Consider the following 137,349-nt stretch of genomic DNA (forward strand, 5'->3'; position numbering starts at 1 on the left):
CACAGGAAAGAAATCATGCTTTCCATCTTTGAGAGAAACAGAAAAAGCAACAAGTCTCGACGCAGGACACGACTGTCCGGCTATTTCGCTGTCTTATCGGTAAAGAAGAAAACCAATTTAATTTTTCGGCTCTTTTCCAGTCCCCCCCCCCCCCCCCCCCCCGGAAATTTACTATATGAAAATTTATTTGAAATGATTTTCCATGTTATAAAAAGCATTAAACGTGTCAGCGTGAACAGGTGAACAAATTTTCACAATCTTTCTTACATGCAAAATGCCGTGTGAACAATTTTTGAACAGCTTTATTTTGAAGTTTTACGAAGGGGGTGGGAAACTGGAAAAGAGCCAATTTTTCTTAATTAAACATGGGCTATCTCAAAAAATTTTCTTAGACTTTGTTTTACGACATTAACCAAAGTACTTTTTGTTTTTGAAGCACTTCGAAGCACTTAAAAATAAGCACTTTGAAACATTTAGAAGAGTATATGGGAAGCTCAGATGTAAAAAGATATTTTTACTTGTGATCATTTTTCATAAACTTATGAGGATTTAACGATTGACAATATGGCTACCTTGCGACAATTAATGCGCGATATATTTCGCGCTATTAACGCGTAAGGGGCGATTTAATCCCTTTTAGAAATCGTTCGAAATTGGTTGAAGCAAGCTATTTGTCATAATTAAGGCTAGCTAATCTGTCGTAATAATTCTTATGACTCAATTTTTTACTTTTGAAATTTTGGGGCGCGTTCAACAGTGCTGAAGTACAACAATGCCTAAACAAAAAATGTATTCAACATAGCCGACGAGTAAGAACGTTGACAGTTAAGAGTTCTGCGTGGAAAATGTTGGCAATTTGCTTGATTATTGTTCTGTTTTGGATCAAAATCGAGAAGAAAATTTGACAATTTGCTGAGTTAAATATTTGTTCAGAAAAAAATTATGACACCGAGCTTGGGGAAACTTTAGATTGTTTAAAAAGTGGCATCAACTAAAACACCCATTTTTGGCTTTTCAACTTCCGTCAAAATGAATTAATTTACTTGTCAGTGATTTATGCTGAGTAAAAACAGTATTCAAAGCTTTTTCGACACCCCTGAACTTCGGCACTGTTGCACTGTCCCGATTTTTGATATTGTCTTAAAATAATAACTTTTAAACATTTTCGTTTCCAAAAACTTTTCAATATGGACCAAAAGGGCAGTCAGAACATTCAGGGCTTTGTCCTGATAAGAGCACCCTTGGTGTTCCGACTTTCGTAACGAAAGTTATGGAAAATTTGTGCTCGGGTGGTTTTTTTCTTCAGACAAAACTCGACTTTTCAACTAGCAATTTTTAAACTTTTTTGTAATCATTCAGAAAATATTGTTGTCTTGAGCTTAATTTTGAAAAAATATTTCACCTCCGATTGTTTTTTGTAAACTTATGGGGGTTTAAAGGTTGCCATTTTGGTCAATTTACGACAATTAACGACCGATATATTTCGCGCTATTAACGCGTAAGCGAAGATTTAATTCGAATTTTCTAGACAAGGAAAAGATAATGATAAGTGTTGATGTGTTTAAAATTAAACTCGAAACGGGTTACGTTTCTTCATAACTTTATATTGTGTTACATATATGGTGTTACAAATAAAAAACTCATAATAACAATAACAGGCACTTTTCCAGTTCTCTCCTTTCAAAATACCGAGTTTTATGTTTGTTTTACGTGTTATTACGGCTAAATGCGTGATTTTACGCTGTAAAGTATGAAGAAAAAATCTGTTCAGAATTGTCGATTTGTTCACCACGCCAAATTTCATTGCATTATGACAATGTTAAACAGACTTTTCAAAATTGAATTTGAAGGGGGGACTGGAAAAGAGCCCAATAACAACCACCCCGAGCACAGGTAAGGTATAGTAAGGAAGAACCATAGTGTTCACATTAGTGATATGTTGACCATGCAAAACTTCCTTACATTATGACAACGTTAGAATACTTTTTCAAAACTGAAATTCAAATGTGGGGGAAAGTGGAAAATAGTCAATTATGTTACTGATTTAGGCACTGGTATGTGTGCAGTTACAGTGGGTGTGGGTGGGGGCTATCAAAGACCTGACAATCAAGCCAGATGCACAAGGGTGCCAAGTGGCAGCCGCTGTCATCCAGAGAATAGAGGCCAGCAAACTGTTCGAACTGTAAGAAATCTTATACTCGACATTTCAAATAATTTGAAAATGTATTATAAGGATTTTCCCAGTAGCTCCCCAGGCTCTTTTTCCTCCCCAACCCCCACCTGCAATAGTTTTAGAGTAATTCTTTTTCTGTTGACATTGTCGGATTGTTATGAAATTTGAGCTCTTTTCCAGTTTCCCAACCCCTATCCGCATCCAAGTTTAGGCGTAAATAATCGATTATAACGGATTATTATCATAATTTTTTGACAATTATAATTGATTAAATGTACCAAAACTAGGTGTTTAAAGGATTTATAATTGATTAAAGTTCTTACAAAAAACCCTTAGAATCAAATAAAATTGATTCTAATCGATTAAAATTTCTTATTTTGCCAATAATTTGTCAATTCAAAGCTAGGCTCTTTTTCTTTTTCCCGCCCACATGCAAGTTATTATAATTAAAATGACTGTTCAAGTTGTCCGATTGTTATGAAAATTGACATGCAGACTAATTGGGCCATGATGCTCATGTGAGGTGGGGAGGAAAAGGAAAAAGAGCCCAAAACTATATTCGAATTACATCTTATGGGTTTTTTTGTGTCAATAAGAAACTTTCTAAAAGAGGGATCTCTTGAACACTTTGGTTCATCTGAACACAAAGTTTTACCTCGAAACAAAAGTTTCATAGAGATTCTTTCATATTAGTGGAAAGATTCTAGCGGTAGATGAAAAATAAATTTTCGGAATCAGTCATAAAAGTTAAACAATTTACTGGTGTTTTGTCGGTTAAAAAGCTTAAAATATGCATCACAAAACAACTCTAATGGGGAAGAAAAGAGAAAAAAACTTATAAATTTGAATTGTTTGGAAAACTTTAAAAACATTTTTCTCATTTTTCATAGGAACCAACGTCTAGAAGAAGCATAAATTATAAGTAACTTAGATGCAACTTCGAAGACAAAATGGACAAACAAAAGGGATTATAATCAATTATAATCGATTATAATGGATTTTTGTGCAAACTAAGGAATTAGAAATTTGAATAAAAATTATGAATTATAATCAATTATAAGTGATTAAAATTGTATCGAAAAATAGACGAATAAATAATCGATTATAATCGATTAGAATGGGTTATAATTAATTATAATTTGATTTTAAAAAGAGAGATTATAATCGATTATTAATTGAACAAAATCGATTGTTTCTCAATTTTAATAAGACTGGTATTAAAATCATAATATAAGCGATTATTAACGCTCGAAATTGGGTGTGGGTAGTAAAACTGCAAAAAAGCTGTTAAAAAATTAACGCTCGAAAAATTACAAATTAAAAGTACTCAAAACGTGTTCACACGACTTTTCCGTCCGTGTGATAAATGTTGAAAAAATTTGTTCACCTGTTCACGCTGACATGTTTTGATGCAGTTTTTATCCTGATAAGTCATTTTAAATCGAGTTTTTTATAGTGACTTTTAGAAAAAATCAAGGGGTGGAACTGGAAAAGAGCCAAAAATTGTTCACACGGCTTCTTACATGTAAGAAATGATGTAAACACTTGTTCACGTTTTGATGCAGTTAATAATATGAAAAGTAATTTTAAATAGACTTTTATATATCGAGTTTCAGAACAATCAAAGTGGGGACTGGAAAGAAAAGAAGCCAAATTTGACATACGGACTAATTAGCCATTGACAAACATATTTGGTCTTCTTACTCAACCTTGTAAAACCACTCATTACATAATGAAATTGATGCTTATGAGAGGTGGGGAAAAGAGAGCCGCTCTCCAGCTTAGAAACAAAAAGTTATACACTGTGATTTTGTAACAATGGGGGGGGGTTTGCTGAGGTATATAATACGAAAAACTCTTTGTAAAAGAAGAGGGCAAAATGGTTGTTCAAACTGGTAAACTTAATCAACTGCTTCTCAAATTCAAACATAAATGATCTTGATTGATCATCTCTTGGATCTATTCCATAAGTTCTTCCATATTTTGAGTCTTAAGAAGTTTGCTAAATTCTTGCTTTAATTTGATATTACATTGTTAGATGCGATGTGAAGAATCGACTCTTTCCCTAGCTATTTCGCAATGTTCTTGCAATATCCAAACCTTGCAATATTATTGGGAAGGAATGCCTATCTTGCCAGAATTCAGCAAGAGTCGGCTCTTTGGCTCTTTTCCAGTCCCCCCCCCCCCCCCTATGAGTTTTTCTGAATTCCAATAAATGAAAATCTATTTAACATGACTTTTGATGTTATAAACTGCATTAAAACGTGTCAGCGTGAACAGGTGAACAAATTTCTACAACATTTCTAACAGTCAAATTGCCGTGTGAACTATTTATGAACAGCTTTGTTTTGTAATGTTACGAGGGGGGTAGGAAACTGGAAAAGAGCCCCCTTTCAAATTCATTTTCGAAAAATCTATTTAACCTTGTCAAAATGCAATGAATCTTGGCGTGGTGAACAAATCGACAATTCTGAACAGATTTGTTCTTCATACTTTACAGCGTAGCATCACGCACTTAGCCTTAATAACACGTAAAACAAACATAAAACTCGGTATTTTCAAAGGTGGGAACTGGAAAAGAGCCGGCTCTTTTCTACTCCCCCCACATTTGATTTTCAGTTTTGAAAAAAAATTTATGTTGTCATAATGTAATGAAAATTGTATGGTGAACAAACAAGCTAAGGTGAATACATTTGTTCGTCATACCTCACTTCTTAACTTCGTAACATTGCGCATTTAGCGGTAAAAACATGTAAAATTGAACATAAAAATCAATATTTTAAGATGTGAGGGGAGGGGGAGGTGCAAAATACTTGTAAAATTGTTAGGCTCTTTTTCTTTTTTTCCCCACCTGCAAACTTTTACTGGTGAAATTTTGTTCAAGTGATCCGAATGATATGAAAATTGGCATGCGAACTATTTAGGCCATGACAAACGTAATTGGTCTGCATGTTCAACCTTGTTAAATTCCTTGTTACACCAAAAAATTGAGGCTTTTGCGAGCTGGAAGGGGAAGGAAAAACAGCCAAATTTTGCAAGATTTTGATTCTCAACTTAGATTGAAATTGCTTGTAAGAATCTTGGAAGATATAATTTAGTCTGAACTTTTCTGTAAATTTTTTCAAAAATATATCCCTGAAAGGCTGGATCAACGAGATTCTCTACTATCTTACAGCTTAAGTTTTCCGTTTTGGTCAATTTGAGAGTGCAAATCATGCAAGATGTGAATCGCAAACAAAAATGATGGCTCTTTTCCAGTCCCCCCTTTCAAAATACCGTGTTTTATGTTTGATTTAGGTGTTATCACGGCTAAATGCGTGATAGTACGCTGTAAAGTATGAAGAACAAATCTGTTCAGAATTGTCAATATGTTCACCACGCCAAATATCATTGCCTTATGAAAACGGTAAATAGGCTTTTCAAATTGAATTCATAAGGGGGGAACTGGAAAACAGCCAAAATGATAAACGAAAAAATTGCATTCCACGAAAGATCATATAGACTAGCTTTGAATGTTTTTAAGCTTTAATTACTCACTTCATGGGCGATTGTTTTTGAAATTTTGCTGATTAGAATTTTCGTTATACGCTTGTATAGCTAAATCGTAGTTCTTATAATCGTTGTGATTTTATAATTTTTTTCCCGATCTCCAGAGGAAAAGGCATGTTTAGTTACATACAATTAAATAGTCTTCCAATTTGTTTCAAGTGCAAGAAGAATTGTGACTTGTTCGTTTAATTTCTAATTACCTAATTGTTACCTAATGGTTATTGTCTGTTCTTGAACTTGCATACTTTTTTGAAGTCAATCTGTCACGGTTTCTTTTTATAGAACATTTTTAAACAGTCTTAATTCGGACTCTTTTTACTTCCCCTACCCACCTGCCAATTTCATAAATAAAATTACTGTCCACATTGTAGGTTTGTTATTAAAATTGAAATTCAGACTAATAAGGCAATGACAAACACATTTCGTCTTCAAAATCAACCTTATAAAGCCACTCGTTAGACAATAAACTTGACGCTCGTGTGAGGTGGGTGGGGGGAGGAGGAAAAGGAGCCTTAATTCGTATTCTTTGGTTTAGTTTTAGCTTATATATTTTAATACCCACCTCTCACTTTCAATTTGAAAAACTCTGTTACTTTTGTCATAATGCTATGAAACTTGGCATGGTGAACAAAGAAACAAGAGTGAACAGATTGTTATTTACAATTAATTTGTAAGATCAAGCATGTAGCCACAACAACTCGTAAAACCGTTACAAAATTAGGTAAACTGAAAAATTTGGAAGGCGGAGATAGAAGAAAAAAGTGAACGAATATATAGATTCAGGAGAGTCAATGGTTCTTTTTCTTTTCATCCACCTGCTGTTTTTTGTTTTAAACTCTTCAAGAATGAGAAGGAAGCATTTCTAAAAGGCTTGTGTGAATTTGAATGTGGTATTATATTGAAACCCTATTTTTGGTTATTTGAATACCAAAAAACTAAATATCTGTTTCAGTACCTGAAAAATTGATCTGAATTTTTGGGGGCGTTCAACAGTGCCGAAGTACAACAGTGCCGAAAAAGGCGGGAAAATTTCAGAATAATTTACACGCATTTTCTAAAGAGTGGGAAATTACTGACGCTAATTATCAAAGAAAATCACTCCAATTTTGGCGCCCATATGTCTGCAACTGCAAATTAAACAATTATTTTGGCGTCAAAACGTCTAAATTGCAAATTTTCTTGCTCAAAATCTTAAAGTTTTACTTAAGATTGTAATCGATCGCTGTTCAATTTTTGATTGCCGCACTTAGTATGTTGAAATTTATTCAAACTTTCGGCACTGTTGAACAAAGTTTTCCTTTTCGGCACTGTTGAACAAAGTTTTCATTTTCGGCACTGTTGTACTTCGGCACTGTTGTACTGCCCCAAATTTTTGAATAGCTTTGAACATTAATTTAGAGCCACATTAAAAATGTCGCTCTAAATTGACGCTCACTTTAGTCAAAAATTCTGACCAGTTTTTCTCGTACTGAAACAGATATTTATTTTTTTGGCATTCAAATAAAATTTTTTTGGAATTAGAATCACAGCACAGTGTTTGAATATGATAACATAGTTGTTTTCTTACCTGCTTTCTACAAACTACTTGAAATCGGCAGGAAACCCAGACCTCTCGGCATGTTTCTTTTTCATTCATGAAAGAATCAAAACAAAAAAATCAAGTGGATGGAAACTGGAAACAAAAACTTTAAGTATCCTGGATCTAATTATTATTATGATCATCAAATTAGAGCCACATAATTTGGCAAATTTTTTCAGTACAAAAATAACCTTGGTTCATTGGTTTTTAGAGCTTTGCTCGTTTTCACTCCCCGCATTTGAGTTTAACTTTCGAAAATTTATCTCAACATTGTCATAATTAAACGGTGAACAAACTATTTATTGTGAAGAGTTCTACCAACTTTTCCTTGTAACATCACCCCATTTAGCTATTATAAAACGTAAATAAACTGTAAAAATAAAAACTTTGTAAAGTGGGGATAGTGAGATATATTTTAATATTTTCCAGTGTGCCAAATTGTTGCCCCACACAACTCCATTCCCCCTCTCCCACCCATTCGCTAAGAAACTAGAAAAAAGGGTTGTTCAAAAAAACTGTGGTCGGATTGAAACATTCTGTGCTAATTTTTGTTATCCTTGCTTAAAAAATCATGTCATAATGTTTGATTGCTAACCCTGATTTTTTTGTCTCTTTTTTTTTCGCTTTACAAATTTTTCGGCTGACATGGTTTCGGCTTATGTTTTCTGGACTTGATATTTTTTTCATGGCTCAGTATCCTTTAGCCAAAAAAAAAATCTGCCGAAGGACCCTTACTAAACTCATCTTATCTATTGCTTCATAGACACTACTTCATCCTGAACCGCCTCGCATTCCTGTTCGAATTTGGCAAGTCCACCGAGTTCAGCAATGGACAAGGTGGAGGTATGTTCATGATCACACCGGAGATGTTCTACAAGGCACAGAATGGGTTCATGATGATAGGTGTGGACCAGCTGGATCTTAAATTGCTGCAGGAATATTGTGTGGACTATGCTAGTATGCCCTACGAGAAGATAAATATCCCGATCAACTCCGCTCTCACCCTTATGATTCTCATACAGGTACGCAACGGCAGAGGGGATTTAAGAGTTCTCGAGAGGGAGAGATTTTATTTAAAAGTATAAGTTTCTTAGGTACACAACATTGATTTTTCCAAATAAATATATAAACTATGAGATCGATGCACTTTTTGAGTTCAATTGAAATTAGTCTGCTGAAAGTTATCTGAATAGCATTTATCAAACGCGAACGTGGAAATGGGCGTAAAAACGTGAACAATTTATAGTTTCGAAGGTGTAATTTAATTCTTAGATTTCCACCGGAATGGAAACTTCAGTTTTGATCCAGTTTTCTCAAGTTGCGTAAAATTATCAAAAAATTGCAAATTCCAATTTTCTCAAGTCGGGTTAATTTTATCAAAAAAGTGCCAATTATAAATTGCTTTTGAAATTCTAAGAGCTTTATTGGTTTTGTTTGAAATTCGAAAGCTGAATTTTTTCAAAATTCAAAACTTTATTATGTCTGTGTCTTTAATTATGTGTGAAATAATTAATGTTTTCTTGCCAAAAATGTTCAAAATAGGTCCTTTGCTCCAACTTTCCAACTTTTTGCGAGAATCATGCCTATTCCCTATCGAACAGTTATACTCACTATGGATCAGACAATATACTGCAAAAGTGGTTTTTTAACCAGATTGTGTTGATGAATTATCATCTGGCTCGCTTAACTGGAACAAATTTGTTTTGTTTAGATGAAGGGGAATGCGCCAATGCGTTACGAGATTGAGGTCAGTTAAATACCACAAATGTGTGAATTTATTTTTCTTTCACTACCAACAAAAACTTTTCCAGCATCCCCTCCTGTAACAGTTCAATATAAAATTGTTTAACAACTCTCATTTGCAAAAACAGTAGTTCGTAAAAACAGCAATTCGCATGTCAGAAAAGTTAGTAACTTTTTGATAAAATTTGGTAAGGAATGGTTTACCAAAATGCAGAAGCTTGAGTCAGTTTATCAATTATTGAATTGACTAACGAAAAAGTTATGCTCTATCATCTAACAAGGCTGCTCATGTCGGGGTAAAGCTCTGAATGTTCCTTCCGACTGACCTTTAACTTTCATGAAATGAATTTTGATCAAAAAAATGTCTAAATAATTTTCAACATGCCAAAAAAGTTTTTATATATATTTATATAATGTTAAGAGTCAGCTTAGATTTCTTCATTTATTAAGAGTAATGAACGTAATGAACACTCTTATATAAGTCTTGCTGATTTTTTGTTTTTTTTTCAGAAAAAGTCTTAAAAGTCTCTAATAACTGCACATCTGCATTCATGCATATTGATGCATTAGGAATGTACTTAGGTATATATGCACTTTTCCAGTTCAATTGAAATTCATCTGCTGAAAAAGACGTAAAAAGCATTCTCCAAATACGAACGTGGAAATGGCGCGAAAAAACGTGAACGATTTCTAGTCTCGAAAGTGGAAAATAATTTTCAGATTTCCAGCTTAATAAAAACTTTACCTATTGATCCAGTTTCCTTAATTTGGGTTCATGTTATCAAAAAGCGTCAATCATAAATTGTTCTAGAAATTCAAAGAGCTAAAAGGGCAGCTACTTTTTTCTTTGAAGTTCGAAAGTTGAGAATTTTTCAAGAAAGTCAGTGTTTTTTTAAGTATATTGCGTTCATTACTCTTTTACAATCTTCGATTGGCTATGTTATTAAATGTTCCATGTATTCCGAATGTAATATTTTTTTTCCGAGTGCATCGTTCAAGAAAGTTCTTCAAATTTAACTTTCTAGCATTATTTGTAGAAAAACAAGAAATCTTGATCCAGCTTCAAAGCTATGCAGTACTTGTCAATTTATCCCAAAGTTTTGCGCGAAAAGATTTATTTTCTGAAACAAGCCAACCTACCAAGACATTTTCTTATTTTTGTACTAACTTTTTCAAAATTGAATTTTTTGCTGACTGCAAGTATAGAAATAATTCGAAAAAGAGATACACGAAATTTATTGAAGCAAAAATATTTAGCCGCAATAGCTGAATTAAGCATGCTAATGAAGGAATGAAACTAATTCGAGTTTTCGTTGTTTCTTTAGCTGGCTTGAACAACTTAAAGTTTTTTTTGCGAGGATATCCTTGCTATAAATGAAACCTATATATGAGAAGTATTTAGGAAGCACTCCAAGCTACGAAAAAAATTCCAATATGCCAAATTCTCCTGGATTCAACAGTTTGCTTGAATAAAATTTAATTTTTTTTGCAAAGAACAATATAAGCTATAAAAAAATTTCAAAGTCTTATAACTTTGATAGCTAGCGTAGAAAACTTCACTTTTGCGACCTGATTTGCTCAAAAAAACTAGTTGAAAAGTTTCAAAAAATCCATAGCTTTTAATCGTTGCCTAAAAACGCATAATTTTCGTGAACCGTTTCGCCTAACCGGAAAAACTTCAATTTATTTGAAGCTTCATCTCGTTTGAAAGTTTTGAAAAAACATGACTTACAAAATGGGTTTAACTTTTCACAAGCAGATTCGCTGAAACAGGTAATGTGGTACTTTTCAGTTTCTTCGCTTGAAAGTTTTGCTTAGCGAGACTGCAAACCGAATATTGTAACAGTATATTTTTATAAAAAAAGACTTTCATCGCTCGAACAGCCTGTTTAGAGAAACATGAATTTTTTGCCAATAACTTTGCTCTATGAATTAGCTTGCTTTTAAAAGCTTGCTCTGTGAATTTTCTTGACATAATTCGATATTCCATTGGCTTGCTTAGAAAAAAAAAACATTTTGCGAACCGACTTACTATGCTGCCTCAAAACTAACCTTGTCCAAATCCATTCACGCAGAGAATTAAATTGAAAGTTTTCAAAATTTCATTGCTTGAATAGCTTGCTCAGACCAATCAATTTCATGCCATTTGGTTGATTAGTCGAGACGGACTTGCTAGCTCATTTTAAATTAGATTCCTTTCCGGTCTCAAATCTAGTTCAGTCTGAATTTTGATAATACTGATGTTGTTCGGTTTGAACATAAAACTACAAGTGTCAATCATAGGGGAAACTGTCATAGGACAAGTTTCCAAGTGGGGCAAGTTGACATAGGACAAGTTGTCACGTATGACAAACTAGTATAGGGCAATATTTTGTAGGATTAGTTGTCCTATATAAACGTAATTTATAATTTGAGTGCAGGGCATAAGCAGTTTTCAGATGATAAAAGTAATTCCCGTCAGAGAAAAAAATTTAAAAACTTGTCTGATGAAAGATAACCCGGAGCCGAAATATTCAGTCACTTTTTTGAAAATTAAAACGCTCAATAATAGGATAACAACATCAAGCAATCAGTTTGACTACGGATCTTGAAAGAAGAAAAAAATATGTGAAAAACTGCATCCATGAATCAGATGTTTACCTTTGAGTTTTGTGTCGTTTCATGTGCTCTATGAAAAAAAAGTAATTATAGCAAAACTTTTCTTCAGTACATTTTTTGTTCAGAAGCTCTTGATACTCAATTTTTTTTTATTTACAATTTTACTTCTGTTCTTTTGAATTATTTACAGGGATAGATTATATGTCTAAACTATTCGCAGGTATTCAATATAAACCTCGAATGTTACCGAGTTGTTTGTTGAGATGAATCCGTTTGATCGATCTCGGAGGAAGTCCCAGTGCACAAATTTATGTAATCCAGGACCCCATTCTTTTGTTTTCTGCAGCTTTCCGGAAAATTTTGTGTTCTTTACAGGGTCAGAACTCAAAATTACGGCCTGAAAACTGCCGTCTATTTCCAAATGAGTTGGTCTAGTTGTAGCTAAATCGATGTTCAAGTAAGCTCCCACCCAGTTTTCTCCATCCCTTTCAAGATAAGCAAGAGATATGTCGAAAAGGAAGCCACCATAGTGATATTTCTCAGACTCTTGAAATCCACTGAAGACAGAGCTGAGATCATTTATTGTCCTTTGGAACGTTAAATTTTTGACCTCATTTCGGTAACTTGGACGAACAAGTTCCAGGCAGCCTGAATCCAAGAGTATCTTCAGCTCAGGGGTCAAAGTAGCTTTTCGTTCAGCAAACTGTGTGATCAAACTTTTTTGTCTTTCAATTTGCGCAAGTTTCGTTTTCTTTTCGTTAATTGATCGAATTTCCTTGTCAGCTTCTGAAATCTGTGTCGCAATATTACCCAGATACGGCAATAAGGCAGTTGCTTTCTCCATGTAATGAGTTTCGTCGGAGATTTCGTTCAACACCTCTCGAACTCCGTAAAGAGGTTTCAAGTCAGAAACTTTTACTTGAATCACAGTACTACATACAGCGCATTTAGTTGCTCTTCCGTTGTTGTGTTTGAGAGTATTCAAACATGTCCTGGGAGGTCCACAATAGGAATGTCCACAACTTAGGGCATGGAGGTTATAAAGTACTTCAAGACATATTGGACAATTCATCTTTCTTAATAACGAAATAAAGAATTAAGACAGCGAAACCTTTGAAAACAGAAATTTTCTGCGAAAACAGTAGCGGATTTAGGGGAAGAATCGGACGCCCCCTCCCCTCAAGGGTTCGACCCACTCACCCACCAAAAAGTGAATGCAAACAAATTTCTAGCTGAGCTGAAAAAAAATTGCTTCAATGAGTTTGTGGTCAAAAGTTTTGGATTTAAATGTTGCTCAAAAAACAAACCCGCACAAATTCAGTCTAAATCTCACCTGGCGGTAAAATCAATTATGTATCTGTTGCAATTTCCAGAGAAGTAAGCAAAAGTAGTAACAAATAAAGCAAAAAGAGCTTCGGATGTTTTTGTTCAAATATTTGACGTGTGAAAGCGTGCTTTTTAAAAAACGCACGCGATAAACTAGTATAGCTCAAACAGAAACAAAAGTTATAATCAAAAACGAGCACGAGCAGAAAGATTTGTCTGTGTGTTTTAACCAGCTTATCGAAAATATACATGCACTTATGAAACTTTTTTATTTTTTGTACTTGAAAAATATGATATACACAGAAAGTTAGCAAGCTTTTCTGTATAAACTTTGATTGTTCATCAAATATTTTCAATAACTTTTCTGGATAATTTGGCAATTTTAATAAAGCCAGGTTTTACATATTAAACGGCAGCGTGGGTTTCCATACTTTTGCTCCGATTCGAACAGTTTTGTTCTTTTTTTCTTAGTACTGGAGGTAGAGGATAAAAAATAGAAAACTGAAAATTTCAAAAGTGAAGCAGTATTTCAAAAAACAGTACCCGCACTCAGTAAAAACACAAAATAATCGATTAGATTATAGTTATAATTGTATTTTTTAGCAAAATCATAATTAATTATAAACGCCAATTTTGGATGTTTTAATGATTTATAATCCATTATAATGATAACTTTTTTGGCGAAGTTTTAATAAATTATTATAAATTTTTCCGAATATCATAATCTCTTATAATCTATTATAATCTTTTATAATAGAATACAATCCCTTTTTCTATTAAAATATCATTTCATAAGAATATGAGGTGGTAAATAAGGGATGATTAATAAGTGTTATTAATAAGGAGTGAATTAATGAGATTTGAGTGATAAATCCAGTAGCAATTCAGATCAAGTATAAATGGTAAATCACCCGCACAAAGTTGCTCGAACTAATGACTAAAGGTCATGTTTCACCAGCTATTTGTAACAAAAATCGGGAAGTGATCTTTCAGTTTGAACTGAATAAGAAAGATCAATTCCAGTTCAGTTAGGAAAAATCACCAATACCCCGCATTTCAAATTAGGTGGTTCCTAGTAGAATGTCTCGGAAAAATGCAGTTTTGCACTTTCCCAAGTTTTTCGTCAATGCGTCTGCAGGCATGTTTGCTGTTGGTAAAAAGGTTAATGTCACCTTCTCCTTTTCAACTAACTCTCGAAGAAAGGTAGTTTTATGGCAAAATGCTTCGTCTTTCCGTGGTTCATTGAGTGTTTACTAAGGGCAATACAAGCTTGGTTATCAACGAAAATTTCTAGAGGCCTATTACAAATTATGCCTAAGTCGCTAAGTATGCCCTGTAAATGAATTCCTTCCTTCACTGTTTCGACCACAGCATTGTGTTATGCTTCGGCTGTTGAAGTTGATACACAACGCTGAAGTCTGCTAGACCAACTTATTACACCTGAGTTGTCACTGAGTTTAAAACAATATCCTGAGGTACTTCTCCTATTGTCTATATTTCCTGCCCAGTCCGCATCCGAATAGCTAATAAGATTCAAGGTCTTAACCCTCCTGTATACTAAAGTTAAACTTTTTGTTCCTAGCAGATACCTAAGACAATTTTTTCCGGCTTTCCAATGCTTTTCACCTAGGTTTTCCACAAAAGAACTTAGAAGATTTGCTGCAAAGCAAATGACGGGTCTACTTGATAAAGCTAGGTAATTTAGACAACCAACAAGTCCCCGATAGTCACATTTTTTCATATTTTCTTGTTCTATGCTACCTTCTAAAGGACAATCTTCTTTTGTCAGTTTTTCGTTTTCACCAAGAGTGGTCGTTATCGGCTTTGCCTCGGTCATCTTAATTCTTGAGATCAATTTTTCAACATATTTCTCCTGGTTTATCCTAATTTCGTTTCCTGAGTAATCAACTTTCATTCCTAAGAACCATTTAAGTACACTTATCTCGCTGATCTCAAATTTTTCAGAGATATTGTTTTCAAACCAGCTACAGAAATTTTTGTCTGCTTCACAAACCACTGTATCATCGACCCACTAGCAAATTAAACCTTCTATCTCTCCCTCAATCCTCCTAACAAACAAGCACTCATCAAAAACTGAATTTTCAAAACCTAATTCGGCAAGATAGCTTTTTAGAGTCCTATGCCAGTTTCTACCGGACTGCTTCAGTCCATAAAGACTTTTCTTCAGAAGACAAGCTAAGAGTTTTCCTTCTTCATCAAACTTCTCGAACCCTTCAGGTTGCTTCGTAAGAATTTCTTCATCTAGTTTGGCATTCAAGTATGCAGTTTTGATGTCTAACTGTCTCAACTGATACCTATTTTGAACTATTCTGAACTCAGGACTATTCTTATGGTCGACAGCTTGGCTGTAGGCGAATACGTTTCCTGAAAATCCCTTACCTCAACTTGGCTAAAACCTTTAGCAATAAACCTAGCCTTAAACCTAGAAATTTCACCATTAGGTCCGTACTTCAAAGCAATATGCCATCTGCTGCCTATAGGCTTCTCTCCTCTAATTCTAACTAGTTCCCAAACTTTGTTTTTCTCTAATGAATCAAACTCTTTCTTCATTGCTTCTTGCCAGTCATGGTCTGCTAAAGCTTCCTTAGCACTTTTTGGTATATTTTTTCGATAAAATTTCCAAAGAATTTTACATCACCTACTCTTTCTCCTTCGTCTTTTTCTATCTTTTTCTCAAAGTAGAACTTAGATTCATCAAAATTAACGTTTCTAGACTTTTGCACTTTGAGTTTTCCTTCACTCTCATTTCCTATCAGATAAGCTTTACTATTTTCCGATGTCCCCAGAAATATTCCCCTTTTAGAGTTTTTGTCTAGTTTTTTGTGAAACTGTTTTTCCACAAAACTATACGCTACACACCCAAAGGTTTTAACAAAATTAAGGTTGGGTTTTTCTCCAAACATAGACTCGTAGGATGTTTTGCCTATCGCAGAATGAAAGCACATATTTTTGAGATTAGTAGCCATATTAAGAGCATAAGGCCAAAAAATTTTCGATAAATTCGCTTCAAAAATCATGCAGCGAGCCATTGGAGTAATTGTTCCCCACACCCTTTCTATCTTTCCGTTCTCTTGAGGGGTATAAGGAGCCGATGTTTCCAGTCTTATTCTTTGTTTCCTACAAACTCGCTTAAAATCCTGACCAGTGTATTCTCCTGCGCCATCTGAAACTAGAGTCTGAGGGACTCCTATGTCTGCTTCGAACTTTTCCAATTTTTCTGTTGCCTCATCTCTCATCTTCATGAAAAAAATTTTCAGATATCTAGAAAAACTGTCCACGAAACATATAGCATGTCTATGCCCATCCTCTGCTATCGGGTCCATAGGACCTAAAATATCTGTGTGAACAAAATCTAGTGTCCTGGTTACCCTTATATAAAAATCTTTCGGGACTGGCTTCTTTTTTGCTTTATTTAACTCACATTTCACTAAAGTTTCACAATTCTCAATCTAAAATCACTTATCTTCATGCCTTCAACATGTTGCTCCAAATGACTTAAATCTTTGTAGTTATTATGACCCATCCTGCGATGCCACTGTTTCAAGGTGCTAACTACATAACACTCGTCTTTTCCTACAGAAGTTTCCCATAAAAAGAGACCACTTTCCTCTCTTAATGAGTAAACTAAACCATTTCCCTGGCGAACGAACGAGCTCGCACCAAAAACAACTTCTGCTCCTGCTTTCCTCATTTTTGATACACTCAGCAAATTTCGTGAGTTTTCAGGAACGTACAAAGTATCCTTCAGCTCAATCATCTTAAATTTGCCTTTCTCATCTTTCACTCTGAATCTAACTTCACCTTTCCGTAAAATTTTTGATTCAGAGAAATTTGCATTGCTAACCGATCCTTTGAAGTTCTCATCTAAACTAACAAACATGTCTCGATCCTTAATCATATTACTGGTAGCTCCAGAGTCTACAACTAAGTCCTCGCCCGGCGACACTCCACTCAGGAAACTAAAATGAGCCTCTGTTTCAGCTACTAGGTTCTTCTTTTCTCGTTTAGTCTTACTAATGAACTTTTTCTTTGCTTGGCAATATTTTGCAATATGTCCAAACTCCTTGCACTCATAGCACTGAGTTTTTCGAGGTCTGTCTTCCTTATCTCGTCTGCTGCCTAAGTTTTCTCTGCACTGTTTCGACTAATGTCTTGTTTTATGACACTTGAAACAAACTCTATTCTCGCTATTAAAAGCAAGCTCTATTTCAATTTACTTGTCTCTCGCTATCAAAATTCATTAAATCTTTTTTCAACTCAACTAAACTTTTCTCATCTCTACTAAACTTAGCTATAGTAGAAAAAATTTCCAATTGTTTTGGAAGTCCTTTCAAAATAATTGATATTAACATCTTTTCACTCACTCCTTCGTTCACTTGTTTTAAGTTATATTGAATCTCCTCTGCTCTAGTCAAATAATCTATCACTGTTTCATAGCTAATCTTTTTCAAAGTTGTAAGTTAGGAGATTAATTTTTGCAGCCTGGGTCTTTCAAAACTCTTAAATCTTTTCCGTAAAACATCCCAAGCTTTGCTAAAAACAAAACTGATTTCTTATCTAGAGCCTGTACAAGTTCGTACCAGATATGCAACAGTTTTTCTTCAAAAATCTCTTTTCCTTTATCTATCGCAGCTTGTTTTTGATCACTGCTTGCATTCGGTCTTAAACTTGGCATAAAATTTCTATAATTAACTGTCTCATCCAAAATCTTGTTTAACTTCAAGTGGAAATTCTTGCCTCGAATTGCTCTTCAAAATAAGAAAAATCTTCTTCTTTTCCCGAAAAAACTATCCTATCAGTTTTCGACATTTCTTTTCTAATCCAAATTCTTATATTTGACTTAATTCTCACACAAAGGTTAAACTCCAATCCAAAATTCAAAAAATTAAATATTGCCCTAGGTAAAGTTCAATGACCCCGTTTTCTCTTACATCAAACTCCTAATCTATAAACATCAATATTGCCCGCTTATATAACTATGCAAGTATATTTGATTACCTAAATCTGATTCTGAACCTAAAGGTCTGCGTACCGAATAACACATCAGCAAATTAGCAAAGCTAAGGTCCCTCCTCAGATTTCATACTAGGTAATATATATATATATTAGCAAAATAGAAGTTTTACTAATATATATATATATATATATATATATTAATATAAATAATATTTTTTATTCTGGGGTATCAGTTTTTTTTTAATTGCAATGTATTTTTTGGATTTATTTTGTGTCGGATTCGAGCAACCGCGTACAAACAAATTTATCCTTCTGCAAAAATTGAGTATAAATCAGCAACTTTTACAAATAAAACTTGTAATTTATCAGTTTGGTTCAGTTTTCTTTCTCTATCAACAGTGTAGTGCTTCTTCCACTGCTGTGCTCACTCAATGCCCCTTCGTGTAGCTTTTGACTGTCTTCGCTTCTTCTCTGTTGTGTTTACCTGCTTCTATCAACAGAGTTGTCTATCTCTAGAAGTTGTGTTGCCCTGCTTCTGTCATCAAAGTTGTCTGTCTTTACTAGTTGTGTTACCCTTGTTTCCACCTGTGTTCGGTCTGTGGTGGGTCGGTCGAGTATATTGTCGGTCTGTAGATTGGCTGTATGTATCTCGAATGAGAACACGATTGTTCAATATACATATATATATATTTTTTTTCCTTTAATAATTATCGAAAATCATTAAGAGGAAACAACGGAATAATATCTGTTTCGGAACAAAAATTATCAAGTTTTAAACGAAATCGAAATCGAAGGCGACTTTTTTGTCACTATTTTTGCCAACAAGTTGGGATTTTCACGCTTGCCAGAAGTTAGAAGTCAATTCTGGCCAAAGTCTGATTATGTTTATGTCCAGAACATCATTTAAAAACAAGTTTGACTTAGGAACATTTTTTATCCGGTTCAAATCAAGTATATTCCAAGTCTTTTAAAAGAAAAAAACTTGGAATGACCGGGATTCGAACCGGCGACCTTTCCTTTTCAGGTCAAGTACGTTACCGCTAGACTATCTGGTCTTGATATGCTTTCTTTTTAGTTTCAATCTTGAACATCCTCGGGCCCCAACGGAGCAAGAACTGGGGCGAGTTTAACAAGAGGTCGGGTTAAATCTCCTGTTGCGGTTTTAAGGAGTGCGGAAAGGGCGGTAGCGTCTTTGCCATAGTTAAGCGTTTTGACGCGAGCGAGAGGGTAGTAACCACGCGGGCTCCTATCCTCGACGATCCAAACAAGATCTCCGGCTTTGAGTTCTTGTTCGGTAGGTGTGTGCCATTTACGGCGTTTGTTGAGAGTCGGAACAAACGAGAGAGTCTAGCGATGATTCGTTCTACTCCCATGACACAGGTGCTTGAATCCATTGATGGTACGACTTCAAACAAGTGAACAAAAACGCCCAACGTTTCTCCGCACTCCTACGGATTGTTACGTGAAAGGGTCTGAAGTAATCGACTCCGCAATTGTTGAAAAGCGCTTGGCGGTATCCAAGACGCTCAATTGGCAGATCAGACATAAAAGGGGTGATGGTTTTCAACTTTCGCTTTCGGCAGTTTTTACAATCAAGTTCAATGTTACGGAGCAATGATCTTAACTTTAAGATTGCATATTTTATCTGGATGACAGATCTTAGGTAGTCAATTGACTGATGCTCATGTTTGTTGTGTTGATGAGCCACAAACAATTTGACTAATGGATGACAGCCATCAAGTATGATGGGATATTTATTTTTAAATTCGAGTTCAGAGCGACGACTAATGAGTCCTATGGATCTAAGAAGTCCATCGGGATCAATGAATGGGGAGAGAGTTGCAATAGGGCTTACATTCTTAACATATTTCTCAGAACTCAAAAATTTGAACTCTGAGGGGAACGCTTCTTTTTGAGAAAGAAGAAACAACATTCGTTGAGAATTATCTATCTCAGACGGTTTAACGATATCAGTGATTGTTCCACGGAAATGATTAAATTTAGGACTTAAATTGGAGGATGATTGCTACTACGCGCAATACTTTGAGAAACGAGTTGTAACGTTTCCACTTAATGACGGGTTGAGAAACTGTCGGATTGATTACAAAATTAGTGGCAGTATCGATGACATCATCGATAGGACCTTTTAATTTTATTTTTGTAATCACTTCGACATTTGGTCGAAAGGGCCAATCACTGATTCTAAGGAAGCTAGGACCTTGAGTCCAGCTGCTGTCCTTCAAGGCTTCAGCGGCAATACCTCGAGTACCAGTATCAGCTGGGTTGCTTTCAGTGTCTACGTGATACCATTGGTCGACAGTGGTAACTTCCAAATTTCGCCCACTCGATTAGCGACCAATACTGGCTGCTTTGCAGTCGAATGGAGCCATTGTAGCACAGTGGTGCTGTCAGTCCACATAAAGACATCAGTTATAGGGATCGAAAGTGCTTTCATGATATCTATTTCGAGGCGTGTAGCAAGCAAAGAAGCTTGCAGCTCTAATTTTGGGATGGAAACAGCCTTCATTGGTTCTACGCGGGCTTTACCCAAAATGAAGGCGCGTTTTGTCTCATGTGTATCAATATGCGCGCACGGAGAAATCCAACTGCACAGAAGACTTCCTGTGAACTGTCACCAAACATACGGAGTTCAATTTTGTCAACTGCGGATGGAAAGTAGCATCTCGGTATGATCAGTTGAGCCAGGATGGGTAGACCAGACCGCCATTCGAGGAATTTGGCATTCAATTCCAAAGGAAGTGGTTTATCCCATTGTTGACCACTGATTCTCCAAATCTCTTTAAGAAGTAGTCGGGCTCTGACAGTGTACGGAGCGACTAACCCAATAGGGTCGAAAACTGAAGAGAAAAAACTTAGAACTGTACGTTGGGTAACATCATCCTTTAGTTCTCTGTTTACACCTCGACTAACTACCAGTGTATCGAGAACGTGATACCATTTCAAACCTAGAACATGCAATTCTTGTCCTTCACTACTTAGAATCTCCTTAACTTGACTTAAATTGTCGCTTGACGTACATAACTCTTTCTGAATATCTTTGACATTGCTCACGAATTTTGTCAACTTAAATCTTCCTAACTTAAGTAGTTCTACAAGGTCCTTACTTAATTTTAATGCCTGTTCAGGTTCGGAAAACAAATCAAGATAATCGTCCATATAGAATTTTTGCATCACGGCTGACGCTGCGTCGGGGAACCAGACTTGATTGTCGCGAGCTGTCTTTTGAAGAGCAAAATTAGCACATGCGGGCGAGTCACGAGCTCCGAAATTATGTCGCGTGTATTGATACGTTACCACATCGGTTGTGGGATCCTCCCGCCACAGAAAACGAAGTGACAGTTGGTCGATTAGGAGAACACCAACCTGAAGGAACATGCCTTCAATATCAGTTGATACTGCATGTTGATGTTGACGGAATCTCATTAGGACGGCCAGCAGATTCTGAAGCAAATCTGGGCCAACCGAAAGAGCTTTATTAAGTGACGATCCATGAAATTTGGCTGCACCATTTAGGACGCGACGGACTTTTCCGGGTTTATTTGGATTAATCACGGGGTGATGAGGAAGATACCATTCCCTAGCGGAACGATTTGTGCAGTCATGTGTATTCACTTTGATGACGTAACCTTTGTCAAAATCTTCTTGAATGTTTTTTGCGTATAGAGCCCTGAGGTTTGTGTCTCTGTCTAAATGTTTTTCCAGAGATTTAAGTTGTGCTTAGGCGGAGTAGTAGTTGTTGGGCAACTGTGAGTGGTCTTCGGCCCAAAGCATCCCAACGGCGTATCTATAACAATCATGTATAGTTGATGCTTCTAAAGTTTTATTCGCCCTTTTATCGTCTGACGATCGGGCATCTACTTGTTTATACGTACCGTATGATTCAAGTTCGTACCAAGATTTGACCTGCTCTACCAAACTTACATCTTCGATGTTAAAATGCAAGCATGTTGAGATCAGGCCGGTGGAGGCAGGGAGTGGACCACTTAAGACCCATCCAATTGGGAGGCGAACGGCGAAAGGTGATTTTTGGCTTTTATCCTGGCAGTATTCCAGAGGACAAATGTACTCATCAGCATCTTGACCTAAAATCATTTCGACATCAGCGTACCGAAATTCGACTGAATCAATTGGTTCCAAGTGAGAGTATCTCTCTTGCAACCTACGAACGTTATTTATATCTGAACCTATGTAAATGTTGTTTTTTACATATGCACAAACGGTGAACGAAATATCTGGATCGAATTCAGAAGAAACGTTCAAATTAATTTGTTCTGAAGTAATATCTTCGGAACAATTGGCGCCATTGACAGTCAAATCAATTTTCCTACATGTCAGATTGAGTCTGCGAGCGAGTTCAGGTGAAATACAAGAGTAACTGCAAGCTGTGTCACATAACACAAGTGCGGTGGTTTCAGAGACATTTGATGATAATGTGAGATTTATAAGTGGCATCAGTCCTTTTAGATTCATAAGGGATGTTTTGCGTCGTGGGTCTAAATGGAGTTTGAACTGCGAGATTGGCTGCAGTTGTGGGCGGTGCATAACCAGATTGGCCATTTGTAGGGAAAACGCGTTCTGCGCCGTGCAGTAACACATTATGAGTGCTCTTGCACTAAGGTTTAGGACAAGTTTTGGGCTGGGACATTTCCTAAACATATGATTTCCTTGAAAACAAGAAAAGCAAAGCTTATTTTCAGCGCAAACTTTAGCACGCTGTGTTGGATTTTTTTCTTTAAAAAAGCTGCATTTAAAAATTGAATGCTTGCCTTTACAAACTGAACATGGACTATATTGAATATTTGCGTCAAACTTAGCTTGCGAAAATGCGGCAAACGTTTTAACATTGGTTTTTGTCCGAACCGAATTATCCTGATTTCTATTGTAATTTGATGAAGGACGCATACGTTCATGCGCTTCAGCTTTATCCTCCAGCCAATGATTGAAATCAATTAAAGACGGACCATTTAAGCTCCGTTTTACGGTGTGGAACGACCAAGACTGTTTCATATTAGGTGGGAGCTTCTCTATTGCTTTATCGAGAGGTGTTGCACTTTCAAGGTCTGCGTTGTAATGTAAAGATCTGAACACTCCAACTATGCTTGCTATCATGGATGCAGAACTTATGATGCTGTCGGAACTATGCATCTTAACGGGCGGTGACTTATAAAGTTTGTCCAGATATGCACGTATTATTATTTGAGGCTGGCCGAATTTTCTCTCAAGTTTCATGAGAGCATCTTTGTACATCGTACCACTATAGGCAAACTCAGCTATAGCAGTCTCAGCTTTATCTTTGACTAATGATTTAAGGTAGTGCAGCTTTACATCATCTGACAAGTTTTGAGAGTCCACGGCACTTCGGAATTGTCCAATCCATTCAAACCATTGAAATGGACAGCCACCGTATTTCCTAAGGTTCCACGGTTCTAATAGATCCTTACGGTTGAAAGTTAGTATTTCCTTTAAATCTTCAAGGGTTACTGCATTAGGTGGTGGTTGAACTGAGGTTGAAGCAAAATTGTGTGGCTGAGGAACAAATGATGTCGGATAAGCTAAGGCACTATGCGGATAGCTGGGGACTTGAGACAACTGCTGTGTTGACACTTGCGCTTGGTTATTGTAAAACACTGTCCCTCCAACAGTGCACGGGTTTTATGAAAGTGGTGGTTGCACTATTGGTGTGACAGTTTGAACGGTATTTAACGCCTGGGGTACTGTAGAATCTGATGCGGTAAATGGCGCGGTGGTTGGAGGTGCCATTCTCCAGTTATTCATATTGGGTATATAACGAACTGGATGTGAATGGTTGAAGGATGGTTGATTTGTTGAAACACGAGTTGAGTTATTAATACTCGCTGGTGGAGCAGTAATAGGAATCAGGTTCACCGGCTGGGTTGCCGTATTGACTGTTGTATTAATTGGGACCGAAGCATGTAATGTGGGGACCATTGCTGCTGGCATACGTGGAATGAAAGGAAGCGGGGGCGAGGACGGGGGCGGGGTTGGTGGCGGCGGCGGTGGGAGAGGTTGAGAAGGAATCTTCAAATTATGAACGGTAGATGATACCACCGATTGTAATGGTAGGTAAACGCTTGGCTTGCTACTGGATGGAAAAAGGTGGACGTTTACTAGATCAACCGTGCTTGGTGGTAGAGACGAAGAAACCAAATTGGCGATGCCCGGAGGTTGAGGTTCTTGTCGGGGAACAGTGGTTATAGTTGATGCAAGTTCCGACAAATGTGTATCGAGTGCTTCATCTACCCAATCTTTTGTTTGGGTTTCAGCGACAATTTGTTGTGTTCTACTCGAAGGCAGAGCGGTTTTATTGATGTCAGTATCAATGTCCGAATCATCATCCATTATTTGTGGTTGAGACTTAAACCACCAAGGGCATAACAGTATTGCGATATACGGTTTTGCTCGGCTATACGTAGCGTTTTATGAGCACGAGAGAGCGAGCTATCGGCTAATATATACATTTACGACGGCATTCGGCACGATAAAAAAAATCTGGGGGGCATCAAGTCAACCGGATTTTGAGAATCTCAAACCTGCTCAGAAACAACCGGAGTTGCAAAAACTGAAAGGGATTGACTTGATATAGTGCTAAGGGGTCTGTACACTGCGTAATTTTGCAACGCTTACGTTTGCCGGTCGGTTTTTTTTTTCGCAAGAAAAATGACAAAATTTTTTTTTCTTTCGAAGTTTTTGTTTCTTATCGTCTACGTCAGTTTGGTACCGAAATTAGACGATTTGGGGTCGATTTCGGATTTTTTTTCAATTTTTTGCAAAAATTTTCTCAAACATTTTCACGAAATTGTTTTTTTTTCTAACGGGTCGGAACGGTGGGTTCGGGTTTGACTTATCGACTACTAACTATAAACTAGCAAATGAAACCATTTTAATTTTAGTCAAATTTTTTCGATTTTCGATTTTTTTTTGAATTTCGGATTTTCTGGGTGGGGTATTCGGGTTAGACTATTGGAAAAAGCACGGTAAACATAATGAAATCAACATTCTAGCACAGTTAATGGATTTGATGGGTCACAACAAAAAACTTTAAAGGATCGTAAAACAATTATAGCTCTGGTTTATGAAGAAACTAAACTGATAAGTTACGTCTTACAAGATTTTTTTTTTGTCAACTTCGGCCATGAAAAACGGTTGGGGAGATTCCTGTCTGACTTGCAGGTAGCTGTCTGTATACACCTTCGTGAAATTGCACAATCACCTTTCACTGAGGTACTTCTCACACACAAAAAACTGAGTCGTCAAGGATTTCGTCTGATTTGTCGTCGATTGTCGGCGGACCATGTTTCCACCTGTGTTCGGTCTGTGGTGGGTCGGTCGAGTATATCGTCGGTCTGTAGATTGGCTGTATGTATCTCGATTGAGAACACGATTGTTCAATATATATATATATATATATATATATATATATATATATATATATATATATATATATATTTCCTTCAATAATTATCGAAAATCATTAAGAGGAAACAACGGAATAATATCTGTTTCGGAACAAAAACTATCAAGTTTTAAACGAAATCGAAATCGAAGGCGACTTTTTTGTCACTACTTTTGCCAATAAGTGGGGATTTTCACGCTTGCCAGAAGTTAGAAGTCAATTCTGGCCAAAGTCTAATTATGTTTATGTCCAGAACATCATTTAAAAACAAGTTTGACTTAGGAACATTTTTTATCCGGTTCAAATCAAGTATATTCCAAGTCTTTTAGTAGTAAAAAACTTGGAATGACCGGGATTTGAACTGGCGACCTTTTGGTTTCAGGTCAAGTACGTTACCGCTAGACTAGCTGGTCTTGATATGCTTTCATTTTAGTTTCAATCTTGAACAACCCTTCTTCTATCTTTGCAATTCTCTGTCTGATCAATCGTCTTTCTCCAAGTTGTTTTGGCCTGCTTCTATTCTCGCAGTTCTCTAACTGATTAGTTGTATACTTCGAGTTGTGATTTTTCACTGTCACAACTGCACTGCAAATCTCAGCTTTTTTCCTTTTTCGTTTGAACAAACAGTCAATCTTGACTCCTGACTTCTCACTCGTGATTGGGCATCTGGGCCCATAACCTATCAAGGTTATTGCAGCGACAAACTGTTGATTAATAAGGAGTGAAATAATGAGATTTGAGTGATAAATCCAGTAGCAATTCAGATCAAATATATATGGTAAATCACCCGCACAAAGTTGCTCGAACCAATGACTAAAGGTCATGTTTCACCAGCTAATTTTAACAAAAATCGGGAAGTGATCTTTCAGTTTGAACTGAATGAGAGAGATCAATTCCATTTCAGTTAGGAAAAATCACCAATAGTAAATAAGAGATGATAAATTAAGTATTTTGCATGAAAACACAGTTAAAATCAGTAAGAAGTAAGAAATCAGTAAACAGTGAACAGTAAAAAAAGTAAACAGTTAACAGTAAACAGTAAGAAAAAATACCAACTGAAAAGTTACAAAACAAAGTGAAAATAAAACGAAATAAAGCGATGACGTTTATTGAAAAATAATGGGTTCTAATCGATTAAATTGGATTATAATTCAATAAAATTTTAGAAAAAAATTCAAAAAAAAATTGATTATCATCGATTATAATGGGTTTTTTGTTTCAAAAAAAAGTACATAAAATCCAATTTTAACTGACTATAATCCATTCTTTTTGAAAATTGAGGAAACTGACAATTAAAATACATTATAATCTATTATTTTCTCTTTGTACTGAATGCGGGTGTTGAAAAAAGAAGTTGAAACTCAGTCTGAACATAAAAGTTTGCCCTAATATGAGTTGTAATATCTAAAGTAAATTGAAAAAAAAAGATACAACATTAGATGAAAATCAATTCAGAAAAAATTTCAAAACTAAGAAAAGCCGACTATTTTTTTTAAAGCTACCTTTTTGGCTGAGAAACACTGTAGCCCTAATTTTGAAATAAGAAAACCTTTTACTTGGCAAAAATTGTATTTTCCTGGTAAAAATAATTTCAAAAAACGATACATTTTGCTTTCATCTTCAAATACTAATGGGTTATTTTTTTTGTTTTGAGTCTTGAAAAAACTTGACCAATTTTACTATAAAAAGACTAAATTACTCAAATGATTTAAATTAAAAACAGTTTTTTTGAGGGATGAATAGTCGTTTTACGCTTGCAGCATCATAGATAAAATCCTCAAAGTAGTAAATAATGATGAAACCTGCGCAGGGCAAAAAATTCAAGGTTGTCAGTACTTTTTTAAATTTCTGAAAGTATAATCGGAAAGAAGACAGAAAACTTAATTTATTTTTTTTATGGAAAAGTTAAAACATCCCCAGTGAAAACATTGTGAATTATGCGTTTGAGTAACGCATTTTTTGTCACATATGCTCGCTTCGTTTCATTTTACGGTAATTTATTTGCCGGATTAATCGGCTACGTAAGAAACTCGCGCTTACAGAAAATTGGCAGTTTTACTCCCTTTGAGCAACCCATTTCGGTAATTTTGCAACAATTCACGAGAAATTGCTGTTAGTTAAACACAAAAAGAAATTGCTGTTAGTTTTCAAAGATGGACCCATTTCATTATAGCTTTTAAGAAACTATTGGACTGGGTCCAAGTTTTAAAAGATATTTATTTTGCAGTTGCGGTTTACTGTAAACAACTCTAAACCTAAATTTTGGGCTAGATTTTTTGAAAAAACGTACTGAACATACCAAAACATCAAAAATATTTAAAAAATAGAATTGCATTAGAATGCAAAATTTTGCTACTTCTTGCAAATATGAGACAAAACTTGCAAAAATCTTGCAATTTGAATGCAAAGCTTGCGCAATTCTTGCAAGAAAAATGCAGGAATAATGCGTTTTCTTGCATGATATCTTGCAAGATATGCCTTTCGAGAATATTGGCGGAAGTACCCTTACAACTCTGGCATAAGAACAAAATCCGCCGATTCTAAACTTTGAGTTGCAACTACACTTGAACCAAATAAGTCTCAAAAGTTGCTTTAAACTCAAAACTCCTGCAAAAAAAATACTCATTTTTTTTTCAATGTTTATAGGAACAAGCCAAGTTCGTCTGTCAAATATACGGTTACTCTACAAGGTGAGCGATTTTCTCCAAACTGTATCTACATTTTTTCATTCAAGCTGCAAATATTTGTTGCTTGTCTATCTTTGTTCATTTGTTCATTTGAGATGTAACTCTGAATAAGTTCAGTTCGAAAGTGGCTTGCGAACGAGTATATTTTAAAGTGTTTAATGTTGCAGTAAAAAAAACCTGAAAAACGTCTGAAAAAAAACATTGCTTCATTACGAGGCCAAACTGCATTTTGTGCATTGTAAGCGGATTCCGCAACAAGGACGCTCCCTTTGTTCTTTTTTTTTGTTCTTTACTTTCCTTTGATCGTTCCGACAAAATTTTAACATGTTTAAAGACTTGTCTCTGGAATCCAGGAACATACAGACACAAAATTGTGCGCCTATCCAGTGCACAGTTTGACCTCGTAATGTTGAAAAAATTGATTCTCGGGGTTGAAAAAAAAAAGAAAATTTTACTTAAACTATGATTGTTTTATTTTGACCGACCACGAAGTGGAAATGATCCTGGCAATTCTTTCCTTGAAAATTTGGTACTACAGATGACCCGAGATGACCGAAACTTCTTATCATACAATTCCCAGATATGAAAAACTTCTTGTCATACAATTCCATACAATGCTATACGTACAGAAAAATGTATGAAATCTCTATGATAAACATTTTCCCATAAATGAAAATTGTATGATAGGTGTTTTTCCATGAACCAAAAATTTTTTCTTTCTAAATTTATTTCTGAAAAATTTTCGGTTGTGTTTGCAGTCAAACGTAAATGACAAAGACCTTGGTTACTCAAACCACCAAAAGTTGGACGGTTTTTGCATTTACAATGCATAGAAAATGACCTGAATTCGGCTGTCTTTCGCAATTGATATAAAAAAAGCAACAAACTTTTAGTTTTTGGCAAAATTTTTTAATGGTGATTATTTTAAATTTTTGAATTTTCAAACTATCAGACATTGATCAAGGCATATATAAACACCCCATGGAAAGGAAATAGGAATTTTCAGCATTTTTGAAGAAAAAAAATTAAATCAAAAGAAAATAAAAGCCAGTATTATCGTAACCAGGATTACGTTATGCACACAAAAAATTATATTTTGCATGCAAAAAATTTTTTTTCAAAAAATATTTGTTTGCGTACGAAATTCGATTTGCGATTGAAAAAAAAACAAACAATTTTTGGGCCAAATTTTCAAAATTACTTTCAAAATTTTTGTGTCGCCATCAAAAAAATGCCAGTCATACAATTTCCATATATGGGAATTGTATAATAAGCTTTTTTTTTTCAAAAAACGAAAACCTCGGTTTTTTTTTACCAGACTGTTTTATTAGAATCAAACAGCCACAGAAATAAGTTTATATCTTTTTCAACCATTTTTAAAAATTGTACGAAAATTGTATGACAAGCATTTTTCCACACACTTGATGTATGGAATTGTATGATAAGCATTTTTGGTGTATGGAGGTCAACCCGGGGAACATCTAAAACTAAGTCGTAAATTGAGCTATAGTAAACATTCTCGGGAAACTGCTTAGGAACTCTGACTGCTCACGAATCATTCCAGATTTGAGGTTAGCGAGTTATGTTTCAACCGGTGTCGGTCAAACACTAAGCCGAGTTTGGTCGAAAATCTTTGATCGAAAAAACCTGTAGTCGAAATCATAAACGAAAAATTAAATCGCGTCGGTCGAAACATAAAGTCGAACACATGTACAAAACCTAAAGTCGAGTCGATCGAAACTGAAGTAAAAAAACAGTCCAAACATGAAGTCGAACACAATGTTGAAACAGTAAAACGATTCGGTCGAAACATAATGTCGAACACAAAATCACAACACATAGAGGAAACATAAAATCGAACACAAGTTTAGAAATTTAAAATCGCGTTATTCGAACCATAGCGGTCAAACAAAAAGTCGACTGCAAAGCTGAACGTAATTTCGAACACAATGTCGAAACATAAAGTCGAATCGGCCAAAGCATGAGTTTGAAGACAAAATCGATACCTAAAGACGAAGATTCCAAGCATAACTGCATAACTGCGAAACTTAAAGTCGGACGTAAAGTCAAAAAAATAGTTGAACAAGAAATCGAAATTTAAAGTCGAAAACTAATTAGCAGTATAGATGAACACAAAATTGTTTCAAAGTCGATTCGATTGAAACAAAAAGTCGAAGACAGAATCAAAACATATAGTCGGTTACAAAGACGAAAAATAAATTCGAACTCATAATAGCAGCATAGACGAACTCAAAATTGAGGCTTAAAATTGCGTCGGTTGAAACATAAAGTAGAACAAAAAGTCAAACAAAAATCGAATACAAAGTCGAAACCTAAACTTCGAAAAACTAAAGTCGAGTGTTTCAAAACAAAGTCGAGCCCAGACTATTTATTTTACATCGATATTTTGATATTTTCGTCTGATTTTTTTCCGTCTGCTTGCCAAATTTTTCAATCAGTTGCAAATACGAAAATAAGCTAATATATGTGTTTTGAATGTGAATCTAGCAAGACCAGCATTTCTGCTGACTTCATACAGGACTGCCATCGAAGGCTTACACATGATCCCAACACGGCCTCAACACAATAAAAAATGGCAAAAACTAAACAATAAAACAAAAATAATCAAATAAACACAGAAAAATTGAATGGAAAAACAGAACTTGAAGTTAGTTTAAAAATTTAGAATTTTTTCGGATTTTTTTGGCAAAACTGTTTAAAAAAAACTAAATAATTTAAATACCTTGGCCTTAACTATTTCTGCAACACGCACAGTAATTGGGTGCATGTAGAAGAGAATGTTACGACCGCGTTATTTTATGTTTTTTTTTTGCTTTTTTTTCACATAAAAACTTCTACAGATGTTTAAACCATGATATGATACTCATTTAACTGTTAAACTGTTATTAACTATTTTTTTTAAAGTTAGGACAAGTCAAAAGTCATTGAAATATTAAATTGATATTAATCAATTCTCGATCAGGCTCAGAAAAGCAAAATAATTACGGCTTGTTTTTTGCCGACAACAAGAGAGCTTTTTTGGAATGTCTTTTTGAAATCCGTTTGCGACTGAAATGGCTTTGCTTTGTGATACTTCCCTTGATCGCGTACGATCACTTCCATCGTGCTTAAAATGTTGCGAAAAAAACCATCGGCATTGTCACTTCTTGTTCTTCGAGAGTGATGGTTGCAACTACTGAGTTTCATCATAACATTGTGTGATTAAGAAAGAAAAGCTGAATTTGTGTTTTAGTTCTCACTTCTACAAAATGTACGTGCAATATGCCAGAGAGTTCGATTCGAAAACCAACATGGTCGGCAATAAATGCATGCAGTGCAAGCCGAAGGGCACCGACCTCGTGTTCGTGATTGACGACTCGGGTTCCATCTCCAGTAGCGAGTGGCGTATGATGATAAACTTCATGAAAGACTTCATCGACTCGCAGAAGATCGGACCGGATGCAGACCAGATGCGCGTCTCACTCACATTCTTCAGCTCTCATTCCAAGACCGTCAATTATGACTACGCAGTTCTTCTTAGAAACGGTTAGAACGCTATTCTTGGCTTTTTTGCACCGGGTTGGTCATCCTACAAAAAATTCTCTTATCTTAGAACTTCTTATAAGATTTGTAAAAAAAATTCCCTATCTGACAAACTTACAAAAATTTGAAAAAACTGATTTTTCAAAATGAATAAATATTTTGAGAACACCAGACTTTAAAAAGTTGCTTCCGACTAAATTTTAGTGATTCGATTTTTTCCCACAGTTCTCACAACTTTTCCCAGAAAAAAATGCCTATATAAACAATTAGTTTTAAGATTTCGCAAATGCTGCAGAAAACTGTACAGTTTATTCCAGCCCCATCCCCCTTATGAAATTACCATATGAATGTGTCTAAAAACAGAATAGTTCACGCCATAAATTGCAAAAAAAGTAAATCAAACTCGTTCGCATTTTCAAATTGGCACAGCAACCGGCTTTTTATTTCCACTGTAAACTGTTTAAAGTGTCCCTAGAAAATGTTGTTTCGGTAAAAGTCAAATGGGACAAAAAAAATAAGCCCAAATCTCTTTTTCTATCGAAATCTACAATTATATTTTGACTACCTGCACTGAGGCTTCATGGATAATAATCGATTATAATGGATTTTCAAGGTCTGTTTCCATAAAACTTTAAATAAATAGATAATTGATTACAAAACAAACAAAAAATAAATCATTCAAATCAAAATAATCGATCATAATGGATTATAATAGATTAAAATATGTTTTAATGGATTCTAATGAATTATAATGAATCATAATTTATTTTCAGCATGAGCCTGGATAGTCTCAAAACTTGAACATTGCAATCGTTCAAGAGAGATTTACGTTTGGCTTGGGGTGACTGGAGGTCGATGAGAGTTCAGGGGTGGTGGGGTGGTGTGTTTTTTTGGGGGAGATCGGCAAGTTTGGGGAGGGATGTTAAAAGTGAAAATGCGTAAAACCGTTTTTTGGCCTGTTTTTTAACGTTTGAGTAATTAAAAAATTGTTGAAAACTTCCATGATGGGGATGGTGATTAATTGCAAGTACGGAGCACCAGGGAGGCTTGGGGACGGTTAGATGTGGGGGGCAGGTGGTGGGGAGGGGTAGGGGGTTAAACATTGAGGTATTTGGCTCATTTCCATCCCCCCCTCACATTTCAATGTTTCCATTTCTTCAATTATCTTATTTGTTATTATGGCTGATTGCGTGTTGTTACGAAGTAAAGTATAAAAAGTAATAGTTAGATTGTTCACTATGCAAAACTTCTTTACAATATTGCAACGTAAAACTAATTTTTAAAAATAATGGATGTATTGAAGACTCTTATGTAGGTCTTGATCAATTTTTTTGTTTTTTTTCCAGGAAAAGTTTTAAAAGTCTCTAATAACTACAGGTATGCATTCGTCCATATGAATGCAATTAGGTATAAATGAACTTTTTGGGTTCAGTTGAAATTCATTTGAAAAACGTGAACAATTTTTACTTTCGAAATTGAAATTAAAATTTTTAGATTTCCAGTGGAATAAAAACTTTACCTATCGATCCAGATTTCTCTAGTTGCTTTCACGTTATGAAAAAAACGCCAATTAGGAACTCGAGAAAATCAAAAAGCTTAAATTGCATCGGTTTTCGTTTTTGAAATTCGAAAAATGAGACTTTTTCAAAAAAGTCGCTGTTTTTATGTTTATTTGCGTTCAATACTTTTTTTCCAATCTTCGATTGGCAATGTTATATGTTTACTTGCGTGCATTATTCTTTTCCAATCTTCGATTGGCTATGTTTTAATATTCAAATTCAAATTTGTAGGGAGGGTAGAAAAGAGCCGGGTATTTCAGCTGGATATCGTTTTACATAAATAAAATAGATGTAAGTAGGTTTAAAAATCCAGCAGCTTGTAACAAATTAACAAAAAATTTTAAGTCTTGCTGAAAATATGGAAACGCTTTAGACAGATTACAATCCAATGTAATCAGTTATAACGGATTTTAAAAGGGTTATAATTGATTTGAATTTTTTACAGTTACTGGATTATAATGGATTATTATCGCTTGTTTGATCGCAAAGTGTAATTATAATCGATTATAATGGCAACATTCTCGTCCAAGAAAATCTCTTATTTTCGATTATTATCAATGGAACCTCATTGTGGGTAGTTTCATTTTTTTAGTTGTAAACCTATCAAAAATATCTTTCCTGTTTTAAGTGTAAAGGAACGAAGTTTTTTTTCCTTCGAATAGGTCTGACTATTTTATGTTTTTTTTTCATTAAATCTTAAAACTTGTTCAAGAGCATATTCGGTTTTTCGCGGCGGAGTTTTGATTTTTCTAACTGCAGTTAATTTCCTTTGTTCAAAGCAGGAAAACTCAGCTATCAAAAAGCAAAAGCGTAAAAATTACGAAAACTCGTTGACTTCTAGTCTCGATGACGGCTTCTAATTTTCTGAATGAAAGTTTTTGATTCAGTTGTCTTCTAATGGGATAGTTTTTTTGGAAATAATCTTACAGAATTCTTGCTGAATTTCGAAGAGCTTTGTTTTGATATATTTTTGCCTTTGAATTTCGAAAGCTGCAAAACTCCAAAAATTTACAAGCTGAGAAGTTCAAAATTATTTTATAAGACTTGTTGAACGTAGTTATGACTATTGTATAATTCGTGATGAGTTTTGTATTGGTCGCCATTGTTTTTGGTTGTTTTTTTTTTCCAGAAAAATGTCTTAAAGTTTGTTCAGACTGAAAGTTATTGTTTTCTTGTTTGGCTTTTGCTTTTTTTTAGTTCAGTTCATTTCTTTTGAGGAAATAAAGGCAAACTCCAGTATCGAACAGGAAAAACGTAAAAATCTCAGAAAACTTGGATGAATTCTAGCTTCAAAAATGGATTTTTTTTCCTGAATTCCCAGAGGAACAAAAATTTTATTTTTGGTCCACTTTCATGTAAATGGGATGTTTTTAGGAAAAATGTAACATCGTAACAATTCCTTAAACATTAGAGAGCTTTACCGTGATATATTTTTCGAAATGTTAAATCTATTTTTTTTTTAGTTTCCTTGTTTTGTATGCATTTTTCACACTAATATCACACTATCTATTTGCTTTTTTATCAGTTCAAGTTCAAATAATTGTCTCAGTATTCTTTTGGGCTATCCGTTTTGGTTCCAGGAGAACGTCAAGGCAGCTATAAGGGGGCAATAAAAGCTATATTGAGTGACCACATTCACGGTACCGGAAGAACTCACACGGATTTTGCGCTGGAGAAAACTCTGCAAATGATGGAGTCAGGCCAGAGCGGGTCTCGACTACATGATGCTACTGTCAGCAAAGTGGTCATAGTGTTAACTGATGGAATGTCAAGCAAGAAACATGCCACTAAAATTGAACGCGACCAGTTTAACAAGGTGTGTCACTCGATGCTGAGATCTCCTAAACCAGCGGCGGTTTAAATCTAGGGTTTTTTCGAGGAGGAATCCTTTTCCTATTCGCCCCACCTCACACGAGCATCAATTTTATGGTGTAACAAGTGTTATTAAAGGTTGTTTATAAAGACTAAACTTATTTGTCATGGCCTAACTAGTCTGCATGCCACTTTTCATACCAATCGGACAATGTGAACAAAAAATTTACTTTAAAAATTAGCACACGGGGAAGCGGATAGAAAAGAGCCCAAAATTAGTATATATTGGCGCCGAAAGCGGCCTTAGAAAAACTTTAGTCGACCGAAAATGGATGTAATAAAGTAATACGAAAGGGGGCACCCTTCGATTGGTGAGTGGGTCAAATCCCTGAGGGGGATATCCCTAAAACCCCTTAAGGACACGGGTCATATCCAAAGTAGCGCATTTCAAGGGGAAGTTTTGAAAAAAAACATATATTTGATTTTTCTTTGGATTTGTTTGAGCTCTACGGAAACCTAGAAGCGTGTTTGACCATAATGACCGTGTTGTGAAATATTGTTATGCAGCTCTTCAATGACAGTCACAACATTGCTTTTCAAGAGTTTCTTTGTTTGCTTTTTTTTTCTAATTAGTTTTTTTACCAATTCCCCTTTTTTGCCTTATGAGGGAAACTGTTGGCAGCGTAATTAAATATTTTTCCTTAAAAAGTCGAAATGACTCTTTTGAGTGGTTTTTTTTGGTATAGGGGATGCACCCAGGGGCGGATTTAGGAGGGGGGAGAGGTGGATGCTTTTTTCTCAGGGATGCGACCCCCTACCAACCCAAAGGTTCCCTTTTTTATACTATTCTGAGATATCCAAGTTTGGTGATGGACCCTAAAATATTTCTAAAGTCGCCTTCATCGCCAATATATACTAATTTTCAGCGCGATTTTTTGGTCAAAATTTTCCAAAAACTGCCTAAAATGCCTTTTTTTGGCATTTTTTTCAAAATTTTGAATGCGGCGCTGAAAAATTGACCAAAATAAGGTCTTTTCAATGCTTTGGGAGAGCTCGGAAAACCAATTTAGTTGACTTAAAAAATAAAGGTCGACAAAACTTTCAAAAATTTTTCGAAAATCCGCCCACCTCTTCGAGAAAATCCTAGATCCGCCCCCTGGATACACCATAGATTTTTTCAGAGATCAGTGTTGGGTCCAATTCTTTTTTTACTTCATATTACTGATCTGACTCTTTGTTTTTTGGTATCAAATACATCAGCTGGAATATTTTCTCGACTTCAAAAATGGAAAATTGAAAAAAAAAGTTATGTTATTTCTGAGTTGAACGACATTTTTAACTGCCTTTTGACTATGTTTTGTTTGTTGCAGTATCCACAGATCACGTTCTATGCCATTGGGACCAAAAAAAATGCGGATGACACCGAATTGAGGTACATAGCAGGGAGTGCAGACAGGGCTAGAAAGTACAAAACAGTGAGTGAGTTCTCACGTGACCTTCAGGACATTGTGCAGATGACGTGCAAGAGTGTGGCCTTTGTTCCTACGAACTTCTCAGACGGCACCAGCACCAGTGTGTATTACGACTACAAGTTCAAATTATCCCAGCCAAAGGTAATTTTTTTGTTCCGACTTTCGATACGAAAGTAACGGAATATTTTAGCTCGGGGTGGGTTTTTTTTTTCTTCAGACAAATTTCGACTTTTTAACTAGCCATTTTTGGTGAAATTTTTTTATATCATTCGAAAGCTATTGTTGTCCTGAGCTTAAATTTGAAAAGATATTTCACCTGTGATTATTTTTCGTAAAGTTATGAGTGTTTAAAGATTGCCATTTTGGCCATTTTGACCAATTTGGGACAATTAACGCGCGGAGATTTAATCCGTCTTAGAAATCGTTCCAAATTGGTTAAAAGAAGCCTATTTGCCATAATTGATTTGTTACAAGGAGCGAAATCTATCGTTTTGTACTTTATATGGCGTGTGGGGGGATGATTTTCATCGAAACATTTTCAAATTTTAGAAAAAAAAACTTTTTAATTTATTTCATTTCATTAAATTTTTTATGTTGTTTATGTTATTACTGCTCCATAAACGGTAAAAGGCAGTCGGAACTTTCAGGGCTTCGCCCTGATGCGAGCAGTCTTGTTGCTATTTTACTCTCAAAAGTAAAATGTTTTCAGGCTAACATAAAAAAATAAAATTTTGAAACCGCATTTACAACCAATAAGCACTAGCCTGAGACATAGTCATGGGACCTCCAGCTCCGTTTTCAGACTTCTCTAAGCGTAATTTTTTTTAAATTTCCAATCTCCGATTTTCAATAAATCGGCCAGGACCAAAACTGAAAAGTTCGAAAAAAGTGGCGAGCTTTCTATAGAAAAGTAGAAAGAAATTATAGGAAATTGTAGGAAATTGATATTTTGAGGTATTATAAAAAGTTTTCTAGTTTGTGTTATGTTCCTAGCTGTATAAAATTTTTCCTAACTATATATTATTTTCCTAGTTATTTAAGTGGAATTGGCATAGATGATTTTTTTTTTGGTTGGGCTGCAAATTAGTCTGCAAATTAGGCTGCATTTCTGCTGGAGCAGTATTAGTTTTCATTGCGCTCAAAAGAAAACAAGATTTCTCGTATCAGGGTGAAGCCTTGAAAGTTCCCACTATCTTCTAAAGTCTATGGAGTAGTGCTCGGTTATTAAAATTTGGTGACTTTATATTAAAAAAACCGAAACTTTTTTTTTTTTAAATTCGAGTTTTTGTTTTGAAAATCCTCACTCACACGCCGTATAAAAAGGGAGGCAGATTTCGCTCCTATTACGTAGTATTTAGGACAACTAGCTTGCGTTAACTTATTTGAAAAACTGCTAAGACGGATTAATTCTCCGCTTACGAGTTAATAGCTTTGGGATGATTAAAAACTTCTATCGGAAATGGCTAGTTGAAAAGTCGAAAATTGCCTCAAGGTAAAAATCTACCAGGAGTCTAATTATTTCGTGGTCGGACGACAATTTGTAACAAGGTGCCTTGGTTAGCAGAATGTGCTTGCTCCGATGCGGTTACATCCGGCACGATATGAATCATTTTGTACTTGACTGCGTGTTTGAAACTATTCGAGACTAATTAAGGGCTAGTTGGAATATCCAAAGGCTTTGCCCTGCTATACGAGCGGTGTTGTTGTTCCAAATTCGAAGCAAGTGAGGAATATTTATTTTTATTCAGATTTTTTTTCAGATAGATTTTCAAAGTTGTATATATTGTTCACTTGGGGCTCGATCTCTGGATGTAAATGGGATCGGCCGAGCGGAACTCTCAACTTTAATAACTTGACTGTCTGGACAGTTTGAACTCAGGCTAAATTGCTGGTTTTTCACCTTTGCTGCCGAAAGTGAAAGGCAAACTATTTACACGTGACGATTTATTGTGCACTACAAAATGTTTCCAAATTGAATCGAGGCAAGCTAATAAGTTTTATTAATTGTTCCGACTTTCGAAGAAAACGAAAAATTTATGCTCGGTGTGTTTTTTTTCATTCAGTCATATTTCGCCGATCAAAGTAATGGTTTTTGACAAAAGTGTTTTATACTCCATTGGAGAAGTTGACTTCCTGAGTTCAAACTTAAAAAGAAATTTTACGTCCAATTATTATTTGGTAAGGTTCTGGGGGTTTGAAAATTGTTAAATTGGTCATGTTCTGGACTAAATTATGCGCGCTTTGAAGAGTTTGTTTATATCGCCAAACGCGCCACCGTAACGCGAATTACTTATGCGTGGCGAATTATCCCGCACAAAAACTCGTTCCAGAATGAATTAGGATAGCTAATCAGATCGGTCGTATATTTTTTGTACGACTCAACATCTCACACTTTGATATTGTACAAAATTTTCAACAATTTAGTTTCCCAAAAGCTATTGGATATGAATTAAGGAACAGTTGGAACATTCAGGGCTTTGCCCTGATATACGAGAAGTCTTGTTTCATTTTTGTTTCAAATTTTAACACTTAAACTTTGATTTTAACGAATTAAAAATCATAGTTTGTCAATATTTCATGAACTAAAAACAATTCAAGGCCATGTAAAGGGCAATCGGAATATTCAAAGAATTTGCCCTGATACGAGCAGTCTTGCTGTTGTTTTTTTGTTTTTCATTGTCTTTAAGTCTTTATTGTATCGAATACACTTTACTACCACAAATAAAGCCATCTTGGATCAAATGTGCTGTCATAAAAAGCTGTCAAATGTGCTGTCATAATCGTAATTTGGTTATTGGAAATACCAAAAAAAAACGTCATAGTTGCAAGAAACAAGGGTCTGAATATTTCAAGTTTTCAGACTAATTCAAGACTCTCAATTTTGTTCTATTTTTTTTGTTTTTACGTTAATTTGGCTATTTTAAAAACAAATTCAGGCACCCTTTCTAGAAAAAAATTACATTTGTTTTTGATTTTAAAAGTTCCTTTTTTTTCTTATCAAGCAGTGTAGTTGGAACTTTCTGTACTACCATCACACCGAACAGCTACTCTTGTTTTTTTCAATTATGATAACATTTTTGTTAAAATCAAATTCAAAATCATTTTGTTAAAAATCAAAAGCATTATTAAACAAGAAGTTTGCTAAATAAGTTTCCTTTTCGTAAACACCCCAATTGTTGGTGTGTTTTAAACATTGGTTTGGCCAGGTCGTACCATCAATGGTAGTACGCGAAAAACCACTTGCAAAACGTCCAACGTAGAGCTGGTTTTTTGAGGCCACCTGCGTACATGCATTGCAACAGGTTTATCGGCTTTCAAGTATAAACAAAACTACTCTGATGATGTGCGGCTTAAGCAAAAACTTCCATCCAAAAGTTTCCTTTTTCTAATTGAGAAACTAAATTGTTAAGTCACAGTTTTTCAGATATATCGCATCTAAAAACGAAGAAAGTAAACTTTTTCATTATGTTTCAGAAATGAAAAGACTTCCTTATTTTTTCATGGAGAGAAAAGCAATCAGTGATTGCGGTTCGGTGAACAAACTTTCAATCACGCATTTTTTGAATGAAAAGCGGTCGAGTTAGAAATAAACTGAAAAAAGAAGAGCGGCCAATCTTTTATTTGATTGATTGCTTTGCATATTATAATAAGAATTGAGTTTCTCACTTTAAATTTCTCGTGAATTGATGCTCAAAATTTTTTATGCTTTGAGAAATGCGATCCTTCTATGACGGAATTTAATATTAATTTTTTATGTTTTTTTCCAGGATTTACTTTTTCCATTCTTTTTCTAGGATTATTGCAGTCTTATTTTTCCCAGAATTACATTTTTTCTCTCTAACCGCTCCTCTTTTCTATGGTACCCTATGGTTATAAAACGAGTAACAACCCCTCCCCATAAAGAACTAATTAGATCGTTCTAGTCACAAACTACCCCTTTTGCAATAGGGAATGGACTGGTTTAACAGATTCTAATATCTTTTAGTGTTAGTGTTGGTAAATAATTCCTGTTAATTTGAGTATACTAGCCCCCTCCCCCTCCCCCGGTAAAAGATATCCTTAAAATCAAAGCAGTGTGGAGGGGCTATTTTTTGTTGCAAGGCTGGGGAAGGGCTATAATAAGGAAAATCACGTAATTTAGAGGGTTTTTAATTTTTTATCTGGTAGCGCACCAACCCGCATCCAAATATAGGCGTAAGTAATCGATTATAACGGATTATTATGATGATTTTTTGACAATTATAATCGATTATACTTACAAAAATTAGGTCTTTAAGGGATTCATAATTGATTATAATCGTTATATTTTCCAAGAGATTATAATCTCTATAATCGATTATAAGTGATTATAGTTCTTTCTAAAAACCCTTAAAATCAATTATAATCAATTATAACCGATTATAATCGATTACAATCTCTTATTTTGCCGAAATTTTCCTATTTTTGAATTAGATCTTATGGGTTATTATTTTTGTGTCAATAAGAAACTCTCTAAAAGAGAGATCTCTCAAACACTTTGGTTCATCTGATCACAAAGTCTTACCACGAAACAAAAGTTTCATAGAGATCCTTTCATATGAGTGGAAAGGTTCTCGCGGTAGTTGAAAAATAAATTTTGCGAATCAATCATAAAACTAAATCAATTTGCTGATTTTTTGGTGTTTAAAAAACCTTAAAATATGCATCACAAAACAACTCTAATGGGGAATAAATTTATAAAAAAAACTTATAAATTTGAATTAATTGGAAAACTTTAAAAATATTATTTTTATAGGAACCAACGTCCACAAAAAGCATAAAATATAAGCAATTTAGATGCAACTTCGAAGACAAAAATGGACAAACAAAAAGGATTATAATCAATTATAATCAATTATAATGGATTTTTGTGCATAACTAACGAAATAGAAATTTGAATAAAATAATGAATTATAATCATTTATAATCGATTACAATTGTATCGAAACGTAGACGAATAAATAATCGATTATAATCAATTATAATGGATTATAATTAATTATAATCTTGTATATTAAATGAAAGTCTTAATGCGCTATGGACGCAACGTTTTAACTTTTCTATCGAGCACAACGTTTAAGAATCATTCAAAGCAACCATCAGAGAAAGATGAACTCGATCCAACTTCAAGGCTAGACAGTACTTGCCTATTTCTGTCCCAAATTTTGCATTTACAGAATCATTTCAGTCTGAAACGAATAAACTGATAACAGCAACCTGCATGCTGAGAATTTTTTTCGAAAACCGATTCGGTCCAGGAAGTAAATATAAATGTTTCAAAGTTTCATAGCTTTATTATTCAAATAAAAACTTGAACCTTTTGTGAACCATTTCGCAGAACTTTTTTGCTGATAGAGTTGAGTTGCGTCATCCGATTTGCTTTTTTGAAACATCTCGAAGTTTCATAGCTTGCTTAGAAAAACGGTTTTTTTTCAGGAAACGATTCGTTCTGTGAAACCTAAATTTTTTTACACCGATTTACTATATGGCCTAACTTGAAGTTGTTCAAAGTTTTTTTTTGCTTGATAGCTTGATCAGAACAGCAACTAATTGATTATTCGAGACGGGCTTGCTAGTCTTGTTGTGAAATAAAAGATCGAGGGTGTGAAAAAATAAATTATAACATAAGTATATTTTTTAACAAGAGTTCCAAGACCTCTTGTATGAGAGGAGGAGACGTTTGCTTTGTCTCTTTCCTTCTTCACTTCGGCAATATTAATACTGTGTTATCTTTAGTTGAGCTCAGCTGCAGGTTTTGTGTTTATTATCGTTTTACTCCTAGTACCTACCAATCCAATTCTACTCTTACTACTGCTACGTATACATGTTTACTATTCCGTCCGCAACTTCTCGTTGTTGTCGTCTTAGTCTACATATGATCCAACTGCAATCTGGTATCTACGCTCAGTTTATTTCTCTAGTCTCTCAACCCCCCCCCCCCCCCCCACCGCATCCCCGCGTATATTAGCTACACCCACCACACCGTCCAATGTTAACCATCTTTCTGTGCAGAGCTAAAAGTAGATCATTTTGGTGTGTCTGAAGATTACCCTATCCATCATTCTCCAATGCCCTTCTTTTCTTTCCAAGCGAATTTGAATGATCTGAAGTGAGAAAAGAGGTTGACTGTTTGCGTAGTGAAACAGAACAACTCATTAGCTGAAGTTGTCGATGATGATGATGATGATGATATCAGATAGATTGATAGATTGAGATGACATGTTAATGCCTGATACAGTTGTTTACAGTACTAGTACCACCCGCATCCAAGTTTAGGCGTAAATAATCGATTATAACGGATTATTAAGATGATTTTTTGACAATTATAATCGATTATAATTACCAAAATTAGGTCCTTAAGGGATTTATAATTGATTATAATCGTGATATTTTCCAAGAGATTATAATCTCTTATAATCGATTATAATTGATTACAGTTCTTAGTAAAAACCCTTAAAATCAATTATAATCGATTATAATCAATTATAATCTCTCATTTTGCCGAAATTTTGCGATATTCGAATTATATTTTATGGGTTATTAATTTTGTGTCAGTAAGAAAATCTCTAAAAGAGAGATCTCTTGAACACTTTGGTTCATCTGAACACAAAGTTTTACCACGAAACAAAAGTTTCATAGAGATCCTTTCATATGAAGGGAAAGGTTCTCGCGGTATATGAAAAATAAATTTTCCGAATCAATCATGAGACTGAATCAATTTGCTGATGTTTTGGTGTTTAAAAAAGCTTAACATATGCATGACAAAACAACCCTAATGGGGAAGAAATGAAAAAAAAACTTCTCATTTTTTATAGAAACCAATGTCCACAAAAAGCATAAAATATAAGCAATTGAGATGCAACTTCGAAGACAAAAATGGACAAACAAAAGGGATTATAATCAATTAAAATCGATTATACTAGGTTTTTGTGCAAAACTAATGAAATAGAAATTTGAATAAAAATAATGGATTATAATCAATTATAATCGATTATAATTTTATCGAAAAAAAAACGAATAAAAAATCGATTATAATCGATTATAATTGATTATAATTGATTATATTTTGATTTTAAAAAGAGTGATTATAATCGATTATTAATTGAATTAAATCGATTGTTTCTCAATTTTAGTGAGACTGGTACTAAAATCGTAATATAATCGATTATTAACGCTTGAAACTGGATGCGGGCACACATAACAATACAATACAATAGACTAATATAAAGAAGCTGTCTGCTGAACAACATTCTATCTAGCGGGCATCAACCATACGTAACAATAAGCAGCCGGCATTTTCGTTTTAGTACATGTTTAGTTCAATGGCTGGAATTTATTTTTTAAAATTCAGTTTCATCTTTCGAGCCGAAATCAATCAGAGACGACAACGATGAAGAGCTATTGTGGTAGCGCTAAAAGTTCGGGCAAATTTTTTTGAGACTTGATAACTTTGCTAATTCGGAGGATAACAAGTTAGTGGATATCTTCGATGCCACTTGAGAGTTTTTACGCGCCAGCGGCGATCAGAGAGTTGGTTTTTCGGAGCGAGGGTGAAACAATCTAGTAAGTAGTGAATTAGGTCAAAAATTTTGAGGGGGCTTAGAACTATTTTTCTTTTCGGTTTAAAGGGCGTCTTGCCAAGATGTTTGCTTTCGTTATCGTATATATTTTTGAGGTTTTAGTCTGATGATATCGGAAGCATGTAGTGTTTTGTCCCAAACAAAATAAATTCTTTCGATGCATTGTTTCAATTAATTTTTCGGCGTAAAAGCATTCACCGCAATTGTTTGGTCACCTAGCGAGCTTTGTTATTTGCCCGTGCGATAAGCAAAGGTGTTGCAACTGGGTGCTAGATTTTTTCCCTGAAACAAGTTTGTTCACAAGATTTCTTGTTTCATATTAAATTCAAAATTAATCAAACATTCTGAGAATCTGGAGTAGAGGTAACTCAAGAAAATTTCTGCTTTTTTGGACTATCTTCCGTCTGTTTATTTTTGTTGGCTGACTTCCCGTAGCTCGGACTCTTTTTGAAGATATAGCTTTCTTCTGAATTCTTGAATGCCCTTTCTCTAAAAACCCATCGGTGGAGGTAATTAAATTCCAAGTTTTTTTTGCGGATTTTTAGTTCTATTTTAAAAAAAATTATAATTAAGTTTTTGCTCAGTACATTAATGCGCACTGAGTTATTACGTATTCCATAATTGTGCTTGCGCTTAGAAAGCGTTATCAGTTCGGAACATAAACTTATTCTTGTAAACAATTTATCCAACTAAGTCACTGTATAATTTTTTTTTCAAATCTGCTTTTTTGTCATGCAACAGACTTATTTGGAGCAGATGTTTGCATTTCAAAAACCCGTTCTATTCATAATCTATTTTAAAGAGTTTTTGAGATAAGACGTTTTTTTATTACTTTTTAAAAAAAATTCGCTTAAAAAGCTTAAATTTGAGTTTTTTTTTCAAAAATGAAATTCCTGTCAAAAAACTCTCAGGGGTTGCGAATATTAACTCCAAATACGACTGCTCAAGTCTTGAAAATTTTTTGAGATATGATGTTTTTTATGGTTTTCGAAGTTTAATTTTTAGAAAACTGAAATTTGAAAAGTTTCTCAATTTGAAATTCCTAGCCCTGTAGTTGGGTTTTGTGACAGTACTCTCGGGAATCGCAATTCTCGCGTTCAAATACGACTGCTCAAGTCCTTGTAGTTTCCCAAATGTGACGTTTCTTAGTTAATTTCAAATTTTTTCAAGCAACTTACGTATATAAAATTTCACAAAATTTTATGGTTTTTCAAAGTTTGAATAAAAAAGTTTGAATGAAAGAAACTTTGCTTAATTTGAAACTACCAACCCTGTAATTGGGTGCTGTCAGGGTACACTTAAAGGATGCAGATCTTCTTTTCAACAATACGTTTTTAATGAGTTGTTAAAAATTCGAACCGGAGGTGCGTTACGGTCTATTTTTGTTTTTGTTAGTTTTATTTTCACTACTCCGATTCGGTATGATTTTTTTTTCGTTTTTACTCGGTTAATTTTTTCCTGGTGATACTCAATCTGCTCAGTGGCATCATTTTGCATCGCTTGATAAGCGAAACAAATTTCGTATGCGTGTGGGTTTTTTGAGGGTTAATTTATTTTTGAAATTTTTTCTAGGAAGTTTTTTTGCCAACAGGTGTCTGCTCAAAAATTGATGGCTTCATACCGATTTATTCCCATGCAAATTTTCCATTTTCTGATTATCATGTTCAGTTTGTAAAAAAGTGAATTCAGTTCAAGACCAGGATATGAAAAAGTTGTTGAATCTTACTTTTATTGTCGTTTGCAAAACTTTTTTAGAGTCGATGAACGTATTCAGACACTTTTTTAGTTCTTGGTTATTTTTTAAAAAAGTTTCGGGTAAAACGAAATTCAATTTTATACTCGCTCAAAATTGCGGTTTGACTTTTGTTTTATTTTTTTTAAGTTCAGTTTATTTGTTTTGTTAAAAGGAAAGCAAAACGGACAGCAAAAGAGTGAAGGTCATGAAATTTTGATCTAACTCTAGTTTCGAAAAAGCACCCTAATTTACAGATTGTCCAGCGAAATAAAAATTTTACTTTTTGATCTAGTTTTCTCAAACTGGTCAATTTTATGAAAAAGTGCCATTTTTTTCTTAGAAATTCGAAAGTTGAAGTTTTTCAAAAATTAAGTCAGTTAATTTTATCGAAAATTATCAATTCTAATTTATTCTTCAAAATCAAAGAGTTTTAAGGCCTCATATTTGTTTCTGTAAAGTTCGAAATTTTTTTCCAATAACGTCATTTTTTGTTTTTTTCTTGGATTCGCTTCTCTTTTCATTTGTCAATTAGCTATGTTTTTCAGTTTGTGTGAAATAGAAAATGTTTTCCGGGAAGAAAATTGAATTGTCGGGCTTTGTTTGTCTACTTATGTTTTGTTGACTTAGTTGCAATATCGGAGAACTTTCTTGTGCATTCAGAAAATTTCATCGTAGATGCAAGTGTTTTTGATTTAGTAAAAGAGTCGATTTTTTCTTGCGTTCAATGACTCTTTTCCTATCGTCTGTTAGCTCTGTCTGTTAGCAAGCTTTTTCAAGCCCAGCTTTTCTTTTGTTTTTGGGTTCATTCATTAGTTCCGATGCTGTACTTTCAACATATTTTTCATTGGTTTTTTGAGGGTGATTTTGAGGGTTAATTTGTTTTTGAAGTTTTTTCTAGGGAGTTTTTTTGCCAACAGGTGTCTGCTCAAAAATTGATGGCTTCATACCGATTTATTTCCATGCAAATTTTCCATTTTCTGATTATCATGTTCAGTTTGTAATAAAGTGAATTCAATTCAAGACCAGGATATGAAAAATTTGTTGAATCTTACTTTTTTTGTCGTTTGCAAAACTTTTTTTAGAGTCGATGAACGTATTCAGACTCTTATATAGTTCTTGATTATTTTTTAAAAAAAATTCGGGTAAAATGAAATTTAATTTTAATCTCGCTCAAAATTGCGGTTTGACTTTTGTTTTATTTTTTTTTAAATTCAGTTTATTTGTTTTGTTAAAAGGAAAGCAAAACGGACAGCAAAAGAGTGAAGGTCATGAAATTTTGATCGAACTCTAGTTTCGAAAAAGCACCTTAATTTACAGATTGGCCAGCGAAATAAAAATTTTACCTTTTTGATCTAGTTTTCTCAAACTGGTCAATTTTATGAAAAAGTGCCATTTTTTTCTTAGAAATTCGAAAGTTGAAGTTTTTCAAAAATTAAGTCAGTTAATTTTATCGAAAATTATCAATTCTAATTTATTCTTCAAAATCAAAGAGTTTTAAGGCCTCATATTTATTTTTGTAATGTTCGAAATTTTTTTCCAATAACGTCATTTTTTGTTTTTTCTTGCGTTCGCTTCTCTTTTCATTTGTCAGTTAGCTATGTTTTTCAGTTTGTGTGAAATAGAAAATGTTTTCCGGGAAGAAAATTGAATTGTCGGGCTTTGTTTGTCTACTTATGTTTTGTTGACTTAGTTGCAATATCGGAGAATTTTCTTGTGCATTCAGAAGTTTTCATCGTAGATGCAAGTGTTTTTGATTTTGTTAAAGAGTCGATTTTTTCCTACGTTCATTGACTCTTTTCCTATCGTCTGTTAGCTCTGTCTGTTAGCAAGCTCTTTCAAGCCCAGCTTTTCTTTTGTTTTTGGGTTCATTCATTAGTTCCGATGCTGTACTTTCAACATATTTTCATTGGTTTTTGTGAACACTATCGAAAAATCCTTCTTCTTTCATTAGATTTTTTTCTGATTGGAAGTGAAGGTTAGCTATTGCTTTCGTCTTCATATAAGGATTTCAATATTGTTAAACGCTTCTTCTATAGTTTTTTTTGGATAATTTAATGCATTGTAGATATATTTATTTTAGATTGTAGTTGATGCTAGGTTAATTTACTTCAAAAAAATTCAAAATATTTGTCGACCTTTTTTAGGTTGACCAAAATGATTTTCTGAGCTCTCCCAAATCGCTTCCGCTTCGCTAAATTTTTGAAAAAAAACAGTAATTAGGATTTTAGGTTTTTAGGATTTTTTTGGAAAATTTTGACCAAAAATCGCGTTTTTTCGGCGCGTGCTCCCCCCCCCCCTCAAAATTGCTATATTTTGGCGCCTTTTGAAAACTTTTATGGTCAGTCATCCAAAAATTGAATTCTCAAAATATTACAAAGGGAGACTCTTTGGGTCGGCAGGGGGTCGAATCCCTGAGGGGGGGGGGCGGATTCCCTTAAATCCGCTGGTGGCTTGTAGCGGAGTAAGCGGCAAAAAAAACATTCAAATTCGAGTTGAGGCTAGCTATTTGGTCTTGTTAATGGGTCACGAGAAACCAGTCACTTTGGAATTAACATAGCGTGATTCGAGAGCGATCTTGGCGAAAGTTGTGTTTTCCAGACATGAGTCGATTAATTAATGAGTACGGCAACTGACTCGTGGCCATTTATTGAAGTGCGAACTGCAGCTCCCCTCTGTACGAAGTGGAAGAGAGAAAAATATCTAAAAATTCCCAGTGCTTGCAACAGTTTTTTATCGGAAAGTTGCGTTACAGGGGTTTCCGGAAAAGCCCACAAAAGCAAATTAGCCTAAAAAATGTCCGATCTCACAAAATGCGTGTGAACAAGAGCCGTTATTTTTGAACAGGTTCTAAAGAGAGAAAGAGTTAACGAAATAAATTCATTAATTATTTTCGTTAGACGTATTAAATCATGAATTTGTTTCGTTAACTCTTTCTCTCTTTAGAACCTGTTCAAAAATAACGGCTCTTGTTCACACGCATTTTGTGAGATCGGACATTTTTTAGGCTAATTTGCTTTTGTGGGCTTTTCCGGAAACCATCAAAAGAAAGTCTGTTATTGTTTTTTTTTCAAGCCAACGACTAGTTTTAACGAACGGTTTTTTCTTGTTATTTAAGGCTAATTTTGATCGCAAACTTTCCTCAGAGCGTCTTCGACCGCGGAAAACTTTTCATCCAGCTCTTTTTTGGCCTTTCTGTGGAAGCTAGCAACCACGATTCGTTGCTTCTCTAGTGCTTCGTCCAGCACTTCCCGCTTTCTTTTCAGGTCTCTATTATAAATTGAACTTTGCTGGTAAACATAGCAGATATCTTCAGCGCACCGCAAATCATTGGAGACAAATCTTAGGATGTGTGCGTTCATCATGCTCAAAGTTTCTGATGTATCTTTTACAGATCGTGAGTAGGCTTCCAACAATATTCCCACTTGCTCGCGGCGTTCTTTAGCTGCCTCGATGCTGAGCACTTTATGAGGACTGCCTGTATGGTCTGAATTAAAGCATTCAGAACACAGAGCGACCTCACATTTTTGGCAGAACAGGTCCTTGGTCTTTCTCGGATGTTCTTCGCAAATACTGGAACTAGCAGCTGTACCCTGGAAAAGAGCAGGTGTTAGAAGATATAATATGAAAAATCCTCTATGACAAAAGAAGCGTATGTAGTATTAGCCAATCTGGGTTCCTCATTCAAACATTTGAAAAATGGCATGATAATTACAATGCAGCTCGAGGTTTGTGCCATTCCAAGGATTTTGTTAGTTGCGAATTTTTGGCCACCGAACCTTCAACCGTGAGAATAGCCCGTCAACCCCAATGTGATAGAATAAACAGTCGAAAGGGTAATTTCTTCAAAGCCTTCAATTTCTTCAAAGCCTATGAAATTTTGATTTTTTTTTTCAAAATTCTACTTAGAAACCTGAAAACGTGATCAGAAACTTTCAGAAAAACCTCTGCGATTTTTGTGCTGCGTAGCATTAACAAACTTACGTGCAGATCGCCCATGTTTCTTGCAGGCTGTGAAAATGCGTGTCAAAAATATATATTTTTCTTCAACTAACAAGGCGTTTGGTGGTTGAGTTTTTACATTTTGACTATGTGAACATAATTTAATGATCTATCTTGCTCGTCGAATGGTTTAATAAAATAGCTATCACATAAAATTTGATAAGACTTATAGAATGCTTGATTGAGTTTGGATAATTAGATCGAAGAAAAATTCGAACTATTTTGCGTCTGCGTACAAAATTGCTTCGAATTATTAGCTGAAAAATAACCAAAAAAATTGCATGTAGTTCTTAAACAGGGGCACGGCACAACAGCGGTTCGCCGTGATGAGCTGTACAGCTCTTGTGTTGGTCCTTTCCCCCGTGGATAAATGGTCTTAATAATCAGGCTGAACTCTACCAACCCGTGGACTGCGTTGCACGCTTAAGTTTTTGTTCTTAAGTCCTATTTTTAGCAAGTTTGCTAATAAAAGTGAAGTGTTCTTTCAATTCAGTAAGTACACCTCCTATGCACCCAAATTTTTAATGTTTTAGAATCAGATATTTAGGTCCATTGATTTCGTCTTGTTTTTTTTCGGTCTAGGCGCCGATGTTTTTTAATTGCCATAATGATTAGAATTTGATTCTATCTCCGTACATTATTTTTCAAACATATTCAAAACTTTTGGCGATTGAAATATTTTACAAACCGAAAGTTCTTTCTAGCTAGGGATTTTACATCACCATTTTTATTCTTGAGTTGAAGAAGGATATTGCAATCGGGTGCTAGAATTTTTCCTTTTTTGGCTGTTCGATTGGCTGTATTTACCTCATTTTAATTGGTGCAGATAAAATATCTCGTGGTTTACATTTTTTCGTTCAGATTTTTTTGACATTTGATTTTTTCACTAGCGAGCTTGCGAGAGTAATGTATTAGTAAGGACCTTGTTTTTTCGAAAATAACTCGAAAAAATGTTCTTAAAAATATTCACTGATTTAGTCTCTTTTGGCCTCTGTGGATTCTTTGAGTTTAAATTATGTTTAGCTGGAATCAAAGTGGTTGGAGCTAACAGTACTACTTGTGTAGCAGCCATTTTTAGTTGTTCACTCCCCCTAATAGCTGTTGCTATAATTATATAGATTTTTTTTTCATATACAGTTCCTTTTGTATCTGAGGAATTCTGAAAATTAATATTTTTTCATCTGCTTTTTATTTCGTAATAAGCGTCCATTATTTTTTAAACTCATAAGCGCTCAAAATACATAGACAAAAATGGACGCTTATTACGAAATAAAAAGCAGATGAAAAAATATTAATTTTCAGAATTTCTCAGATATCAAGCGCAAGTATCTTGTAATCGCGAGCTAGAGCAATTGAGAACTATTGACTTGTAATTAAGAACTAGACTTTTGCCCTTTTAAAAAATTTTCTAACAAGAATTTTGAACTCGCTTTTTTATTGAATTCTGCCAACTTCCAGGTTTCTTCCCATTGGGTCTGGAGGTAACGCAGTTGCTTTTGCACCTTAATGTCAGGGGTTTGTTCTGTCGCTTATGTGTCATATCGCGTTTTTTGTGCCTTAAGCAGGTATTTTGTTTGTTGAAAATATTGTTCATTGCAGTTCAGGGGGGACTTAAAACATTAATAAAAAAATTTCAAAATCTTTTTTCCTGCACAACTAGTGTCTGCTCAAAGAGTGTCGGCCTTGTTTTGTAAGTTCTGTTCCCCTTGCCAATTTAAAAATCAAAAGTCTTGCCTGTCATGCTTGCCTAATTTTCATGTTTGATAAAGACAAGTAGTATGAAAAATGTATTTTAAAACGACAGGTTTTATGATTCGATTTCTTATCTATTATCTATCTATTCTATATTTAAATGCAGGTTTCTTTATCTCGCCATGCTTAAGTTTTTTCAATGTATAAATTTTGCATGTTTAACGAAAGAATTTTTGCACCTTTAAGCTATATTGTATAATGCAATGGTCAAGATTTTTTTTCCATTTTCCAGTGAAAAACTCAAATTACAAAAGAATTTACAAAACCTGAAGTTCCCAGTTTTCGAGATAAGACGTTTTATAAATATTTTTCAAAAAAATTCAGAAAACATGAATTAGTTTTTTTTCTTCAAAATCTGAAATTCCCAACCCTGTAGTTGACTGCTGTCAGCGTACTCTGAGGAGTTGCGAATCTTGCCTCCATTAATGTTTGTTTAAATCCTTGTAGTTTTCGAATATGACATTTTTTATGGTTTTTTCAAAAAAAAATTCAGAAAACTGAAAAATACCAAAATCTGAAAATACCATACCTGTAGTTGGGTTATGTTAGAGTACTCTCAAGAATTGAGAATCTTGCCTTCAAATATGAATGCTCAAATCCTTGGAACTTTCAAGATGTGACGTTTTTTTGTGATTTTTTTTTCAATTTTTCAGAAAACGTAAATTAATTTTTGTCAAATTTTGAAATTCCGGATACTGTAGTCGGGTGCTGTCAGGGTACTCTCAGGATTTAAAAGTCTCGTCACATGCGACTGCTCAAATGCTTTCAAGTTCCAAGATCTGACGTTTTATTTATTTTTTAAAAAATTTTCCCAGAATTTAACTACAAAGAGTTCCACAAAATTTAAAATTACTAAATTGATGAAGAAACAACCTTATTGTCAGCGTACACCTAGGCGTCCTAATTCTCGCCTCTAAATATGAATGCTCAAATTCTTTTAGTATGCGAGATGAGACGATTTTTATGATTTTTTAATTTTTTTAGGGAAACCTGGGTTTAAAAAATTCACTAAATTTGAAATTTCCAACCGTATAGTAGGGTGCTCTCAGTGGTTGCAGATCTGGCCTCCAAATTTCTCCAGAGGCCCATTGATTTTCGAAATGACGTTTTTATGGTTTTTCGAAATGGGAAATTAAAAAATTTAAAAATTTGAAATTGCCAACACAGTAATTGGGTGCAGTCAGAGTACACTAAAAGCTTGCAGATCTTGTTATCAATATATGCGGTTTTTCATGAGTCGTCGAAAAAAATTGAAGCACCGGAGTTGCGTTAAACGCTAGTTTGATTTTAAAAAGAGAGACTATAATCGATTATTAATAGATTAAAATCGATTGTTTCTCAATTTTAGTGAGACTGGTACTAAAGTCGTAATATAATCGATTATTAATGCTCGACACTGGATGCGGGAATACAGTGTTGATATGAATTATCCGGACAAGACCAACGAAAACTGAAACTGTTTCAAAGGCTGTGTAAGAGGCTTCTTTTAATATAGTATTCTTATCAAATAGTTTGGTGGTTTCAGCTAAATTTTTAATTATAATTAAAGAAGCCAAACGGTGTAATTTTTGATGTAAAATTTTGGTTCCGAATTTCCCACAATGAAATTGCACCATATTAATTCAGCTAAAATTTTGTCCTCATCTTTTTTTGTCTAAAATCAACTCATTTTGAGGAATTTTTGGCGTTTTGTGCGGATAATTTAAAGGTGGCATATAAACCAGCCGAAGAATAAATCAGTCGAAGAATCGACCAGGCGGAAAAAAACTAAGGGTTAAATAAAATTTAACAGTTACGAAAGTCATGCAAATTTCATTGATGTTACGTAAAGTTTCAGCTGGCGGATCTTGTTAACTATCCCCCCCTTATAGTACCTTGTAACGAATCTCCTCCCCCCTTAAAGAAAGAGTTGAACAGTTAAGCATTAGATTATTGAATTGTGTAGATTAACCAGTGGCAGTTCTTCTCCTTCCCCTACAAAGTGGGCAGTGTGGTCACCTTCAAACTGGACGTGAAACAGAAACTGGATGCAAAAGTGGACATACACCTCAAAGCGTATGTCTCCTTCTCCAATGTGGTGCCGACTGCTCAGTATAACGATTTCTCCTACACCATTGTGCCTGGCAAGAACTCAACTATGGTACTCAGGCCATCCAGTATGTCACAAATTTTCTCAGCAAAAATTTTTGGAATTGATTGTCAAACTATAGAATTTTCCTATGGTTTTTTCATGAGTTTTCTATTCTTGAATTTTCAATTTTGTGGTTTCTACAATTGGTTTTACAACATAATTGAACATGAAAATCGCCATATTGAAAATGTTAAGGATTTTCGTAGCGAATGTAGCGGCTATGAAATAATGTTCTTCGTAGATTGTGATTGTATTATAATATGAGCAGTGAAAATCATTTCTGCTGTTGGTCGATTTACAATTGTCGTGTCTGTTGATTTGTTGTCTCTTCTCTTTTTCTTAATCTCTTTTTTCTTTGTTGTTTTCGCCTGAATTGGAATAGCTGCTGTTATAGAATGTTGCCTGTCGCTTGTTAATATTTTATTACTATGTGGTGTCGAATGGTAGAAGCCTCCACAACTTACTTCTCTGCATTTCAATCAGCTCTGTAATCGCGTGAATTATGATTCTTTAAACAGTTCTGGAACAGGTTGAATTGTTGTATCATTTGTTGTCGCTACAAAAGTCATGCAAACGTTTTGGCTTATGTACTGGTTACATTGTCCAAGCTGGTAATTTCCTTTACAAGGCTGACAAAGAAGTGTCTCGTCATACTTTTGGCTTGAGAAATCCGCGATTGCTTCTCTGGTTTTATCGTCTTTTTGCTGAAACATCTTGGCAAGCATCCACGTAAATTTTCATCCAGTGTTTGAATTTGATGAATGTCGGTTCGTCGAAATCTTTCTTCAATGCGTGCTCGTTCCATTTTTTAATTTTCCGGGCGAGAATTTATCACTGGCTAGTCGTAGGACCACTGAAGATCCTAGATCTGAAAAGAAAATATGATGTTGGCATGTCTTTACCAGTTGTCGAAGAAAGTTGGTAAACGAAATGAACCTTTTTTCTTGGTCCATACTGTGGCCAGCCCAATCTTGCAGTCGCATGTTTTTTCGGCCGTCTGAAGGGTGAATTTAGCTCGTTGATTGTTTCCGTGGAAAGAAGCTTTTTAAGATTTGCCTACAATGCAGTCCTTTCCTTTTCGGCTGACAGATTTTTGTAAGTAAGCAATTCTTTGAGCATCTGACAATGCTGGATTTTTGTGAATTGTAGCTTCAAAGAAATTGTACCACTCATGCGATTGCGGAGGGTCGGTTTCCACCAAAGTCAGACAATCAATATTTTGTAAGTTAACTGTTTGACGTATTTTAAAATGTCGTGGTGGACAATCGTGTTGCTGCATTGATGCTGTTGTAGGTTGTCCAAATTGCCGTTGTTGTATTTATGTTGGCTGATGCTGAATCAATTTGATGTGCCGATTCTCTGAATCTCTGTAATCCGGTTAACTGTACCCCAACCAATACCTCCTGTACCTGTACCTACCATGCTTGTACCTACCATACCTGTTGCATTTCCTGCCGATTCCATATTTTTTGCCTGTTCATTGCCTTTGATTATTTTTGTTTCCAATTGTTCTACTTTATCAGGTAGCTTCTAGATGTCTTTTAATACCCGTAATAACCATACGTATCTGATAATATTTTCTAGTGTCTTCTGGGTGCCCGGGTTGACCTCCATACACCGAAAATCGTTATCATACAATTCCATACATCAAGTGTATGGAAAAATGCTTGTCATACAATTTTCATACAATTTCTAAAAATGGTTGAAAACTGGTATAAACTTATTTCTGTGGATGTTTGATTCTTATAAAACAGTCTGGTGATAAAAACTGAGGTTCTCGTTTTTTTGAAAAAAAATGCTTATCATACAATTCCCATATATGGGAATTGTATGACTGGCATTTTTTTGATGGCGACCAAGGTCTTTGTCACTTGTGTTCGGTTGCGAACACAACCAAAAACTTTTCAGAAACTAAATTTTGAAAGAAAAAATCAAAATTTTTGGTTTATGGAAAAACACCTATCATACAATATTCATTTATGGAAATATCTTTATCATAGAGATTTCATACAATGTTCTGTACGTATGGCATTGTATGGAATTGTATGACAAGAAGTTTTTCATAAATGGAAATTGTATGATTAGAAGTTTTGGTCAACCCGGGTGGTATCATGCAAATATTGGCTGTTGTTGCATACCATTTGCAAATCCAAGACCATTGTGTTCAAAATTCTCATCACAACCATTGTCCAAACGTCTGTTTCCTACCATAATTACCTGTTGTACCTTACCAGATTCCAGTTGTGATTCAGACGGGCCAAAATATTTTTCCGTGGTTTTGCTGTTGACTGTGCACATTTTCTCAGAGCGCATTTGCTCTGTAGAGAAATGTTGTTGTGGATGCTGATGTTGCTGTTAGTGAGTGCTGGAGAGCCTCTGCTGACATTTTCTGTAATATGAATACCTTAGTCGACGTGAAACCAAATTCTCACGCTTTTTACCTAGTTAACGCATTTGCTATTGCATGTCGAAATCTTCAGCTGCATTTACCTTTATTTCAATTATCTCCCCATCAGTATTTAACTAATCTTTTTTGTGGTCTAATGAAGTCCGAACTTTCTTGAAAATTTACCGAAGGATTGCCAATTCTTTTATAACACTGGGTTTTACTTGGCAAATCCTCGCCTAGAGTCATGTTTGCATGCATATCTCCGAAATCGATACCTGGGCCAGCACTTAATTGCTGTTTCGTGCTCCTGAAATTCATATGAGTCTGTGTAATGGGGCGATCTTGATATTTTTGCTTGCGTTTAAAAGCAAATATACCTCTACCAGATCTACCCAAACCTAATGTCTCCCTGAGAGAATCCCGTAAGCGAAGTCTTCCTCTATTGTTTCTTGTTGTGTTTGTTTTAAAAGCAATTGGTACCCAAGTCATCATGTCCTGTCATGATAGTCGCAGAAGCAATCCTTCGATTTAATTCTGGAGATTGACGTTTGGCCCAGAATTGATTTGCCGAACACTGCTGATGCAAAAGTGATGATAGTGAGGCTGAATTCCTTTTACTCCTGAGGTGACTGAGCTTTGAATTCCTTAATTTTGTTTCTCATGCAGACTTGTTGATTTTTACCGTTGAATTTATCATCGTATTTATCCTCATGTATTTGATTTTCGTCTCGAGAAGCGTTTGTGATGACCGCTGCAGTTTCTAATATTTTGAGTCCTTCATCTATAGTTGATGGACAATGTTGGTGTCGTGAGTCGTGGTGTTGACGTGTTTGAATTGTAATTTTTTACCAGATCGGTGACGTTTTGTTAGTTAATACCACTTAGAGTCGGAGTTACGAATGGTCCTCGTGATATAATGCGTGAGCCAATGCTTAGACGTATCTTCCGTTTCTATTCCATCAGTAGTTTGTACCTTTCTGTACAGCCATCCGCTCTTACAACTGCGTGTTGAGGTTTGTTGCTTTTGTGAAAATGTCGTCGCATAAGTTTTCCATCTGTTCATTTTGTAATTCTAATTGGTGATTATCGTCTTGTAATGCTTCGATACCTTCCACGTCGTTGCCGTGTCCTTCTTACAACAAATGCTGCTTGATATCCCATTCTCCTTCCAATCTGTCGAGCTGCTGTTTTTTGTTTAGTTTTTCTTGTTCGACGGCATAGTTAATTAATCAGCACAATTACAGCAACTGATGAGCGTTAGTACTTTCAGTATGACAAGATGAAACAAAAAAACGCAATGTGTTTTGAGTTCAACTTGTATCTATCTTTTGTTTTTACACCAATAAGTTCAAAACAAAATAGGATTGATTTTTTGTATATGTAAGTTTTTTGATTTATGTTTTTACTAACATGAAATTGTTTTTTTGTTAAGGGTTATTTTTTCATACATGACTAGTTTTGAACACATTGGAAATCGGTTTTAAACAAGTCCATTTCAATTTTAACAAAATCGATTTTTCTTCAACTAAGTCTAATTCATTTAGAACACAGTGAAGCTCATTTTCAAAAAAAGTTAATTTATTTTTACCGTTACGTGATACTCGTTGATCTTCTTCGATTGTTTTTTCTCAAAAGTAAAGGTACCTTTATTTTCAGAGGAGCGGCAATTTGTTGAGGCTATTTTTCTTTTATTCTTTCAAAAAATTAAGATTCAGTGTTTAATTATTAGTATTAAACTGTGGCCCAGCTGCAAAACAGCTTACTTACATTTTTTTGTGGAAAACTCTTGCAAAGTCAAGGGCGCATACAAAAAAAAGTTGATGAGAATCTAATCAAAATCAAAAATTATAAGAAGCCATGATTATAAATACTAAGGTACCTTTATTTTCAGAGGAGCGGCAATTTGTTGAGGCTATTTTTCTTTTATTCTTTCAAAAAATTAAGATTCAGTGTTTAATTATTAGTATTAAACTGTGGCCCAGCTGCAAAACAGCTTACTTACATTTTTTTGTGGAAAACTCTTGCAAAGTCAAGGGCGCATACAAAAAAAAGTTGATGAGAATCTAATCAAAATCAAAAATTATAAGAAGCCATGATTATAAATACTAATTTTATTCATTCCGAATGTAACAGCTATGCTATAATGAAGCAGACAAATTAGTTCCACCAGATCGTTTTTTTAGTGCATCAATGACCGACTGATCAAAAAGTCTTTAGTTCATGCTTCTATGGTGATTTAGAAAAACCGCGAAGCGCACAGTTACAAGGTCAAAAGAAATTTTTCGTTGGAGCAATGAAAATTATTTAACCCTAATGAGCAAAAGAAGGTTTCTTTTTCAAGTGATACTTTGGTTCTGCAAAAAGTCGGATATATCGTTATCGAGTGTCATATGCTCTGAAAATAACAATCTATTGGTCTATTTTTTTTGATTGATTAAACTGGTATTTTGAAACAGTATCACAATTTTTTTGGTGTCTGAAGGCTACTGGATTCTAGAGACAAAAATTTAAACATGATCCAGTATAAAAGTTGAATCTATTGGCAAAATTTCCGTGGTTTTTACGTACAAATCACTGTAATAAAAAAACTTTTCGCAAATTTGTTATGTCGCGAAGTCAGTAACAAGTGAAGTGGGTTCCACAAAAAGTGATCGGATATAGCATATATAAGAGGAATCCACAAATTTTGTGAGCAAATTTTTCAAATTTAAGTGGGTTTGGCAAGGTTTAGGTGGATCCCACTTTTTTGTTTATTTTTGAACTACATCAATTATTGCATATGAGCATTTAGAGGTGAAATTATTATGCAATGCGGAATTTAACAGCAAGGAGTTCCGAGAGCAATAACCATTATTAGCGAAATCTGCAAACAAATCTTAAGTCATTGGTTAACTAAGTGGGTGGATATCATACTTTAGTATTTGAGAAGTTTCTCAAAAGCAAAATTTGCGAAATTAATTTGAGATTAATCAGCGGAGAATTTTTTTTGGATTATAGGGGGCTCAGAGTGATCCTCCTTTTTTGAGATGAGAGATTTGCAGTTAAAGGCGGAATAAGGTGAGAATTCAGATCGGAGTAGTTGCCAGGAAATGAGATCGAAATAACAGGAGATGAAATCAAAGTTGGGCGTAAGTTGGCAGGAATCGAGATCGAATTGGTGATGAATTGACAGGAATTGATGTCGAACACTTAGTAGTTCAACTGGTATCTCAACTGCTAGCAGTATTTGAAATTAAACTCGCTGGTGACCACCTGGTATAGAAATGATTTAATTCAAAACCTACTTCATGATTAACTTGAATTCGCAAACGAAATGCGGATTCCGCGTACAATTTGCAGTTTCCGCAACAGCTCTAATTTATTATGCATATGGTTTGATACTAAATTTGGATTCCACACACTGTTCAGGATTCCGCAAACACTGTTGCGGATTCCGCGAATTTGCTGACTTTTAGGAGCGAATTTAAGCTTCAGAGTGACTCAGCTATTTGTTTGTGGAAACCTTGATGTTAAAAAATGTTTAAAAATTGAAAAAATAGAGTATGAGAGCATTATTTAATTTTTAAAAAACTTTCCTCTAATTTAAATTTAAAAATCCCCACATCAAAAAAAAATTGTACCTGTTGATGAAATTGAACGAAAAGCATAAGCGTTGATTGCCCATTTGCAGTTTGCAATCAAATTCGATTTCCAGCGCTGATTCTATAGTAATTCAGAGTTTTCTGCATAACCTAGCCTGCGATTTTTTTGAGGCTATTTCAGTAATGATTTCATAGAAAATCATCGCTGAAACTGAAGAAATTTTAAATCATTCTAGTAGCTTTCAAGTAAGAGTTTAAGTTGATGAGCTCTTTAATTTGCGTTAATCTAAGGCTTCATGGCGTAGAGGTAGCATACATGTCTTCAAAATTGAAGGTTGCGAGATGGAACCCCTGTTAACTCACTATTTTTGCTCAATTTGATAAGTTACTTAACGCTTTTTCATCGCTGAAAATTATTCAAATTAGCGATGTTTTATCAATCATTTTTTCTATCCGTACCGAAAAAATTCTTTTTTTTCCAACCTGAAATTTTCAAAATCTAATCTATTTCCTAGGTCAGAAAATAGTTATGAAGTTTTCAAGTAGAATAGGCTTTATCTGCAAAATCTTTCTTTCTTATGTTTTTTTTGAAAACGAAATTAGCTAAATCTTCTTTGAAAAATTCTCCTGAAGCTCCCTGACGAAAAATGGTAGTTCTAGCATCTTAATAATACAAAGTAACAGTTTTATATCAAGTGTGAACACGCATTGTTTTGCTACAACTATTGTGGATACTTGAACCATATCTATTTCGTTGCGGTTACGCAGTGAACTGGTTTCTACATATTTCTTTCCAGAAGTTGTTAATTTTTAAATTAGAAATTAAATAGATCATTTCTGCTCTGAAAACACAAAAAATATTGGCTAGATCGACTATAAAAGATTTCTAACTAAAAAACAGCCTCCGTTGGGTACGGGTACGGGTATGAACATCGATAACATGATATTCAAGTTGGTCAAGGTGTTTGGCGCATAATCTTGAATTTTCTTTAATTCTTTCTTCCTTAATTTATTAGATTGGACTTCTAGTTAATTTAGAAGTCCAATCTATTAAAGGTTAGGTTCTAACAGTATGAAACGATTTAACCGCGTTTTGCGAGAAATAACGTGAGATAAATTCATGTCATGAATATCCTCGGGATAGGGAGATCTTGGTTAGAACCAAAGAAGAAGCAGTTGAGCCCAGTTTTTTGTAGTACAATTGAAGTGGTCTTAAATCTCGTTTTTTGGGGATACGATGGCAAATTTTACCGTTTTTCTTGTTTAGGTACCGAGGGCTGTTTTCAGTTTACACGAGTGCGCAATGACTTTTGAGCCGGTAAAAACTTACAGCACTCGACCCAGTGACCAGATGGCTCGTGGTGTAAAGGTCCTCAAATATCCACACGAGTTCATTTTTTTCGAGCGGTTCCCTGGGTTACGACCATTTAGTCCTTTTGCTGAGAGTCGGATCAAACTATTCAAGTAGAGGCCTCCAGAAGCTGTCAATCTTTTGCTCGCTTCCAAGATTTATTGGACAGTTTATGGTAGATGCTTCGTAGAAGGCTGCTGTCGGAGCGTAGACGAATGGACGACCCATTAGGAAGTGGCTGGGTATCAGTGGAAGGTAGTCGTCAAGGTCACTACTGGCATGCGTTAGCGAACGATAATTGCAAATAGGTCTCTTGATAGTCGATCAGAACCGAGATTTAGTAAGAAAGTTCGTTTTATCATTGAGACGAGTCGCTCCCACGCCGCCAAATTAGGGGACTGAAAGAGGATTTAGGCAATCGAGATTGTGGACCATTCGATAATTAGTTCTGAGCGTAGTTGTTTAGGGCCGCCATTGAAGTAAGTATAGGAGATTAAAAGCTTAGGTATGCCTCTCGCAGCATTGAAGCGTCTAGTTTCCGTCATGTAGATGTTCGTAATGATATTCTCTGTCAATTCCAGAGTGTCGTAGTCGTCCTCGCGCGCGAATAAAACCGTTTTCTAGAAAATGTGACAACTGTTGCAGTTTGTCTTTGTTGTCTTTTCTCTGCTGGGTTCGTATTGATTGTAGTTGTCAACAAAGGTTTCTCGCTGGTATTGTTAATAAAGGAGGAGCTTAGTTTTCTCTAGGTCTTCCATAGTGGCTAAACGTTCACCGCTTGCCTTCAATGTAACGAAAAAAACTATCCCGAGCGTTGACGCGAACTAATCGAAGCCAATTTAAAAACCGGGAAGAATCGATTGATCATGTAGTTGGGGGACAAACTGTTGTAGCATTACCTCGTTTCATTGTTTCGTTGATCACCCAAGTACACTCATTGTTGAGTAGAGACTGTGCTGCATCCAACCAGAGCTACCGTACGCATTTAAGATCGATTCCCCGTGTAGCGCTGTCTGCTGGGTTGAGTTTACCAGGGATGTGTTTCTATTGTTCGACTTGGCATATAATACGTATTTCAACAGCTTTGTTTGAGCAGTACGTTTTCATTTTACCGGGTGATGCGATCCAGGACAAAACAGTAGTGCTATCTGTCCAAAAGTGAGTGGAGTGGGGCTATATTCGAATTTCATCAGTAGCGACCCTGTAAAGCCGTGCGCCCATAAGGATGGCTCGTAATTCCAATTTTTTAATGCCCTCTTGGCTCAGTGTTGCTACCTTTGTTCTGTCAATCAAAAAAGTAGAGTATTGCATCTTGCGACCTGTCGCTGAAAATATGAAGCTGTATATCACTAGGTGACAGCTGTGGTCCAAGTAAGCGCGGCAGCCTCACTGGGGGACTTGTTTGCATTGGTCGACCCATTTATCAATTATCGGAACGAAGTCATAGAGACAAGTTTCGACCCAGGAAATACCAGACTTCCACAGGTTTTGAAGAAGATTTTTATTTTTTTATGACAAACGTTGCTAGGATACCTGGCGGTTCGAAAGCCCTTGCTACTGTAGAGAGGACTGTTTGGAGTGTAGACCTTGTAGAACTAGTTACCTTGATTGTTGGTTGCACGAACATCGTAGCGTCAGTTGTGTCCCCTTTAACGACCAAGACCCGATGCACTGTGCCATAATAGATTTTCCGACATCATCAATGAAGTAGATGACGTCATGAGTGTTAGATACGAACTTAGTTATGTTGAATCCCCCTGTATTAGGGAGAATTTTAGTTGTGTAGTAGAGTCTCTAGCCTCGTTTGTCGTGTTGAACGAGTGAATAAAACCGACCATGTAAAAACTTTTATGAAGCAATTGAGCAATATTGGGCTTGGTAACTATATCGGTAGCAGTAATCGGTAACTATTTGATGAAGCGCAAAATTGACAATGGATGGTGAGCATTTTGCACCAAAGATAAAACACGTGTTTTGGTATTGCTTGATACCATTTTTAGTAGGCCAAAGGAAGCAAAATGCAACTTGATTTTCATCTTCAATAACAATTTGCATAAACATGCCTTCAATCTCCGCCGATACAGCCACAGGTTTTCTTGGAATCGTAGTAGAAGACCAAAGATGTTGTTCAGGAGATCGGGTCCAGTTTCAAGGCAAGAGCTCAACAAGACTATTTTGTATGTTGAGGCTGCTTTGGCCACTCTGCGTACCTTTCCGGGCTTGTTTGGATTACTCGCAGGGTGATGTGGGAGGTATCAAAAACTTCCAGCTGTGGGAACTGAAAAGTAACAGATTTGACGTAGTTATTTTCCAGGGAGTAGTACGCGTTTTCTCAAAAACTTGCATGAGTTCAGGGTCCTTTTTGAGCTGTTCTTGTAGTGATTGCAGTTGAGCTTTAGCTATTGGATAGTTGTTGTGCATTTTCATTTCACTTTTCCAGAATAGATTTTTTTTGTAGCTATCTTCGTCGTGCTCAGTGCTTTGCTCCCTAAACCTCAGTTATCGAATGCTTTTATCAGAGTAAGTTATCTTCGTTTATTTCAGTGAGAGCAGCGTCTTCTTGATCATTTAAATCAATGAAATTAATTGAACGTGGTTTGATCCGGAACTATTAGATTTCTGGGTGAGTGGGTCTGTGATCGTCCGACCTAGCTGATTTTTGGCAGCGTGGGGGGTGCCTGTAGGACCTTTCCTGATATCATGCTCCGCAGTATTTCAGAAAACGTCTACGCCAAATAATGTTTGCACTGTGTTGTCGCCTATATCAGGGAAGTCGAAGGTGATTGTAGAGTGAGCAGGTTCTGTCAAGGTTGTTTGCGTCGATGGCGTCAAAACTTAGAGTTTCAACTGAGTAGAATGACTGTAGAGTTAAAGTAGGCTTAGTAGCGTTATGTGGTTTGATAGTTAGCCCCACCAGAGAGGAAGACACTTTGTCTTTATTGATTTTAACTCGTATGCTAAGCTGTAGTTGTTGACATGGTTTACATTGAAGTGTTTCAGCTGTTTTACTGAAGATGTATGAGCAGCTGCTGCAGTTGCCGAGTATGGTGTAGCAATTTAGTTTGCTGCCATTGTTAAAAAGTGTTACCGGCATAAATTCTAACTGGTTTCTGATGTTACTCATATTTTCGATTGGGTTCTTAGCTTGTTGCGATCGGTTTCTTAATGTAGTGCCAATCTGCATGTTATTTGATTTTTGGTTGTGCATTTCAAACGGCTTTTGTCGATGCGTAGACTTGAATGGTGTTTCCCTTCGCAGTTGTTGATGATACATTGTTTAACGGACGTGCATTCACTAAATCTGTTTTCGCCTAAGCTGTTGAAGCACAGTTTATGTTGTTTCACCAGCTCTGCCTGTTGATCTACGAGAATTTTCAAAAAGTCCGGACATTTTCCAATATAGTGGACTTGATTACCTACTGGAATTGTTGAAGTTGTTTGTTTTGTCGATACACCTGAATGTCTTTCGTAGTTTTCCTTGGACATAGAAGTAAAAATTGGTTGGGTCGGCTGTCGGATTGTTGTTGCTTCGTTGGTTGGCGAATTGGTCCCTTTTGCTTTGAATTTGATCGCTCTATGTCCAGGTTCTCGCATGCTCCCGAGTAGTCATTCAAGATTGCGTGGAGTCTGAATTTGTAGCGTAATCGAAGTCGTGCAGCACGCAGTGGTTTTCCCGTTTCATTAGTAGACGTACTAAGAGGCTTGAGCGAGAAAGTCGCGTCAGGTTGATAGAAATTAGATTGGTGGTGTAGCCGTTGAGTTCGAAGTTGTGGGTTAGATTGCGTAGGAAAGCAGCGTATCTGTTAAAGCCTTGTGGCTCGCATAGAATCAATTTGTCAAATTCTTAGAGTTCGCTGATGAACGCTGACACCATATATTTTGGGTTGCAGTATCTACGCACTAATTAAAGTATTGTCTCTTCTTACTGAGAAGAGTTGGTTCCGTAGCTCTTCATTACGGTTTTAGCATTATCAGCGCATAATGACTGCAAGTAAGTAATTTTCCCAACCGGGCTTAGACGTGGGTTGTTGCCTACCGCAGTCTGAAAGAGTTCGAACCAGTTATTCCACTCAAGTGGGTTGCCCTCAAACTTCTGTAGTTTTATGTCTGGTAACTTCGATCTTTTCAAATTTTGATGTCAGTGGTCGAATGTTTAGTAACGTGGTTGCTGACTTGTCTTTTTTCATTGCCGAAAAGACTGTTTTGTTGTTGGTCGTGTGGTTGCGAGTTAGTCCTATGGTGGTTGTTGAAGTGGTTGGCAACGAATTGTTCAGATGTAGTAACAGGACTTTTCTCTATTGAAGTTATTAGCAGGCTATATCGGTTATTGCCAGTTGGCATCTGGGCTTCGTGTGTTGAGTTTTTGCTCCAGATGTAGATTTCATTGGCGACTGGTGGAAGCGATAAATTGTATCGTAGACGAGCGTGAAAGTTCAAAATACCCAGTTTTGCAGTAAGTGAGACTGATCTGTAATCAGTTGTAGAGGTAGCGGTGACACCGTTGATTGTCTGATCTATAGCTCTGTTGGTTCCCGGTAAAGGTGGAAAACTGTAGCGTTGATGAAGGTCTAAGTCAAAAGTTCTCGACCTGGGTGGGCGTGTAATTTGAAAAGTCGGCAGCCGTAGAGCTGATGACGCTGTTGGCCAAGTTTTCAGTAGTAATTGAGCTTTTTATAGGTACATTGGCTGTTGCAGATCTGCCTTGCACTCTGAGTGGCTGTCTGACCCTGTGGAAATGGAACAATAGTTTTTAAAGACCTTTTCGCCTTTCCGAACTTTCATTAGTAGGTCGCATTTTCTTTTTAGTAGCGTTGAAGCATTGTCGAGGCAGTCTTGTGCTTATTGAGTGGAAAACGCGGCGAAGTCGTCTGCAAGTGTGTCTAGCAGATTGAAGCAAGTGGTTACCTCCTCGAACGTAGCTTACAGTACTCGATTTTGCTTGAGTTGGCTATTTTCCTCGTTACCTCTTGCTCAAGCTTATCGAAAAAATTGTAGCGGCGTCTCCGTTGATTAAGCAACTCCATAGATTAGCTGTTGTAAGGTTGGCTTCGTCGGAGCTTTTAAGGAATGTAATTAATAGAAGAGTTGTTCACTAGACAACACGGGTTAACATTTTACCAGCTCGGATGGCAGCGATAGCTTAGTATTTCCATTAAAGAAGCTTTGTGAGCTTTCTTAAGAGTCTTACTATAATTAACCTTAACTTTTTGTTGAGGTCAACCAACCCTAAGGCTAACCCAGTGGTTTAGTAAAAAACAAGAACTACAGCTCACGCAGTCATGACCGCTTTGACTTATGGTTGAAGACTACGTGGTGAAACTTTTGTTAAGTTTTTTTTTGCGTTGAAATGAGTTAGAAAATTTTGATACTTTCAAAATTTTCCGTAAATACTTTCGTAAACTTTGTTAGTAAAACGTTTTATAGTTATGGGTTAAAGAAAAAGTTTCAAAAAGTTTGAAAGTTTGGGCCTTTGAAAATTTGAAGGAGAAAGTTTAGGGCTAGAAAACTTTGGCTATCAGTATTTTTTTGTATAAGTGAAAACTTTTTTTTGGTTAGGAACTACCTTAGTACCCCGAGGATTAACAATAAAATGACCAATTGAACATTAACTTTTCCCATCTGCGGTTGTAGATTTCTTAAATTTGGGCTAAGAAGAACTGCACAGAAAGTTCAGCACAATTACTTAAAATTTTAGCACAATGTGGGTTTGTTGACGAGAGAAGAGCAGCGTGGTGTTTTTTTTGAGAGGGGGGGGGGGGGGGGGATCTATTAAGAGTTTTTTTTATCAGGCCTGTTTTTTAAAGTTGCCGTTGATGTTGATGCTTTCGTGACCCGTGAGATTGACCGTTGAAGATTGGGACCCTTGAGTAGCTCAGAAGATTGATGTCCTGAAATGGCCCTGATGATGGCTTGAAATGGCGTTGACAATGCCTGGAAGCTGCCTAACTGTTATGTTTGAGGGGGACTGGTTTGCCTTTTTTCGGCGTTCACTTCGATTTCTTAATGGTGGTCGCCAGATATTCAAGTTGGTCAAGATGGTTGACGCATAATCTTGAATTGTCCTTAGTTCATTTAGAAGTCAAATCTATTAATAATTAGTTCGCAACAAATCATGACAGTATTAAATGATTTAACCGCGTTTTACGAGAATTACCTTGAGACAAATTCATGTCATGAGTAGGTACGGGTATTGTGGCAATGAACATTGATAATTCATCGAGGACGATCTCTGTTTTTTTTTCACTTTTTTCAATTGCTCGCGTTTTCAATCGTCAATTTTCAATGTGAGCTCAACCCGGAGACCATTCTACCATAAAGGTCTTCATTCATTACAACGATAACTCGGTGCATTCTCATACTTGGTAAAATTACCAATTACAGCTTCTGTCGACTAAAAAAAAAGATTTTTTTTTAAAAAGCGCTTGTTACTTATTGACCAGCAGGTGTGTCAGACTATTACGCGGAGTTGTATAAATCATGGATTTTGACTTCATTTGTTTAGGCGAGTTTCTGGACGACATCTGTGAGCCACGTAAGTATTACATGTGCTTTTCTAACTCAACTAGTTCTGAAATGATACGGCTCGAAGTTTTCGTCTATTTGATAAAATATCGAATTTTTCTGTCGAGGAGTTAATTTTTTTTCCTGCAGATTTAACTAAGGTTGGATAATTATTAAGTACTTGCGTATCAAAAGGCTGTTTTTTTTAATCAAATTGATTATTTCTTTCAACAAAAAAAATATAATATTTTTTTATTTTAAACAAAAAATAATAATAAAAGTATAATATAATGAAAAAATATAATATGATACGGCTGTTTTTTTTATCAAATTGATATTTTCCTAACAAAAAAATTTAATAAACTATCTTTCTTTAGAAGCTCCAAAAAGGAACTCATAGCTTCAAGTAATTTTGTCACAATTCATTTAGCTGTTACTTGACATTGAGATTTTTCTAAATTATTTCGTTTATTTTGCTACAGTGGATAAAAAGCCGGACAAAGGAGGGGATTCGAACTCCCCTCCCAATCCAGATGACTCACACACTCTCAACTTTGCCATCATCCCCATCATCATCCCTCTATACCACTCGGGTAAGAATTATACACGTCGAGTATACTAATAAAACAGCTCTTTAAATAGTTTATAGAAAAATACGATCCGAGTGTACTAAAAAAGTTGAACTCTGTTCAAAAACTGTTTTAAATAATTTTAAGGCATCTTTATATTTACGAATCCAATTGGAGGAAATTTGACTGAGTAAAAACGGTTTGCTTTGGGAATTTGTTAACAATCCCTTCCCATTGTCTTCAGCGTAGAATTTTCCACGCTTCAGCATGGACCAGTTTTTTACTAGTTATCATTTCCCACTTATCGTTTCCCAGAGCTTTGCAGAGTTTCTCCTAGCTCCTCTTCACCGGGGGAGAAAGAATTAACAAAATCCATCGTTGTTTTAGGTGGCACGGCGAAACCAGGCGCAGGCTCTATAGACTACTTGTGGCCTTCGGATTACTACCCCTCTTTTGGCATTGGAGTAGACATTAACGATCCGACGACAACGTCCCTGACAACAAGTAGCACCACTAGTTCTACGAGTAGCGGCACGAGCAGCTCAACCACGAGCAGTACGACTAGCTCTACGACTAGCTCAACCACTAGTAGTTCTACTAGTTCGACTACAAGTAGCACTACAAGCAGCACTACTAGTTCGACTAGTAGTTTCACGAGTAGCCCAACGACTAGCAGTAAGCCGACCACATTCATCCTACCTGCTTAAAATATATTTTTTTTTTCAAAAGAACCACCAAAAATATATGCCGGCAAAAATTGCAAACCCGCTTTAAGAAAAAAGAAAAAATCAATTATAAAGGATTTTTGTGGTCTAAAATGTTATCAAAATAATCAATTCCCATGTTGCCTTCAGACAACAATGGAAAACAAATCGGTTAAAATTCACTATTTTTAAATTTAATTATAATCGATTTAAAATCAATTGAATTTGATTTTTTCCGTTTTAATTTTGTTTCGCGTCGTGCAAATATTTTCCATAATATCTGCATTTATCAAATGAGTAATTCATACAGCCAGAGGCAGATCTAGGGTTTTCTCGAGAAGGGGCGGATTTTCAAAAAGTTTCCAAAATTTTGTCGACCTTTTTTTTATAGGTCGACCAATTTGCTTTTCTAATCCTTGTCACCAAATCACTATCCTCAGAGTTTTTAGGCGTATTAGGCTTTTTTAGAACAAAGGCGTTTTTATGCTTTTTTGGAAAATTTTGACCAAAAAATTGCGTTTTTTTTTCACTTTCAAAGTTAGTATAATTTGGCGCCAAAGGCGGCATTCGAAAAATTTTAGTGTTAGTCAGTCAAAAATGGATATCTCAAAATAGTACAAAGAGGGTCCCTTTGGGTCGGTAGGGTGTCGAATCCCTGATGGGGGGGGGGGGGCGTCCGCCCAAAACTCCCCAAAACCCCTGGTGCATACAATGTTTAGCTCTATGCCATCTTATCGCCTCCCCCCTCAAACGCTTGCCCATCTGTCTCTCACACCTCCTTTTCAACAGATAGTTTTATTTAACAATTGATTTGTTGGACAGGTCAAAACGCACAAACGATTTTGTGTGCGTTGAAAATAGATCTAAACAAAATAGAAAAAAATCGATTTAATTGAAATTTCATTGTTTTCATCAATAAAAAAGAAAAATAATTGATTATAATTGCTAGGCAATGTATTTGATACTCCAATAAATAATGGGAATTTTATGCAACTTTAATGGGTTATAATCGATTATGTTTCCTTTTTTTATAGACACTGGCAATACAACTCAATTTTAACTAATTTTTATCCATGGAACTTCAGTGTGGGAATCAGCAAACGCAAACTGGTTTCTTGTAATTTTAAAATAGTATAGAGATTAATTAAGAGTAATGAACGTATTGAAGACTCTTATCTAGGTGTTGCTGATTTTTTGTTTGTTTTTTTTTCAGTAAAAAGACTTTAAATATTGGTGTGTTTTATGCACTTTTTGAGTTCAATTGAAATTCATCTGCTGAAAGTGACGTAAATAGCACTCTCCAAACACAAACGTGCAAATGGCGCAAAAATTCGTGAACGATCTCTAGTTTCGGAAGTGCAATTTGATTTTTTAGATTTCCAGCGTAATAAAAACTTTACCTGTTGATTCAGTTTTCTCAAATTGGGTTAATTTTATCAAAAAAGCGCCAATCATAAATCGTTCTAGAAATTCAAAAAGTTTAAAGGGCATCTATTTTTTCTCTGAAAATCGAAATCTGAGATTTTTTCAGCGAAGTCAGAGTTTTTTTTAATGTTTACTTATATTCATTACTTTGTTCCAGTCTTCGATTGGCTATGTTTTTAAGATTGCAGTTGATAATCAAGGAAAAGTTTCGCTAAGAGCGTTTGCAAGGGGAATTGTTAATGAGAGCCAAGCAGCACAGTATGTTCAGACCATAGGCTTAAAAAATACATATAAAAGTTTTGTAGAACTTCGATACAGGCACATTCTAGGCATATTTCTAGGCATATTTGATCGTCATATTAACATAGGAAAAATAGAAAACAGTTTTGTAGAAAATAGTTAGAAAAACGAAAAAAAATTCTACTAAAATATTTAATAAAATTAAACGTTTTTCAAATTTTGGAATTTTCAAAAAAAAATGTTTGAAATTGTTGCTCCCCAAAATGACGCGCAAAAAACTCCGAAAGCTAATTTTACTCGAGTAAATTAAAGTTTCACGGCCTAAATTAAGCATAATTAGGCTATTTTAAGCCAGCTCTCACACCTTATTCACTCGAAATTAGACGAAACATCAAAAAATGCAGACTTTTTTGACACTGAAGTCAAAATTTTTCAAATGAAAATGCTTTGAGCCACCTCATCTACAACCTAAACTTGCCTCAACTTTATCTTAAAGCTTGTAGCGGAAGTAAAAAAGGTTATTGGTGAAAACTTTATCTTTTTTGCCAAAAACTACATTGAATATAGTAAGGGGCATTAGGAGCATTTAGACTTTAAAGACGCTTTTCAAACAATCTTTGAGCGATATTTTTAAGAAGTTCTCAATATTCACCAAGAGTGCTCGTATCAGGCATTGAAGCCTTGAAGCCTTGAATGTTTCGACTGACCTCTAATTTAGTTTTAGTAAAATAAATATTGGCAAAACTATTGATTTTAGGCTTATAATACCAAGTTCTTAGTGTTAAAACTTGGGTCTTGTATGGAATCAATAAAAAAAACTAACTTATTGCCCCAAGGGGTCAATCCCCCGAGAGAAGAAAGAGTTTTGTGAAATTGGTCTGACAAGAAAACCACCCCGAGCGTATAATACTCCTCACTTTCTTCGAAAGTCGCAACAAAAATCTAAAGAATTGCATATTTCTCGTGAAGTTTTGGAAGCATTTGTAACTCTTATTCTCTGCACCCGCCATGATCAAATATTCACATCCCATTGTGCGCAGAACCTAGCCTAATTAATTTACTTTTAGTCAAATAATTGTAGTCAAGTAATTGAAAAGAAAAGAGGCAGAACATTTGGGTCTTTTAGTTTGACCATTATACCATCCAGTAATTTCAACCACAGTGTTTGCAGTGTTCCCTCTAGATGATTAGAATTGATCACAAGACAAATGATACTGAAACTTTCTAAAGGACTGAAGTAAAGAAAACTGCTATACACTCCCAACATTTTCGCCAGCTCTTTTTTTTTTTAAACACGGAATCATTTTTGATAGCGCTTATTATTATTGAGTCATCAAATTTAAATATTTTTAGGCGTATCAAGTATCTGTCAATCAATTACCAAGAACCAAGGCGGAACTTCAACTGATCAAATGTGAAAGTTGAATGAAAAAAATTCAAAATATCCAATAGTTCAGATCAATGATACCTGCTAAAAATTTCGTTAAACTTCTAACTTTAAGTGGCCTAAAAACGGCAGAAACGGAGCAGTCCTTAAATTAACACGGAAAAGTAAAATATGAAAAAAGATTGCTTCGCATATCATGACAAAAAATCTATTCATCCAAAATGCCAGGCAAAAAAACTATATTTGACAATTTAGGTGTGAGGAAAGCGGTATATCTTCTGTGCTAGTCAACAACTATTCAAACTTTTCCAACGTTCAGCTGATTATTTTATTTCTGATCTGGAATGGAAGTTCATGAAGTTTTTAAACACAATTTTGTTGTTACACAATTTATTTGTTTGAAATTAATTTTGAAGATTTTTTGCAGTAATTTATTTAAACTAATTAAATTCAAGTATAATGATTCAGCTTTTAAATGTCGAAAAAAAAATTTGAGCCGTATATCAAAAATTGCTAAAAAAAAAGCCCGTATACCAAAAAGTGCTAATTGTTTAAGCTATTTTTTTTCGTTTTATGTTAATTAGGTACAAGCAGTCCTACTACCAGCAGTACTACAAGTAGCACTACCAGCTACACAACTAGTGCAACCACCCCTCTGACTACAACTGCACCCAAAACTCAGGATGAGGACTCTGGTCCCGATATTCCGGGCATAAATGACATGGGGGTGGGGGAAGTTGAGGCGAGTGGGGAGACTAAACCTATTGTGGAGTGCAATGCAACTTGTCAAGCGGAGAATAAAGATGTGGTGGAGGTTGAAGCACAGGGAAAAGACCAGGATGTAAGTTGGCTAGGAGCAGCTTAGAAAAATACGAAAAAATATATATCAAAGTCATGATTTCTCGATTGAAACTAGCCGAAACAGAGCTTTTTGAATGAGATGAAATTATATGTACTTGAAGTTCTTCTTAACAATAATACCCCTTTTGATTATGTGAATTTTTCTGAATCATGGTACGGTTTTTAGGTAAATCTTTTTTCACAACTTGTAAGGTGGTTTGTATGCCAAATGTTTTGTAAAGGGAAAGTTTGCATCAAAATTAAATATTTTTTTAGCGTTACCACATTATTGTTTCTTTGCATGTCTGAAGAAATTCAAGAAAGCGCGCCTTAAAGCATTATAATCTTTTCCCACGCAATTCGCAAACCTATTAGTAACCTTATTTTGCTGATATCAACGCATTTTTTGATGTTATGAAACACTCAACTTGGTGTTTTCCAGACTAATACAATATCAGTAACTTTAATCAAGAAGATATAAGCTCGATCGATACTTTATAAGCTCGATAGAAATCGATCGATATGAGTTCGATCGACATAAGCATAGAAATTGATCGATATAAGCTCGATCGATATAAGCATATGGAACCTGATCTAAACTACATTTTATGATTGGATAATTTAGATATTTTACCAATGTAAAGTATTTAATATTAACCAATCATGATCCATCTAACTAACAACCCACTTATTTGTAAGTGCTGAAGTTACTTGTAATTTCAGCACCAGAGAGATTTGAATTTAACTTAGAAATTAGTTGGACTCTCCCGAGCACTTCAGCAGCCGCAATAAACCAGTATACCCTAGATCTATTGAGCCTAGCAGAGACTAGTTAAACAACCTGAGACTAGATAGTATAAGAGTAAGATTAGGATCGGTATTAGACTAAGAAGTTGCACGAATCTATCCGGCCGAAAATAAGATAGCGTGACGAGCAGACGGTGTACCCTATCCGAAATTACTCTATGAGTTAACCAACTCGGTCCTAACTCATCTGGTGCGACCATAAGTCTCGAACAAGACCTTAATAGCTTAGAATTAACCAAAATAGATTAGAAATTAGACAAAAACATTTACAAAATGTTATACGACAATAATTTAATCGAAATGTCTCTACGACTCAATAGATCAGAGCCAATATTCCGAACCATAACAGAACTACCCGGAATTGGAAGAAGACCTCGAACCAGAGACGACATACGACAAAGTAGAAACTTGCCATATAGCTATATGATAGTTAGGCAAAAACCAGAACAAACTTTTATATTTAGAATACTACTGGCAATGAATTTAGATTTTCATTTGCAAACATAAAACCTTGAAGTTAATCTTCAAAATCATTTCAGGCGCTAAACAAAATTATTAATATACAATAACGATTGATAAAAAGATCTAAGATCGTTTTCCTAAAACTCTGCAGTAATATACAAAACATGTTTGAAAAATATTTATTGAAAAATAAAAATAAAAATTAGTAGCATGACAATAAATGGTTAGTAATCATAAATCATCCTGTTGTTCCAGCTCCATCATCTAAAACATAACAGCAATCATAAACCCACTAATATCATCAAAACACTAAATCTTTCCTTTACACACATTTAAAATTTTATTAAAACTTAAATTCACTTAATTTTAAAACCAGATCATCAAGGCTTATCCTTGGATCTTAAATCATTTTCTACTTAATTAAATTTCAAATTTGATCATCAAGGCTTATCCTTGGATCAAACAGAACAACTTTGTTCTCCCCCACCCACTTAATTAGTGTCTAACGACCTCAAACGTCGATTCACTACCCAACCCTTTCTAAAGACCTAAGACTAATAGAAATTTTTAAACAAAACTAATCATTCAAATTAGGATAAACAGTGAAGAACTTCGGTTATTCATCCTTCACTTGACCCCCCCTCTTACCAGACCCAGGATAAATCTTAGACTTAGTAAGTTTAAAATAGTATCTAACGAACTACTCGCGTTCTAATTATACCTGAACCTTGTGGATCGATTTACTATTCTCCAACCCTTGAACACAATCACTACCCCTAAGTAAGATTAAGTAAGTTAACACCTTAACTTATACTAGCCACGAGAAAGTAAAAAATCATTCTTCGGAATCGATATACTTTTCTCTCCAACCCTGAACAAATAGACCCAGGTTAAGCTAACCAAAAAATCGTAAGAACTAACAGTTTAAGAAAATAGAAATCATTTAACAACCTTTTGCATCCGTCATCCTAAACCTTATGTCATTTAAAAACCTAGGAAATAAACAAACAATCGTTTTACACAATTGTGAAATAGATAACAAAAAATACGACCTTGTAATCACACCTCATACACAAACAGTTGGATACATTCGAACAAAACGACAAACACTAAAAAGAAAAATAATAACGAAACAAAGACAAATAACACGAAAAAGATTTTCAAAAAATCGAAACGCATTTTCAGAATCAGAAACCAACAGTTTAGACGAACTTTACAAACTAAAAGAATCAATAGATAAAAATTGCCCACTTCACGATCAATTATATTTCTCTGACTCAGAAACAACTTCAAATTCATCAAAAAGAGGAAAAAGAAGAATAAAAAAGCAGTATAAACACAAACCAGTACATTTATACAATTGGAATCAACCAATTAGACACATTGATAATTACATATTAACAGTCATCGAACGAAAAAATGAGCTCAACGCACACCCCAGGTGAAGAAAGTCCAGATGATGATGAAATCTTTCCTTTTATCGTAGATGCAACCACCGATAGAGGACAGCATATATTTTGCAAAAATTTACTATTAAATTTATTTGAACCCGGAATTAGTCCATGTAAAACAGAGTTCCCAGATGTAAAAATCAAAAGACAAATCATAGACCACTACTTAAAAGATATATGCAACATAACACAACAGTATGGAATCTACTCCATAGAATTCACCTCACCAAACCATAATAATAGAAAATATACAATTCAAACAGACGACCTTGATTTAGAATTTTCAAAAGTTTTTTCAGAATATATAAAAAGCATCCAATATCATAACTCACAAAGAGCAAACTCCATATTCACCAATGAAGTTTTCGCAATAATATATAGTTATATTTCGATATTAGAAAACGAAATCCCACTAACAAATGTCTCACCGACAGAAACATCCAAACATTTAAAAGTACGACATGAAATCACACTACTCTCTAGTTATTTAAACATCATTAAAGAAAATTTCACGAAAGACGACGTTTCACAACATACAAAACACGATCTACAAAAAATTTTGGCATGGTTTATAATAGATTATTTCACACACAATATTGATTTAATTGCACAAGCAAGAAAAAATTTTAGACCCCAAAACTCGAACGATGATACCGCTATCACAGAACAATCAGATTATGTTTGGGACCCCGAATGGTCTCATCCCGCATTTATAAGCTTCCCACAATCAATCTCAAGTCAAGCAATAAGTACGATATCTTACATAAGAGATTATGTAAAAGTAATACCATTAACCATTGATGCAACACCATTAAACTATAATACATTTTTGCCCGATACACAAAATAATAGTTTAAACTCTACAGTTATACACAATGAAAACCTCAATGGAACTAGGAATCTTACTCAACAAGATATCCAGACACCATCACACTTCATAAATGAAGAAATTGTGCACACAACAACTACACAACAAAGTATTTCACCAATACGCCCAAATTTAACAACACCAAGAAATACAAATCCTTCACAAACACAGGTAACCTTACAATCAACCGTTAAACCTTCGGTTGCCCCTAAATATTCACATATGGATTACCAAACATACAGACCCATGACAATACCATCAAAAACACGCAAAACATTCACTAAAAACAACTTTACAGACCATAATTATAATTATACACATCCATCAAAAACATATAATCAACCACAAAGAAATTTTAACCAATATACAAGATCTCGAAATTGGGATAACCCAATGACCCAACCTAATTCAATAAATTTCCAAACAAATCCTCCACAGGATCACAGTGAAAATTACCCATTTTTTCAACAAAATAAAAATAAAAAACAGACATCTTATCAAATGGATTATTTATCCTCAGATGATGATTTCTTACAACCAGATATATTTGCACCAAATACTCAAGAATATCGTAGACAAGGAATACAGAGAACACGTACAAATCATAGAAACTTTTCTCCACAATCAATAGATGCACAACATCAACAACCAATTCAACAACAAAAACCAATTAATACACAATCTTTTCAACCAATTCAACAACAAAATCCAATGACTGCACACTCGTATCAACCATTACAAATGCAAACTGAAATACCACTCCCATATTATCTCCAACAACATGAAATAACAAGAAACCAACTTTCAAATTTTTCTCAAATGCCAAATGCAGCAGAATCATTACAAATGACAATGAATCCATACCTTATGGGTGGATCATCAATAACATCAAACAAACCTTTAATGGTTTTCACAGGAACAGACCCTGAATACTCTGTAGAAGATTATTTAAATGCAGTAACAGCAAACCTGATTTTAAATATTGGACCTGAACCAATTAATACGCCACTACATCAAAACTGGATACATCGACGCACAGCGTTAATACAAACAACCTTAGATGGCGCAGCCCAAAAATGGTTTTCAGTACTACCTCTAGAAATAAAATCAAACTGGAAAAGGTTTACACAGGAATTTTCAAAAATGTTTGACTCCGAAAGAAACAAACAACAACAAAGAGTTTTATGTAATGAAATTCGCAGATTACCAAACGAAACCATCAAGCAAATAGCAGTACGAATCGAAACACTAGTTCGAAAAGCATATTCATTAAATACACATGACTATAAAAACACAAAGATGACAGAAATCTTAATGATGACCTTAACACCACAATTAAGGAAAATAGCAATAAAAAAGAGAGCATCCCATCCTTCTTCAATTCGAGAACCCGATTTAGATTTTCGAAAACTAGTAGACAAATTAGAACAAGCAGAAATCACGATGAAATTAGAAGAAACGGAAAATCTGAAATTACAATACGTTAATACAATTGAAACGACTCCCACTAATATTAATAATATACAGGAATCAGAGACAGACCTCGTTGAAAAAATCACTGAAATACTCAATATTTACGAAAAGAACCCGAACTTTAAAGGCAAACCATCTTTCAAAAAATGGTGTAATTATTGCCGACGATACGGACATAGCATTTCCGAATGTAGACAAAAACAGCAAGACAATCAAAATAAACCTCAAAAATATAAAGAACCAAATAAATCATTCTATCAATACATGAAAAAAGATCAAAATCTACCGAACAAAACAGTCTACAGCAACAACAGTTCAGGAAAACCACTCCCGAACAATACAAATTATACAAGAAATCAATCACCATATAACTCAAGTTATAGAGGAAGATCGCCAGAACGAAGAAATACACAAAATTCATCACGAAATCACTACAATAGACCAAATAGTAGAAGTAACTACTCCAGATCAAATTCAAATACACAACGATTTGTTTCTAGATCTAATTCCCAATCAAGAAATAACTACTATCCAAACAACCAATCACGAAATTCATCATACAATAGGAATAGAAACTACTCCTATAATCGAAATAGAAGTTATTCAAACAACCGAAACCAGAATTACCCGAACAATCAATCAAGGAATAACTCATATAATAGATCGAACTATAACAGACCAAACAATAATTACCAAAACAGATCGCGAAATAATTCACAAAATCGACACTCAAGTTATAATAATCGTTATAGAAATTATTCCCAATCACCACACCGGAATAGTAATAACTATAATAATTCTAATAATCGCCACAGAAGTAGTACACCTAAACATCAAAGACAAATCAATCAAGTACAATCTAACCCAGAAACAACATCAGACCCTCCAGGTATTGATGACACAGTAACTGATACGTTACAACTCAATCAAATAAACTGTACATCATCAGATTCAGAAAGTGATACTGAAAACACTCTTTCTATCAATATGATAAAAGTCGAAAATGACTATGAATCTGTCATATATGAACAACCTTTTTCATCACACATATATGAAAATCAATCAGAATTTCTTCAAAATTATTACACTACACCCATAAATTCCACACCAACGACGCAAGAAACAAATGAGATTAACACTACAAATCAAACCAATAAAAATACCAAAACAAAATGCTTGAATACAAACCACATTTATCAAAATATACAAAAAGAACAACCCAAAGAAAAAATTTGGACAATACCATTTCTCTTAGAAAGCCCAAGAAATAAAGAATTTCAACCACCAGACCTTGAAATAGATTTTTTAATTGATTCAGGAGCAGAATCAAACATAATAAACATCCCCACATGGAATGAAATAAAAACTTTACACCCAAAGCTAACACCTCTTGAAACCTCCAGCAAACTAGCAACAGCACAAGGATCAACATTGATAAACTACGGAAAAATCCAATTATTTCTCCTCCCCACCAGAACAATGGAACAAAGCAAAATTTTAAATAAGCCATTTAAACAAATATTCCATATCACTGACATTAAATATAATATCATTGGAATACCATTTATTTCGAAGTACATACCAACAATTAACATACTAAATAGTAAAATATTAATCAAAGATAAATATACAAAAACAAAAGAAACATCCTTAACATTTTTTCAAAGATTAAATAAACAACCACCATTCTTTTCAAAATTCTACCCGATATTTAACCAACAAAGAAAACACCTAAAACCACTATCAGGAAATATCTATAATTTTTCAATCAAACAAGTTCACCAATATGATAAAGAACAAAACAAACAAAAATTTTATATGTCAGAATTTGAATTCAAACCTATTCACAAATTTTTCAAAATCACAATCTCATCCATAAAATATTTGAAAAATTCGAATTCCGATATCATTTCCTTACATGTCTATAACAACACACCTTACCAAGTAACATTACCTTTAGGACTTTTAGGATATTGTGAAACCAACGCTACAATATCACCAATACACGAAAAAGCCTATCGCGTAAATAATATACTCCAATTACTAGATATTTGCCAATCTACAATTCTTAATGAAGAATTATCTATAAATAATATAATAAGTAACGAAAACAGAAATACGGATTATTTCACAAAAACTCCATATTTCAAACCTACATTCAACATAAGTAACTACACAGAGGACCAACAAAAATTTTTAACAATGTTTAATTTCCAACATTCACAAATAACACAAGACGAATTTGATAAATTAGCCAAACAGCTAATAAAATACTCATCAGTCTATGCAACATCAAAATTCGATGTTGGCAAAATCAGTTCATCACTACATCTCCCGTTAAAACCAGACGCAGTTTTCAAAAAACAGAGAGCAAGTAAAGTACCAATTCACTTACATGATAAAGTAAACAGATTACTCGATATTTTAGAACAGTACAACATTATATCACCAGTTAATAAAGAAGAACAACCAAAAGGCAACACATTTATCAACCCCGTTATCATTCTAGCTAAAGGAGAATCATTAAAAATCGTTCTCGATGCTAGATACCTCAATTCACTTATAGATGAATCAAAATGTAATTGGCCCATTGAACCAATACAAGTTATTTTAACAAAAATAAACGGCAAATACTTTACAACCGCCGATATGAATAGTGCATACAATCAAATGCCACTAAATGAACAATCACGACGTTTAACACAATTTGTTATCGGAAACCAACAATATGAATTCAACCGCTTATTCTATGGAATATCCATAGGACCAGCAGCATTTTCAGCTTTTATGAGCAAAATTTTTAGACCACTAATACTCAAGAAAAACGCAATCACCTATTTAGACGATGTTTTTATGCAATCACAAACAAAAGACGAAATGTTCAATGTTTTAGAAAAATATCACCAAATACTTCAGAACGAAAATCTGAAGGCCGCCCCCGATAAATCACTTCTTTTTGACAAGAGTTAAATTCTTAGGACATAATATAGAAAGAAAAACAATCACTCCATTGAAATCACGCATTGACGCTATTCAAAAACTTCAACCACCAACAAATAAAAAGAAAATCCAAGAATTTCTTGGAATGTTAAACTTTTTAAGTAAATATGTTTATAAAATGCAATTATATCTACGACCATTTTATAACATCCTTAGACAACAAAATAATTTTGAATGGAACACAGAACATCAAACACGATTTGAAGAAATAAAGAAACTTTTAACTGAACAAATTTCAAACACAATTCCAGATTCAAATCAACCATTTTATGCAATGTGCGATGCTTCGAACTTTGGCATCGGTGCAGCACTATTACAATCACATAATGGTACAAATAAAATGAACCTCATATCAGCAAATTCTCGATTATTCACTCAAGCAGAGCTACGACTCTCAACTCTAATGAGAGAATGTACAGCCATAATATATACACTGACAGAATATGAATTTCTGATACTTGGATCAAAACATCCAACAGTTCTATTCACAGACCATAAACCAATCATCTTTCTCTTTACACAAAAATCTAACCCAAACCACCGAGTTTACAGATTTCAACTAATTCTAATGAAATTTCCAAACTTACATATAGTTTGGACTGCAGGAAAAAATCTTGCATTACCAGACACCTTAAGTCGAAATACACCACCTGAATTACTTACACGAAAAACAACAGTTGAAATACCCAAAAACATAAAATTCTACCTTGCAGAAAACGAAACATCACCCCGATTGGAATGCAAATATGCAGTAAAAACTGATATTGAACAATCACAAATAAATAATTTACAACATTTCCCACTTTATTTAGATTGTCAAAATAATCATTATGAAGTTGATCTACTTGGAACATCAACTTTCAAACCAATCCCATATTCTCAATGGATAAAAAATAACACCCAACAAAAACGAACAAAACAACACCCGCCTAAGAAAGACCATTTTCCACTAATTGAAAAAGAAGATTTAACTGATAAAATAAATTTATCAGGACCACAAACAAATGATTCAAAATACACAATAAATCAAGTTTTTGACCTTCACGACCCACTTGATACAATACCCTTATCTAAATTAGAAATCGAAAACATTTTTCTCCCCCCAACAGAAATAATTACAATTTCAACACTGAACCAATATCAAAACCTTGACCCAGTAATTCGACAACTGAAATCATGGCACAAATATAAAACTAAACCTATCAAAGCAGATTCAACCATTCTAGGAAACAAAACACTCCTCCGATACTTTCGCAAATTTAACAACACAACAATTAACGAAAATACAGACCTTTTAGAGTATAACCTGAATGAATCTACAGTTCCATGTCTCCCTTTAAGTATGATTCTTATAGCTTTTAATATTTCACATACACAAAATATTAAAGGACACTCTGGATCAGAAAAAACATATTCAAATTTTATACAAAATTTTTACTTCCCAAATGCACCAATTTGGATAAAAGTACTATGCAATGACTGTATAGTATGTCAACTAAATAAACCCTACCCAAATCAAAAACAAATAGCACAAAAACAAGATTTTAAAGGACAAAGTTTGTACTTTAATCATCGTATCTCATTTGATACCAAGGGACCAATTTCACCCTCATCAGAAGGAAACTCCTACATTATGGTAATTGTTGACGCATTTACACATTATGTAGCACTTAACCCAGTACCACATTGTAACGCTTATTACGCTTACACAACACTCTATGAACACTGGATAGCAAAATTCGGACTACCAGAAATTTTAGTTACAGACAACGGTACAGAATTCATAAATAATGAAATTATCACACTATGTCATTTATATAACATTAAACACAAACCACGTACATCTCATGCACCTTGGACAAACGGCTTAGTCGAAGGTATGAACCGTTCATTACAAGAATATCTTAGATGTATCATCAACGGAAATGATACAAAATATACCGAATGGTCAGCAGATGTAAAATTATTTCCCTTAGCATATAATTCACAAATAACGACAACTTTAGGAATGTCACCATACGAAATGGTTTTTAACCAAAAGCCACGCAAACCAATAATGTTTACAGCAAATTCTCATAAAAACGCACAAGGTTATTGTCAACCAAATAAAGACTCAATTTGTTATAACCTACCTTTACATACACACGATGAAGATCATTTTCATCACCCACAAATTCTTAAACTAGCCTCCGGTACACACCGAATGGATTCTAAATAGAGATAAAAAACACAATGAAATTTATCAAAAAATAACAAAAAAGTTATTACAACGACAAAACATTAATGAACAAATCAATTCACGTTTTACACCAGCCTCCGAATTAAAAATTGGAACATTTGTTTTAATACCTAATTTTAATACTCAAAAAGGAATTTCTAAAAAATTACAACCCCTTCGAAAAGGACCATACCAAATAATTGCAAAACCCACTGATGTCACATATAAAATTACCGACTCAAACAAAAAAGAAATCGTTCAACATCGAAACAACCTATTACCTTATTACCCAAAAGAATACGCACTCCGCGAATTAACTCAATTATATTCTTTCACAGGATTAAAAATCATTCAAAATGAACCACATCTGAAAAACACAGAACAAAATGATAACCCCACCGAAAATCAAAACACAAAACCAACCACCACCAAAAACAATACACCGAACCATAAAGAATCTCCAAAACAAAGAAAAAATAGAAAAATGACCGAACAAATAATACCCCAAGAACAAATCGACAAATCAGAAAATCGAAAAACAACAAGACTCCGAAATCAACCACGTAAAAACTATAAAATATTCATCCCCCAATCTAAAATTTTAAAGAAAGTGGAATTTCAAAAGTAATTTTAACATTATACTTCACTATCTTGAAACCTTCGAAACATTTTTCATTTACATTTTTCAAAATAACATGCTGACAAGTACGTAATAATTCTAGTTCAAAATAGACCAATAGGATTCATCCAATCCGTCACTTTCTCTAACTCAAACTAAGACCAATTAGACGAATCATATAGAACTCCAGGCACATCTATAACTATAACTTTACGACCTCCAGGTCAAAAATAAGCAAACCACTCCAACTTGACAACTAAAATAAATATCACCATAATACCGTACCCCTCCCTTATCTAATAACCCAAAGATCAACAATATTTCCCCAACTCAGACCACGAATACCCCCAAAGCAAATTTGTTAACTTAGCCTAAAGTAACAAAATGAACATTTTAATTAGCCTAAAGTATAAAAATCTCACCATACCCCGGATCATTTGACAAACAAAAATAAAGAAAAAGACGACCTCCCGATCACCATGAAAATTGCCCCCAACAATTTTTTACAAAACTCAACCCACTTGTCAAAAAACTAATAAATAATCCGACCACACTTGAAAATCGCCTCAAACAGCAAAAAATATTCGACCAAGAGATCATTTCTTAAATGCTCTTCTCTCAATCAGTTACTCAAATACTCATAAATCTTAAACATTTTTTTACAATACTTGAAACCTTTATAATATTTCTTTTTGATATACTTGAATCTTTTCTAATAATCCTAATCATTTTTTGTAACATTTTTTAAATTTTCTACACTATACTCGAACTATTCCTCCAACTTTCCAAAACCCTTGATTATATCCACAGGTACGATTTATACAACTTGTCTAAATGATACGAACAATTTTCAGTAGAACTGATATTTTTTTATTGTTTGTAACTTTCATAACATTTTTATCATCCCTCATTTTGACAATATGTAAATGTATAAAGAAAGCAATCTTCACATTTGCCCTAGCAACAATCCTTCTAATTCTTTTTTTGGAAGAATATTATAATAAACATAAACCTTCCCACTAAAGTAACAATTCAAAAATCCATCAAAAATTGCTACCCAACAGTCACAAAGTCAGTCTTCACCGACATCATCCCAAGATAACCAAACACCACCTTCAATTACTCAAAATCCTCAAACATCTACACGAATTTCTTTTCAAGACAATCCATACACTTTTGAAGAACGACATGCTCGTTTATCAGAACCACTAGAACCAGTTCAACGACAAGCACCTCTAAGCGAACCAACATATAACCTATACCCAACACTACCACAAGAACTAAGTAGAATAAGAAATCCTAGTCAAAACCAAAATACAGTCGAAATAAATAGACAAATTATACATCCTCGACGAAGCAGAAATTTTCAAACTCCCCGAGTTCATTTTGATATACCTCAATCCCCATCACAAAACACTCCAGAAAACCCCATTGGTATATTACCAGAAACCCCTACGCTTCTTTCACAACGTAGCACCTCAAGCCTACCATCAGATTACTTAGGTTCAACACCAACATCTGAGCAAATACGTGAAAATCCTTTCAACCCCACAAACCAAACATCACGATTTCCATATTGGACTACACATTCATTTACACAAGGTGAACCAAATTTAGTCAATGACCCCATAGATATTTCTACGGATACAACAACATCCTCATCACTACCAGAAACATTATCACTACCATCAACACCATCAATAAGCCAGATTTCACCACCACCTTTTAACTTAAATTTTCCAAATAATCTCGACGCCAGATATCGAGAACAATCATCAATAAATATTCCTTTAAGATTAGATTGGAATACATTTACAGCACCTCCACCACTATTTGGACAACATCAAGAAAGTAACCGCCTTCATAACTGGGCACTTAATAGATTACAATATCGCCAAGATATTCACAACGATATCCGTGATCACAATATTCAAATACTCCAACAAAACAGTTTACAATTAAAGTTTGAAATCACAGTTAAGTTAAATAATATTACCCAACATCCCTACCCATTAAATCCACCTAACATAACAGCTCAATCACTACCACCACCGTTTATAACTACTGAAGTAATATACAAATACGACAGATATACCAAAAACACAATTGGCTACATTACATTTTATAATCCATACTCAGGATTATCATACACATGTATATTCTAAAATTATTAATTTTTCTCCAACTCCTTTTTCTAGTAATCTCAAATCAAAACATAAACCCTTCTCCTCGTACAGGACCACAAGATTTATTAGTAACACATTGTGAAGAAAATGAACAAAAAACACTACATAAATATGCAATAAATCAAGTATCACAATGTGAAACAGAACCACAAGCTATAGAAACCACAGATGTAATAGCAACACTCTATTCAAAAGCCCGAGCAACAACAGTTACAGGTTATAAATTCACAGCAACATTTTCCGAAAAGAAAGTACATTGTTCACAAGTCTCGAACGGAAACAAAAACCGACTTGACCATGAATCATTCTATCAAAGTAATATAGAACGTCTTTTACATCTCAATCCCGACGATTGTAAAAATGAATTACTTAGACTAAACATCACACAAAATAAAAACTCCCAAAGAAAGTTAGTTAATTTTCAAGTTTTTCCAGACTCTGTACATCAATCACAACTTGAAAGACACCAAGGACATATAAAACTAGACGAAAAATACCCGTATAACGGCGCACACGGACGATTAACCTATGACCTACACGATAAACATTGGATACCACACATTGGTATAAATGACCCATCAAACTGCAAAGCAGACACAAAAAATAAAGGATACCAAGAAATAATGTTTTTTGATTGGAAAATACAACTCGAAAAAATACAACTAACACGAGATTTATCAGATAATACAATGATCTATCAAGGAATCCGATTACCTTGTAAAAATGATCAAGGTTATTGCGACCCTACAACGAGAACGCAAGCAACAATTGTTTGGTTCCCCGAAGATACATGTACAACATTTCAAGTAGCAAAAATACACGCTCGTATGATAAAATTTCACGAAAAATACTTTATACAATCAATTCCATATGAACAAGTCCATCCATCACGAAAACTAAGTTCTAATTTTAGAAACATAGACAATATAGAAAATAAATTGACACGTTTTCAAATATATCAAGAAACAGAACTTGCATGTAAATACAGGAATCCACTTCACAGAACACAATACTCTGAAATATTAGTTGAATATGAAAAAGGATTCGACATGACCACTGGAAAAGTAAAAATCGACCCATATGCCACAGGTCATCCTCTAAACGAAGGAACATCCTATATACCAGTTAATTTTGAAAAAAGCAACGGACAACCTGGTGGACATCTAAAACCCCATGACACCAGAAGCACACGCTTACAAGAATTATCACTAATGAATACTACATATTTCGGTAATATCCACTATGATATTCATTTAGATATGAAACTAGATTATACAATTAGCCGAATTTTTCAAGAAATGTCACTCTCCGAATTAGAAACACTACACCAACTATGCGAATTAGAACGAACACAAATATTACAATCACTTGCACTAGCAGTATTAAAAATACCCTATGCAGGATACTTATTATCTGGAAATAGATCAAATTTTTTAGACTATGAAGGAAACATCTTATGGTTTTATACTTGTACTAAAAAAGTATCACCACTATACGTTTTTGAAGATAAACGATGTTATAAAAGAATCCCTATCTTTTATAAGAATAAGGTACATTTCGTGGATACACTTTCACGAAGAACCTATTTCTGGGATACCGCAGTCCCATGTGGATCAGAAAATAGCCACAATGTAGTACAACTAAACCCTGATGAAAACAAATATTATCTTCTCACTCCATATCCCACATTAATGCAATCACTCAAAAAATTTTCACCAGAAAGCATTCGCGCTATTGCTCGAAACCCAAATATAGACTTACAATCAATAGGAATCTATTCAAAATCAGATATTCAACATCACATTAGAACACAACAATTCCAAGAATTATTAACACAAATGGACACTATACAAAGACAATCAATAGACCAAAATTTACGCAAACTTGCAGAAACCGCAGGATTTGCCGATATCTACACGCAAGACTATAGCGGATATTTTAAAGACATTAAAGATTATATATATCTAAACGGTGAAAAATACCGTCCCCAAGATATATCACCGATTAACATTTTTAGCTTTGTTACACTCAAAAATGAGATCCTCGATTTTCTAGGATGGCCCTACTACATCTTAGAAAAATTGACTATTTTATACGCAATGTTTAACTTTATTGGATTTCTTTTCTCACTTTTAAAAGGAATCTACAACACATGTGCTATACACACACAAGTAAACAGACAAGCAAGCGTAGCACGCATACTCTTTGCAGGATTTTTTGGAATCTTTTCTACATCCATAAACAAAATTCTTTTAGACGCACAAATAAAAGAATATAACACAAAAATAGCAACACGACAAAATACATACGACGAAGAACATAACAATGTAGACATAACGCCAACGGCACCACAATTACCACCCCTACCAAATAACCATCCACTATCCCTAGTCCCACGAAATTTTCGAAATTTAGCCATCACACATAATCCAAATTTTCGACTCACCACATCACAAAGTCCCATTCAACATATAATGACACACCAGTCACAAGATGATAATACTTATGAACAAATTATTGAACAACCCCATACCACCGCTTTTCAGTCTCAAAATAATCATTTTTTTAGCCCACGATGAGCCGCCAACTTGGATCACTACACCGATCAAATTCCCACCCAACCAATCTTACCTCTCCAATCCCAATAATACCACTTTTTGCTTTTCCGCCACCCAATTTTCCATCTAGTAATGTAACATCAGGCATGAATTCCGACACTAATTCACACATCTCAGTTTTATATTCCATCTCACAACTCAATAACCCGAATATTGAAACCCCCGATGAATTTGCCGACTCAGAACCATCCCCATCCAATAATTTTCATAACTCTTCTAATTTTTCTCAACCCCCTTTTCAACCCATATTATCCAATAACCCTGACCCCATCACTCCCACACCCTCTTATGCTTCCCAAGTTACCCCAACCTACTCCTCATACCATTCTGACCAATCATCTCAATCACCAGACACCCCCCGAATCTCCCCAGAGCTAGATAATTTTATTACCCTTCAACAACAACCCTACCACCTTAATACCCCAACCATAAACCAAATCTCCTCCACAATAAATTCATCCAACCCCCCTACCCCTACACCCTCTTCAAATTATACTGAATCATTAGCACCATCATCCACATCAACTGAATCTTCACTCAACACTAATAGAGCTTACCGCACTTTTAAAAGAAAGTTCCCCAACCATCCTTTCCCAACAAAACCAGGAACAGCCCGTGAATACATCAACCACCCCAAGCATACTAACACAAAAGAATTTTTAGCCATCACCTTACCCTCATTCCCACAATACACCTTAAACACCCCCCACGACACTAACGAAACACGCAACTTTGTAGATGAATACGTTTTAATGCCCACTCTCTCTTGGACCTCATATTATCATTTTACTAACCCTCTTTGCTTACCTTTATCTAACACTCACATCGATATAGAGCGAAATACGGACATGCTATATCGACTCACTACACCACTAACCGCTAGACAATTTACTTACGTTGGATATAAAAAATCACTAAAAAAACACACACTGCACCTAGAGCTAACGAATATACACTCGAATACTATGATCACAACATCATCAGAGCTAACCAAGATCAATTCTTAGACGACGATCGCTTCGCTAATCCACAAATTACTGAGAAATTTTTCATCAAAACACCATATATATTTACACTAAACATCTTCGACCGAAAGTTTGATCACATTATTTCAGAAGCACTAACAGACACACAAGCATACGAAAGTTTTAAAGAACGCTTCCAAATATTTTCACTAACCTTTCATTTCCTTGCACCACACGAAAGAGATTTACACTGCTCACACGATATTATGTTGCGCACTAAACAAACCCACACATATAGTTATTATCGCTTCATCCAAAATCACTTTGACCTACACACACCCTCTAGACAACCACACCATCGTTTTCAATTCATTAATTCCAAATACACTTCACCATTTTTCCTAAATTTCACATATTGCATTAAAGATACTAACCTTCATGGTATTCTTCGTAATTATGACCCCATAACCCAAATGTACATCTTCTGTCCCATCACCAAGACCTTCAACGCCGAAGAATCCCGACCCTTCCTTATCCCGCACGAGTTTGTACAACCTATAGAAATCCCAATTTTAGAATTCATCCACAACACTAAATTCAATCACAAATTATATAATCTAATCCAAAACACACCTTATGAGTTTGCAGTTGGCACTGAAGAACTAACCACTATTAAGGCACTTCAATTGCTTTGGCCACTGCTTCAAACTAAAAATATCATCCGCATCTTAGCTAAACTACTAACAACTTCAGAACTAATTCACGATATCTTCCCCCACGGTTTTTTCCCCGACGACTAACAGGTAAGTATGAATTAAATGAATATTACTAACTAATTAAAATATTAAAAAACTCACCATACTTTATCCATGTTTTCTTTAGATTTTTAGCCTTCATCCGACGATCACCTACAAAAACCACAAAAAACAAATAAAGATCGCAAATTTCATCAAACAGACTTCAAAAATTCTATTAATCTCTTACACTTATAAATTTATAAATTTAATACCAATGCAGTAAATTCATTTCTAAAATTTTCCCCACAAGCAGTAAATATAATTATAATGAAAATTTGTAACTTAAAATTCCCCCATAACTAGCAGTAAATTTCCAAATTCTATGCAGTAAATTAATAAAATGCAATTGCAGTACTAACCTTTTGATATTTTCATTCATTCGCACAGAAATTCTATCCACACTCGCACAGCTCGCCCACGAAGAATTGTTTAAAATAATGAATTTCAGTTTCAAGTTTTCACACTCAACAACTCTAACATATAATAACATGTTTCAAACCTTCCTTTAACCCGGTTGGAAAGGAATCATATACTAAACAAAACTAACCAACGCAGCTTACTAAATACCACAAATCATAGAATAACAGCATGACTAAGAAAAGGAAACCAACGGTACCCAAACCGGATTAACCCAGTTTAAAACTGGATAATTTATTCTTTTGAAGACTATTATAAAGTCTAAAAAAGAAATAATAAAACACAAAAAAGTCGAAAGACAAACCCATACCACGAACAATTTGCTTTTTGGAAAAAGGACATAACCAACAAGACATAAGAAAAACCACAACAAACCCAACATAAAACGTTGTCACATAACAGGACCCCTCACAAAAACCGCATGAAATCATACTCCCACTCCTGGCCTAACCCACCAGGAAGGACGTCCTGAGCATGCTCTATAGCCGGCCTAACCCACCGCGCTACATCCACGCTTTGTGACCACACCTCTATTTTTAATAAGAGCTACTCAAGTGTGAGTAACTCTTCAAAATAACCGAACTAAAACAAAAAGCTTTTGTGAAAACAACTAACTAAAATCATAATTAAAAAATATTAAACTAATAAATGTTTTATAAAATGTAAATTACATTATGCAATACATAGATCAGAATACAACACCAAGGACGAACATCTAAAGACAAAACGACCCCACTACACTCGAGAGAGAATGACCAACCACAATCGATATGCCACTCACAATCACAACTCAAAGGATTTAGAGTACGACTTGACTTCGCAGAAAAGGACTTCATTGAACTAGACCAATGACCACCTCGATGTTCAAGTATACGTACAGATCCGAGTAACCAGGCATCCCCTCCACGCACAATCTCCACGCAGAACAGAAAAACCTGACATAGCAAACCATTCTGAAATCAGATTTGAGTTTGTTGCGAAGACTTAGTCGTTGTCACTAGAAGACACAACGTCTTATGTCTCTAACTCCAGCTTCCTGGAACTTCTCTAACAAAAAGGAAACAGAAGAAATAAGATGTTCGCCAAACACCAACGTCCATCATCCATCCTTCGAATTGCAGAAGAACTATTCTAAAAAATTCTGTAAAACCCGGATGGGTGGAACCTGATCTAAACTACATTTTATGATTGGATAATTTAGATATTTTACCAATGTAAAGTATTTAATATTAACCAATCATGATCCATCTAACTAACAACCCACTTATTTGTAAGTGCTGAAGTTACTTGTAATTTCAGCACCAGAGAGATTTGAATTTAACTTAGAAATTAGTTGGACTCTCCCGAGCACTTCAGCAGCCGCAATAAACCAGTATACCCTAGATCTATTGAGCCTAGCAGAGACTAGTTAAACAACCTGAGACTAGATAGTATAAGAGTAAGATTAGGATCGGTATTAGACTAAGAAGTTGCACGAATCTATCCGGCCGAAAATAAGATAGCGTGACGAGCAGACGGTGTACCCTATCCGAAATTACTCTATGAGTTAACCAACTCGGTCCTAACTCACATAGAAATCGATCGATATAAGCTCGATCGATTTCTATGCTATTTGTAGTTTCGGTCGCTATTCGTTTCAGGCGTCTGCTTTGAACAATCTGGAGTATGCACTGGACGTGATACACCCGGAAGCACCACTGGCTGTACAGAAATACGCTCAGTGAGTCCATTTTGGAAGACCTGAATTTTTAAAATAAGGGTGCAGTTATTTTTTAGAGTTTTTATTTAATTTTAATGTTTTAGGCCAAGTGCAAGAATGGCTGGCATCATCCGAATTGAGGCATCACGGATGAACACATTACTTTTCACACTTATACTTATTGCAACACTTGAAGCAGTGCATGCTCTAGGATAGACGAACAGAGAAAAAGTATATTTAAGAAGTAAAAAATATTTGAAAAAATAAATAAAAAGAAAGAAAAATGGAATAAAATGGGCGAGGACTAATAAGGATTATAGATCAGACAAAATTGGACAATGTTATTTACTTAAATCATATATTTATTTACAGATAAGTTAATAATTATAAAACTGTAAACATGCTGTAAATATGTAAAGTTAAGAAGTAAATTTTATTAATAGGATATCAGTCGAACTTGTAAATGGTGCTTGTGAGAATCTTTAATTTCAAGTTAAAAAATTAGAGCAACCGAAACCCTGAAATAAAAGTTTTCTCGAGTTGTTTTTCAATGAATAGTGTTGCTTGAGGCTCAGAGTAAAAAAAAAGAAACTACAGTTTTTTTTATCATCCATATCGTCCCCCCCCCCTCCCCGGCCAGATATAAGCAATAGTTTTACAGCGTAAATTTTGATTTTAGGAAGTTGTATATCAGAAAAATTGAGCTTGTAACTATTTAATTAGCTCAAATAATTACACTTGCGATCAACTTAGTGTAATATTAAGAACCTTTTTTTTTCAAATCTAACTCGCAAATCAAAGTGTTTATTAAAAGTGTTCACTTATTTGGAAATTTCACTGTAGAGTTGGAAATTGCATAGCATCTGTTCTCTGCGTTATTTTTGGCTAGTGTTTGCTGGTGTTATTCAGCGTCTGAGGCTGAGTGGTTAGCGTGTCAGACTATCTTGTAGGTTGCATGTTCGAATTTCAGAAATAGCTGATTTTTTACTAATTCGAGGCTTATTTCTAATTTTTCTTAGTGCACATTATATAGCTGCTTTTTGTCGTGTTCTCGCAAATGTTTGCGAAACAAAGCTTCAATTCTGTGTTAAACTCATGACAATTGGATCATATGAATAAAGCTAATATGGGAAACGGCGGAAAAGGTAGAAGAGCCGAAATTTCTTCACTAATTACGGAACCCCTTTCACACATTTTGATGCCTTGACGAATGCCTTTATTAAGATCTAATTGGGTTTGTTGAGATCAATTCAGGTTCATTTGCTAAAAAGTAGAGAAAATTGGCCAATCAGAAGTTGCTCTTGAAATTCAAAGAGCTTTAAGGTCATACATTTTTCTTCGAAATTCGAAAATTGAACATTCTTCAAAAAACAAGTAACTTTTTCCCTTTTCTCCTCATTCTTTGAACTGCTTGCTGTTGGCTGTTTTAGTCGTCCCATGCAATGGATGCCCTGCAATATCAAACAATCACTGTTTTTTGACAATGTCCAATTTAATAAGGTTTTTAGTTTATGAGTTTATGACACTCATTTTTTTTGACTAATCATCAAGTGATCTCAACTGACGCTCATGGAATAAGAGTAAAAAATTCTTTCTTTCTCTAACACAGAAAAAATGGATCAACTGATTTTTTCCAATTGGGTTTGATTTGAAAACGTTTTCACTTTCAGTTTCGAAAAAGTTTCATTATGATATTAAAATTTTGGGCATAGTTTTTCATAATACTTCTATCTGTTGGCTAGTTTTGAGATTCTGAAGGAAAAGCATGCTCTAATTAGGTCTGGTTTTTCTCAAAAAAAATGATTTTTGAGAATTTATTTTCAATTCAAAATCTTTGGGCCAGGCTAGTTCCGTTAAAAAAACGTAAAATGTTGTCACATACTTACTTCTACAAGTATTTTTTTTGAAAAAAAAATTAATCATCTTTTATATGCGGTTATTTTGCACAAAAATTTATATAGGCTCCGAGTTTGTTCTGAGACTTGCCTCTCTCTACTGAATACCTAATGTTCGCAATCTTGCCTTCTTTAGCGAGGGCCGTAATAAAGTTTTGCGGGAGAGTTTTTTCTAGAATGCAGGGGAATCTGGCATATTGAGACTCGCTTCCTAATTTTCATAAATTTCCTTAATGTCTGTTGTACTTATATCCTTATTGTCTGTTGTAATAAAAGGAACTTTATTTTAGTATGTTCATCCTGGTTATTTACCAAAATGCCTGAGTTCGAATCAGGCAGGGATCTAGCATTTTCTCGAGGAGTGGGGGCGAATTTTCAACAAAAAAGAATAGCAAATTTCGTCGAACTTTTTTTGGTCGACCAAATTGATTTTCTAAGATCTCCCAAATCATTATAAAGACCCCATTTCGACCAAATTTTCTGCACCGCAGGCAAATTTTTCAAAAAACAGGCCAAGAAAGGTTTTTTAGACAGTTTTTGGAAAATATTGTCAAAAAATCGCGTTTTTTTGGCGCGCGCTCCCCCTCAAAATTAGTATTTATTGGCGCCCAAGGCGCCTTTTGAAATCTTTTAGGGTCAGTCAGCCAAAAATGGATATCTCAAAATAGTACAAAGGGGGACCCTTTGGGTCGGCAGGGGGTCGAATCCCTGAAGGGAATGTCCGCTCCCCCCCTAAATCCGCCACTGGTTCGTATAGAGCTATTTATACTGGATGAAATCCACTGGAGTCATTATAGAATTCTTTCTCAAAATGGTCAACTTTTAACAAAAACAAGAAAATTTTATTTTGAAAAAAGATCTATATGAAACCGATTATTCAGTTGCCAATAAGAAGCGCATTGTTTGAAACTAATTCCTAATTTGTATGAAATTTATATACTTTCTTATTTATTATTTTTGTTAACATCCAGTCTACTCAAATTACTGAATCTCTAAAACCTTTTGTACTGAAGTTTTCATGTGGATTTTATAAGACATCATCGGTTCTGAATTTCTGACTTTCCGTTCTTTCTTAAAAGTGCAGAATCTTCTCTCGGCGGTAGCTCAAAAGTCGGCATTGAAGTCTACAGGAGCAATGTTTTGCTAGATAATTCAAAATGCAGGTTCTTGTTTACAATAACTGCCCAACGAAACTTCACTCTAATGGGTTCAGCCATGGTAGGCTTTAATGATTGCTTAGGCCAGAAAGACGGATTATCCTGCGGGTTTTCATCGTTGTGTGACTGCGTCATAAAACAATTGAGTATAACAACAGGTATAACTGTTTTTTTTTGCGATGAAAAATGGAACGCACACTTTTTTTCACTCAAATTGACTGCTATAAAATCATTCCAGTATCAAAACCAAGAAATTTTCTCAAGTTAAGTTCAAGTGAAGTTTATATCTTTGAAGGAAGACAAAACACGCTTACTTGGTACGAATTCAAATTGACGCGAAAAAACTGTTTGTTTTTGAATTTCGAGATAGAATTTTCAAATTTAGATTACCATTGAAATAAAAATTTGTCTCCTTTCCATTTTCTCCCCATTCTTCAAAGTTTCTACTTGAATGATTGATTTACGTGCTATTTTGGCGAATTTTTACGATGTTAAAGATGAAAACAAATCTGTTCACATTTGTTAATTTGTTCACCATGCCAAGTTTCATTGCATTATGACAAGGCTAAAGTAATTTTTGAAAATTGAAATTGAAAAGTGGGGAGAGAGAAGGAGAGAAACGCATCAAAAATTTCTGGTCCCAGTTTTGTATGTATAAATTATATGTCAAAAATCTTTTTAGTTTCAATTTGCGTTTACATGAGATGCTTTGCTTTATATACACTGAAAACTTAAAAAATGATTTTCAAAAGGTCAGTTTGCTTATCGTTTATCTAATAATACCATTAAACTTTAATACAGTGTAATTTTTGAGTTCACTAGGCTCTATCTGAAGACTAAATGTGTTGTGATTGCGCAATGAACTAACATGCCAGTTTTCGTGAAAATTTAAGCTGGCGAAAAAAAAATTAAATTGATATTCAAAGTGGTCAACTTTTATAAGTATTACAAAACATTGTCTGGAAGATAGTTTTTTAAATTCGAAATTCTAGTTAATTTGTCTGAAATGCATGCCTCTTTTAATTTTTTTTCATTTTTTCATTTTTAACGGAATGCGTTGCTCGGAATGCCTACTTGATTAGAATTTTTTTTCTTAGTTTGTCTCTATATTAAGTCTAGTCTAGTCTACTCGAGAATTGGCGTAGGATTCTTCGGAATTATTGTTTTGCCAGAGTTTTTTCTGCTTTTTTTCTTGCAGTTGTTGACAATTAAAAAATTTGCCTAAATGGGTTCAAGACATGGCGGACTCTTTTGAATGATTAGATCACGTAGATGGAATACCCCACGGGCTCAATCAGTTTTTTTACTGCACCATAACATTTTTCGTTGTAAATTTCTGATTGTCTCAATATGTCCACTTGAAATTTAAACATAGAATCTAAAAAATGAAAATTTCTCCTTGCAATTTCAAATAGAGTGAACATTTCTGTTCGCATTAACTAGCTTATTGACCAAACCAAATTTTATTCCATTATTAAAAACATATTTTTTAAAATTTCCTTTTGAAATGTGAGCGAAAATGGAAATTAGTCGGCATTATAACACTTAAAATAACTATAAAAAAAGAAAATTTGTAATGCGTTTGATAGGGGGGGGGGGGGGGGGTTAAAACATAGCAAATTTTTTTGAAACAATAAATTTTTAATTGTCTCAAATTGCCCCATGTTTATGCTTACGAACTAATCAGGCCATGCATGGCACAAGTTCGTTAATTTGTTTTCCAACAAAGCTCTAATATAGCCGAGTTAATTTCTGTTCGAGGTTTGCATCGTCATTGAGATAAATTTTACGAGAGAGAATACTGTACAGCAGAGCTGATCGCTTACAAAAGTTTTTGTCATTTTTGCTCAGCCTGTACGTTGGTACCTTACACTGAGTTTTACCTTTTCTGGTCATTTCAGTTTCATTTCACGTCACGTTATGATTAGGTTCAATGTCGCATTTTCCACAGATAATCTTCCAGAAGAGTAAAATGTCGTGAAGTTCCATATAAATTTAGATAGAGGTAATAATCTTGATTTTTTCAATTTTGAAACATACGTTCTTTGATAACCGTAGATCCAAAACATAGCCCTCGATTGATTTTTTTCGATTATTCTTATTGGTGACTTGTTGTAATACACGGCCTGAGAGCAGTTTGTAGTAATAGGCAGCATATACCCAGTAAATCAATTTATTTTCGCTTTGATGTTCGTTTTGGATGATACAATGTTTTTCATGAAATTTAATGACTTTGTTGCTTTTGTTGTTCATCTTTTCGCATTTTCTATCCATGACAGCTTGTAATTTACAATCAACCCAAGATCTTTTTGGTTTTCCTCCGTTTTTTTCGTGACCACAAATAACTGTTTCAAACTTCGTTTTAAAGTTCAATATATTACATTTATCAGGTTTTGAGACATTTGATTCTTATCACACCATTTTTGCTCCTGGATGATGTCATCCTGAAACATTTCATTGTTAGTACTGATGAATATGCAGTCGTCCGCATAACCTAGGCCAGTAGAGTTCATGTTGTTTTTTATGTCATTTATTTTAACAATGAGCTTGAGTGGGCCTAGTAGAGAACTTTGCGGTACTCCACTTGCAACATCGCAAAGTGTAGCACAGAATGTTCCGATCATACCAATAGAAAAATTATTTAAAAAAGGCTTTTTTAAAAATTTTTGTTAAATTAGGCTTCTGTTAAATTAGACTGTTGTTTTTAGGCTTCTTGTGAAAAAAAATATAAGAAAACTTAGAAAAAACATACACAATAGTCACAGTCAAATTGGTAAATCGGGAACGGTTTAAGTCAAAAAAGGCAAGAGCTTTTTTAAAAAAGTTTTGCAGGTATTTTAAGAAATGTTGAAAATTTCTAATCCTAAGATGGTAGAAAGAATTTCAAAAATTATTTTTACCTGAGCTAAACAAAAATTTCATGGTTCATCCTTCTAGAATAAACCTGCTCGTTTGCTGAATTTAACACGAAAGTAGCTTAGAACTCAAAAAATGAAACCGGTTTTCGTCGACACTGGTACAATTTTTTGAAATTTCATATGCTTCGCTTGAATCAGTGCCAAAAAAACTTTAATATGATATATTACTCCACCCATTACGATGATTATTTGCGGTAAAGACTTTGGATTGAAAAACCAGATGAGCCTGATTGCTCACTTTACTCGCTTGAAATAGACGATAAATCAAAATTTCTCGACACTGGAAAAAATTTTTGAAAATTTTTAATGTCGTTCAATTTACGACCAAGAGGGCTTCAATGTGATATATCACCCTCCGATGAATGTTTTTGTTACCTGATTTTAAGTGGAAAATGAAAACTAGAAAAACTGAAGCACATCCCGAGTACAAAATTCCTCCCCGTTTTCAATGGTCGGACCAAAAATATGATATTAGTGGAAATTGAATTGAATGACCTATAGTCTTCAATTAATAGCAGAAGCGCGATATTGTAGAAGTCAGAAGTCACATATTGATTATTGAAATGCACGTTCGCTGAATCATTAAAAAGGTAAATCTGGAAATAACTCATACGGAAGAGACATCAATATGGTAGATGTAGTAAAACAACTTATAGCTCGTCTTCAAATTGTGGCAAGTTAATTTTTAAATTCTTTTCTGATCCCCCAGCCAGCTAACTGAAAAAAATAAGCTATATTTTGCTGACGTGATATAATTTGACGAAATCTTCTTTTCAATCTAGCAACAAGCAATCAATCTTAACTTGCAATCTTCAATGAAATTAACAGCTAGTTTTTTGCGGACTTTTTTGCCTCCCAGGTTGTTTTTTTTTTCATTTAAAGTCTGACCTTGCGGGACAAGAAATTGCACCGCCAACACCCCTACACAGTAAATGATTAAACACCTGGCTCTTTTCCTGTTTCCCCCTTTCAAATTTAACTTTGAAAAGTTAAGTTAACGTTGTCATAAAGCAAAAGCAGGGAAATTTGGAGTGGTGAACAAATCAACAACTGTGAACAGATTTGTTCTTCATACCTTACAGCGTAACATTACGCATTTAGCCTTAATAACACGTAAAACAAACATAAAACTCGGTGTTTTGAAAGGTGGGGGAAAACTGAAAAAGAGCCAAACACTTTTGTATTTTTAGCATTGGTTTGCGACGATAATTTTCTGGTGGGCATGTCGAGGGGTGGGGGGGGGGGGGGGTTTGGGTGGTTGAAAACTTTTGAATATGTTAAAAAAATCAAAGGGTGATCATGAGGGTGATCCCTTCTAATTTGAACTACTCAGACTAGCTGTACACATTTGAGAATCAGTTTTGAAAAGTACCCGGGTTGACAAAAAATGCTTATCAAACAATTCCATACTATGGAAAAAATGCTTATCATACGATTCCATTCAATTCCATAGAATAAAAAAATCGTATGAAAATCAGGCTCTTTTCCAGTTTCCCACCCCCCTCGTAAAATTACAAAAAAAAGTTGTTCATAAATTGTTCTCACGGCAATTTGCATGTTACAAATGTTGCAGAAATTTGTTCACTTGTTCACGCTGACACGTTTTAATGGAGTTTATGACATCAAAAATCATTTTAAATCGACTTTCATTTAACGGATTTCAGAAAAAATCAAAGGGGGGAACTGGAAAAGAGCCGAAAATCACATGATAACCATTTTTGCCATACAATGGAATTGTATGACAGCCATTTTTTCCATTAAATGGAATTGTATGATAGGTGTTTTTGCCTTGAACCAAAGAGTTCTTTTTTGTTTCTATTTTTAATTTCTGAATAATTTGGGTTCTGTTTGCAACCGAACCCAAGTGACAAAGACCATGGTTACTCAAAGCACCAAAGGTTGGACGATCTTGCTTGTACAAGGCATAAAAAACGACCTGAATTATCTTCCAGCTGACTTTCACAAATGATATAACAAAAGTAACAACCTTTTAATTTTTGATTTTTGGCAAAAGTTTTCAATGATGATTATTTTAAATTTTTGAATTTTCAAATTATCAGACATTAATCAGGGAATACATAAACACGCCATACAAAAGATATAGGAATTTTCAGCGTTTTTGAAAAAAAAATTTGAAGTGAAAAGAAAAAAAGCCAATATTATCGTATCCAGGACTACGTTATGCACACAAAAAATTAAATTTTGCATGCAAACTTTTTTTCGGAAAATGTTTGTTTGCGAGAAAATTCAATTTGCGGTTGAAAAAAGGCTCTTTTCCAGTTCCCCCTTTCAAAATACCGAGTTTTATGTTTGTTTTACGTGTTATTACGGCTAAACGCGTCATGTTACGCTGTAAAGTATGCAGAAAAAATCTTTTAAGAATTGTCGATTTGTTCACCATGATTTCATTGCATTGTGACAACGTTAAATAGACTTTTCAAAATTGATTTGAAAAGGGGATTTGGAAAAGAGCCGTAAAAAATAATATTACCTATGATCATTTTTCATAAACTTATGAGACTTTAAAGATTGCCAATATGGCTATCGTGCGACAATTGATGCGCGATATTTTTCGCGCTATTAACGCGTAAGCGGCAATTTATTCCGTTCGAAATTGTTCAAAATTAGCTGAAGCCAGCTATTTGTCATAATTAAGGCTAGCTATTCTGTCGTAATAATTTCTTACGACCCAATTTTTCAAAGAGCGATAAATGTCGCGCTATTAAAGCGTAAGCGAAGACTTAATTCGTCGAAGAAATCGTTCCAAATTGGTTGAAGGAAGCTTAGTTGCCGTTTTGTATTTACATTTGGATAGTTGTTGTACGTGTGATTATGGCTAATTGCGTGATTTTATGTTTTAAGATATGAAGAACCTTTATGCTCACAATTGTTCAATTGTTCACCATTTCAAGTTTCTTTGCATTTGTGAACGTTAAAAATAGTTTCAAAACCTAAAATTGAAAGGTTGGGGGAGTGGAAAAGACTTACTTTTTGCGGCCACCTCACATGAGCATCAATTCTGTGGAGGTAAGGTTTGATTTTGAAAGGCTAAGACTGATATGTTTGCCATAAATGTATTAATTTGCATACTAATTTTTCTAACGATCAATTAATTTAGTTCAAGTTTGCTAATAAAATTTTGCAGGCTCAAAAAAACGAGCCGGTCTTCTATATTTTCACGGTTTCCATACCTCTCATAAAATTACAAAAAAATTGTTCAAATTTTCTACTCCTTTCCACTCCCCCCTCCCCCCACCTCGACTTTTCAAAATTTGTCTTACTATTATTATTTGGTGTATACTTATGGCTAAACGCGCAAAGTTACGTTGTAAACTGTGAAAGATAATGATGTTCACAATTGTTAGTCTGTTCACCGTGCCAAATTTCCTTGCAATCAAATTTGAAATCAATGGACAGGGGAAAGTGGAAAAAAATCGTTCCGTTTTTCTACCTTTTTTTTGCTGAATGCGTGAATTTAAGATGAAAGCTATGGGCTCTTTTTCCTTTCCCCCCACCTGACACGAGCTTCAATATAATAGTGTAACGAGTGGTTATACGAGGTTGAGTATGAATACAAAATATGTTTGTCGTAGCCTTATTAGTCTGTATGTAAATTTTCAGAACAATCGGACAATGTGGTCAACAAATTTACATGTAGAAATTTTCATGTGGGGGGGGGGGGGGGGGGGGGGGGAGGAAAAAGAGCCAAGCTATGAAGAAATTTTATATGCAGACTGATTAGGCCATGATAAACATATTTGGTTTTCAAAAATAACATTGTAAAACCGCTCGTTACACCATAAAATTCATGTTTGAGTGAGGTGGGGGGAAAAGGAAAAAGAGCCACAGTAGTTAGTTTATTCACCATGCAATTTTAATTACACTTTTGACTACGTAAATGTGGAGGGGGATGGGGAGACAAACTGAGCGAAATTTTGTTCACAAGACATTTTGGTAAGAAATGAGTAAAGATGTGTGCACCTGCTCGCGCTGACCTATTAATTCAGTTTATAACATGAAAAGTTATTCTTCCGATTTTCGAAGAAAACGGAATATTTATGCTCGGTGTGGTTTTTATATTCAGTCATATTTCGCCGATCGAAATAATAGTTGTCGACAAAAACTTTCCAAGCCCCATTAAAATATCGACCTCATGAGATCAAATTTAAAAAGATAATTTACCTCTAACAATTTTTTGTTAGGTTCTGCTGGTTTGAAAAATGCCAAATAGGCCATGTACTGTATTAAGTTATGCGCGCTTTGAAGATTTTATTCATAATGCTGAGAGCGTAAGGCGAATTATTAATGCGTAACGAATTATTCCGCACAGCAAAATCGTTCTAAATTGAATTGAGGCTAGCTAATTGATCGTATTAATTTCATACGGCTGTACATTTTGCACTCTGATTATGTCCGAAATTTAGGTTTTCAATGTTTTCTTTTTCCAAAAACTATTCGATATGAATAAAGGGACAGCGGAACATTTAGGGTTTTGCCCTGATAAACGAGCGGTCTTGTTTGAATTAAATTGAAACATACTTCGCTATTAGAAAACTAGTGCAAGTGGTCATTACAACGCCGCTTAATACAGTGTTAGCACGCGTGATTTAAACTCCCTGGCTTGAGGATTCGAGTCCCGTTATTTTTCTGAATGGTAAAAAAACATAGGCTGATGCTGATTAGGCTTACTGAACATTGAAATAAAGTGGGTTGCAAATCGGCTTGCCATAAAATATATGTTTGAAAAAAAAAGTTTTTAATTGACTTGAAGACATGAAAAAAGCACACATTTTGTCAAATTGCGTGAACACCAGTAGCTATTTCAGAAAAAAAAATTGCGTAAGAAAATGTCTTGTAAATTGAACTCTGCTAGTCCGCGTATACCATTTCTCTCTCCTTTTAAAATCCAAAATTGTTGACGAGAAAATATGCTTGTTCAAGTTAAGTAGTCGATCTGTGACGTCCAAAATCAACTTGATCAAATGGTGTAAATGAACTTGAATAAGCACTATCGGATGTCCGCTCAAGCTATTATCCCGCCGCCCGTGTTAAAAAGTAAAAACATAGCCAACAGACAATTGGAAAAAAATCAAGAAAATTAAAGAAACTGAAAAAAGTTGACATATTTTTCGAAGAGTTTTCAAACTTAAAACAACAATTGAATGATCTGAATGCTTTTTGGTTTCAATTTATGGTTTGGAGCAATTTATGGTTTCCACTTTTTTTGATAAATTTATACCAATTTGAGAAAACTGGGTTATTCAGAAAACGTTTATTCCGCTGGTAATCTAAAAAATGAATTTCACTCTCAAAACTAGAAGTCGATTACATTTTTGTACCATTTTAGCTTTGGAAACTGCTTTTTGTCTACCTTTAATTAACTGAGTTTGAACTGAATTTGAAAATCGCATTAAACACTTGAGCATTCCTATCTGCATTTTTGGTTCTTTTTCTTTCCCCACCCCCGGAGTGCGGTCTGTATTTAGACAACCGCGTATTCAGACACTGTATTAACCAATCAGAATCGAGACAAGGAAGATATGAAAATTCACTCCTTGTCTCGATTCTGATTGGTTAATACAGTCTGAATACGCGGTTGTCTAAATGCTACTACGTAACCCCCACCCCCACACCCCCACTTGTCAATGTTAATAAGAAAACGATTTTTTTCCAAGTAAAAAACAATTCGCTTGCGGCATAAGAAACCCGAAGCAAACTTATTTGATCAAAATATTCAACCCTGTAAGACCACTTATTACCATAAATTGATGTCACATTTTCTGGTATGATTGCTCATTTTTGTTATTAGAGAATTTTAGCAAATTTCCTCGAAAAAAAATCGGCTCTTTTCCAGTTCCCCCCCTTTCAAATTCAATTTTGAAAAGTCTATTTAACGTTGTCATAATGCAATGAAATTTGGCGTGGTGAACAAATCGACAATTCTGAACAGATTTGTTCCTCATACTTTACAGCGTAACATCACGCGTTTAGCCGTAATAACACGTAAAACAAACATAAAACTCTGTATTTTGAAAGGGGGGAACTGGAACGCCAAAAAATCATGACGAACTAAATGAAAGTCTGAACTACGTTCAACGACTCCTTATTAATAACTGTATCCGCTCTGCAATTGTTAGGAACTGCACCGTTTGGCTAACACGACGATACCAATCGTTGAACTCTCACTTGTTCTCACTCCTTCGGATGCCCCGAGAATTAATGGCCATCAAACCATAATTAATTGATTTGACGTTTGGGTTTTATGTTTACTTGTCCAGTTTTGTGCAAGAACTCATAGGACTTCCAAGTCAAATTACTCCTCACGTTTTGTTTTTGCTAATATTATAGTTGATTAAGATAAAATTGTTAAATATAACTAAGAAATAGAAATTAATAGCAAGTAAAAAAATGTTGGGAAGTTTTTAAAACCCATTTTTTGCTCTTCAATAAACGTATGAACCCTTTATTCGTGTCTACAAAATGACTCTTTTGCAGTTCCCTCCCCCTACTTTTTTTTCGGAAATTTAAAATATGAAAACTTATTTAAGATGAATGTTCATGTTATAAAATGCACTAAAACGTGTCAGCGTGAACAAGTGAACAAATTTTCACAACATTTCGTACATGCACTGAGAACAATTTTTGGCTCTTTTCCAGTTCCCCCCTCTCAAAATACCGAGTTTTATGTTCGTTTTACGTGTTATTACGGGTAAATTACGGCATTTTGAAAGGGGGGAACTGGAAAAGAGCCAAAAATTGTTCTCAGTGCATGTATGAAAAGTTGTGAAAACTTGTTCACTTGTTCACATTCGTGCATGTACGAAATGTTGTGAAAATTTGTTCACTTGTTCACGCTGACACGTTTTAGTGCATTTTATAACATGAAAATTCATGCTCGTGTGAGGTGGGGGGAGGAAAAAGAGCCATGATTCGTTTCTACTGGGTCAGAAAGTCGATTATGAAAAATTTATTAAGAGTAGTTTGCTAAAAAACAATCAGAACAGAGAAGACAAAAGCAGAACCATTCAAAGCAAGAATTTTGCAAAAATCTGGCTATTTTACCCCGCCCCTCTACGTGCCATTCTCTAGGATCTTATCTTGCTTCAATTGTCCTGAATTTTTCATGTCAGTTCCAGACGCCGTTACAAGCAGTTTTTGCGTGAAAATACAAGCAGGGGCTCTCTTTCGTTTTCCTTTCCATCTCACATAAGCATCAATTTTCTGGTCTAACGATTGGTTGGCTCTTTTCCAGCTTCCCTCCCCCCTCGGAAAATTACGAAGTTAAGCTGTTTACAAGTTGTTCACACGGCATTTTGCATGTAGGAAAAATTGTAAGAATTTGTTCACTTGTTTACGCTGACACGTTTTACTGCCGTTTGTATTGAGACAAGTCATTTAAATTGATTTCCATATACTGAATTTCAGAAAAAATCAAAGGGGGGAACTGAAAAAGAGCCGGTATGTTTTATAAGGTTGAATATCAGACCAAATAAGTTTGCCATTGCGTAATAAGTCGCATACCAATATTTGTAACAACCAAAAAATGTGAAAAAAGATGGTTTGGACTCGTAAGGTGGGTGGTTAGGCAACCTGCCACCCTTTTGAGAGTCAAATCCTGGTGCTTCAGACCCCTCAGTAAAGGGTGCAAGACTATACTCTGGTGCAAATGATTGCTTGTTGCTCTAGGCTGAAAAGTTCTGAAAAATTACGAGAGGGTAGAGAGGCTGGAGATGAAAAAAAAAGCAAAAAATGTTTCATGGTTATGTACCGAACGTCAGTATCATAACAGGCTCTTTTTTTTTCCCCCACCTCACTCAAACATGAATTTTATGGTCTAACGAGTGGTTTTACAAGGTTAATTATGAAGACCATATATGCTTGTTATGGCCTAATTAGTCTGACAAAGTGAACAAAATTTTCAAATATAAAAATTTGCAGGTGGGGGAAAAGGAAAAAGAGCCTCATAACATAATGGGTAATGGGTGCAAAGCTCATTTGGACAAATAATTTTTAAAGCAAAATCAGCTACCTAAAATATTTGAATAAAAACCGAAATTAAACTTAATTAGTCTTTTTCAACTGAAAGTTGGCTATCTTTTGTTTGACCAATTTCATGTAAACGGCAGTGGTTTCACAGAAAAGCACTGCGACTGTTCATTCAAAAGATTCATCAACAGAGCCATCCATTTTGAAATAATTCACGTCGCATAAAAAACACTCTTTCTCATAGGAATAAATCATTTTTATTGCCAATTTTATCTGACAGCAGATGAACTTTTTGCAGCAGAAGTTTTGTTTGCCAGTTTTTGTCTGACAACGGAAAACAGACAATGTTGAAGCAGAAATTAGGTTTCCCAACAAATATGTTTGGCACAGCCTCTTAGTCCGCATGTCAATTGTCATAATATTCTGGCCTTTTTTATAACTTTTTTTATAATTTTTAAAAACAGGAAACAGAATCGGTTTAATTCAAAAGAATCAATAAACGGCGAATTTTAGTAATTTTTTATTGCACGGAATTAGCAACAACATTACACGTATCAAGATAAAAAGTGGGCTTGTTCATGCCCTGATTTGTGTGATTTATGTGTTTTTTCACAATGAGTTCATACTTAGTTCACGCAGTTTAATTAACAGAAACTCAATTGCAAACCAATTTTGAACCGATTAAAATATTAGCATTTTATGTTCTGTCAGGTTCGGCTCAAATAGGATTCTCAAATGAAACGACTTAGGTGAGAATCGAACCCACGCCGAACTCCCCGGAACGCACTATGTATACGCTGAGCTATATAGCTGATATTGATAAGCAACTATACTGGCTTTATACTATACTTTCATACTTTAATGCTATGTAGCATTAACATCCTCCACGCCCGAAGGAGCGAGATCCGGAACGAGCTTAACGAGCGGACGAGTGTAGTTTCCGGAAACGGTCCTTAGGTTTGCGGAACGGGCGGTGTTGTCTTTGCCGTAGTTTAACGACGTTATGCGTGCTAGTGGGTAGTGGCCCCTAGGGCTAGTGGATTCAACTAACCACACCATATCTCCCGTTTTCAAAGAGTATTCGGAAGGAGCATGCCACTTAACTCTTTTATTGAGTGTAGGGACGTACTCACTTGACCATCGCTGCCAAATTGCGTTTGCGTACGACTGCGCACGGGCATAGCGCTTAGAGTGAGAATAGTTTTCACTCGACCTTAGAGACGGAAACGTTAGACTGTGCTGACCTAAGAGGAAATGATTCGGCGTCAAAGCCTCAAGACTATCGGGGTCGTCAGAAACGGGAGTGAGTGGACGGGCGTTTAGTGAACCTTCAACTAGGCACATGGTTGTGTTCAAAATCTCGTCAGTCAACTTTCTTGACCCCGCACCATTCGCTGCGCACCATTCGCTCCCATGCTCCACCTTGATGTGGTGCACTTGGCGGATTATACTTCCACTCAATGCCTTTGTGTACGAGCGACAGTGGAGCTTCTGCGTTCCAATTTTTGATGCACAGAAGAAGCTCTTTTTCGGCTCCTACAAAGTTTGTTCCGTTGTCCGACCAAATTATTGAGGGTGTTCCTCGCCTAGAAATAAAGCGCTCGATAGCCATCACACATGAACTTGTGTCCATGGATGGAACCAACTCAATGTGAATTGCGCGAGTCGTTAAGCAAGTAAATAGAAAACCCCAGCGTTTCTCGGAAGATCGACGAATGGTTACATGAAATGGTCCAAAATAATCGACGCCGCAGTTCGAGAACGGTGGCTGGCGGTAATCTAGACGCTCCGCGGGAAGGTCAGACATCATTGGAGTAACGGTTTTCGCTTTTCGCTTTCTACAGCACACGCAATGTGTTTCAATAGCTCTTAGTGCAGATCTTAAGCGTAGTACAACAAATTGCTGATGAATGACGGAACGAAGGTAGTCGACTGACTGATGTTCATGCTTAATGTGATAAAAACGGAGGAACAATCGGATTAGGCGATGGCGGCTATCCAAAATTATTGGATGGCGAGTTTCGAATGCGGTTGCAGAGAGACGTTGGATACGGCCGGTAGATCTAATTAAACCGTTCGGCCCGATAAAAGGCGAATACGATGATATACGGCTCGACGTTTTCACATATTTTCCAGCTGCTAATTGTTTACTTTCAGCTGGGAATGACTCTAACTGCGAAAGTTGCAAAAGTTTTTCCTCTGAAATAACAAGTTCTGCTGGATCAATTATGGCCTTATCTGGTGATCTGAAATGTCTATGCTTAGGTGAGAGTCTCAACATATATGCGACCAGTCGCTTTATCTTGGAGAACGAGCTATACTCTTCCCAAGGGAAGGCAAAGTCAGTCGAAACTGCAGTGCACAGAAAATTGGAAGAGACATCTAAACCCTCGTTTAGATCGTAGACCGGACCATCCAGGCGAATTTTGTCAGTAACTTCCCTATTTGGATTGAAAGGCCAATCAGAAGTTTTCAAAAAGGAAGGGCCGTTTACCCAACTTCTTTGCTTGAGGGAGTCAGCAGTAATACCTCTAGTTCCGGTGTCAGCGGGGTTGTCTCCACTCAAAACATGGAACCATTGGTCAATTGATGTTGACTCCAGAATCTCGGCTACTCGATTGGCTACAAACACGGGCTGTTTGCTTGTCGAGTTCAACCACTGAAGGACTGTTGTGCTGTCAGTCCACATGAACACTTTGGAAATACTCAGTGTCAGAGCTTTCTCGATATCATCCTTCAGGCGACTGGCAAGAAGTGCAGCCTGAAGTTCCAACTTCGGAATTGAAAGCATCTTCATCGGGGCTACTCTTGCTTTACCGAAAACAAACGCTAGTTGACGTTTGGAACAGGCGTTTTTCTGAGCTCGAAGCAATGCTACAGAACAGAAAACGTCCAATGAGCTATCACCGAACATGTGCAGCTCAACCTCATCTACTGAGAAGTCAAAATAGCAATGAGGTATTTTGAGCTGCCCTAAAACTGGCAAGCCAGAGTGCCATTCAGTGAATCTGCGGCACAACTCAATTGGCAGTGGGTCGTCCCACTGTTGGCCACTCAATCTCCAGATATCTTTCAGTAACAAGCGAGCGCGTACGGTATACGGGGCGACAAGACCTATGGGGTCGAACACGGAGGACACAAAACTAAGGACTGATCGCTGCGTAACAGAGTCTTTGAGTTCGCGGTTGACTCCTCTGCTCACAACCAACGTATCGGTGACGTGGTCCCATTTGAGACCGAGAACATGCGATGCGGTTTCCGGATTAATCGCAGCGGTAATAATTTCCTTACTGTTGTTAGCGCTGGTCTTAGGGGGATTTAGTTTCGAAGACAAACTGGGAACGTTGCTAATAAATTTTGTAAGATTAAACCCACCCAACTTAAGCAGTTCATTAAACTGCGACTTAACCTTAAAGCAGTTTCTGGGTTTTTCACAGACCCAAGGTAGTCATCCATGTAAAAGTTGTTAAGCACGGCGCAAGCGGCATCGGGGTAACGATCTTGGTTATCGACGGCTGTTCGGCGAAGAGCATAGTTAGCACATGTCGGAGAATCTTTCGCTCCAAATATATGCCTTGTATATTGAAATACACTCACATCTGATGTGGGGTCCTCCCGCCACAAAAAACGCAAAGAACGTTGATCGTTTTCTAGTAAGCCGACCTGCATAAACATGCCTTCGATATCTGCGGAAATTGCGTATTTGTGCTCTTGGAAGCGCATTAAAACGAATAAAAGGTTCTGAAGCAGATCGGGGCCGACTAGAAGGGAGTTATTCAGTTAATTGCCGTGAACCCTAGAAGCACCGTTTAAAACGCGCCGAACTTTGCCGGGTTTGTTTGGATTTAAAACTGGGTGGTGCGGTACGTACCACTCTCGGTCTGAACGGTTTTTTGAGTCGTGAGGGCTAACCGGGACCACGTAACCCTTCTCGACATCACTTCGGATATCTGATGCGTATTGAGTTTTCAGGTTTAAATCTTTCTCTAGACGCTTTTCAAGAGACTTAAGCTGGACTAACGAAGCGTAAAAGTTATCGGGAAGATAAATATTGTCAGCAGCCCAGAGCATTCCGACAATATAACGACTGCCATTATGAATCGTGGTAGAGTCAAGAATTTTTTGTGCACGTTTATCAGCTGAGGAACGGGGATCAGCTTGTTTAAACGTGCCATACGACTCTAGCTCGTACCATTTCTTCAATTGGTCAGCAAGTGCTACGTCTTCAACATTGCACTTGAAAGTGGTGGCTCGAACACCAATTGGTGATGGAAGTGGGCCACTGAGAACCCAGCCAATGGGCATACGGACAGCGACAGGAGTGTTTTGATTTCGTCCTTGGAAGTATTCGAGAGGCTTGATTGCATGAAAGACATCCTGCCCTAATATCATCTCAACGTCGGAATAGTTGTAGACAATAGGTTTAATTGGCTGCAGATGTGGAAACCTGTCTTGAAGAATGGTAACGTCAATGGTTTCGGAACCAACGCTCAAACTGTCTTTCACAAACGGCGTAACCCTAAACGAGTATTCATGGTGGTCGAATTTGGCAAAAACATTCACTTCGACTTGTTGCGTGGGAACGAATTCCGTCGAATTGAAGCCGTTTACCAGAATATCCAGATGTTGGCCAGTTAAATTTAAACGCTGTGCTAGGCCCGCCGAGACCCATGAGTGGGTACAACAGGAATCGCACATTACAAGAGCAGTGGTCACATCTGTGTGTGAACTTATTTCCAATTGAAGCACAGGAAGGAGTCCCGTAAGTTTCTTGTAAGACGACGAACTGGCTAGGTTTGATGACGAAGTTTGCGGCTTATTCCGTTTCGGCGGGGCGGTACTGTTTGAATTCGAATGACTTGCATTATTGCTATTGTTTAACTCTTTGTTTGCAGACTTTACGCTGAAAACTTTCTCAGCACCATGTAACAAGACATTATGGGTGCTTTCACAACCAGGCTTAGTGCATTTGCGGGCTTTAGGGCATTTTCGGAACATGTGGTCAGGTTGAAAGCAAGCAAAACACAACCTGTTTTGTGCGGAGAATTGAGCTCGTTGAGTTGGGGTCTTTTCCTTAAACACAGAACAACTCCAGAGTGGGTGTTTACCATTGCACTGGAGGCACGGAGCATAAATTGGTTTTTCAACTTTTGAAGCAGCGGCAAAAACTTTTGTAGGTGGTTTATGGAAACCAGTCTTTGGAGTCTCCTCAGGTCGTGACTTATTCTGACTCACACACATAAGTTCATGTGCCTCAGCCTTGTCGCGGAGCCAATCATTAAAGTCTAAAACGGTTGGCTGTCTCCAACATTTCTTTACAGAGTGGAGAGACCATGACTCTTTCATATTTGGAGGCAATTTTGAAATAACTTGATTCAAAACGGATGTACTCTTCAAGTCATACTCATATCCTAACGATTTTAAAACTGCGACAAGACTGGATATACAGGAAGCGAAACTGATACTGCTTTCTGAATTGTGCATTTTGAGAGGTGGAAATTTCGAAAGTTTTTCAAGATGAGCTGCCACAATCGTCTGCGGTTGTCCAAATTTCCTCTCTAGAGTTTTCAAAGCGTCCTCGTAGAATACTCCACTGTAAGCGAATTCGGCAATTGCATTCTTCGCTTTGCCTGAAACGAGAGTTTTGAGATATGTCAGTTTGACATCATCACTTAAAACTTTTGCATCGATTGCACTTTTGAACTGACCAAACCATTCAGGCCACTGCAACGGATTCCCGTCGAAAGAAGACAATTTCCATTCAAGCAAGGGACCTTTCTGGCTCAGTGTCAAGATTTCAGCTAGATCTTGATTTGTGATTGGTTTACTGCCCGAGGACGTAAATGGGCCATATTGTTTGTTCTCATTTGTATAAGGCGTTATCAGCGGTTTTGAATAGATTGCGGCGTCTAAAGTTTTAGGATCACCGACATAAAAAGTTGTTCCTCCGCTAGAGAACGGTTGAACATTCGATGGCTGTGTGACATAATATGAGTTAGGGGAGAAGGTGACTGTTGGAGGATTGAGAGGAACAACGTTAGTTGGTAAAAGCGGTTGGTACACAAAATTTGCGGAATTACTTGGGAAAAAGTTTTGTTGAGCAATGGGCATTGAGCTCGTCGGGATTTTAGAATGATGAAAACTACTCTGCATCAAAGGGTTGTAGTTGTATAGGTTGGTCAAAGGTAGCTGTTCCTGTGGCTCATACGTACTGTTTAGCTTTGGATTTGGCAAGCTGACACTTGTATTTGATGTATGAGGGACGTTAACATTCTGTGAGTTTATACACGTGGTTTCGAAATAATCAGCAAATGGATGTGAGTTATTAATCATCGTCAAATTTCTACTGAAAGGCGGTTCAATACTTGAAAATTACAAGAACTCGGAAGCTGGTTCCAGATTGACACTTTGGACTGGCGCCACGGGCTGAACTATTTCCTGAGTTGGGAATTGAGTGTTCACCCAACTTCTTGTCCTGTCTTCCTCCGTTTGGTTCTCCTGAACGGCCATTGCCAATTTCGATCTGCTACGACGATGTTCGCAAAATTCAGAGGCGTCTTCCAGATATTCAGCCTCTTCGATAGTTGCTTCAGCTAGCTTTTGACGGCTTTCCTCTACAACCACATCAAGATCAAGTTGACCCTTCATCGACTGAATCTGGATCTCTTGCTTTTTTAGACGAAGCTTAGCCTCTACTTGGCGTTCAACTTCCTCGCGTCTAATTTTTGCAAGGGCTGCTTCTCTTCGACGCTCACTCGAAGTCATTGATGCAATCTTAGAACGCTGTGAAAGGGGTTTCTTGGAACGGACGGATTCGCTTGGCGTTGTGGTTCGTGCAGTTGCTATCTGGTCCTCTTGATGTTTAATTTGAAAGTAATTTTTAGCTAGACCTAATACATCGTCATGTTTTGCAGTGGTAGATCCTAGGTAAAACTCAAGTTGATTTATTGTTTCAGCAGCGTTGTTGCTGTGCATAGACAAAGATTTAAGCTCATCATTTTTCTCTATAATTTTTTGTGAGCAAATGCTAGATTTTTCTATGTACGTTTCAATTTTAGCTGGTCTATCATTCGCACTTATATATTCCGTAATTTTGGCATGGTAATCGAAAAGATTTGTTTCTAACTCTTTCCTGGCAAGATAAATTTTGTTTAGCTTCTGGCCGAGATCAAGCTCCATTTCGAAATATTTGTTTTTAAATAAGAGCAAAAAAAATAGTGTCGGTTGACGGAATCAAACTAGAGTCAATTCAAGCAGCCGCGTCCTATACCGAAAGAGGATCCTCGCAAGACCCTTACAATTTTCGTTGCCTACGGAACAGAAGGACAAAAAACTACAAGATTGAAAATAAAGATGAATTTAACTAATGGAAAAAAAACAAATCAAGATTTGTAATGCCCAACAAATGTTAAATATTCTTCAACTGTTGTCATTTGTGAAATCTTTTGCTTATCTGCTTTTCTTTTCCTTGAACTTGGTCGACGACTTTTAACTTTATTGCTAAGTTTGGACAGATTGGGGAAATAACGTCGAATGATTTTCAAATTTTTTATTTCTAAAAACGCCGGAGGATAAATTAATTTAAGCTTACGAATTAATTCTTTATTGCTAGCTTTTTTTTGATATTAAATGTTTGGTCACATTAATTGTTAATATTCCTGCTTCAACCAAACGTCCATATATTTTAGGGGTATTTTGACGGTGTACGTAAATAATGGCTGATATTTAGTTTTTATATTCTTTTAAAATTTTAATCAGACTTTCTGGTGTAAGTGGGTTATCGTTGTTTGATCTATGCTTGCTCAATGAATTATTTATAACATCGTGCCAAATTATAAAGTTTTTCTCTATCATACATTTTGGGGAATTGCTTAAAAGATATTGAACAGTCTTTTGCCGGTTATTTGCATTCAAATTAAAGCTTAAACCTGGAACTGCTTTAAAAGTGTCGTCGAGGCGTTTTTGTAGAGTTAATGGTAATGTATTTACGGAGTGATGGAGAGAACTCGCAGCAATGATGAACACCATTGAGAGTGATAAGCGATACGGATGTTTTATTGGCAATCAATTTAAGGAGTCTGTTGATGTAAAGTCGTCACATAGAAAAAAAAAACAAATTTATCACGATAAGAACTTTAAGAACCCTTAGTTGAGGGTTTTTTAAGGTTTTGCTAAGGCTTCGATTCAGTACTATTTAAGTTAACGCGTACGGTTTATCGGTTAAACTCAACGACGTTACGGCGAAATGGTAGTAGTAACGGTCGCGGCGGTATGCGGCCGAAAACGGGGCGAGCCGAGCAAATTTTTAAAGTTTATCCAACCACTGGAGGAAACCGAGGTAGGGATTCACTCAAAAAAATTGCTCGACACGATTGACGGTTAAAACGGTTGAACGGGCGAGACGAAAACGGTGTTTTCCGATTTTGCTCTAAATTCGGGCAAAAAAAAAATTTTTTTTTTGTCAGTGAAAATTTTGGGAAAAGTTGGAATAACCTTTTTTATTTTTCGAGAAATTTTTTTTTTTTTTTTGAAAATTTTAATTCAATTTTTTTTTTGCGAAAATTTTTTGGAAAATTTTCTGAATTTTTTTTTCACAAAATTTTTTGGGTTCGAGACTATCCTGGGGTAATAGGGTACTGGGTATGAGCTGGGATTAGGTATCTAGTACGGTCTTAACCGGTTTGCAATTAACAACATCGTATGAAATTTTATAGCACTGATAATCAAAAAAGTAGCACTTTTTTCGATTAAAAAACTAGCACAAATTAGATTCTAAAAGTTAGTTGAAAGCACAGGTTCGATCTTACAAGTTTTTTGCAGGTAGTTCACCGGGCCTGAGTCCAAAAGTACACGAAGATTCCACAAAAAAAAACCACTTTCCGTCTTGTGTGATGTCGGCCTTTGGGTTGTCGGCTTTGTTTTGATTAGTGGTCGTTTCCCCGTTTTTGACTTGAGGTCACACGAAATTGTGGGGGCCTCCTCGATTCGGAGGTTGAGGTCGCACCAATTTGTGCAGGGGTCGATCCTTGATTCTGTTTGAGGTCGCACAAAACTGTGTTTGGCTCGGTCCTTCTTTATCTTGTGGAAGTAGGCACCATACACACTCACACTCACTTGCGAGGCTGGTACAAATTCCCGAGTCGCGGCACCAAAATATTCTGGCCTTTTTTATAACTTTTTTTATAATTTATAAAAACAGGAAACAGAATCGGTTTAATTCAAAAGAATCAATAAACGGCGAATTTTAGTAATTTTTTATTGCACGGAATTAGCAACAACATTACACGTATCAAGATAAAAAGTGGGCTTGTTCATGCCCTGATTTGTGTGATTTATGTGTTTTTTCACAATGAGTTCATACTTAGTTCACGCAGTTTAATTAACAGAAACTCAATTGCAAACCAATTTTGAACCGATTAAAATATTAGCATTTTATGTTCTGTCAGGTTCGGCTCAAATAGGATTCTCAAATGAAACGACTTAGGTGAGAATCGAACCCACGCCGAACTCCCCGGAACGCACTATGTATACGCTGAGCTATATAGCTGATATTGATAAGCAACTATACTGGCTTTATACTATACTTTCATACTTTAATGCTATGTAGCATTAACACATAAAAAAATTGCAGGTGGTGGAAAGGAAAAAGAGCCAATTAAAGAAACAGAAAAAAATTGACATCTTTTTCGAAGAGTTTCCAAATTTAAAACAACAATTGAATAATCTTAGGGCTCTTTGAATTTCAGAAGCAATTTATGATTTCCATTTTTTTTGATAAACTTCTACCAATTTGAGAAAACTGGATTATTAAGAAAACGTTTATTCCGCTGGTAATCTAAAAAATGAATTTCACTCTCAAAACTAGAAATCGATTACATTTTTGCGCCAATTTAGCTTTCTTATTTGGAAACTGCATTTTGTCTACTTTTAATTAAATGAGTTTGAACTGAATTTGAACTTCGCATTAAAACCTATGAGCATTCCTATCTGCATTTTTGGTTCTTTTTCTTTCCTCACCCCTGGAGTGCTGTCTGTGTTTATACAATCGCGTATTGAGACACCGTATTAACCATTCAGAATCGAGACAAAGAGACGTGAAATTCATTTCTTCCTTGTCTCGATTCTGATTGGTTAATACAGTGTCTGAATACACGGTTGTCTAAATGCTGCTACGTAACCCCCACCCCATCTGCCAATTTTAATAAGTGAAGAATTTTTTTTTACATTGTCCAAGAAAAAAACAATTCGCAATCGGCATATTAAACCCAGGGCAAACTTATTTGATCAACATATTCAACCTTGTAAGACCACTTATTGACATAAATTTGATGTCATATTTTCTGGTATGATTGCAACTTTTTTGTTATTAGAGCAATTAAGGAATTTTACTCGAAGAAAACCATTTTGAATTAATTGAAAGTCTAAACTCCGTTCAATGACTCCTTATTAATAACGGTATCCGCTCCGCAATTGTCAGGAACTGCACCGGTTAGCTAACACGGCGTAACCAATCGTTGAGCTCTCACTTGTTCTTGCTCCTTCGGATGTCGCGAGAATTAATGGCCATCAAACCTTAAAATAATTGATTTGACGTTTGGGTTTCCTGTTAATTTTTCTATAACGAGGCTAAACTATGCACTGGATAGGCCGACAATTTTGTGTCTGTATGTTCCTGGATTCCATAGGCAATCCGTTAAACGTGTTCCAAAAAGTAAGTGGATTCCACTTACAAATTTTTGTTGCACAACAAGTGAATATAGGTAGTTGTTCCGGATTCCGCAAATGTAAACGGGCTCATTAAGTTTGTTGCACAACGAGTGAATATAGGTAGTTGTTCCGGATTCCGCAAATGTAAACGGACTCCGCATGTGTAAACGGACTCCGCAAATGTAAGTGGATTCCGCAAATTTATGCGGATTCAGCTTACATATTGCGGATTCCGCTTACAAATTACGGAATCCACTTACAGTTTGCGGATTCCGCTTACAAATTTTGGATTCCACTTACAGTTGCGGCTTCCGCGACAGCTTAAGTTTACTAAACACATATATTATTGTTTGCTTATGGATTCCACACACTCGGTCCGGATTCCACACATGTTAATGCGGATTCCACAAAGTTGCCTGTTTTTGAGCAAGTTGCCTGTTTTTGAGCAGTTTTTGGATTCCGCGACAAATCTAAACTTTGCCTGTTGCGGATTCTGCTTACAATTCACAAAAAGCCCAGTTTGGCCCGTAATGTATCATAGTAAGATTATAGTAATTGATTGTAAGTTGGCCGGCGCTAACATCCTCCGCCCCAAACGGAGCGAGAACGGTCGGTCGAGTATACTCGAATGCACCAAATTTTAAGGTCGTACAACAGCAGATCGCGCAACGGCGTCGTTGCCGTTGCTTATCGTATTAACTCGGGCCAACGTGTAATGCAACGAGGGTTGGCATCGTCAATTAACCACACAAGATCGCCAGTCTTTAGACCACATTCTAATGAAGTGTGCCGCTGAACCTATTAGCTCATGGTCGGTACAAAATCATTGAGCCAACGGTTCCAGCTCTCGTTCGTATACAAATGACCACGTGCGTATCTCTAATGCTGATCAAGTGTTCATCAAAAAACAAAAAGGGAAAACTCATGCAGCTTCGTCTTAACAAAGATTGGTTTGATGCCAGCGCTTCGAGAGTGTTAAAGTCGGAACTTAAAAGTGTTAACGGGCGAGCATTAGGTGATTGCTCTACAAGGCAAAATGTGGTTTGGAGGACCTCGTCTTATCGTTTTCTGCAACCTAAAATTCATTAGAAAACTTATTTCATTTTACGGATCAATCTCTCCCAAACGCCATTATGATGTGGAGAGAGGGTGGCTTCAACTTCATTTTTATTCTTATGTGAAAGAGCGGCGCCGATGCAAGCATATTCTTGTTCACGATCCACAAAGAGACTTTTGCCGAGCCAACAAAGTTAGTTCCATTATAAGCTTAGATAACATTGGACGTTCCGTGTCTAGCAATGAAGCTCCCATACCACATGACGCACGAACTTTTGCCCACAGACGGAACGATAAACGGTTCAAGCTTTTTTTATTCTACCGTTTGTGAAAAGTGTTTGCCGATAAATCAAACGTTCGTTGTTATATCAGCAATCATTGGCTTGACTACCTTTGAGCTAACTACTCGACAACTAAAGCAACGGTTTTTCCATGGAGCGCAGGGCAGAGCGGAGCCCCAAGAATACATATACAAGTTGTATATTTGCCCGCAGATGATCAATACACTGCTGGTTATGGAATGTTAGAAAAGGGAAAACGACATCCTGACGGCTGTCCAAGATTATTGGATGCTTGGACTCGAGGTCGACATCCAGGAGGCGGCGGAAGGGGCCAATATAACGTACGACACCCTCGGGGCCAGTAAAGGGCGAGAAAGAAGCTAATCGATTACAATTCTTGACGGTCTTGTTGCTAATAAGAGCTTGTTTTCGATTGGAAATAAATATGATTGAGCTAGTCGGATTAGATTGGTTTCAGTAGTTTCAACACAGGCGGATGGGTTATTGTACTATACGTTCGAAAGTATTGGTGATACGCTAGCAACATCAACATACAGGTGGTTATGCCCTGAAGATTGAAAATGAGCTATACTTTTCGCAATGGAAAACCGTTCGTTAATTGAATTGTAGAAAAATTGAAGCGTGTTTTTTCCTTCGTCGAGTTCCGAAAACTGTCATTTCAGACGAACCGCCGGTTGGTTAACCTCTAAGTCCGGTTTGAAAGGCCAATCGGAATACTTGAAGAAATTGAGACCCTTGACCTAGTTGCTTTCTCTCAAAACAACTGCAGCATTGCCAGGAAAACCAGTGTCAGCTGTGTAACCAATAGTCGTACTAATAATTAGTTATCAACACCAGTGGTTTCAAGATTTTCGAAGATGCAATTTGGATTAAAAACTGTAAGATTGCTTTAGAAATCCGCTCTTAGTTGGCTCGCGTGTAAGAATGATGCGTGCAACTCCAGTCTTGGTTATGAGATCATTTTTATGGGAGCGATGTCTCCGAACGTTTGCAGTTCTATGTTGTCGACGCGACAATCAAATCATGCGTGAGGGGTTTCTAGTTTGCCCAGAACTGCCTATCCACTATTAAATTCAAAAAAATTTTGCGGCAGATTATCAGGCAACAGGTTGTCCCTTGTTGGCAAATATGCACCATATATCTTTTAACAGAATACATGCTTGGATGGTCTACGGAGCTGAAAAACCTATGGGGTCAAAAAAGAGCAAGGCAATCACAAATGTATGAGCTTCGTGGTTCCCTTACAGACCTGAGATATGTGTCATTTTTTCAAAAGTAGCTGTAAGGTCTTTAACCGGATCGACTTTGTCAACAGCGAGGTTCATTCTAGGTGTTACTTCTGGCTTAGCGCTGACGAATTTAATTAGTGTATATCTTTCTAGACTCAAAAATTCAATCAAGACGTAACTCAAATGAATAGCATCTTTATAGTAAGTTACTGAACCGAGGAAGCCAATGTTTTTGAAAATTCTCAAAGAGGGCGTTTGCAGCTGCGGAACACAATTCGCGATTATCGCGGGCGGTTTGCTGGAATGACTTTAACTGCGCCAGATTATGAAAGTAGTTGTTGGGCAATTGCATGTCCCTTTCAGCCCAAAGAAAACCTAAAATTATCGCTCATGGTCCTGATATGTTGACGACTAGAGTTTTTGGTGCGCACGTTTATCCGAAGCGGAACAAAGATTTGCGGTTTTGTAAGTTCCGTACGACTCAAATACTTACTACTGCTCGACCTGATTGACCAGCAAAATATCCTCATAAAAGCAGACAAAATTATTTGAAACTGTTCCTAAGGCAGCTGGTAGAGAACTACTTAGCACCCAAACTTTGGAGATGAAAGACAAAAGGAGCTATTTGTGTTTTTCTTCAATACATTCGAGTGGTTTATTGGTATGGAAGCAGTTTTGTCCTCGTATCATTTTCACCTCGGAGTATTTGCAGACAATTGGATCAAGGTGATCAAGATATGGGAACCTCAGTTGAAGAGAGCAAGCGTTAGCATCATCCGTTCTTACGTTCATTTTATCCGTGACAAAAGTGTCAAAAATTGATGAAATAGTTCTGCGATGGTAAATTGACTGTTACTTCGATTTGTTTGTTGGTGATAGTTGGGGAATGGATAAAAATTACTGTTAAGTTTAGCGATGATCCAGAAAACTGCAGCTGGACGGAGAGATTCGTAGAGAAACATGAACTACTCATGCGCTATCACCCAAAACTAAGCAGTTAGTCAAAATGATATCCGACAAAATGCTTTTTTCGAGGAATTTGAGTAGTTTTTTGCATAAAGTGTTTGATTGCTTTAGTACATTTTGGGGGTGAGGGAGGGGTGGGAAGCGCGTTCTGCGCTATGAAACAAAATGTTCTATGTGCTCTCACATTTGTCTTTGGTGCATTTACATCTCGAGTGCAACCTCGAAACGGATGATCAGATTGCAAGAAAAAAAACACAGTTTTTTGTTCGGCTGCAAACTTAGAGCGGATTTGCTTCTTTGTCAACGTCGATGTGTTTCTAATTGAGGTTGTTCGTGGTTGCCCTTGTTCCATCTTGTTCCATGGTAATCTTCTGGTTTTGTTGTTTTGGAAGCGTTGAACATAGGCGCTGAAGTGTAGTTAGTAGGGTGATACAAGCTGCTTCAGACCTTGTGCATCATCGTAGACTCCTTCATGTTCGGTGGTAGTTCAAAAAGAGCTTAGTTTAACAAAAGTACAGCTTTAAGACCGGCAGAGTGTTCCAGTGTCTTGAAAACACTTCGAAAGATTTAAAACGTTTGATGCAAAATAGATGATGTTTTCGGAAATTTTCGTATCTTTACCAGAGCAAAATTTAGAGTTTGTCAAGAAGCGTTTATTCAAGAAAAAAGACCAAACTTGGGTTTCATAGTGTTCAGTGCATGTGCATATAACTAGAATAGGCAAACTCAGATTTAACTTTAGAATCGTCTTTAGATGCATTAGCTGCAGCGACCGAATCTAGAGTGCATGAAAACTGTCCAAACTACTCATGCAATTGAAGGGTCATCATTTGCTGCGATAGTTCTATTTTTGGCAGAAGCTCATTAGAATTTAAGTTCAGTAGCTCAGGTAAGTTTCGGATGGCTACAGTTTCATCTTCAAGTGGTTGTTCATAGCAGAGATGAATCGTTGGACGACGGATTCGAAGATACAGGCATTTGAAATGATAGTGAGTTGATATGTGTTTCATTTTTGTCTTGATGAGTATAAAGGGTGTAGAATGAGTTCCGCTATGGAACGAAATTTGATTGACCATGAATGGTCACAATCGACGCTATCTGCGGCTGAGCTGGAAAATGTACGTTCAATCCCACTGAACATACTGTATGAGATAACAAATTAGGTTTTCAGTATAACTTTCTGCATTAAACGGATTGGCAGGATTGTCAGACTGAATCGATGGACGTTAGTTGACGTCTCTGGTAGTTATTGCATATAAGGTGGAATTATCAAACCATGTGGCGGACGCTGTTTCACGGATGCAAATTTCAGCGGCGCCGACAGCAACAGAGGGAACGAAAACGACTGTGTGGCAGTTCGTTTTAGCTGAAACCTTGACAGCTAATGACGATAACCTTGTCATGTTAAGAACTTGAATCGGATCAAACCAATACGGTTCGAAAACGGCAGTATTCGTAGTTGTTCGAGTAATGGTGCTTTATAATTGCTTGGTGGTTTTGTTGACCCAAGACTTCGCGCGCAGACAGTCAATGTCACTTTATGCAACAGCAAAATCATATACACTGATTTACTGGACATTCTCGAGTTACTGGACATTCACTTCCACGTCGTCATCAAAATTTTGAAGTCCAATTTCTGTTAGATTAGCATCGGCTAACTTCACTTTATTTTCACTTTATTTTCATCCTCTAACTGTATCAGATTTATTTGTTAATTTTGAAGCACTAAGTGTTCTTGTTGTTTCTTACGAATCTTAGTTTTGTTCCGTTGTTTGATCTGTTCTCGATCAATTTTTGAGGTCTAGACTTTTTTGAGGTCTAGACTCTCCTGACTCGATGTAATTGAAGCCGTTTTGTGTCGACCGACTCCGTGCTGTTTGTCTCGAGTTGATTGAACAAGCGGTCGAGTTTTTGACTGCCAATAGCTATTTCCACTTCTTCCACCCAATGCACAAAATTGCATTGGACATATATCAATGTAGTTCTTTTCTTTGCGAATTTTCGATTTGGATGATCAAGTGATTTTAGTTTTTAAAGTCGGAAATTTTCTTATTTTTCAGACGGAATTCAAATACTTTCCTTGCAGTCTGGTAATCGATTGTCACTTTTCCAATTAATGTTTTTTCTTGATGGCTTCGAGGAAGCATTCATAGAACACGCATTCATGGAATTCTTTCTCTAGTTTGCTTCTTGCCATTAGGGGATGTAGAATAATTTTAGACTAAACAGATGTAGACTAAAATTTTTGCTAGAATGGTGTGCCACTTGTGGCTGGGAAGAAACGGTTTTGGCATTTTGAGAACAAGCGGAACCTAGTTTGGCACGGACAAAGTAATTCAGCGTCAAACAACCCATGAGCAATTTCAAACGAGATAAGAAATCAGCTCAGTTCGATAGTTAGAAACAATGAGGATGTAAGATTCCTGATGAAGAGAGCGTGGCGGGGAGAGAAAGTTGTTGCATTTTCACTGTTTCTTTTTAACCGAATGTAATAAACAAAAGTGAGGAAAACGGGAAACAAAAATGGGGTTACAAAATGATCTCAAATGACCAATTCATTCCAAATAATCAAAATACGGTATAACAAAAAAAAATTTTAAGCTTGATAGAAAAGTTTGATAGAAAAAAAACTGAATTTCAATCTCAATGCCGAAACAGAGAATAGCCTCATGACAAAAATTGGTTTCAACGCAGGTATATTTTCCTCTCTCTCGGTATTTTTTTTCTTGCTTCTTTCAGTAGATGTGTTTTTTTTGTTTGCTTAATAATTTTTTGAGGTCTTTTTTATGGCTTAATTGTCATTAACGACTTCATTTCGAGAGTATGTTTCTGATGTAATTGTCTATAATTTTCTTGCAACATAGGACATGGAGAGGTTTTCTGTGATATAATCTGATTCTTTAATGATCTGTTTAATTTCTTGACGCTATATAACTGCTTCAATTTTGTTCTGGTGACAAAGCAAAAACCGAGATAAATGTGTTGAAGAGAGACATTGATTGTTTCTACTTAATCAAGTCGTGCCACAAAACTATATCGGTTCCTGAAGCTTTATAGAGATGTTATGTAAAATATACTGAAATATATCTTTAACTTTATAGGGTAGTGCTTCACCAGCATAACACGAAGAAGATGCTCCTAGTATGAAGTCAGTGTTGAATTTTAAGGAAACGAGGATCTGAAAAACTTTACTCAAAATTTGATTAGAGGTAGGTTATGAAGAACAGCAAAAAAATTTAATCTGGAGATAGTGGGCCTAAGTAAAATTAAGACAAGGTAGAGTAACACTCGAGTGTGATGCAATAGTGACGGTAAAAAGTGGTATCGATTTAAAAGGGGCGCTGTTAAGGAGTGCGAGAATGTAGTAAAGTAATTGGATCGCAACAGCAAACGAACAGGTTAAGTTTTTTGACCTTATTGTAAGAAAAGCCCGAAGAGAACTTCTGAGGTAAGAAAATAACTCAAATTAGAGAACTCAACAACGAAGTCAGGGTAGGGCATCGTAAAGGACAAAAATTTTGGGCTGAACACGGGATTCGGAAAACGAATACGACAGCGAGGGAAATGGGTGATTGTGTTTGAGCTTCAGACAACCCGGATGCAAATAGTTTGGTCTTCCAGAACGCGAAAACTTTATATCTGCTCTTTTACTATGTTTTGGGTCGGTAAATTAAGTTTTGGGTCAAATTAAGTTCTGGTTGCAAATTTTCGAGAACTTGCAAAAGCTCGTAAACTTCTTTTAAAAATTTGTAGTGAAAACCCTTTATCATTTTTTCTTAGGCGTTTGGAGTTTATAGTTAGGTTAGGTTACGGAAGATTTAGGGATTAGAACCGATGTTGGTTAGGTTTGTAATTGAATTTCATCATATAAAATTTAAGTGCAAAAAAATTGATCAAAATTAAACGTTCTTGTTTTTGCTGTTTTTTAACTTTGAAAATTTGCTCTTCGATGCCCTGGACAGTCTTTGCTCGAACACTATTTTCGGTCGTTTATTGTGTTCGAAATGTCAATTGGGTCATCGTCTAGCTGATTGTAGACATAGGAGATTCGCGTATATGATTTGGATTGGCCTTCAGCGGATAAAAGCAATAGGCGTTAACCGGATAACTTCTTCGGATAAAGAGGCCGGAAGATTTCAACAGAATTTCACCGGTTATATGCAAGGGGCTTTCTTTGAATAATTTCAACAGATAATTTCAACCGATGGGTTACACATGGACAAAACCTGCATGGGGCGTCATCGGATAAATCAAATCGCAATTTTCCCGAAATGAAACGTTTTTTCCCGGGACTTTTTTCACGAAACGAAAAAACGGGAAATTTTTTTCTCCAGAGTTAAAATTTTATTCCCGAAGGTAACTCTTTTTTTGGTAGTCAACATTTTTCGGAAGTCCTAAGTTCCATTAGTATTTTTCACAAACTCTATTTTGTGTCGTCACTTTAATTTTTCAGTGCTTTAACAGTTTTATGGGAATTTTAATTGAACAACTCTACAAATACAACTTTTTGGGACCAAAACTCAGTTGATCAAATAAGTATTTCAACAAATTCAGTTGTTAAAAATTTCGAATAAAAACCGAAACTAGACATAAACTAATTCAAAATTAGACAATGATAGTTAAAAGGGTTTCTTAGCTTTAGAAAGATTTTTGCTTCAAATTGACTTAAAATGTTGTAAGCAAAAGGCATAAGTTATAGTAGTAAAGTGTATGCTTGCACGTACTTACAGCTTTTAGACGTTTTTCAGTTTCTGAGCTTGTGTTGTTAGTCTTCATTACGAGGTTAAGAAGTGTTTTTTTTGTGGATTGAATGTCGATTCCGCAACAAGGACGCTCTATTTGATCTTCTGGTTGTGTTTTCGTTTTGTTTGACTATTCCGTCAAGATTTTAACAAGTTTAAGGTTTTGTGCATGGATTCCAGAGACCTACGCGCTTCGCATTCTGCGCCTATCCAGTGCTTAAATTTTGCCTCGTAATAGTTCATAACACAGAGATTAACATTTGGTCGAGAAATAGTTTCGGCTGTTTTCCAGTTTCCCCCTTTCAAAATACCGAGTTTAATGTTTGTCCATAGTGTTATTACGGCTAAATAGCGTGATGTTACGCTATGAAGTATGAAGAACAAATCTGTTCACAGTTGTCGATTTGTTCACCACGCCAAATTTCATTGCACTTTGACAAGGTTAAATAAGCTTTTCAAATGTGAATTTGAAAGGGGGAAACTGGAAAAGAGCCATCGTTTCGTTGTTTTGTAATATCGATTTTGGGAACTTGGTAATGAAATCATCTGCTATATTTGCTTCCCACGCATCCCCCACCCCCCACACACATCACATGAGCATCAATTTTATTGTGTAAATATGGAAATTACAAGGTTAAGTATGAATAACAAATATGCTTGTCACAGCATAATTAGTCCACGTGGAGATTATTGTAACAATCTGACAGTTTGAGCGGAAACAAAAACTGATAAAATTCATTGGTGAGGTGGAGTTATCCTCCTAATTTGATTGTTCAATGAATTCAATCGAACGGAAACAATTTTAAAATCGATTTCAAAGCCAAATCTATTTCTAGTATGTGTGGGTTTTTGTTAAGTTATAGTAAAGTAGGGTAGTGTACACTAAATTAATTTTCTAATAAAAATTTGCCTAGTATATTTTGTCGCAAAAAGTCACACATTTAGAACTTCCCTATATTTCATTATGAAACCACAAAAATTTGGGATGTTGCGAAATTGTAAATAGCCATGCTTCCTGTTTATAAATTCAATCAAATTTGCAGGTGGTCATTTTCACTGTGTCATGGGGACTGGGAGAGTGTGTTCGTGACTACACCATGCAACCGAATGGAAAAGGCTGCCAAGTTGTTCAGGCTGTGATCGAACGAATAGAGAAGAGTGCTATTTTTGTCAAGTGAGCAAGACATAGAGACTTCCCGATAATTTTCAAATCGCAATATATCCCCACCATCATTGTCATTATAATCACCATCACTTATACATGTTGCTTACACCTACTTTGTCAGCATCCGGGTTATATTGGAATTTAACATTAAAAATAATATAAGAGTTTTTTAATATTTCTATTAATTGGCTGATTTTCAAAAAAAAAAGATTAAGGTTTACAGGTCAAGACCATATTTTGACAATTTTGCAATTTTGCTGTGACTCAGGCAATATGTGAAGAAAAAACCTATATGATTTTTTAGGCACTTCTCGAAAATTTTTACACAAAAAATAAATTTTACAGCCCGCGCTCCCCCCCCCCCCCCCCCCCCCCCCCTCCCAAGCTAGCCGGCCGAAAAAGCAGGGTACCAAAAAAGTGGCGAAAGGGAACCCTTTGGGTAGTCAGGGGTCGAGTTTCTGAGAAAAAACGGTAGCGTTCCCCAGCCACTTTGCCCTTTCGTCCTAAATCCGGGGCTGCATTTATTGTTTATCAAACGGTACTTTTCTGACAAGGCGAATGTGATCACACTATTTGTTCTTATACAGTTATAAGAGTACAGTTTTGATGTAGTTTCTGTTTATAGGCACAACTTCATGCTCAACAGAATCGCTTTTGTGTTCGAGTTCGGGAAGTCTACCAAATTCATCAACAGTGGGATAGCGTATGTCAAATTGATATTGTTTCTCAATTTTGTATTGGTATCACAAAATTAGAAGTGAACGAATCTAAGTTTTTCTACCATTTCTCCCTGGTTTTGTGTGTGTGTAAACGTCATTTTGACGGTGTAGTTAATAATTTTTTGAAATGGTATATGAAAGCCTATTTGTGTTGTAAAATTGGACCACGTGAACAAAATTAGGAAATTAAAACATCAGAGGTCGGCGAAACAGCACAGTAGCCATCAAATGCAATTTATTCTGCAAATGCAAACATAACTCTTTCCTAAAATTTAAGGCAGGAAAACTAACATTCGGGTACCCGGCTAAACTTTTGGGGAGAAAGCCATTGTTCCTACCACTGAAAGTGGCGAGGAACTATATCTTCGGGAACTATATCTTGAACTTTTTTTTAATTTGTTTTTTTTTCATCAAATTTATTGAACGGTTTCAGTGATACAGTGCTGATTTAAATTAACCGGACAAAACGAGCTAAACTTGAAATTTAAAACGCGTTTTCCTCAAATTGGGTTGAGTTTAGGTGAAAACTTATGAAGATAAAACTTGCTTAAAATTTTAGCAGAATTAATATGGATTAATTTGTTTCGCAAATTTCGGGCCAACAATTTTACCGCAAAAATGGGTCATTTTGGCTTTTCTTAGTTAATCAAAAATTACGCCAAAAATGCCCAGTCGAGTACAGGCATAATTATATCAAAGTGAGCCCCTTATGTAGTCCAACAAACTTTAAGAAGGGTATATTCTCCATAACATTGTATAAGTTGATTTATTTTTGTTTGATAGACAAAAAAGGTCGTTTTTACTATATAAAATATCAGCGTTTTATTTAAAATCATTTTTTAAACGGTTTGCAATTTTTTTTTTGGAGAATACTCATTAGTCTATAGTTTTTTATTGAGGGTAACCAAGAATTTTTTCAATGAAACTTACTGTCTTTTTTTCGCTGCAGAATAAGTATTTTGTCATCAACTTCCAAAGAACTAATTTGAGCTCATGAATTCAAATTACTTGCGTTGTTTGCGATGAAGTTTTCACAGCAAGAACGTCAAAACTTTCATAAAGCGCCAATATTGTTTGGCTAGCTGGGAAAATCAATTTGTTTGACCTACAAAATGGATCGAAAACAACATTTGAACCTGAATTTGAAAATCCTACTGCTCCCTTGAAAAAAGATTCTAGTTTCTTCCCAAAGCCATGTTTTGTTGATTTCAGCGAGGTTAGCTCAGATCATATGCTTTCGGAGATTGAAAGACTTTTGTTTTTGTTATGGGTAATAAGATAATGTTGTCTGATTTACAGGGGTTTTTTGAGAATAGGCGTCGATTTAGTTTTTAGAAGTTTAAATTTGAGTTCAATTTTACCAGTTTATACAAAAGATGAGTTTTTCAGCGAATTTATTAATTTCCATCTTACTTCAGAACAAAGGGCTGTTTCTTCATTACTCAGGCTATGTTTGAGCAGTCCCAAAAAATAGCAAAAGATTTGGATCTCAACAAAGATATCCGACGAATATTCTGTGTAGACTGGTTCATGATGGGCTACGACAAAATGGTCATCCCCATGTTCTCCGGAATTGCAATCATGATACTCATTATGGTAAGTTCGTTTTCATTTCAGAGAAATTTTCTTATACTTGTGAACAGTTCGGCTGACTTAGGGTTTACGAAACTCTGATTGGAATATCCTTAAGGTAAATGCGAAACATCTTTATGCCATACTGTGCAGCAACGTTTGACCTTATTTTATGAATACTACATTCATAAATAAAACAAGACTGCTCGTATCAGGGCGAAGCCCTGAATGTTCCTACTGCCTATTAAGGTTTATGGAGCAGTAATAACATTAACAAATTAAAAGTAATTAAGCAAAATGAAAACTTTTTTTTTCTAAAATTTGAAGTTTTTAAAGAAAATCATCCCCCCACACGCCATATAAAGTACAAAAGGATAGATTTCGCTACTTGTAACAAATCAATTATGGCAAATATGCTTCGTTAAACCAATTTTGAACAATTTCTAAGACGGATTAACTCTCCGCTTACGCGTTAATAGCGCGAAATATATCGCGCGTTATTTGTCTCAAATTGGCCAAAATGGCAATCTTTAAACCCCCATAACTTTACCAAAACGATCACAAGTGAAATATCGTTTCAAATTTGAGCTCAAGACAACAATACCTTTCGAATGATATAAAGAAATTCAGTCAAAAATGGCTAGTTTAAAAGTTGAAATTTGTCTGAAGAAAAAAAACCCACCCCGAGCACAAATATTCCGTTACTTTTGTATCGAAAGTCGGAACAACAAGACTGCTCAAATCATGGCAAAGCACTGAATGTTCCGAGTGCCTTTTAAGGTCTATGGAGCCGTAATAACATGGAAAATTTAAGTGTAATAAAGTAAAATTAAAAATTTTTTTTCTAAAAAGTTTGAGATTTTTTTGTGAAAACATCCCCCCACATGCCATATTAAGTACAAAATGATAAATTTTGCTCCTATTAACAACTCAATTATGGCATATAATCTTCCTTGAACCAATTTGGAACAATTTCTATGACGGTTCAAATCTCGCTTACGCGTTAATAGCGAAATATATCGCGCGTTAATTGTCCCAAATTGGCCAAATTGGCAGACTTTAAACCTTTATAACTTTACACAAAATGATCACAGGTAAAATATCTTTTCAAATTTAAGCTCCGGATAATAATAGCTTTCGAATGACAAAAAATTCCGTCAAAAATGGCTAGTTAAAAAGTCGAAATTTGTCTGAAGAAAAAATCCCACCCCGAGCACAAATATTCCGTCACTTTCGTATCGAAAGTCGGAACAACAAGGATAGCCGGTTACTGTGCACGTAGAAAACAAAAACGTTTTCTTAAGTTGGTGTCCCTTTTTTCTGCATATTGTGATACAAATTTGAACCAAAAATTTGAACTTATGCATATTTGAAAACAAAGCTCAATTGGAAAACAAAAATTTGAAAAAAGTTTCAAAAGTTTTTTCAAAATTTACTGCGAAACTATTTTGACTTTTTCATTTTTGATTCCCAAAATTGCGTTAAAATACTTCAAAAACTACCTTTTTTGAGTAAAACTAACTTTTCAAGGCTTAAATAAAGCTTAAATAGGCTATTGTAATTACTAACTACCCTACTAATTAGCTCGTAATTAGACCAAAAATCAAAAATTTCAAAAAGGTTTCTCTCGACACTAATATCACGATTAAAAAATCTTTAATATGATATGTCACTCAACCTTGTCTGATGATTATTTGTGGTAGCTGATTTTGCGTGGAAAACAAAAAGAAGAAAAAAACTAAAACGCACCCGAATACAAAGTTCATCCCCATTTTCAATTGTCGGAACAATAAATATTTCTTAGTCAGAACTTGAATTTTTACGACCAGCCTTTTTATAAGTTTAAACATCGGAAGCTGAAAATCTCCACAAAAACCACATAATGATTATGTGGAACATCGTTGGAAACAACCAGTATAGAGTTTTGACATTATATTCTGATCTTTTAAATGCCATATTGTTTTAAATTATATAAAGTGATATTTAAATTTGTGATTGTTTCTGTTACAGGGGGACGGTGAGCCTCCAATGCGCAGTTTGATTGAGGTAAGGTTGCTTAACACCCTTGAGTGAATAAACCAGCCGAAGTTTAAGCCATAAATAAGCCATGACTTATGCAACTTCTATGTAAAGGTTACATAAGTATTACACAACAGTTAAGTGTTTTCGGGTGGTTGGTTATATGGTAGCTGATTTATACTTTGGCTGGTTTATTAACTACAAGTTTTACCAAACTTCATGGATTGTTTGAAAATTATGAAATGGTTAACAGGAACAAGCTACCTTGGCAACGGGTTACTACTCGTAAGTAGAAAGTCTGACAGTTGGCTTTACGAAATTTTGAAGTCTAATTAACTGATGGAATCGAAAATAGTGTGGCTTAGTCGCTGCGAAAAGGACTCGTAATTACCGACTGCTCACCAGTTTTTTAAAAAGGGGATTATTCCGGAAAAAAAGGCCTTTAATTTCCAAAAAGTAACCCTTTGAAGTATTCGGTGAGCAATTGGTAATGATTGCTGGATTAATGATCCCTGGGTTTGGTTTCAGGGAACTCATAACCATTTACAACCGATACATCGAACTTTCTAAGGAGTTCGACTTGAACATGATAGGGGAGAAGTGTATGCAGTGCAAACCACGTGGTACAGACATCCTCTTCGTATACGACGCCTCGGGATCCATCGACAAAACCGAGTGGAAGTAAGTCATCGAACATATCTACCTCAAATTAAAACTTACATGAATTTGCATAAATTACATATAAAAAAACATAAGGACAAATTACATAAAAATTGAATTAAAAAACGCATATGTTACATAAAAACTACATTAAAAATTTGCATTAAAAATATCTAAAAATTGAAATTTTTAACTAATAACTAATACAAAACAATTGAAAGTATCTTCGACGGACAACAAAACTAAAAAAAAAGTTAACTGACTAACTACTTAAAAAGCGCTGTTGTTTTCACTGATTAAATTGTTGTAATTCCACCGATTTTGTCATCCATTTTGCACCGAACAGTCATTAAAAATTTTTCGAAATATTGGCGAATGGTGGTTTCTTGGTAAATAAAGTTTTGGCGTTAGGTTTCATAGATTTTGAATTGAATTTTGTATATCCCTGAAAACTCATATTTGATATTATTACATTGAATTAACAACTTTTTGAGAAGACAAATTACTGTTTCCAAAGTTTCTCAACTAGTTCTGGCTTCATACACAAATTAATTAATATCATTTTTTGCTCATTTATCACGCTCTAAAACTTAAAATTGGGAAATAATTATTTTATAATAACTTTGGACAGGTATCAGAAGGACTTCATGGTTGAGTTTGCCAAAATGCAGGACCTGGGTCCGGGCCAAGACCAAACCAGAATGTCATTCATTATGTTTGGAGACAAAGCCAGAACATTGAAATGGAGGTAATTATCATTTTTGAGTTCTACAGAACCTCACACTGTTAAAATTATTAATGTTGAATCAACGATACAAAAAAAACCAAAACTCGTCATAACTTCGACAAATTTGAGATTGAAATTAATTTAAATTAATTTTTCTACAGTTAAGTTAATAAACTGCTGGTCTAATAAAATCTACCCGTCAAAGCGGAGACGTGATTGTGCCGAATGTTCTCTAACGTTTTTGGAGTGTCGTTTGAATTTAAAAAAAATCAAAGTTTCTGAAAAGAAAATGGATAATTTTTCCAAATTCTTCTCGATTTTTTTTTAAAACCATCACCCTACACGCTATGTAAAGTACAAAATGATCAAGACTGCTCGTGTTAGGGCGAATCCTTGATTATCTATATAGTTTTTTAAGGTTTATGGAGAACTTTTGATTTTTTTGAGGTTTTCGTTTCTATAACCATTCCTCCACACGCCATATTAAGTACAAACAGATAGATTACGATTTTAATCATGACAAAAAGCATGTTTCAACAAATTTGATATCATTTTTAAGAGCAATTAAGTCTCCACTTACGTATCAATAGCGCGAAATACATCGCGCCTTAATTGTCCCAAATTACCAAGATTGGTAATCTTGAAACCCTCATAGTTTTAGGAAAAATTATCACGGATAAAACACCATTTCAAATTTTAACTCAGAACAACAACTGTTTTTGACTGATATAAATAAATCCCATCAAAAATTTGTATTTAAAAATTCGAAATTTATCTGGAGAAAAAAACAACCCCGAGCACCAATATTCAGTCACTTTCTTCAAAAGTCGGAACAATATTTCGCATGAAGAAAATTTTATGTAGCCGGAGTAGCATATTTCAGTTTAGTTTAGTTGAGTTCTAAGAACAATTAAATTTCAGCTTATGCGTTAATCGCACAAAATATAGTTTTACAATTTCAATATGATGACCAATTAGGGTTACCATGGCCTAATTATCCCGCCTGCAAATTTTCATAACAGCCTTACTGTGAGGGAATTTATTTTACATGTAAAGTTTGCAGCTGGATGAAGGAAAAGAGCCAAACACGCCATATAAAGTACAAATTGATAGTTTTGCTCCTAGTAACGTAGTAATTATGAAAAAAAGCCAGCTTCAACCAATTCGGGACGATTTCTAAGACGGATTAAATCTTCTCTGACACGTTAGAAGGGCAAACTATATCGCGCAATAAATGTCCCAAATTGTCCATTTTGCCAATTTTATAACCAAAAAAACCTTACAAAAATCTCAGGCGAAATTTCTCTTAGTTTTGAGCTCGGGACCACAGCACGTTTTTCGAAATCAAAGCTTTGTAAAGTTTTATGAAAATGTTTTGGAAGTACAGATTTTTTTAAATTTTGTAAGTTTTTTAATCTTCTTAAACTGTTAGTAACTTCTGTAATGAACTAGAAATAAAAATATAAAAAAATTTTTTTGCGCTGAATCATAAAATTCTGAATCATATTACATATTTTTCCTACTAATATTTCCAAACCGGAATTTCAATGCTTTGAAAATTCGTGTAAAAATTGTATAACAGTTTGAAATCCTGATTCTATGATGTGACAATTTTGAGTTTCAATCAGAATTTCTTGAGCTAAAAAGTAATGAGTTGCACGTCTACACGTAATTTTATTCTTGACCTTTGTAATGTGCGGCGCGCGATGCGGTTATCATTGTTCCGAACATTGAAAATAGGGAGGAGTTTTTGTATTCGGGTGAGTTTTATTATATTTCGACGCAAAATCAGATAATACAAATAATCTATGGACTGGGTTGAGTGATATATCAAATTGAAGCCCTTACAGTCGTAACTCTAATCGCAACAAAAAGTTTCGAAAAAAAATTCCTTGTGTTGAGAAAAGCAAAACCGGTTTGAAAATTTCAATTTTTGGTATTTTTCCGAGCGAATGAAGCGAGAGAGCTTTTTTTTTCAATGGATCAATTGCTTCGAAATTTAGAATAGTTTAGTTTAAAACATAGAAACTTAGTTCTACTCGGCTTATGTTAGATAACTTTGATTTTTTTAGGAATTAAATTTTTCAAAACTCATGTTTTTCAATTTGCTTATTTAAGCATGAGTGTCAAATATATCTAATCTCCAGTTTTTTCAGCTCCTTTTAACAGACCACGCCAAAAAAAACGACAATAATTTTGTTTGTATTTTTTAAGAATATGGTCAAAAGATTCTGTGTTACTTGCACAATAACCGGCTATGCTTGTTTCGTTTTTCTTTTTGGTTGATTTCAAAATCTACTTTTATTTTAAGAAACGTTATTTAAAAAAACGATTCTGACTGGAGAAAAAATTAGTCTAAACGCTTTTGATTTTGATTTTTTGCGCAATGTCAGGATAAAATCTTGCATGTTAGGAATAATCCTCTCCTTTATTTTTGCAAACAATGAATTTAAAATAAAACCCTTTTTTTTATATTTAAAAATTGCTGTTTGTATATTTCTTTTTCCAGACTTAAGCACTCCAAATACGAAATCAAAACTTTGTAAAATTTTACAAAAATTTCTGGAAGTACACACATTGTAAGTAACTTCTGTAGTTAACTAGAAATAAATTCATAAAACCTTTTTCTGCTTTGATTCATATAAAATTCCTCTTTCCTGCTCTGACTCGTAGTAGATAAATTTCCAAACCGGAGAAATTTCCAAACTATGAATCATAGTAGATAAATTTCCAAAGCTTTGTGATGACAATTAGGTAAAATTTTTAATTCCTTCAACCAGAATGTATTTTGTTAAAAGGTACTTATTGAGTTTAACTTTTGCCCGAGTTGTTTTTTGCTTGACGATCGAGTTTTTTTTTGCTTGGTGTGTGGCGGCCGACGCGTTCATCAGTTCACTTTCCCTTCGTTTGATGTCAAATTCTTGGAAGATTTCAAATTTTTTGGTTTTAAGTTCAATTTTTTTTTTCAAATTTTTCAACATTGTTAGTTTGCTGCATTTTGAAAAACAGTTACTGCAGTGGGCATACTTCTAAGTCTTTTCAGTGCACAACTTTTTACTGCGACGCACTCAAGTGAAACGTAAAAACGTACACTAAAAACACACACTTTTTCAGCCAAAAGTTTTCCATAGAAAAAGTTCCTGCTCCACACTTAGATTAATTAGGAGGGCATTCAGACTCATATATAGGTCGTAGTTTTTTGAGGAGAAGTCTTAAAGTTTTTTCAGGCTCAAATTTACTTTTCACGGTTTGGCTTTTGATTTCTTTGTAAATTCAGTTCATTTCGCTTGCTGAAAATAAAACAAACTCCACTATCAAATAGCGCAACCTTAACTGTCACAAAAATTGTTACCGACTTCTAGTTTTGATAGAGGAATTTATTTTTTCAGATTTCCCAGACTGAGTCAACTATAGAGCGTCCATCATTAGTTGTTCCAGAAATTCAAAGAGCTCCAAAGGCATTATTTTTTTCTTTGAAAATTGAAAGTTGATTTACTATTTTTTGTTTACTTGCGTTCATTGAGTTTTTTCTAACTGTCTGTTGGCTATGTTTTGTCAAGATGATTAAAGATTTCTCATTCTTTTATCAAAGTTATCTCAAATTTTTCTCTGGTTGAAAAATTCACTTTATTTTTTGCGCATCAAAAAATTTTAGTGGATTTTTTGAAGGTTTTTGAAGGTTGAGTTTTTGACGTCAAGTTACAAAAGAGAAAATTAAAGCACAGCTTAATTACATCTTAGCTTTCGGGTTGACAAAAAAGCTATAGCTAAACTGCTCTCACGCTATAACACATATGCACGCCAGGAGTCTAGAAAAATGAATGACATTTCAATGCGTAGCTTCTTTGGAATACTAAATTTTATGACTATATTATTTCCTTTTCAGCATGAATGAAGAAGAGTTTTTTTTGTTTAAACCAAGTCTTGTTTTTCCAAATAATAACAATGAATAAAAACAATCGAAAATTCAAAACCCTTCTCACATCTATACATATATACACCAAAATTTCTTTTATAACAAGCAACGCAGCACTTTTTGCTGTTTTTTTTTCAGCTGTTTTTTTACTATCGAAATTTGTGCTATCATTATGTATTAGAAGTCAATATCAAATATTGTACCCTAATCCAATACTAGTTTATACGTCTTTAACGTTTAACGTAGGATCAGTTTTTTCATATTTTCATAACATCCATTCCTCATAACATAATCATAAAATTCTAGTCGATCAAATTTTTGTAAATCAGGAGCTTCTAGCCTTTTTTTCATAGGTCTACAAATTTGTAATTTACTGGCTTGCTATGAATTTGAACGCGGATAATCAAATATGTTGAGACTAACATCGTTTTTGCAATTGTTTGAAAACATTTTATTGTATTGGTATGAAATTTAAGTTTAAATTTAATACAACTTTTCCACAAAGGAAAGGACCAACATACGAGCTGTTCAGTTCTTCATGGATATCCGCTGTTGTGCCCCTGGTTATGAACTACATGCAACTTTTTTTCGTTTTCTTAGGCCTTTTCGTCAAGCAACAAGCACTGATCATGGTGGGCCTCGAACATCCGACCTTTCGATTGAGAGGCTGAGATGTAATAATTTCACCACTGCTTCCCCAACTGTCAATTGAACTAGAATTTTTTAGTTTTGATTTTTGAGTTGTCTTTTTTAACTAGTTTTCTCATTACAGTCTCTTTTTTCAGCCAGCTTGAGAATTATGCGACGGGTGTTACTTTACAAGGCGACTACCTTCAGGCGGTGAAAGATGGAATCGAGGGTTTGGTTCGGGGTGAAAAAGAGCAAACATATACCAATGGTGCCATCTACAGAGCTAGGCAAATGTACAAAAAAGGGGCAAATATTGGGATTCGAATAGCAGACAGTACTGTAAACCAAATCATGATTGTCCTTACGGACGGCCAGTGCGCAAAAAAATGGAAAGACGATCTGGACAATGAGCTTAAAAAGTTTCGAAAACAAGTGAGTGCTGCTATGAACGGCTATGTGAGACAAAAGTTAGTGATTGATGATAAGTATGATAAACGCAACAATTTTTTAGCCAGGTGTTTTTGAATTTAAGAGAAAAGTTATGATTATAAGATTCAATTGAAAGTGCGGTAGTGAACGTAACGAAGACATGAAAAGCCTTTATGATCAAACAGGTTATTGTCTTCGCAGGATCACTGGTGGTGATGATTATTAGGTAGGGATGATTTATGGGAGATCTTTCTTTTTATGAGTTTTGAGAAAAGGATTTTTCTAGACTCAGTCGACGAATGTTGTGTAGACTCTAAAA

The 137,349-nt window shown here is 35.4% G+C and overlaps 3 protein-coding genes across 3 annotated transcripts; 2 read left to right on the top strand and 1 right to left on the bottom strand.

Moving 5' to 3' along the window:
- Window positions 1-31,336: 31,336 nt before the first annotated feature.
- On the top strand, window positions 31,337-42,671 carry LOC134846781 (cartilage matrix protein-like). The gene is made up of 5 exons (XM_063864173.1): window positions 31,337-31,613; window positions 34,750-34,985; window positions 36,352-36,594; window positions 42,208-42,223; window positions 42,610-42,671. Exons 1-5 carry the CDS (start codon window positions 31,337-31,339, stop codon window positions 42,669-42,671), a joined length of 834 nt encoding a protein of 277 aa, XP_063720243.1.
- Window positions 42,672-48,794: 6,123 nt separating this feature from the next.
- On the bottom strand, window positions 48,795-49,972 carry LOC134846117 (tripartite motif-containing protein 2-like). The gene is made up of 2 exons (XM_063863338.1): window positions 49,768-49,972; window positions 48,795-49,376 (listed from the first exon to the last, which is right to left on the bottom strand). Exons 1-2 carry the CDS (start codon window positions 49,780-49,782, stop codon window positions 48,903-48,905), a joined length of 489 nt encoding a protein of 162 aa, XP_063719408.1. The 5' UTR covers window positions 49,783-49,972; the 3' UTR covers window positions 48,795-48,902.
- Window positions 49,973-51,291: 1,319 nt separating this feature from the next.
- On the top strand, window positions 51,292-92,471 carry LOC134846783 (mucin-2-like). The gene is made up of 8 exons (XM_063864174.1): window positions 51,292-51,300; window positions 53,483-53,693; window positions 67,492-67,521; window positions 67,973-68,083; window positions 68,447-68,734; window positions 72,400-72,656; window positions 92,177-92,256; window positions 92,340-92,471. The coding sequence occupies exons 1-8, from the start codon at window positions 51,292-51,294 to the stop codon at window positions 92,449-92,451; spliced, it is 1,098 nt and encodes a 365-aa protein (XP_063720244.1). The 3' UTR covers window positions 92,452-92,471.
- The last annotated feature ends 44,878 nt before the right edge of the window (window positions 92,472-137,349 follow it).

Source organism: Symsagittifera roscoffensis, chromosome 5, assembly GCF_963678635.1.
Source record: "Symsagittifera roscoffensis chromosome 5, txSymRosc1.1, whole genome shotgun sequence".
NCBI lineage: Eukaryota > Metazoa > Xenacoelomorpha > Acoela > Convolutidae > Symsagittifera > Symsagittifera roscoffensis.

What these genes read in the sequence shown, in the direction of transcription:
- LOC134846783 (XM_063864174.1), top strand. An exon ending in GAGTAGCCCAACGACTAGCA is followed by an intron (nt 68,735 to 72,399) that starts GTAAGCCGACCA and finishes TATGTTAATTAG; the next exon opens with GTACAAGCAGTCCTACTACC. An exon ending in CACAGGGAAAAGACCAGGAT is followed by an intron (nt 72,657 to 92,176) that starts GTAAGTTGGCTA and finishes TATTCGTTTCAG; the next exon opens with GCGTCTGCTTTGAACAATCT.
- LOC134846781 (XM_063864173.1), top strand. Translation starts at nt 31,337, where the DNA reads ATGTACGTGCAATATGCCAGAGAGTTCGATTCGAAAACCAACATGGTC. An exon ending in CGCAGTTCTTCTTAGAAACG is followed by an intron (nt 31,614 to 34,749) that starts GTTAGAACGCTA and finishes TTTTGGTTCCAG; the next exon opens with GAGAACGTCAAGGCAGCTAT. An exon ending in AACGCGACCAGTTTAACAAG is followed by an intron (nt 34,986 to 36,351) that starts GTGTGTCACTCG and finishes TGTTTGTTGCAG; the next exon opens with TATCCACAGATCACGTTCTA.